Consider the following 144,179-nt stretch of genomic DNA (forward strand, 5'->3'; position numbering starts at 1 on the left):
CATTCCAGACGCTACCTATGTTAGCAAGTAACACAGGGTTTCCTTTTGGCTGGCTTCACTGCTGCAAGCCAAATACGAACATGTATGTTCATTTTCAGGCCTTGACTTCGTTTGTGAGGAATTTAACCCCACCTCCCGTCCAGAATGGAAAAACAACGCCCCCATTCCCGCCCTCCGCTACCTCCCTCTTAAGTCCTCTCCAGTTACAGAAGTTCGAATTTTTTTTTTTTTCCTAGAGAGCTAGACGAAAGTCCGGTACCAAGAGAGAAGTTATAGGATCCGTTTATTTGTTCTGCTGGGACCCGGGTGAGGAAATCACAGTTTGTAACTTAGTCTCCAGGGGAAGAAAGAAGAGGAATGAATTCCTAAAAACTTGAGTTGCAGTGCTTGGCACCAGGTTTGATTGACAGAGACCGACTGAGCAAGAGCAAGGAGGCGGAGCTGCGGGCCGGGGGCCCCGGTTGAGACAAAGGGGCGTCAGCGGTCACCCGGAGAGGAAGGACCCTTACCGGCTGCTGCGCTCTAAGGGTGCGTTTGGTGGAGTCTCTGTCTCCTTTGCGGAGGGGAAGGGCGATCGGGCGAAGCGGGCTTGGCAGGAGGCAGTGGGAGGTGGAGAGGGGGTGCGGAAAGGGGGCACGGGTCCGGGTGGGGGCAGTGCCATGTCACGTGGTCGTCGCTGCAGCCTCAGGGTTAGGGCTGTTCTTCCGGGTTGGAGGCGCAGCGCCGCGGGCTGAGCCCGGGTCTGCCAGCGCGGCTGCGGCGTGGCATTTGCTAGCAGCCCAGGGTCGCCAGCTGTCCCGCCTGCCAGCCCGGGTGAGCCAACCGGCCCTGCGGCTCCTGGGGGCTGCAGGAGAAGGCGGGCAGCCAGCGCTAACCCCAAGGTCCTGCGGCGAGGGGGACCTGTCAGTGAGCACAAGGGGGGCGGGGTCGGCAGTGTCTAGCAAATGGGGTGCAAAGGCTCTTGCAGGAGACAAGCGGAGAATACCGTGCCGGGGGGGGGGGGGCTTTTATGTGTGTGTATTCGATTAGAGTGGCGTGAAAGGCAATGAGAGGGTGGATGTAGGAACAGGGTCCCCGTGGAGGGCAAGGAACGAAGTGACAGCTGTGCAGGTGCAGATCTTGTAGCCTGGGGTGGGGGTGGAGGCAAGATCTGCAAAAGTTGTATATGTTTGTTTTGGCCCTAAGAGAGTTCGGAAGAGAGGTCATAGAGGACTTTCGATGGGTGGCGGACTTAGAAGAATGGCAGCTGGACTCCCCTAAGTTGTATTTGAACATCGAGAGTGTTCACGCAGGGTGTACATAGGAAAAGGTGTGAGTGGAGGTCAGGGCTTAAAGGTGGTAGTGGGTGCCGGTTTCTCCAAGACTGAGGAGAGGGGTTTGGACTGGCGAGGCAGGAGAGTCAGGTGGGGGTGCAGGCCTGGGCAGAGCTGGTTCAAACTTGAGAGGCACAATGACTACTGTGTAGCCAGAGCCAATGGGCTTCCACAGGAGGTTATAAATAGCCGGCCAGTTGCACGTGCCAGCGGGTGGCAGTTTAGTTGCTGAGGGAGGGGCAGCACCTGTGACAGGGGCTATGGCACCAGTGGCTTTGGGCGAGGTCATGCTGCCTGCCAGGGTAGAGTATTGCGTCCTTGTTGGTATGCCTAGCTTTTAAAAGCATGACTTTGTTTATGCTTGCAGGTGTCCTTTATTCGTCCTGCGGTGGTGTGCAGTCATTAGGAAACTGTCTACAGGGATGGGGCTTATGTGCCCACTGCACCCCATTGTTTGGGCCAATTTCAGTTATTTTTTAATTCTTAGCTTAGTATTCTTAATATATTTTTTAAATTTGAGACGAAGACGATCTCAGTCTGTAGGTTTGATTGGCTTAAAACTCTATGTATAGCCCAAGTCTGGCTTTGAACTTGAGTTGATCCTTCTGCCTTAACTTCCCCAGCGATGGCTTTTACAACTATGAGCCACCACTCCCGTTCCATCCATTTTCTTTCTTTTTTATTTATTTATTTAGAGTTATTCTAGTATCAGCAAGTAGTTTGTCTTTGCTTATAGGATCAGTGTTTTACAAGTCTACACAAACATTTTGTTTTCAAAGGAAGAAGTTCTGAAACTTTGTTTCAGAAATTTGTTGCAAAATGGCTCCAGGATACTCAGCCCTAGTTACTTAAGTGCTCAGTCAAAAATATTAGTTGACTTACTCTGTTTAGTGCCAGGCACGGGGCCAAGGATAACAGTGAGAGGAACAGCCAATCAGGATCTTGTGTTTTTTTAAGTCCTCTCCACGACCCTATGACCAGGGCATTTTGCTTTAATCCCCACAACTCTATGAGGTAGGTTTTTTACTATTGTTCTGAACTTAAAATGAGGACATCAGGTAGAGAAAAACTGGGTGATTCGAGAAGGTCACACCTCTAACAAATTGCAGAGGGGGCTTCCAACCCAGAGTTCATATTTGTACTCTTGATGCTGTCTTCTTTTGCTAGGTCAGGTGCTTGCCTTAGACGCTAGAGGATTTTAAGATTTGTTTGGTGAAGGCTGAGGATGTAGCTCAGTGGAGGAGTACCTTCCTAGTGAGTGTGAGCTCCTGGGGTCTGTCCTTGGCACCACACAGGCACACCTGCACACACACACATGCACGCGCGCACACACACGCACGTGCACACACACACGCACGCACGCACACACACATGCACGCACGCACACAAACATGTACACACACGCACACACACACACACACACACACACACACACACCCTCCCCCCACATCTACTCGGGAGGCAGTTTTCCTCTGTTAGGAAGATTCATGAATGCCTTAGGAAAACAGATATTTTATTATCTTAAACTCTGAGTTCCAAAATAATGCCAATATTGAGTCAAGGCGTGAGACATACATGGAAGATCAGGTAATCGAGAATTTTGAAGTGAAGAAAAGGGGAAGATATGACTTATTTGGAGTAAACGTGGCCTAGCCAATGATAAGATGGTACAGATATTTTCTGAACCGCTTTCAGAACTGTCTATATTTAAATTAGGGCAAGTGTAGTGGACTTTTCTTGCCACTAGACAACCTCCTGATCATTGCTTTAAATGTTTAAGGCCTGAATAAAGTGTTTTTTTTTTTTTTTTTCCCTCAGAGATTGGGTTCCTGGTGCCAGGTAGTGGTGGCACACACCTTTAATCCCAGCACTCAGGAGGCAGAGACAGGTGGATCTCTGTGAGTTTGAGGCTATCCTGGCCTCTAGAGCTAGTTCTAGAACAGCTAGGGCTGTTACACAGAGAAGCCCTGTCTTGAAAAACCAAGGGGAAAAAAAAGTACCCCATTAGGAATCTGTTCAACACCAAATTATTATTTTCCAAGTAGGCAAGATAATCATGGCTTTCTTAGCGTTTAAAAGGACCTTAGGAAACTGCTATTTTCTATCACTTTTTGGTTAGTGGACTGAGTCTCAAAGTAGTTCAGGTTAAAGAATCAGGAAGTGGCAGACTTGGGCAATGCAGGGCTAGTTTCATTGATTTGCTGATGAAGTCTGGGGAAGTTTTGCCAACACACCGAGAACATAGGTTGCAGGGAGATGGGATGACCCAAGAAGAGAAAGGGAGAAAGGGCCTCTGAGAGTCTGTCCTTGGGCCACGTTTGTTGAATTAAAGGGCATCGGATTAATAAGCAACCTTGGGACTGATAAATTCTGTCACCAGTGTTCCCTCTCAGTGTTTTAAAGACGTTTATTTAGGAAGTCGTGGTAACAGCTCTGAAAAGTAAAACAAGATAAATACTTCTCTGATGCGTGGGAGAGTGCGCATAGAGCCGCTTAGAGCCGGCTTGGGTTGGATGCTCCGCTCCATGATAGTCCATTGCACGGATCAGCATAGTGTGTAATGTTAGCCGGGTTTGACTGATAGACTTTAGACCCTCTGCTTCTTCTCATTCTTGAAGCAAAGGGAAATGGAGAGGCACATGGTGAATGCCTTCTGTGTGAGCGCTGGGATCTGCCAAACAGGGCAAAGGTGGCTGAGGGTACAACAACCAAGAGAAACTTCAGCTAGTGCTGTTAGGATTGGTAATAATAAGTGGCCACATTTTGGTTTAATAAACTTTATTATAAGAAACCTGTGAAACAAAAAAGTGGCCACTGTTGAGAACCCCTTTATAAAGAATTCTCAGCTATAGATGTACATCTATAGGTACAGCCTGAGGTAGTGAAGATATTATGGAATTTTTCTTTTTTTTTCTTTTGAGTCTTATCCGTGCATATTTATTTTCTTGGGTGGGAAACATGAATCTCATGTTCATTTAGGCATGGATCAGGAGATTCCACTGGCAGAGTTAAGTATTTTACTGCAGTAGATAGGATGGATGGTAATGTGTTTTGTATGATTAGTGCCTGACAGTTTTTTAAGATAATTTAAGGGCAATTCAAATATAAATTTGATTATATGTATCTTTTGGAAAAATATGTTGACTTACAAGATAACTTTAGTCTAAGATGTGGTTTAGCTCTATAGGTGTGCATATATACAAACTCAATCACACCCACCCCCCCCCCCCACACACACACACTTGTGTGACTCAGGCCTGGAATTTGATGCTGAGATTATAATCCCAATTTTAAGTAGAACATAGATTTCAAATTTTAAATGCTGGATTCGAAACAACTTTTGAAATGTAGTCTATAAGTAAAAGACTCGACAACCAAATTCTTTGTCGATGGCGGCATACAAATGTATTCCGGATGCAGACCCTTTCGAAGAACAACTTATACGGTTTTTCCTGCTCAAATGACAAGGCAGCTTTCTTCTTGGCATATAAACATTTTCTTTTCTTCCTTTTTAGTAATCCACCTTCAAGGACTCGGGAACTCGGGAAGCTGGAGCACCAAGCAGCATGGCACACCTGCTGAAAACAGTGGTGGCTGGCACCTCATGTCCCTTCCTTAGCAACTTGGGGCCCCGAAAGGGTCTAACTGGGAAGAAAGACCTTTTGCGAGCACTTCATACTCATCGGGCACTGTGGTGTCAGTCACCTGGGAAGCCAGGTAAAAATTTACTTCTCAGTGTGCTTCAAGTCCTTGGTGATACATGCAAGAAAACTCATGGGATTTTATGACCTGGAATTTGTGAGTGATCGTTACAAACAAAACAAAATGAACATTTTTTTTCTTCATATTTCCCACTTATAGAAATTCCAGACTGCCCTTGTTAACAGAGGAGATACAAATAATGGGGAAAGAGAAAAGATTAGCTGGTTGTATTTGGGAGCCTTTTTCTCGTAGTAATCGTTTCTCCTGGCAGCCTTCCTTTGTTCCTACAAGGTACTGGGATGAAGTGTATTAACTGATTCTACAATAACGTTCCTTGATTTAGTAAAAAGCAAAGTTCTTTCTTCAAAATCGCTACTGTCTTCTCAGTGCTTACAGAACAATAGTTAAGGCATCCCGTGGCCTGTCAGGTCTTCTCTGATAGGAGACGTCTCACTTGCTTCTGTTCTAGGTACAGGCCAGGAGGAGAAGAGACTCAAGGGGTCACCTTCTCAGCTGAGTCACCTCTCTTTTAGAGCCTTCCCAAGGACCATCCAGGCATACTATCACTCACTGGCCAGCCCTAAGCATGTGGACATTTGTCAGGAAGACTTAGACATTTAGTTTTTATTCCAGATGGCGTTATGCCCAGCTAAAAATGGCATTTCGTTCCGAAGGTGAAAGAACAGCAGGAACATTTCTTCTCCCTCTTAAGACTTGCGGGACTGATTTCTAGTCACTGAGAAGCTCTGTTTCCTTGAATGGATTTCGTGGCCACTCTCCATGTTCTTGGGTGACAAATCACTGTTGGCATCGTACCTTTCCCCAAGTTTATCTTTGGCCTGCTCTGGAAAGCCAGATCACCGAGTGGTAAAGTTGAAAAGATAGAAGCAAATGACCGGTTCAGGACATGAGGGTTGTCCTTGTAAGTAAATCTATAGACATTAAGATCTCTGTATTACAATGTTTAACTTTTGAATTTTAATTTTTTCCCAGCTATTTTAAAAAGTATTCTTTTTCTATAATAAAATATTAATTTCCAGGCTCCAAAGCTACAGAGAAACCCTGTCTCAAAAAATATATATTAATTTAATTATTACACTGAAACGCATGAAAAGTAATCCCAGTCAGTATTCCTTTTCTTTCTTACCCCTCCCTTTTTGAGGTAGGGTATCTCTCAGGGTAATCCTGGGACTACAGTAGAACAGGCTGTTCTGGCTCTGCCTCTCAAGTACTTGGATTAAAGGTGTGTGCCACCGTACCTAGCTTCTATTTTTTTCTTATTTAGAATATTTTTAACTTTAATACCAGCCCCAGTTCCTCCCCTCCCCTTTTCATGGCTCTCCCACCTCCACCCATCCCACCTCCCACCCACTCCTCAGAGGAGTTAAGGCCTCCCTTGGGAGTCAACAAAGTCCCTGCTTCTATTTTTAGTAGTAGGCTTGTTCAAAGAATGGTCCAGAGTTCATGCGCTACATTTGCTTGGTGTATCTCTTAGGGCTTTTATGACATATAAGAGACTTTTTCATTACTGGAGATCAGACCTAGGCCTTCAAACAGACTGGCCAGGTACGTGACCGCTTGGCTACATCTTCAGCCCCTCTTCCCAACTTTTCTTCTCTTTACTTGCTGAAGAATGCAGTTCTTACTTGGTAGAATCCCCAGTGTTCTAAATTTGACAGACTGCCTTCCCTTGATTGGTTCGACTGAGTTGGTTTCTTTTCCTCATATTTTTTTGGTAACACTTAACTAGACCCAGAGGCTCTGTCAACTTAAGGATACATTTCTGACAGGAATACCTCACTGGGAGTGCTGTATATTATTGTTTTACATCGGGAAGACCCCTTGGTCAGTGTAGGTGCTGTCCTCGTGATCTGTCTGATAGGAAGTTCCCATCAGCTTTTTTTCATTCAGATACTTTCAGATGCTTTGGTTGGTGGTCCTTAGCTAAATTCGTGGTTTTATTAGGACTTTAGAAATGGTGAGACTCCATTACTCTTCATTTACCATCTAGAATTTTTCTATAAAGGAAACACAGTTTCCTGCCATCCCCATGAATAAACGCTCCTTCCCATGCCTTATTAATTCTGCTAACAATCAGTTGGTTCCTTTGTGTATCGATTTTCTATTCCCGCTGTAACAAATAATCATGAGCCTACTGGCTTTTTAACCTCTGGGAGACAAAGTCCAAAGGAGTTGTCACTGGGCCTCTGTCCAAATATTGATGATTCTGCTGCGTCCTGGGAACCTTGGGGAGAACCGTCTCCAATACTTCTCCAGCTTCTGAGGAGCTCCTGTGTTGATCAGGCTGTGGCCCTGTCTCATAGTGATAGCCTCCGTGTGGCATCTTCTCATCGTTTCTTGACTAGGACTCTTTGGCTTCCCTCCTCCACATGTAAGGACTCTGTGATTACATCATAGCGCTCCAGAATATTCTTCCTGCTGTAGGCCAAATGATTAGCAATCTTAAGTTCATCTGCCATCATAATTCTCCTGTGTTAGGTATAATGTATTCAGAGGTGGTAGGGATCAGGATGTGGATATCCTTGGGAAGCTGTTATTCTGCCCATCCATTGTATATTCTAAGTTGAGCAATACCACTTAAAATTCTAAGTACTTTTTTGATAATCAACATGAACTCATGGATTATAATACCTTTAGAAGTGTACTACACCATTATTCTTTAAAACTTTTCATTTTATTTTATGGTTGTTTTTGCTGACATGTATGGCTGTGCACACGTGTATTTCTGGTGCCCAGGGAGGCTAGAGGAGAACCTCCTGGAACTGGAGTTATAGACAGTTGTGACCCACCATGTAGACGTTGGGAACTGAACTCTGGTCATCTAGGAGAGCAGCCTGTGTATCTTTCCAGTCCCCATTCCTTTTGATACTCAAATCACCACATTTGCTAATGGAAGCCATTTCAGGTTGGCTCTTGTATGATTTTTTTTTTTTTTTTTTGAGACAGATTCTCACTATGTAGCTCTGGCTGGTTTTGAACTTGCTATGTAGATCAAGCTGGTCTTGAACTCATAAAGGTCTACCTACCTCTGCCTCCAGAGTGCTGAATTAGTGGTGCACAAAATCACATCGCTCTCCTAAATACTTCTGGCTCAACTCTGCTATCTTTAGTAGCTGCCTTGGCTTTCCAAATGTGGGGCTTAGATTTGAGGCTATCAAATACAGATGAGAAGTAAACTCCAGAGAAGTACATATTTGACTTAATTTTACACATGGATCTAAATATTTGCCATCCTTCTATGTTTATCCCTTTTCAGGTAGGAAATACATATTTATCTGCCTCTACTATACTGTAAATTATTAGAGTATAAATAGTATGGGGATATAAGACTATGCTCAAATGCGGGTATTTTCAGGGTGCCTTAATCTGTCAAAAGTCTCAATAAGTTATTCTTATTTATAAGATTATTATTTATAATTTGATTCAGTTTTTAATTATATATTCAGTGGCAAGAATGGAATTTTTGAACTATAGTAAAGTCTATATAGAAACATACTATTAAAAAACGTGTTACTGACCAGGCATGGTGGCACATGCCTTTAATCTTAGCACTCAGGAGGCAAGGACAGAAGGATTTCTGTGAGTTTGAAGCCAGCCTAGCTTACAGGGTGAGTTCCAGGACAGTCAGGCTTACACAAAGAAATCCTGTCTTACCTCTTTCCTGCCAAAGTGTTAATGGCTTCATATTGATTAGAGCATGAGAAGATACTAATGTCTAAGGTAAAGCTACCCTGAACTCTTCACAAAGATGTTTGTATTAGATGCTTTCTTTTAGGCTGTACGGAACAGAATCACAATCAGCTTCTATTTTGTGTTGAGGGTTTACTCGATGGATTCTCAGTTAAAAGGGGCCCAAGATACCTCTCACCATCTTGGAGAAGTAGAATGCATTCTGGGTTTCCTAGTTATGGCTTGTCATTCTTTAAATAGTCACAATTATTATGTCAGCCAGTGTTACCCTGGCTTCTCTTTGATGTTTGTTTCATGGCTGCATTGACAAATAACCAGCAAACATCCACTCTCCTAGTCTCTCTCTGTAACTTCTCTGTTTAAACCTCCTAGGAGAGAGCGTGGTTGGGTAGAAACTTTAGTTCCTTCTCTGTTTCTGTGATAAAACACCACATCCAAGAGCAGCTTGGGGAGGAAAGGGTTTATTTCAGCTTACAACATTCAGGCCACATTCCATTACTGAGAGAAGTCAGGGTAGGAGTTCAAGGTAAGGACCTGGAGGCAGGAGCTGATGCATGAAGAGGTCATGGTTGAACGCTGCTTATTGGCTGCTCCTTGTGGCTGCTCTGCTGGCTTTTTCATACTATGCAGGATGATCTGCTCAGGGGTGGTACTGCCCCCAGTGAGCTGGGCCCATCCACATCAATCATTAATCAAGAAAATGCTCTGCAGCCTTGTGCACAGGCAAATCTTATGGAGGCATTTTTTCAATTTTTCTTCCCAAATGTTCTATCTTGTGTCAAGTTGACATAAAACTAGCCAACATAGTAGGTTAATCACTGGCCAACATGGACTGTCCTGAACCCACAATTCCTCTGTAAGTCTTGTCATAGGCAGGGGCTGCTGGCTTCTCTCATGTCTTGCTTGTAGATGTTTATCTTTGACCTGGTTGCTGGTCTCTTGCCTAATCAGTTGCTGCTAGAGTCTCAAGATCCAGCGCTTGGAAATCTATGGGAAGTTTCCTCTGGCCAAATAGCCAGGAAAGGGACTTGAGACATGGTAACCTTTAAAGGATCTATTGTAGAGCTATTCTTCAACAATTTCTTTCTGTCTTTACTAAAGGTCAGGATAGGAAGACTGTAACCCCAGAGGGTGGAGGGAGGCTGGCATGCTGTGTGATTTCTCAACTCAGGTATTTTTCTCTTAAGACTAGAGCAAGCTTATCATGTGCCTTAGAGAGAGGCATTCAATTAAATGGAATATCTCATGCATTCAGGATGGCTTGTACAAAAATTTATCACTCTCAAAAAAGGTAAATGGATCATGATTGTGAATCATTATTTTCAGTAACAACTTGTGCAAGGTGTGTTTCGAAGAACAGACTTTCCATTTCCTTTCCCTGATGTCTCCTCTGAAACATGTCTCCTCTTCAGCTTTTTCTAAACTTTGGTTTTGTTTGTTTCCAGGAATTCCATATAAGCAGCTGACAGTTGGGGTCCCCAAGGAGATTTTCCAGAATGAGAAGCGAGTAGCCTTGTCTCCTGCTGGTGTTCAGGCCTTGGTCAAGCAGGGCTTTAATGTTGTGGTGGAGTCAGGAGCAGGCGAAGCTTCCAGGTTCCCAGATGATCTCTACAGAGCAGCCGGGGCCCAAATCCAAGGGACGAAGGAAGTTCTGGCTTCTGATCTGGTGGTCAAAGTAATTACTCCTTTCTCTCTTCCATTTCTAGTTTTCTTTTCCTTTTTGAGACAGGGTCTCATTGTGTAGCCCTGGCTGGCCTGGGACCCACAGAGAGCTGCCTCCCCAGTGCTTGGATTAAAGCTACCACATCTGGCTTTTCCAGTTTTCCTAGTGCTCTTCTTTTTGTTTTTAATTGGCATATAATAATTGTCCATATTGATGCACTGTGATATTGACATGTATATCCAATGACCAAATCAGAACAGTTTGCATATCTACTATATTAAGCATCACCCATTTCAGCTTTTCCTATTTTAAAGCCATACTCTTTTTCTTGATGAAATGATTGTATATTGTGAATATTCTTTATGTCCCAGGAAATGTGACCTGTTTTTAACCCTGAAAGGGAAATGGAGATCTTCATTTTTATAATCTCTGGGTGGAAGTTTCTTTCAATTGACTAGGGAAAATTTTTGCTATATGATCCATGTGTATGTAGACTTCCTGCTAGTTGTTATGTCCTGCTAGGATGAAAAGAAGATATTAAATCCATCCCGGGATACCATGTGCAGTATCTGATGGCTGAAGGCAGTTAGTTATTTACACGGGCATAGTGCTGTTCTAGAAACAGCATGGCCATCCTGGACAAGGTAGCATTAGGCTGAGTGACCAGTGGGCTAATTGACTTTTAAAGTCTTGAGCTGGCCTGGAGAGATGGCTCAGAGGTTAAGAGCACTATTGCTCTTCCGGAAGGCCCAACTTCAATTCCCAGCACCCACATGGCAACTGTCTTTAATGTACAGTTTCTGACCTCTTATATGGGCACACACACCGGCAAAACACCAACGCACATAAGAACAAATTAAGAAAGAAATGCCTTGAGATACCAGACAGCAGAAATTTCTTTCTTTTGTTCTTTTCTTTTTTTCTTTCTTTTTTTTTTTTTTTTTCAGACAGTGTTTCACGATGTAGCCCCTGCTGGCTTCTGGATTTGTAGACGAGGCCGCTCTCCCATTCACAGAGATCTGCTCGTCTCTGCCTCTGCAGTGCTGGGATTAAGTATGCCCACTACCACTCAGTTCTAGGATTGAGTCTTTGAACACAAAACAAATGTTTTTTTTGTCCCTTTCCCCTAATATCTCTTAATTTTTAACAGAGTAGTAAGTTTGAGGAGACCAGGTTCATTGTAAAATCTTTTGAGATAGAGTTTCTTTGAGAAACAGCTCTAACTGTCCTGGAACTAGCTCTGTAGACCACATCGGCTCACAGAGATTTGCCTGGGATTAACAGTGTGCGCCACCACCGCCAGCAGGCTAATATTTCAGTGCTCTGCAGTTGTCACGCCTGATCTGGTGCTCTGCCCAGAGTCTGTGCTTTTTCCTCAGAACAGTTCACACAGGTCACTAGTCACAGGGTAGGACGGACACATCTTCATGTGGCTAAGCACAGCAGACATTTATTGATGGAAGATATACCTCAGAAGTATTATTTAGACAATAGTGCCTTACAAAAATTGTCCTGTTTATTTAAAAGCCATCAATGAAGGTGCTGACAGTTTTAATCTGGGGTTTGTTTGACTTTCGTTTCAGGTGAGAGCACCCATGGTTAATCCAGCGTTAGGCGCTCATGAAGCTGACTTCTTAAAGCCATCGGGAACTCTCATTAGCTTCATTTACCCCGCCCAGAATCCAGACTTGCTAAATAAACTTTCCGAAAGAAAGACCACAGTTCTGGCAATGGACCAGGTTCCAAGAGTCACAATTGCTCAGGGGTACGACGCTCTTAGCTCCATGGCCAACATTTCTGGGTAGGTATATTCTTTCTCCTTTCAGCTGAACAGAAGCACAGGGACGTGGCACGGGCCTTCATGTTGCCGGTCTCCTAGAGTTTTACCTTGTCAGAGCTGCTGAGGGCTGAGCTTTTTTATACGTATGTTAGCTTTTGTGATTCATTTAATTTTTCACAAAATCATAGTGATACATATCACACGTCTTATCTTTGTAGTTAGAAGCAAAAATTTGTACCAAAAGAAATAGCTGCCAGTGTTTGCATGAGGAAGCTGTATTCATAGGTTGTATATATACTCATTAGATTGAAATGGTTGCTTTTATAGGTCACACATAGTTGGATACTAGCACTTTTACATGTTTTAAGGTAATACAGGTTGAAAAGCCCTGAGAATTTAGGACCAGAAGCTTATCAGATTTCAGGCTTTTTGCAGATTTGGAATATTTATATAATGAATTGTCTTGTGTATATGATCCAAGTGTGCACATGGAATTTATTTATATTTCACATGCATTTTATACACACAGGTAGTTTGTAAATATGTTTTGGAATTTTTGTACATGAAATGGTGCATTTCAGAAGGGTTTTTCAGATTTTTTTTTTTTTGATTCTTGAGACAGGGTTTCTCTGTAGCTTTGGAGCCTGTCCTGGAACTAGCTCTTGTAGACCAGACTGGCCTTGAATTCACAGAGATCTGCCTGCCTCTGCCTCCAGAGTGTTGGGATTAAAGGCATGTACCACCCGGTCAGTTTTTGGGATAGCCTCAGTCTTGAGTTATGTTTAAGATTGGTTTTGGGTAGTGGTGGCGCAAGCCTTTAATCCCAGCACTTGGGAGGCAGAGGCAGGTGGATCTCTGTGAGTTTGAGGCCAGCCTGGTCTTCAGAGCAAGTTCCAGGACTGTTTCACATAGAAACACTGTCTCGAACTACACCCCTCCCAAAAAATAGTAGATTTCCATATGGTTTTCCCAAACATCCATAGCAATTAAAACATTGTTGGAGGCATCACCATTCTTGATTTCAAATTATACTACAGATCCATGGTAAAACTGCATAGTGCCGGGACAAAAATAGGCATACCGATCAATAGAATAGAGTCAGGAGCCCAGATTCCATATACCTACTGTCAACTGGTTTTTCACAAAGATGAGAAAATGAGAACATCTTTTACAAAACAAAACAAAACAACAACAGCAACAAAACTAGATATCTACTGGTAGAAGAAACTTGATCCTTATTTCTTACCCTGAACTCAAATCAGTTCCAAGTGGACCAAAGACCTCACTGTTAGATCTGAATCTCTAAGAGTTAAGAGTAAGTACAATCAGGTTCTAAGCTTAGGAAGGACTTTACAAATAGGATCTCAGTCACTCAGGAAATAGGACCCACAATCAACAAGTGGAACTCCATGAAATGAGAAAGCTTCTGTACTGGAAAGGAAGCTGTTAATCAAAGGAAGAGGCAATGGGAACAGAACGGGAACGATTCCAAGTGTCTTCTGCGGCATGTTACAGAGAAAAGCTTTCTAAGATCCACTTTGCTTGCAGGAGTACGCCCATAATTAAGCCTGCCGTGTCACGAGGGACAGGAATGAGCACCCACTTCCTGTAAGGGTAGCAACAATCTGGAGCCAGGGTAATACTTAGGAAAACAGCTTCTCAAAGAAACTAATTAAATTAAATTTTAAGCTAATGTGAATGAGGCACCAATAAAAGTATTAGAAGGGAAAACGGTGCGTATAAAAAACCCAATATAAATAAAGCCTTTTACAGAATCTTGCATGAACTGGAAGGTTCTTAAGTTATTATTTTTTTTAAGTCTCTCATTCTTTCTGTGTGTGGATGGTAAGTATGGGCTTGCATACATGGTGGTCAGAGGACAGCTTTCAGGAATATGCTTTTCCACCTTATTAGGAAGGTTCTCGTTTGTACTGAGCCTTGTGCTCCAGGCTCACAGTCCCGCAGCCCCTCAGGCCCGCAGGCCCGCAGGCTAGCGTCATCTTCCAGGTGATTCTCCCGTCTTCACCTCCCATCATGCTAGAGTCGTGCTAGGATTACAGATCTGTGCCCCCCCCCCCCCCATTCAGATTTGAAAACGTGGGCTCCTGGGATCCAGCTCAGTCTGTCAGCCTCACATGGCAAGCGTTTTTATCTTCTGCGTCATCTCACTGGTCCAAGTTTTATGTTTTAGATGTGACATTTAAACTGTGCCATGGATCAAAGACGCCGCAGAATCTACTTTGTGTTTCAGCCGTTCACCCCATTTCGTATGGTTTGCCATATAGTAAAGTTGAAACAAGTTAGCAAAATTTGGGGGCTGCGGCGGTAGCTCAATCAATACAGTGCTTGGTGCACAAGCTTGAAGAACCGGAGTTCGATCCCTAGTACCCATGTAAAAGTCTAGGTGAGGTGGTACAAGTTCGTACTGCCAGTGTTGGCCAGACGGATCTCACTAGCCAGCCTAGTCTAATTACCAAACTCAAGGTCCCAATGAGAGATTGTCTTTTTGCCCCCCCCCCCCCCCCCCCCCCCCGTTTTGGTTTGTCAAGATAGGGTTCCTCCGTGTAACCAGGCTGACTTAGAAAGCGGTGCACCACCACTGCTCAGTGAGACCCTGTCTTAGGAAAAGGAAAAGGTTCAGGGCTCCAGAGAAGCAACACCTGAGATTCACTTCTGATTGCCACAAGTTTTGTCCCCCAACATGTGTACCACCAACAAGAATACATATGCCAGCACCCACACAAATAATAAATAAATAGAAATGCATTTTTGCTGTCCTTAATATAAGGGAGCAAATGATTTTTTTTTTTTGAAAAAATTGTTTGTGGAATAAAGACTGCCAGGGGCCAAAAGGAATTGCTGCCATATTTAGTGGCTGGAAGAGTGGATGTTACACAATGTGGGGCTTAAAATGTCCCATGCAGAGTTTTAAAGATTCTGTCACCTAAGACGCACGTTGGGGGAGAGTATCAAAATCAGCTCTGGAACAGTGTGTTTAGCTGCAGAATCTTCCAGTATTATGAGACAATGTAAATAGGTCTAATTAGTGCTGAGGACTATAGGTTACATTTAGATAGGGCAGAGTGTTCAGAAACACCTAGTCTCTATCTTGAAAATATTCTTCCTGTCCCAGTATGCTTAAGTTACAATAATAGCAGTGATGGCAACATGCTTTTGTATTAATTGTTTTATTAAGTAATATTAGACTATGAGGGAGAGGCCTTGCTGCAAGTCAGCACGTGGGTCTTAGTATTAAATAGTTGCATTTAATTAAGGAAAGATAGCATGGGAATGAGATTAGCGTAGTGTGTCCCAAACATCCTGTTAAGAAAAGATGAGGCTCGCTGTTAGGTTTTATTGGATAACTTGCTTCTATAGCTGAATTATAGTTACTGAGTGTTGTCATGTGACAGGAATCACACTTCATATTTCACATGCATTAACATATTTAGTCCTCACAATGACACTCAAGAAGTTGATGATCTTCTTGACTCTATTATACAGATATATTGTTTATATGGGAAACATATTGCATACATGGTTTGTCTAAATATATATTGTTTCTTTATATTTGTTTTGAATACATAGGGTATGCATATTGTATATTGAATAAACATATACAGCATATTGTATATATAGGAAAGTAAGGACTGACTTTGCTCAGGGTCTTAAATCTGATCAATTGGGCTGTCCCAGGGGCCCAAGCTTTCTTCCACTGTAGAGCAAAGGTAGTGTTCTTTTCCCCTCGTGCATCACAGATAATCTAAACCTCCCCTTAGTGTGATAGAGGTACTTGTAGCCATTAAAGAAAATTTGAACAGCATACTAAAATTAAAAGCGTGGTTTGAAGATGTGGAGCCTCTACCCGGGAAGAAAAGCACTCTCGAACTTCTTGCGTCTTTACTTGTTCCTGTCTTGTCAAGACTGCAGTATTTGTTAAGAAGGGCCTGGCTGGCTCCTTGGATGAGGGTCTTCCTCCACAGCCATGTTGCTCAGCTCAGACTTCTCGTTCTGAGGACTAGCTGGGGGGCCCATGGGCAACTGCTTCCACCTTCGTGTCTGTGTTTATGAAGTAGATGTAGTAATCGTACGTGTTCAGAGGCTGACTGTGAAGGCTGGAGGGGTAAGTCTATACACATTGCTGAGAAATAATCTTGGCGTAGGGTAACATACAGACACGATGTTTCTGCAGCTATGTAAGTGTCAGGCTGTCATAATGTGCGGTCCCTTGCTTGTTAGCTCACGGAGCTCTCTGTCTACTTTTTCAGCTATAAGGCTGTTCTTTTAGCAGCGGATCACTTTGGAAGGTTTTTCACCGGTCAGATCACAGCTGCTGGAAAAGTCCCGCCAGCTAAGGTGCGTACAGCTTCCAGTGTCTCTTCACGAGGTGAATCGAAGGTGTCATAAAAGAGTTATTTTCAAAGGCATCTCTGTGTGTTAGCATCGCTGATGCCTTTGTGCTTAGAAATCTAAAGTAAAGCCGTGGGGCTGAACATTTAACACTGCTTGAAAGAGGAACTTTGGGCCTTTTGCTTGTTTTGGAAGCGCTAGTCTTTTTTCTTTTGCTTTTTTCCCCCAGTTTTTGCTTATTTCAATTCTTTTTTTTTTAAAGATTTATTTATTTATTATGTATACAACATTCTGCCTTGATGTATGCCCGCACGCCAGAGGAGGGCGCCAGATCTCAGTACAGGTGGTTGTGAGCCACCATGTGGTTGCTGGGAATTGAACTCAGGACCTCTGGGAGAGCAGTCAGTGCTCTTAACCTCTGAGCCATCTCTTCAGCCCGCTTATTTCAATTCTTAAATGGATTTTGGCTAGGTTGCTCTGTGGGCCAATTTCCTACAACCTTTTAAAACGCTTCAAGGTTTTAGTCACTAAATCTGTGATTCTTGATTACTGTAACATGGTTTGGAGAAAACACTTTGATGTCTTCACTCCCATTCGTGGGGAGGGCATCAAGAGGAAATAATGGGAGATGATGTAACAATCAAAGCACCATGGAAGTGTGCTTCTCCCTGAATCCAGACTGGCAACAGAGAGAGATAGAGAGTGGCTAATGGCAAGCAGGATGGAGGGCACAAGCATAGGAGATTATCTTGTGATCCTTTTATAGAGTCCATTAAATTAAAACCCTGAGTTGAGGCATAAGAAACAAGACTTGGAAATTTTGTAATCCATCTGGCTGCTTTCTGTTCTTAAAACTTGTTTTACAAACTCAGAATTGTTCTACTAATAAATCTATGAAGAAAAAACAAAACAAAAACCAAAACACCAAGCATCCTTGAGAAATAGACCATGGAAAGAAAAGCAAGTCCTTAAGGTAAAGGCCAGGGTGTTTAGGAAGAATGTATACGTGAACGCCATAGATGTGTGGTACAGGAGACACAAGGCTTTCTATATCTGTACTATGAAACTTTATCTTATTGCATAAGATCACGAGGAAATGTCTGGCATTCAAGCTGGCCAGAAACTCGATGCTGTTCTTAAGCTGGCTGAATGCACCGATGTGCATGCCAGCAACTTAGTTTTGATTAGAATCTTTGTAGAAAGGTATGGAAGTTTAGAGGAAACTTGTAATAAGGGATTAAAACCGTGAGACAAAAACCAAGAGGCTTAACAGAAGAGCCAGTGAGTTAAAACAAGATAGAAAGGTGACCGTGTCTACAAGTGTTTGAATTCAGTGACCCAGGGGTAAAGGCTTCTGCCTGCAAGCCTGTTGACCTCAGTTCAATTCCTGGGACCCACTGGTAAAAGAAAAAAAAAAAATCAACAACTGTGAGTTGTCCTCTGACCTTCACACGTGTACTGTGGCACGCTTTCCCCTTCCCTACCCCTTGCACACAAATAAATAAACTGTCACTAAGAAAGAAATTCAGCTTAAGTAACTTTGGTTTGATGTAAGAAGTAATTTTCTAAAACTGAAGGATTAGATTCTGTGAGGCTTATCATGTTGAATATTTTAAATTTATTTTTAAACATAGAGTTTTGTTTTTTTTTTAACTTGTCTAGAAGGAACTAAAATCACTGTGATGCGTTTGATGTGTTGAGTACTCAGTTTAGGTGTGAGGGACAAGCCTGAACAAGATAAACGCCGTCCCTACTGCATAAAAATCGCATTCCAGTTCAGGGCACGATGAGGATGGGAAAACCCAGATAAACATTTGATAGAAATATAGTTATGAGAAGGAACCGGATGATGGGATGATGTGTAATGAGAACATGCTAACTTCCTAAGCTAGGTGATAGGAAGGCCTCCCCTGTCTTCTGAAACTAGGGATTTAAGATGCTGGCCAAAGGAAACGTCATATAAAAGATACTGAAATGGAAAAGAATTTTGCATGTTCTAGGGAAAGAAGGCTTTGGAGGGCGATGATGAGCAAGGCGGAGCGTGATCCAAGAAAATGTGGAAAACACAGGTCTAACTGGGTGATGCCCAGCTACCCCTACAGGCTCTCTTATTGCAAGTCAGACAGATGTGCCTCCCTGTGCCTGGCTCTTTACATGGGAGCTGCAGGTCCTTGTGTTTGTACAGCAAACACCGAGCCATCTTCTAGCCTAACTATTAGTTATCGTGTGTACAATAAGTCTCTTGATTTTTCTTCCCTAACTATAATCATGTGTCTTTTTAATTCTTTTCTGTTTTGAGAGACTGTTTTGCTCTGTAGCTCATTCTGGCCTTCGACCCCTCCTATTTTTTTAGAATATGGTTAGAGTGATTTCATGCATCTGAACTATGTCTTTTTTTCTTTAAATTTATTTATTTATTTTTATTTATTTATTATGTATACAATATTCTCTCTGCGTGTACGCCTGCAGGCCAGAAGAGGGCGCCAGACCTCATTACAGATGGTTGTGAGCCACCATGTGGTTGCTGGGAATGGAACTCAGGACCTTTGGAAGAGCAGGCAGCGCTCTTAACCTCTGAGCCCTCTCTCCGGCCCCCTGAACTATGTCTTGACGGGAGAATTGACATAGTCCTGTACTTTTTAAATTCTCGTTTGCTACTAATATTTTCTTTCAGGTGTTATTGGAACTTTTGTGTAGAACAGGGATGGGGCTTTGGAGCTTAGACCCTGATGTTTGTTTGCTGAGGTGGACTTTCTCTTCTTCTGAACAAACCACCATCATCAGCATCCGTTGGCACGGCTTCTGAGGAACTGCCTAGGAGGTCACTGGAGCACACAGTTTTGCCTGTGTTGACTTCTTAAAAAGCAGAAGGAGCCGTGGGCCTGATGGGTGGGTGAGAATTTACAGACTTCCCTATTTCACTGGGTGACATTTTTTGTTACCACAGGAACAGGGAGTTGCCTTCATATAGCCATTTATGGGATACACAAGCCTTCCTTTCTCAGGAAAGCCCAGTCAAGGCTAGACATAACACAGTTTTCACTGTGTTTCTGTGCAGGTGGGGCAGGCTGAAGTTTCTGTGGGATTCTTGGGTTCTCTCAGCTCTAATCCTTCTGTGGTTAGGGAGATTAACTTATATCACATCAGATTTCAGATATGGGTCATTAAAGATGTTTGTCAGTTCTGTATTTGGTTACCAAGCCTTCAGAAGCATTTAAACTCAAAATAGCAGTTGGTATGGACATTTTTGTCAAAATTGTGCCCATCATTGACATGTTATTCACTGTTTTATGAACCCAGGAAAGTCTTGACTTTGGAGAGGGAGAGGGAGTTGGAATACCATCCTGGCATTCTGGTGATAGCTTCTGTACAGTGAGAATGGACTTGTTAGTTTTCAACATGTATGGCATTGATTGTGCTTGCTCTGAGATTCTGACTGCCTAGAAATTTTTAGGGAAGGTTATTGGCTACTGGAAAAGGCTGTTTCTTTGATCCATTTAAAAAACCCCAGTGAGCCGGGCGGTGGTGCCGCATGCCTTTAATTCCAGCACTCGGGAGGCAGAGGTAGGCCGATCTCTGCGAGACCAGCCTGGTCTACAAGAGCTAGTTCCAGGACAGGCTCCAAAGCTACAGAGAAACCCTGTCTCGAAAAACAAACAAACAAAAAAACCCCAGTGATTTAGCTGAAGGATATACGCTTTACTCCATCCATGTGGTGACTGGCACCACCGTTCACACTTTGATTGAGTACTAACTGTACCAGTCACCAGTAGTTGCCAGCTGGTGATCTTCTGCCATCATCTGGCAACAAGTTTTAAAACATTCCATAACAAGCCTTGGTGATGTACACCTTTAGTCCCAGCACTCAGGATGCAGAGGCAGGGTGGATCTCTGTGAGTTTGTGGCCAGCCTGGTCTACACAACAAGGTTCAGGAGAGCTAGGACTACACAGAGAAGCCCTGGCTTGAAAAACAAAACAAAACAAAACAAAACAAAACAAAACAACCAAACAGCAGCAGCAGCAGCAGTACCAGCAGCAGCAGCAGCAGCAGCAACAACAACAACAACAACAACAACAACAACAACAACAGCAACAAAACCCAAAACCAAATCAAAATAAAAAGCATTCCTTGTTCTTTTTTCTCAGATCCTGATAGTTGGTGGTGGTGTTGCTGGGCTCGCTTCTGCAGGTGCAGCAAAGGCGATGGGCGCAGTTGTTCGAGGATTTGATACAAGGTGAACACTTAACTAGTAATTAATGTTTAACTAAAAACACTTGTTTCAAATGGGGCCTATTACATTAGAGATAATAATAGCTCACTGAAGCTTTTCTATTTCCTCTTTCCAATTGAATTTTTTTTTTGATTTTTAAAAGTTGGCTCGATGAAAAATTTATTATTTACTGGAAAAAATTGGACATGCTTTGCCTCAGTATAGCAGAAATAACAAAATAATAAAGTTCTTTGTGTACATTGGCAATGGGGCCAGAGTTGTCTCTGGTGAGCTTGCAGCTTGTGGCGTGCACAAAGCTAATCAGCACATTGGGAGGAGACTATGCCTAGTGTTGACCGCATGGAAGTAGCTAGAACTGACTGGTGACAACCTCCAAATGCCTTTTTATTTGGTGAGACTGGGTATTATACCCAGTCCTCATACATGCTGGGTAAATGCTCTGTCACTGAGCTATAGACTGGGCCTTCAAATCACTTCTTACGTAGGAATAGCAACACATGAACTGTAATTGTAGTATTTAGGCTAAGGCATCTGCTTTGGATGTATATAGAGAGCTGACTATTTTTCTCTGAAGATTATAGAACATGTAGGAGAAACTACTTTCCTGTGTACATTGTATTTCTTGAAAACAGTTCATAAAACCACCACACTTGGTTAATAGATTTCTTTATATAAAATATTTTAATGTACAAGCTATAGACTGGGCCTTCAAATCACTTCTACTTACTATTACTACTGTACTTGTAGTCATAGTAAGCACCTCTGGTGATTGCTGCTATGAGGGAGGTGTGAGATTTATTGTGGTTGATTTCCACCTCTGAAATCTTCACTTTCATTTTCCAACCAGAATGTAGTGATAGCATGGCATTTATTTATTTTAATTTGAATATATTTTGCAAAATTTAAATATGTTGGCTTTAAAGATGTTGACTCTTTACATTTTACCATTAGTAATTTCCTTTCGAGACACCATCTCATTCCTATGGTTTAGATTTTCTTTGAGGCCCTAATCCTCCTGCTTCCCCCTTCTAATTCTGGAATTACAGGCATGCACCTCTACACCTGTTTGCTTTTAAAAACTAAGTTTATGACTTTATGAGGACTGAGACCCACAAAATCACATTATACAGTATTTCTAATAAAATCATTTATGTGGGACAATCTCACAATGAGAACAAACTCAGGACATTTGTAAATGAAAAACGTCAACTTGTATGGTGTGAGTGATGTCAAATCTCAGTGTAGATCAACTATCATATCATTGTCAATACTAGGACCAAAAGTACCATAACATATAACATAACTGATATTGACAATAGTGACATTCTTCTTTTAGTTTAAATAGAAGTTGGGATTCTTCTTTTTCCCCCTAAGAAAAAGTATGTAAGAATTGCCTATGTCTAAAAAGTCATTGAAACAGTCAAGCCAGACATAGCAAAATAAACTTTTGACTATGTAGGGTTTACTTAAAGCACTGGCTTTCAATTTGTGGGTCATGACCCCTTGGCAAAACTCTATTTCCGAAAATATTTACATTATGATTTATAACAGTGGCGAAATTAAAGTTATGCTGTAGCAATGAAATAATTTTATGGTTGTGGGTCACCACATGAGGAACTGTATTAGAGGACTGCAACATTAGGAAGGTCGAGAACCACTGACTTAAAGTGTCTGTGTAAATGAGGACTTTGATGTATGGATCAGGGTCTAATTAATTGCTGTTTCCCCTTCAACACTCCAGAGCTGCAGCTCTGGAACAGTTCAAGTCTCTTGGTGCTGAACCCTTGGAGGTGGACTTGAAGGAATCTGGTGAGGGCCAAGGAGGCTATGCGAAAGAGATGTCCAAAGAGTTCATTGAAGCCGAAATGAAGCTCTTTGCTCAGCAGTGCAAGGAAGTGGACATCCTTATCAGCACAGCGCTGATCCCAGGTACGCTGCTGGGTAAATGGTTGTCTGTAAGGTGCTTTTGCAAACACTATTTTGAAAATTAAAGTGAGGGCTTTTAGGTTTCTATTGCCGTGATGAAACGCCGTGACCAAAAGCAACTTGGGGAAGACAGGGTTTAAGGCGCCACTCACAGATTGAATTCAGGACAGGAACCCACAGGCAGGCACTGAAGCAGAGGCCACTGAGGAGTTCTGCTTACTGTCTTGTTCCTCAAGATTGCTAGCCTACTTTTGTGTGAAACATAGGACCACATTCTCAGGAGTGGCGCCACACATAATTAGCTGGGCCTTCCCATAAAAAAATCACTATTTTTTTTTTTTTTTCTGAGACAGGGCTTCTCTGTGTAACAGCTGTTAGCTGTCCTGGAACTCACTATGTAGACCAGGTTGACCTCGAACTCACAGATATTTGCTTGCCTCTGCCTCCCAAGTCTCATGGAGGCATTTTCTCAATTGTGGTTCCCTCTTCTCAGATAACTCCAGCTTGTATCAAGTTGATAAAACACATCACACCCACATACACATGCACACACACAAACAAACCAGTGCAAGGATAAATAAATGTTTAGCGTTTGAATTTTTTCTTTTCATTTTTAAAAATAATTTTTTTCAGATGGAAGATAACTTTGTAATTATGTTCATGGACAGAAAACTCAGCAGTGAACACTTAACTTAGTTTAGTGGTGAGGTCTTTGGCCTTTGCCTCTTCCAGCTTGGCAATGCGAGTCACAGATTCAGTACCTGCAGCAGTACACTCTTGTTGAGACTGCCGGCCTGCAAATATTGACTCAGAGACTTATTATTAATTATGAAAGCTTAACCTTAGCTTAGGCTTTTCCCCAGCTAGCTCTTATAACTTATATTAGCCAGTCTCTATTAATCTACATTCTGCCATGTGGCACGGTTACCTCTGCTCTGTACCATTTGCCAAACTTCTTCAAGGAAATCTTGCTGGTGTCTCGTCTTTCTTCTTCCCAGAGTCCTCTCTGCCTGGAAGTCTCGCTTAGTCTCTCCTGCCTAGGTTTTGGCCATTTGGCTTTTTACTAACCCAATCACAATGACACATCTTCACAGTGTACAAAAAGATTTTCCCACAACAAGGACCCAGGATGTTGCCTCCCCAGCGGCAGTGGATCTCATCCCGTCTGTTGTTGTAATTGGACCTAATAGCTTCCACCAGCTTAGTCAGAGAACCCTTGTCTTCCAAGTCAACCTGAGTGAGGGAAACAGTGGTGCACTTCCATGTCTTCTTGTGGACCAGCCTCCACAGCTCCGCCTTTCTTTTGATGATGCAGTAGGAGACCAACATCTTGCAACACAGGGTACCAGTTCAATAGGGTCTATGTTGTGGTCAGTCGCCACCAACTGAGCCTTCTTGTTCCCCACCAGGGTGGTAACTGTACTGGCCTCTGAAACATACAACAAGCCCCTAAAAAGCAGTTACAGAAGCTGTGACTCAGGGGTAAAGAGCTCAATTTCACTGGTCACAGTGATTTCAGGTGGAGAAAGTCACACCCCATTGCACGTGTTTGGCTTTAAGTGAAGATTTACTTTTCTTTCTTTTTTTTTTGTGTGTGTAATAAAAGTACTAGAAAAATGAAAAAACATATACAAAACTCACAGTAGCCCTTAGGTACAGAAGCCATTAATAACATCACATGATTTCTTCCAGTGTGTTTTCATATAATTGTGTTCATATCATAGGTTATTTTCTATGTACAACATTCTATTTTTAAGTTGTGTCTTTACTAAGTTTTTGATAAAGTGTTGTTTCTGTTCTCTTTAAGACATTATGTTTTTGTTGTTGGAAAGCACTAAAAAAAAATCAAAAGAATTAAAAACAAGTCAGAAATTCCATCAGAGATCATCATGACTAATATTTTGATGATAATGTTTCCATATGAGAAGGTGTTTACGTGTATACATGTTGGGGACTGTGGACCCCAGACCCTGAATTTCCTGTGACCCCCTGCCTGCCAGAGTAAACAACTTGTTTTCCTGTGCTTGCAGCTGCTCTGAGCAAACAACTTGTTTTGCAGTTGCTCTGAGCACGAGACCCTCAGACGTGCCTGCTGGCAGGGGAGTGGTTTCTGGTGGGCTTGCATCTGAGAGTTAGGATGTGGCCATTAGTCAAGGAGACCCCATATAAGCTGCACTGGACTATCTGTGCTGAATTCATAAGTCAAACCAATGAGCACTTATTTGGTCAGTAAATAGTAATTTGGTATGGGTAGATTATAGGGTGAAGCTCCTTTTCATCTTGTGGTTTTTTTTTTTTTTTTTTTTTTTTTTTTTACCTCTTTCCCCATCCTTTGTTTCTGCTCTTGAACAATAAATACCATGTTGCCTTTAATTTTTTTTCTGCTTTCTAAAAGAAAATGTACCAGACAAAGAGATAAAGAGTACAAAGTTGCGAGTGTTTGAGTCTACTCAGGGACTTCTCTTATTTATAGCAACACTTACATTTTTCTCCTAATGAACCTAGGTATATAAGTATACGAATCAAACATGTACTGGTAATGGAGCATAAAGAAATTTATTTTTAAGCAATTTTTGTGTCCATGTAATTTTAGTGTCTATTAAGATGAAAGCAAGTTTACATACTAATGAGCTGGATATGCTCGTTCATTTTACATAACGGATGCCATTTGGGCTGAATATTCCACAGTAAGGAATATTCAGAATATTCGGAATATCCTAGAGCATTTTCAGTAGTTTTTCATAGTTGATTGATATTTTCATTGCGTGATCATCAGTTCTGAGAATATGGCTTTGCATACATAGTACATAGTGGACAATGGCAAAAGTTTCTTTAGGGCCATTCAGAAACTGCTGGAAGTTCTGTTCTTGTCCCAAGCTAAAATTCACTTATATTATTATTTTTTTAATGACTTCTGAGGTGAGGTGGTTTTTGCAGATGCTACCATCCCACCAGAGTGCTGTTATGCGAAGCAGAGAGGCAGGAGGGTGATGCGGACTCAGCCCATGTGCGCATCTCTGAGTGTAGAAAGGAGGCTGATGTTTGAGTGTGCGTCACGGATGCAGATCAGAAGCCATCAGGATAGTGTGTGTGGAGTCTGTCATCTAGGATGGGAGTCACACACAAGCAGTGTCAGGAGAGCACCTCAGGATCCCCTCTTTGTGACTCCTAAGAAGAAATTAGAGGACCCGTGCAGGAGCCCCTGCACCCTGGAGAAAGAAGGAACTGACGAGTATGCAGCAAGTGGCCAGTAGAGGGTGCTGAAACATTTGCTCATTGAGTGAATGATTTAGACAGGAAGCTAGCTAGCATTAATCAACTCAGACTCCTAATAAAGAAACGACTGTAATTTTGACATAGCGCATAGCTTTGTTATTAATCATAAAACTATGAGAGATACAACTCAGGACCTCTTAGGTAAGCATGCTGATCTTCAGGCCTACCTGCCCAGCTTGTTTTGAGACAGGGTCTTGCTGTATAGGTCAGATAGGCCTTGAATTTGAATTTGTGATCCTCCTGCATCAGCCTCCTAAGTGCTGGGATGACAAGATTATCGATGGCCATGTTTATTTACCAGTGGCTTCTACAGTGTATTTGAGTAGGAGGTCAATTGTGTGATAATCTTGAATACTAGCTAAGGAGGTGGCTTTTTTTTTTTTTTTAAAGACAGGGTTTCTCTTCTCTGTAGGGAGCCTGTCCTGGCATTGCTCTTGTAGACCAGGCTGGTCTCGAACTCACAGAGATCCGCCTGCCTCTGCCACCCAAGTGCTGGGATTAAAGGCGTGTGCCGCCAACACCTGGCTCATTGCATTTCCTATTGCATTTCTGAAGCCATGAAACTTGTAGGAAGTTTGTGGTCAGTCCATTGTCCCAGAACCTACCTTCAAAGAGCTGGCTGGTTTAAAACCTGAGAGAGAGAGAGAGAGAGAGAGAGAGAGAGAGAGAGAGAGAGAGAGAGAGCGCGAGCCAGCATTTAATTAGTATGTATTGTCTATAGACTGAAATAGTTGTGGAATGAGGTAATTGTTATGCTGCCTCTACTGGGGTAGGTGGGGATAAAGGTGAGAATTTTACTTAATGCTAATAGCTTTGGGATAGGCTACTTACAGTATAAGTGGTGCTGAGTGCAGAGCAGAAAGTAGCCAAGCTCCTGTCTTGCCCTTGCCAGGTTATTGTGGTAGCAACTACTTCTTTTCCATTGAAAATCATTCCTGGTGATAACCCAATTAAAAGTTTGTGACCGGGACTGTGGAGATTGCTTAGCAGGAGAAATGTCTGCCATATAGGCGTGAGGACCTGAGTCTGGATTCCGGACACTGGCGTACAAGCCAGGCGTGGTCACATATTCACGTATCTTCAGCACTGAAGTGGAAGGTCAGACAGAGGCGTATCCTGGAGGGTTGCTGGCAAATCAGTCCAGCTAAATGGCAGCTCCAGGTTCAGTGAGAGACCCTGTCTCAAAAAATTAAAGTAAGGTAAAGAGCAGTAGAGAAAGACACCTGATGTTGACCCCTGGTCTCCATGTATGGCCTCCTCCCATGCCTGGGTGCATGCACCCACAGGTGCACGTTCACACATGTTTGTATACAACACATATGCACATGAACATGCAAATACCACACATACACACACACACACACACAATAATAAAAATCCATGAAGACTGTGATTATACAGCTTTCATGCTCTGCATTCCCTGTATTCGTCTTGCTTTTGTCAATTTAATGGCCTTAAAGTTTTAAGATTTTATTTAATAATGGTGACTGTATCTTGGTCTACTCAAGTTCCCCGCACCGTTAGGCATCTATACTGGTCAAGGTTAGATCATAGCTCCCTGCTCCTAGTTACCCATGTTCTAAAGTTTATATCCTTGGTGACGTGCATATTGCCTTTCATTTGCTTTTTTTTTTTGGTGGGGGGTCCAAATTTAGCTTTTGGGTTTCATGCTCAACTTACGTCTAACTCGTGTCTGCTCTCAGTCACATTGGCCGGTTATTGCCTCTAATAATCTAAGATGCTTTCGTGACTTCTCACGCATTGCTTTGTCTCTTGGACGCACCATCCCCGTTCTTTCTTGCCTTCGGAAGCCCCACCTTAATCAGTTGCCACCTCCCCCACAGTGCCCGCCACAACTTACCGAGGAGTAGATACTAATTTCTCTGCACTTGTAGCACCTTGCCAGTTCTTCACGTCACGGCAGTGTTTAGTCCCATCTGCCCTTCATTGTCCTGTCTTCCTGAGAGCACAGGACAAATGTTCCCATCGTCTCTGTCACGGCCAGCGCTTGGCCCAGTGCCTCATACACAACAGTGGCTCACCAACTATTGCTCATTGCTCAACTTATAATTCTGGATATCTTTGTTAGGTCTTGATTGGCATGGTCACTTTTCAAGGCTATCTGAAGAAAGCTGGACAGAACACTGCTGGCTCACTTTTTTTTTTTTTTTTTTTTTTTTTTTTTTTTTTTTTTTGTAGGAACGTTGTGGAAGTTAATGTAAGACTGGAAACTCAGCTTTTTAAAATTATTCAAAACTAAGACACATGCCCACTCTGCAGTTTGAAGTGGCTAGCTTCAAATTCAAATTCCCGGAACCAGGAAGTAGTGGAGCCTGCGTTCAGGATTGTGAAGTATCTCGTCAGGAAGGAAGATATTCACTGATTATAGGTTGTAATATCTTAGGCCATGTATGCTTGGATTTGTTCTTAGACTTCATCCCAATTAGGTAGCAGTGTTTTTTGTGTTTACACTGGGTAGGGTCTACAAAATGTCCTTGTTACAGGACACACACATCCTTCCCAACCGGAGAAGAGCTGGGAAGAAGTTGTTCTCCTCTGATGGGACTCAGCCTAAGGTGTTGTAGCCTTTTCGAAAGTCCACATCCATTCTGCATCTGATGCTGCCCACATATATATTTAAAGCATCATTCATAGACTCGAATAGTTCAACGAGATGGCTTTCAGACATGGGATTTTAGGCAGGAGAATATTACAACAATAACTGACACTTGCCCATGGAATTCCACTGAGATAATTCTTATTTTGACAACTGCACCTTTTTCAAACATTAGAATTCAGCGTGTCTTCTTCTTAGTGCACACTATGATTTTTGGAGTCAAAACCACACCATGTAGGTCAGTGACTCCCAATGTTTTGGAGAGCGTATTACCTCTTCCTGACTGTCTGATTCATATTTCATGCTCCCCTCCCTTCCATGTATTTTAGGACTCTATGGAATTTTAAAATATTGCTTCCATGCTAGCACTCATTTTTGGGAATTTTGAAAGACAGAGAGGAATACTTTTATGTTACAACATCAGGGATTAGAAACCACAGGCTGTCTACATACCTCTTGGTAGCTTTCAACACAGATAGGGTCACTTGTCATCAGATGGAGGCTGCCAGAGTTCTGGAGTTTTCTGTTGCTGTTTGTCAGTCTTGATTTCTTAGGGTGTGTCTGACACACTTCATGAATTGCTGAACCACGTTTGACAAATGTTCTGTTAGGAAAATTTATGCCACAAAGTTATCTTCTGGTTTGGTCTGTTATTTCTCTAACAGCGTATTGCAAAGATGGGGAAGTCTTCCTTTCCTCTCCCTGCCTGTCCCTGAGCTGAGGCTTGGGAGGTGAGACAGCTTCTAGGGCAGAGCGACCATTAACATTTTATCCTATGACTGAATCCCCAGTCCCTTCTGTCTGCCCCGTTCTTTCTTGTTAGGGGTCTGGCCCTCAATCCACAATCATTGCTGTAACACATTAGTCCAAGGGTGTAAAACTGGTTATTGTAGAAATCTTCTTTCTGCCTACTTAACATTGACAGGTGCTAGTTCTGATCCCCACCTTGTGGGGATTCAGACTAAGTATCACTTATACCACAATGAGGCTCTGATGGTCACTCTGGGCACTGTCTCTATTTTGAGGAGTGTGCACGGGTGGTGTCACAATCAGCTGTGTCACTGCAAGGGTCACATATCACTCTTATTTTCACTTTTTTTTTTTTTTGCTAAGACCAGTCACATGGTCAGAGCCATCTGTGAAGGAAGCTAGGAGTTCATGTCTAGCCGTGTGCCCAGGAATAAGGCCACATTATATTAGTTTATTAAGGCTTCCATAGCAAAGTACGACTGGCTGTGGAGCATTATCTTCTCACCCTTTGGGGGTCTGTAAATTTATGATCAAGTTGTTGGCAGGATTAGTCTCTCTGAGACTGCTTTCCTTGGTTGAAGACGGCCACCTTTCTCAGGTCTCTGTTCTCTGTGCGTATGCTTCTCTGGTATCACTTTTGACATTTAATTTCTTCCCCTTTAAGGATACCAATAAAGCTAGGCTGAGGCCCACAGCTAATTCAATTACATCTTCAACAGCCCCATCTCCAGATTCAGTCAGTTGCATGCTGGGGCTTAGGGATCAACTTACAAATTCTAAAAGAAGATACTAATGCATCCCTCAGCAACTGTGGCATCTTAGGTCATGATGGACAGGAAGACTGTGGGGAGGACAGAAGTGAGGGAAGTGAGAAGGAGGATGCTCTCTCTGCAGATGGAGGATGATCTCTCTGTAGACAGAGGATGCTCTCTCTGTAGACAGAAGATGCTATCTCTGTAGACGGAGGATACTATCTCTGCAGGCTTGTCCTCAGTGATCTCTTTTCTCCAAGAAGTCCACCCATCTCTTGTTCTTTCCAAAATTCCAAAAATGTCATCATAGCGTGAATCTCCCAAGGGATTGGTCTATTTATTAGATCAGTGCCCTCAGGATCCAGTCATTTTCCCAGATCCCATTAGCAATCAAACCCCATCTATGCAAGGCTATGGGGGGATAGTTCATATTCAAACCATAACGGTGCAAAATTCTTGTTATACTGAGTCTTTCTTCCTCCTCCTCTGCTGATGGGGTCTCATATACTGCAGGCTGCCCTTGGACCTTACTCCCTAGCAGGTGACTAGGTTGAATTCCTGATCCTCCTGCCTTGCTCTCCCAAGTGCTAGGATTCCAGGCATATGCCACCACACCCAATTAATAATGAAATTCTTAATATGTAAAACACTGATTGATGTTTGAACTATTTTCTTTACTGCTTTCCAGTTATGCATTCAGTATCGCATTATATTTGTAATACTTGTTGGTGAGAGATACGTTCTGTTTTACGTAAACAGGTTCTATGATTTAAATTATGCATCTGTGAGTATAGAATTAAATTTATCACTCTGTGTGAAAGCAGAAAGTTTTTCTTGAGTCTCTAATTTGATGCTTTACAGGCCAGGAAGTTAGGAATTTCCCCATGATTACATGTCATTGAGTAATTCCAGTAAATAATTCATCTCTGCTTTTGGAATCATTATAAAAACTTGTGGTTAATCCATTTCAGCTTGGTGTATCTTGGTTTTAATAGGTTCAGTGGCTTCTTTTAATTCCTCCTCCTCTTCCCCCTCCTCTCCCTCCCCTACGTTCACGAGGGAGAAAAGGAAATGCGAGGAGCCTCTTCCATAAAAAGTTTCCAAAACCCTCCGATCCTTCAGCCCCTTCGCCCTCCTCCCTCTCCACTCTTTCTCTTCCTTTCCCTCACCTCCTTCCTCTCCTCACACTCTTCCCCTTTCGCCCTTTCTCCTACCTTCCTCTCTATTATACCCCTAACGTTCCCCACCTTTCTTCCCTCCTGCTTTTTTCCTTGATCAGAGTTGCTTGTGAGGATTGGATTCTTTTCTCAATGACAGACTCTGAGAATTTATTGATTTCAGATGACCATATTAGTCTTGATTTATTGAGAGAGGTACATTACAAGATTTTCCTGGAAATTGTTATTCTTTGTTATTTAGTTTAACTGAAGCCACTCTTTTTGAATTTAGTACTGCAGAGGAGCCAAGGATGTATTCCTTTGCTATATGTCAGTAAGCTGTTGAAGCTGTTTTCAGAAGTGAGCAACTTTTATAGTAGCTTCTAATTCCAATGCTTTTAAACTGCATGTCCAGTATAAATTTATTGAGGAAATCATGATTATGAAAACATTCTGTAAGTTCATTAATATCCCAGAGTAAATCTAAGATGAGCATAGTCTCATGTCTGCAAACCCCAGCTCTCAGAGAACAAAGGCAGGAGGACCACCAGTTCATTGTCATCGTTGACTGCATAACAAGTTTGAGTCCAGCCTGAGTGCCACAAGACGGTGACTCGAACACAGTTGAGATGAGTTACAACCACACGTGCTTACAACAGACTACAGGTTACTTTTATGGTGCAGCACAGGGATTCCAGGAAGCTGTGCACTAACCCGTTTATCTCAACAGTTGATTCAACAGGAAATGGCATAGTTAAAATTTTCTGAGAATTCATTTATTTATTTATATGGGCACTAGGGACTGAGGATTGAACCTAGGGCCTCATGCATTCTAGGCAAGTGCTCTCCCTCTGAGCTACAGTCTGTCCATTTCCCCCATCCCCATCTCCTCCTCACCCCACCCCAGGTGAGAGCCTTTAGAACCCTGCTGCTTTTTAACAGAGAAACAGCTGTGGAGGAATGGTGCCTCGTGGCCGTGAGTGCCGCTGTCTTAGAAATCACTCCCAAATGGGAAAGAACTCAGTAACTTAGAGTAACATAGAGGAACTCAATGTCCATGAACCGGGAAGGGCTAAAAACAAATTGCATGCAGATTATGTCAAATCTTTCACTCAGTTCATATCTTGCCAGGAAATATGTAAATGGTTTTATCTCTTTGTTAATTTTTTATATTTGTTTATTTATTTTTAGATGGGTGGTGTATGGGAATGTAACAGTCCTAGCCTGTCTGAAATACTACTTTTTTTTTTTTAAGATAAAGGACTAATTTTTTTTTTTTTTTTTTTGGTTTTTCGAGACAGGGTTTCTCTGTGGCTTTGGAGCCTGTCCTGGAACTAGCTCTTGTAGACCAGGCTGGTCTCGAACTCACAGAGATCTGCCTGCCTCTGCCTCCCGAGTGCTGGGATTAAAGGCGTGCGCCACCACCGCCCGGCGAGATAAAGGACTAATATTTTTAATTTTATTGTTTTTCTCTACTCCTCTCCCTTCCACTTCCCTCCCCTTCTACCCTCTCCCATGGTCCCCATGTTCCCAATTTACTCAGGAGATCTTGTCCTTTTCTTCTTCCCATGTCTATGTGTGTCTCCCTTAGGGTCCTCATTGTTGTCAAGGCTCTCTGGGGTTGTGAATTGTAGGCTACTTTTTCTTTGCTTTATGTCTAAAAGCCTCTTATGAGTGAGTACATATGATAGTTGTCTTTCTGGGTCTGGATTACCTCACTCAATATGATGTGTTCTAGATCCATCCATTTGCCTGCAAATTTCAAGATGTCATTATTTTTTTCTGCTGTGTAGTACTCCTTTGTGTAAATGTACCGCAGGACTAAATTATTAACACTGGGCTTCAGAATAGAAAAGCCCAACTGTACCTTGAAAAGCAGGAACCCCCACGCCTTCCCCCAGACCTCTTACCCATGTCAGCCCCTCTGCTTTCTCCTGCGTTTGCATCAGAGAAAATATGAAATTCTCCTTTTGCCTTTTATTCTCATTTTGTCTCATCTTTACATTTGAGAGACTTTGCAGTGGATGTTGGACGACACCATGACACAGTGTGAAAAGTCTATGTACTTTTCCCGTTCTCTATCGTTGTCTCTCTTCTTCTGTCAGGTTGTCCTAAGCACAACTCTGTAGGTCAGGTCACAGTTTTTGGGTTGGTAACGTAAGTAAATAGGCCACTCCATAAGTTATTCTAATATTTCTAGTAATAAATACCAAACCGTGTTCTTAACTTAAAGGAAGATTTGTCTGAGATTATACTTTAGTTTTGTTTTTTTAAACAAGAATAGTATGTAGTATTGGAGAGATAACACAAACAAGCACAAAGACTAGAGAGTTCAGATTCTCAACACTCATGTAAAGAGACAGCCTGGTAGCATGTGCAGGTACAACCCCAGTGCTGGTGGGGAGGAGATGGGATGTTGGTTTTCGGGGCTTGTTGACAAGTCAGCATACCCAGTCAATAAGCTCCAGGTTCAGTGAGTGACCCTATCTGAAAAAAATGGAGATCAATAGGGGAAGACATCAAATGTTGACCTCTGCCATCTGCATGCAAGCATGTTCAATACCCCACTCCATGTGTATCCATGAGCACATACACATGTATAGATCACACACAATAAAAAGGCTATATGACTTTTGCTAGATGTGAAATAAGTAATGAAATAAATAAAAAATAGTAGGAAATAAAATAAGAGGTGGCCTCTTGGTTTGGCTAGGGATACTATTTACATTTTTATTCCTTTCTTTCTGCCTTTGTTCAATACATCTTAACAATGCTGGGATCAAGAGGTTGCACACTTTTTCACCATTCAGTATTCTGTAGGTATTTGATGCAATGTGATGGTCATTAAGAACTTTGTCAATATGTCTTCATGGTTTTATGAAATTTTATTTTTCAGATTCAGATGATTTTGCTGTTTACCCAGAGTTGAAAATTTATTTTTGCTCTTTGTTAGTTAAAAACAATATTCTGATAACATTTTCTGCATAATTCCTGTGTCTGCATTTTCACATTTACTTCTCCAAAGTAAAAGGAGAAACTAATAGAGGGGGCGACTTCTGGGCTTCTTTTTGCCAATTTACAAACACCCAACAAATGACTTTCCTGAAAGATTTTGTTGTGCATAATCTCATGAAGAGATTGTCCAGTTAATTGTTTCATTTAAACATAAAGTATAATAATTTTCCTTTATTAGCTTGTAAAAGCTGTGCATTTCAATAAATGCATATAATGTATTTTGATCATATTCTCCTCCTCATTGGATCCTTTGGTACTAAAGTTACAGGCAGTTGTGAGCTACCTGATGTGGGTGCTGGGAATCAAACTCAGGTCCTCTGCAAGAATAGTATGTGCTCTTAAGCACTGAGCCATCTCTTTAGTCCTCTAGTAAGATCTTAATATTTTTGTTTTTTAAATTTTAATTTCTGTGAATTAAAATATTTTTTTCTTGTTTGGTTTTCTTCAAAGATTTATTTATCTGAGACAGGATCTCACTGTATACACCTTGCTCACCTGGAATTCTTTGTGTGGACCAGTATGGCCTTTAAAATTGTGTGTGTGTGTGTGTGTGTGTGTGTGTGTGTGTGCGTGTATACAGGCATCCAGATGCTCACAGAAGCCAGAGAGGGAGTTTGATCTCCTAGAGTTGGAATTATTTAAGTCGGCTTGTGTTTATTTTGTAATTTTCCTTATTGTTTAAATTTAGGAAATCTTTTCTTTTTAAGTCCACAAACTAGAGAAAGATTCTAAAGTGTTTTGCTTCTCTCTTTCTCTGTCTGGGCCAGTTCTCTTACAATTATATATAATCTACGTGGATCTTAGTTAAAAATAGATGTTCAGTTTGAATAGAAAACTTCCCCCCCAAACCTGCCTAGACCTCTTATTGTCCTTTCTTTCCTTTATTTTGGATACCATGTTTTTCATGCAGTTACATTTCATCCTATTAGACTGTTATACCAAGATACTCTGTTGCAATCACCGTTCTTGACCTATTCTTTTGAGGATCTGCTCATTTGGAACGCTGTTCACTATCCTGCTTCTCTTTTGGCTATATTTTTTCCCCTTCTGTTTTCAATTTTCATTTTTTTCAGTTTCCAGAATAAAAAAAAAAGTTAATCCACATGTGAGTACTTGCAGGCAGCTGCGTTGTTCTGTCCTTCATTGTAACCCTCCCTCCCCACAGACCTTATTGAGATTTCTTAATTTTAAAATTAGGACATTTGGGAGATAAGCAAAAGGACAGAGAAGAAAATAAATTAGTCTAACCACTTAAATATACTCTGATACTGGTGAATGCTATATGATGGAACTTATTACAAGTTATATGGACTATGGATGTCTTACATATGCACATATAAGTAGGCATAAGTATTTTAGATTACATATTCTATTATGTGCTTTAAAAATACAATTAGTGACTGGTCTTGAAAGCCACTACTGAGCAAGACATCATGTGGCCTAAACTTTAGGACTCCTTAGAAAACATGAAGGGTACAATCTGTCATCTCCAATTTTATTTAGTCACCCTTTACATATTAAATTTGGCAATAGCTGACACAGCCTTAAAAAACACCTTTGCACATTGGTGTCTTGATATAACTTACATTGTGTGATTGTTATTATTATTCTGAAATTCAATCACTTTTGAGACAATAGTATATTATTTCCCACTGAATACTTAGTGTAAAGACCATAGAGTATCACTAGAACCATTTGAAAGTCTAGATGGGAATGGAGACACAGGCCTGAAATCCAAGTACTGTGCTGTCGAGGTGGAGGTGGCCAGTGGTTTAAGGCCAGCTCTAGTCACATAGTGCCTTTTTAGATCAGCCTGGGCTATAGGAGACCCTCTCCCAAATCACATCCTCCAAAATATAACAGAGGTATATTTTTAAAAGGTGAAATTTGTATTAGAAGTATAGACACAGAGGCCAGTCAGTTGTTTATTGAGGCCATGGATTCAACTCAAGCATCCAAAGCCAACCAACCAACCAACCAACCAACCAACCAACCAACCAACCAACCAACCAAAAAACCAAATAAATTAAAAGACAAGAAATACTTGCAAGTCAAAAGCACATAGCAGAATTGGTGAGATGTCTCAGGGGGTTAAGAGCACTTGCCACCAAATCTGGTGACCTGAGTTTGATCCCTGGGATTCACACAATTGAAAGAGAGACCCGACTTCCACAGTTGTCCTCCGACCCCCACTCGTAAACCTTGGCATTCAAATACTCCCCACCTCCATACACATATACAATTAATTTTTTTCATCAGATATAGATGAACTTTACTATAGCAAAACAAATTAGTTAGATGCCAAATAAGATTGGTGGCATCAGTTGCCACAGCTTGCATTAGTCAGAAGCCAGAGAGGATCATTCTGTGTCTTAAATGTTTGTTTTAGGCCTGTGAGCCCAAGTCTGGAGGGCATAAATAAGGTGGGAGTAAAAGTTACAACAAGAAGGTGGCTGCTTTGAACAGCAGCCCTGCATAAGAGGGTGGGACGGCGATGACAGTAACACATCTGGAAAGTCTAGGCCAGCACTTTAGATTGTGTGGATGCAGCTACAGCGGCTTGGCGGCCAGTCTCCGGGGAGCTGAGAAGTCTGGGCTTTCTTACGGGGAAAGTCCTGGAGATATCTATCTATCTATCTATCTATCTATCTATCTATCTATCTATCTATCATCTACCTATCTATCTATCATCTGCCTATCTATCTATCTATCTATCTATCTATCTATCTATCATCTACCTACCTATCTATCATCTATCTATCTATCTATCTATCTATCATCTATCTATCTATCTATCTATCTATCTATCTATCTATCTATCTATATCTATCATCTGTCTGCCTATCTATCTCTCTATCTCTCTATCTCTCTCTCTCTCTCTCTCTATCTATCTATCATCTACCTACCTATCTATCATCTATCTATCTATCATCTATCTATCTATCTATCTATCTATCTATCTATATCTATCATCTGTCTGCCTATCTATCTCTCTATCTCTCTCTCTCTCTCTATCTATCTATCTATTTATCTATCATCCATCTATCTATCTATCTATCTATCTATCTATCTATCTATCATCTATCTATCTATCTATCTATCTATCTATCTATCTATCTATCTATCATCTACCTACCTATCTATCTATCTATCTATCATCTATTTATCTATCTATCTATCTATCTATCTATCTATCTATCTATCTATCTATCTAATATATATGTTGCTTTCTCCGATTCTCAAGGTTCAGAAAAATACTCAAGGTGTCTTTGCTTACTACTTGGGGAGAGAAGGGGAAAGGAATACTGCCGAGGAGTTTGGAAAACCTCTGTAGCTACCAGACTGGGAGAAAATGCCTTTTGATTCTTGTTCGTTCATGGGAACTCAGAAAAGAGAACTGTGCCATTAAGGGATCTTTTGGTAGCTAGTCCAGCGTTGCTGACGTGGATGGCCCAGAAGGAAAGCAAGTGGGGATGCTAGAAAGAACTCTTCACCCGGGGAAAAAGCCTTCAGGAATAAGGATCTGGACTTTATCTTGTATGAAGTTTGTACCAAAAAGATTGATGTAACCCTGAACACCCAGATATATCTTTATAATTGTTTCCATATGTACTATAGCTAAATTACTTTAGTTTACATCTATATCATTTTTCCTTTTGGAATCGTATATATCTCTGTCAAGTGATTTGATAATGAGATGATTTTAATACAAATGTAATGTTTAATTGATGTCAGTATATAAAAGTGTTTTTACTAAAAGTCTGTAAATTAAAAATTAAAAAAAAAGGGGATAGAAATGAGGCTATTGGTGTTCAGCTTTCTTTCTACCGATCATACAAGTCTTTTTCCTTTCTCTCTCGGCTCAGGTATTTGTTGGGGACTTATCCTGTGTAGGAACTAGTAAGCCTCCTAAAACACCTTGTGAATTTAGACTGTGGATTAGCACATAAGCAGAATGCATCCCGTGAGAACAGGGAACACTGCTGTTTGCCTACTTCTGCACTCCCAGGACCAGGTAGAGATAGGATTGACTTCGTAGGCAGAGGATCAATAGTTGGGAACAAAAGCACATGAGTGCTTCCCGGCCCTTTGGAGCCGTGCAATGCTGCAGTGTTTATTTCATGGCGCTTTCTGGTCTCTCCTAGTTGTTATCCTCTGCCTGATTAAGGTGGGTAATGAATCGGAAAATCTGGTGACATTTGCTAAAAGCAATGGAACTATTCTATTTCGTAATTCATAAATTAGCACTGAATGTACTCTTGACATGTGTGACCTTTGTGAATTGTTCAGTTTGGGTGAACATGGTTTCCATAATGGCTTATTTTGCGTATTCTTTTCAAACAAATAAAATCTCTCAGTAAATGGTCCTGGAGGTAAGCCAGCTGGGAAGAGCATGGCTGAGATCGCTCAGGCCAACCATACCGTGAGGCTTGCTTGCCAGCTGAGTGGTGCCCACTTTGCAACCCAGACACATCTTTGCCCAAAGTGAATGGCTGGTCTCGTTTTATGCCCTTGTCTTTGGAATATCTGATAAAGAATTGACTTTTCACATCACGAAGCCTTGAATGCAGACAGCCCACTGCAGCAATTAGAATAATATTCTAATTTGTTCTGTGTTTTGATTTTATCAGGTAAAAAAGCTCCCGTTTTATTTAGTAAGGAAATGATTGAATCAATGAAGGAAGGTTCGGTTGTTGTGGATTTAGCTGCTGAGGCTGGCGGAAACTTTGAAACCACTAAGCCGGGAGAACTTTACGTTCATAAGGTATATATATATTATACCAAGAAAATGTCTTCTGTCTCTTTATTCTGATATCCAGTGACTTGTGTGGTTTGAAAACATAATTTTACTAATTCTTTGAGAATTTAATATGTAAATACAGTAGACTGAATTGGCCCCTTCCCCCAGGGTTTCCTGGGTCCTATCCCTAGCCCCCAACCGAGGGGCTGCTTTTCCCTCTTTTAAATTTCTTTATAGTGCTGGGGATCAAACCCAGGGCCTAACACATGCAAAACACGCTAGGTAAGTACTCTTCCACAGAGCTGCAGCCCAAGTCCTCTGTAAGAGCTGTTTATTCCTTTGAAGTATTTGTAGAAATTGATGTGGAAAGTTTTATTAAAAAAGAAAATCCATGAAAGTTTGGAAAAAGATTTAGAAATGGACATAAAGCTCATAATGCAGGGGTAGGGGCCTGACTTTTGTGACAATATGCTTTTTCCTTTAGGGAATTACTCATATTGGCTACACGGACCTTCCCAGCCGCATGGCCACTCAGGCCAGTACTCTATACTCCAACAACATCACCAAACTCCTGAAGGCCATCAGCCCTGACAAGGATAACTTTCATTTTGAAGTGAAGGATGATTTTGACTTTGGTACCATGAGTCACGTCATCCGGGGAACTGTGGTGATGAAGGTAGGTGCTCCTCCCCTTTTGTGCTCCTAGGGTAGCTTGGATTCAGGGTCACAGAAGAGCCCCCTTTTGGAATAAAGCATTGACATGCCAATGGAAAATGTTTAAAAAAAGAGAATGATTTAAAGAAAGTATATCATAAATTCAAGTATGAGCACTAGAAATACACAACTCTTTTGAAAACCAGAAGTAGACATTTAATCAGGAAAAATGAATTATTCTCTCTTGTACTTACTTTTCAGGGTTCAATTAGTATTCTTAGAAATATGCCCCAGACATATAAAAATTATTATATTTATAGCACTAACGCTATACACTTACATACTCACTTTGTAAATTATGTGAATTTACATTAAAATTAAATATATACACATACATTAATATGCATTATAATTATATTTACACCAAAGTTTTTCAACGTGAACTGTCTTCTGTAAGTCATTTTGAACTTCCAACTTGACTTTAAAAAATACTATTTTCTAATATTTGTTAGGATGGCAAGGTGATTTTTCCAGCTCCCACACCAAAAAATATCCCCCAAGAAGCCCCAGTAAAACAGAAGACGGTGGCTGAATTGGAAGCAGAGAAAGCAGGCACTGTTTCAATGTACACGAAGACACTGACCACAGCCTCCGTGTATGCGGCCGGTGAGAATAACATTCATTAAGACTGAGCACTGATTGAGTTTTGTATGTACTATGTTCATTGTCATGATTAATAAATGGAAAACTGTTATTATTCTTTGGATTCCATTATACTGGAATCCCTGATACGTCTGACTTTACCATATGTTGCCTGTCCCTGCTCTCTGGGCTTGGAGAGTGTATTGATTACCCAAAATAACACAGTCACTTTGTTAAGTACTGGAGTGAAGGCATGTGCAATCACATATAAGGTATTAATACATTTTACAGAAATCATCTTCAATATGGGCACTGATATTGCCTGTATCAAAGCTGTTGAGTAAGAGTGTCAGAGTGTGCTGCTGTTGAATGTATGCAAATCAAGATCTTTTTGTGTTTTGTAAGACACTAGTTTGTGGTGATCTGTATAACTGGGTAAGACTGAGCAACCAAAAACTTGTTTGAATTATAAATAGTTTGAGTTAAGGGACAGCCTCGAATATTAGACCAGCATTCTAAGTTACCTACTAAGAAGCTTTAATATTTTAATTTTGATTTTTTTTCTTTATAACGGGTCACAAGTTCTTTTGTTTGGTTTTGTTTTAGAGTCATCTTTTTGAAATCACTAAAGAATTACAGTAAAATAGTGAGACATATTCTTTCAGGCTCTGTATCGTGAGAAGCTAAAATGTAGGCATATGATTGGAAATTGCTTTCTTCCTCATTGAGGGAATGAAACAAGTTTAGATCTGCTTAGTGTCAAAGCAAAAACAAAACCAAAGCAAACTATAACGAATTAAGAGAGCAGCAGCAGGCAGGCAGGATTCTTGTAGGCTCAGCATTCTCCGAATTCCCATGTGAGGCCAGATGTTTTAAAGCTAAGTGTGTAACTCTCCTTGAATAAAGAGCAAGGCTCAGCAAGGCAACCGAGAGGCTTCTGCTGGTACGCACTGTGAGGAGATGGGGCAGTGTCCCTACTTGCACTCGCTTGCTAAAGAAAACAAAATGAAATAAGATGATTTAAGATGATTCCATCGCTCTTGTGGTGTTTCCTAAACAGGACCGTGAATTTCCATCTCTCTTTGAGGTGTAGAAGAAAATGGAGCAGGGCATATGGGATAATTTAGTTATTGAGGCAAGGCATTTCTGCTAGATAATTGGAGCGTTGATAAGAAAACCTTCCTATATGTGATATCATTTGCGTCTTTGTCCATTGGGAGGCACTGTGGATTTTGCTGAGTTAGTCCTTTCTGGCTAGAATAGAGGCGAGTATTTAATAAACACCGGGCACTGTGCTCTGTCCTTCATATATATTAGCTCATCTATGCCTTATAACAACTCAGTGATTTGGGAATATTACCATATTCCTTTTAAAGATAAAGGCACGAGGGTTAGGAATGTTAGGAATGAGGACATTGAAGCACACAGAGGTACTTTACATGTCTACAGTCAGTCACTAGCAAGCAGCAGGATGAAGATTTGAATGAGACAGTCTGGCTTAAGACAACATGACTAATCATAACCCTATATAGTGTCTTATCAGTCACTGGAAAGCCAAAACATTTACCTGACTCTCTCCCAGAGATTTAGCAAGCCGCGTGTTAGAACTTTTGAAATACTGAATGAGAGTAGGAAAATCTTCATTAAGAATAGTCAACTTCAAGGTAAATTGACGTCCACAGCTGTTCCTTCAGCTACGCCACAGACAAAGCAATAGCTTCTGCTGAACTCAGGGACCCTTATTCAGGAAAGGGTGCTTCCAGCTCCCCCATAGCCCAGTGTCTCTGTTTTTACTGACCACTAGGTAACCCTTTCTTCTGTTGCAGAGCAGCTATTCACATGGTTGTTATTAGGGAAGGCGATAATTAAAGATGTATGTTCAGAGCTGCCTGTTTGTTTCTGCACATTCTTAATTTAATTTGTAGTTATTTTTTTCTCTTTTCTTTATAAAACTTTGTTTGCTGACTTGGTGTTGAGGCTGAAGCTGACTGCCCTGGCCAGCAGTCCAGTCCAGACTCAGGAGCAATTGCAAAATTTCTGTCCTGGGTGGGTGGAAGCCATATGTTTCGGGGAGGTGCTGGAGTGAATGAAATCCTTCCTGGTCTTGGAAACCTCTGTTGCTCAGCCACAACTGAGAATGACAGAAAATTGGCCTCATAAAAGTGCTGTCTTGTAAAGGTTCCATCCTGCCTGAGTAGAGAGTGTGTTGCCGCTCTTCTGTAGGCTTGTATAAACACATGGGACATTGTCAGTAAACGTTAAAACAGAAGGGGACAAAGTTCGGAACCGGAAAATGTGTAAATTGTTCTGAAGGTGGCTCAGAACAATTTTATTACTAGATCTTTGCATTTCATTTTGGGGGAGTGGTCAGTTAAGGTAGAACTCGTCCATAATCTCCCTTACATCTTAATGGTCAAATGTCTTAATAATCTGCTGGTTATTGGCAGGAGAACAGAATGAAAGACATTGACTATTATATAGTGTGTGTGTGTGTGTGTGTGTGTGTGTGTGCTCGTGCGTACGTGTGTGCATGAGCATGTACTTTTAAGTTTACTGAGGTCGTTGCAGGCTATCTCACTTTCTCTCTCTTCCTCTAGGTCTCACTGGGATGCTGGGTTTGGGCATGGTGGCCCCCAACCTTGCCTTTTCTCAGATGGTGACCACTTTTGGCCTGGCTGGCATTATTGGTTACCACACTGTCTGGGGAGTAACCCCTGCTCTCCACTCACCACTGATGTCTGTGACTAATGCCATCTCAGGTTTGTTCTTTTGTTCTTTGCTCTTAGTCTGTCATAGGAGGCTTTGGTGAAGTCTATAAAGTCCATTTTCAGATCATGACTCCTGGTGTCTTATTGTACGAGGAGGGGTTACCCTTTGTTCCCTCCTGGCTGCCCGGCTAACTTATACCCGAAATAATCACACAAACTGTATTCATTTAAACATTGCCTGGCCCATTAGCTCTAGCCTTTTATTGGCTAATTTTCACATCTTGATTAACCCATATCTAATAATCTGTGTTCACCACGAGGTCATGGCTTACCGGAAAAGATTTAGCATGTCTGACCTGGCATCTCCATGGCAGCTCTCTCTCTCTGCTTTCTTCCTCCAGAATTCAGTTCTGTCTTCTCCGCCTACCTAAGTTCTGCCCTATGAGGCCAAGCAGTTTCTTTATTGATTAACCAATGAAAGAAACACATAAACAGAAGGACTTCCTCTACCAGTGTCTGGGGCAGCTTTATAGTGACTTGGGTGTTCCCAAGGGTGAGTGGGCTTGTCAAACTGGATGCCATAGAATGTGCCAGCCCTTCTTGTGTTCCCATTTCCAGCAGTGTGGGTCCATTAATATTTTTTTCAATTATCATATACTTTAAGGAAAGGATTTCACTGATGAAATCTAAAAACTAGAGGCTGTTTCACAGAATTAGTTGCCACACCCTTGAGGATCTTTTCTTAGAATCAACTAAGCAATCTACCAAGTTTGTGTAGGCTGTGTATGACTTTGGTTGGCCATGTTGGTTACGCATAAGTAACCTGTAGACAGAAGTTTCTGTCCCACCTATTCCCACAGCCATAAAGTCCAAAATAAGCACCCAGAGGCTTATGTTAATTATAAACTATTTGGCTAGTTGCTCAGGCTTATTAATAACTACCCCTTACAACTTAAATTAACCCATAATTCTTATCTATGTTTAGCCATATGGCTTGGTACCTTTTCTCAGTAAGGCATTCTCATTTTGCTTCCTCTGTGTCTGGCTGGTGATTACATCTCTGCCTTTCCTCTTCCTAGAATTCTCTTAGTCTGGTCACCCTGCCTATACTTCCTGCCTGGTTACTGGCCAATCAGTGTCTTTTAAAACTAATACAAGTGGCAAATCTTTACACTACACAAGAGCATTATTCCATAGCAGGAGCCAGCTTGCTAGGGAATGCTACCATCAAACATCTTTGGTGAGAGCTTTCATAGCAGTGCACTTGGCTGCAAGGAGCTGTTCTCTTTGGCCTCCAGCAGTGGCTTAGATGTGAGGGAATGAGACCCATCTGAGTAGCCAGCATGGTGGAGCACATGATTATCTCTTGGAATGTCCTAGGCATAGCTCCTAGGATTTCTGTAGGGAGCACATCCAGTTTTAAAAAGTGCTGCATACAGGAAAGCTCAAACTGGTGGCAACCTGATCAATGCCTATAGATCATGATTAATTCCTTGTAGTTTGGTTGTCACATTTCCCTATAAGCCAGGCTCTAATGACATTGCTGGCTTGCCTTGATGAGAACACTGGTGGAAAATTGAAGGTCATATCCTCAAGCCAATCGATGCGAAGCTTGTTAACTTTGTACCCACAATAGTACTTCAAGTAAGAAAGGTTCACAGGCATGTTGTCAACAGTTTTGATCAGGAAGATTGCACTGTCTTGTCTTTTGATAGGATTCTGATATGACAAGCATTTCGGTTATTCCATTGAATGTGGAGAGGTTCCTGTACTTATTCACCATGTTGATGTTTTCTTTCTAGGTTTGACTGCGGTTGGTGGATTGGCATTGATGGGAGGGCATTTTTATCCTTCCACGACTTCCCAGAGTCTGGCTGCTCTTGCTACATTCATATCGTCAGTCAACATCGCAGGTAGGAGGAAGAAGAAAGAGCCCAGGTTGACAGTTTTGGGTGACATAGGAAGCAAATACCAAGCCATGTAAAGTAGACTTTCTGAATTTTAGCATTTGACTTTACCTGTAAAGATGGCTTCTCTCAGGCCACAGATGTTCCTTTGGAAGGAAGGTAAAATATTTTGCCTATCTGTAATGGTTAGAAACTGCACTGATAAAGAACCAGTCCGTCCATACCTTCAACCACGTAAGGATGTCGTGCTGGAAGCTAACGGGAAAACTGTGGAATGCATAGCTTTGCATTATGTTGACTTCTGCTATCGCCGTGACATCGCTGAATAAGTACAACTGCAGATAGGATTTTAGTCTTTTGCCTTATCAGGACTCCGTTCCGGAAAACCAAAAGGCTAGCACGCCACTCATGTATGACACTCATTTGATGCTGTTTTATAGCTAAGAATTCCTTATTCTGTCCAAGAAACCTGGTGTCTTTTGATGCAGTGTTTTTTCCCTTTATCATTTGCTACAGAGTTTGACAAGCAGAGTAGCCTATCAGAGAAAAACACTGACTTTTGCTCCTTTGTATTTTCAAGCTTTTAAATGGCCGTTTGCTTCTAGGCATGCGGAAACAGTTGGCCCTGCGTTCTGATAGCGAGTTTTCTTCTTAACTGGATTGAGGGTTCCCCATTCTTCATCCACCTTAAGGGAACTGGTTTTAATAATAGAATGACTTTGGTTTTTGAGGGTCAAAAAATATTACTTGGAATAATAGTTGTCACTTTGTGATAGCTGGCCATACAGATATGTTTAATAAAGATATTCTAGCATATGGAAAAGGGTCATGCTGTCCTATGTGATACCTCTTGCTGTTTTGTGTTTCTCTTAATTCGGTAAGGTGGTTTTCTGGTGACTCAGAGAATGCTGGACATGTTCAAGCGACCCACGGATCCTCCAGAATACAATTACCTGTATCTCCTCCCTGGTGGCACTTTTGTGGGTGGATATTTTGCTGCCCTCTACAGTGGTTATAACATTGAAGAGGTAAGAGACCTTTGAGTGCTTTTGTTTTTACCACTACATTGTTCTCCCTTTTACGACATTTTGCTTACAGAATTTAAACTATCAAGAACATTCAGCTCTTTCAGCAAATACAGTTGTAACCTGGAAATGCCCTGTTCCAACAGACCCTTCTGATCTCCCGAGGACCAGGAGTTGGAGTGGGCTGACTTACTCGATTTAAGGTTTCACGTATAGAAACTGCTGAGAAGGCAGTCGTACTTTCCTCGTGAGCCCGTGGACTGTTGTGAGGGTACAGGGAAGTGACCAGTGGTCAGTCTGGAAACGTTTGCACTTCTCTGCTCCTCAAATACATCACAGTTTTTATAACGAAAGATGTTTATAACGAAAGACATGCAATGTGTTTAAGGAAATACAGTAATTAAACATTTTTTAAAGGTGTATTTTGTCCTTTAATTATTATTTTGCATGTATGGCTATTTTACTTGCATACATGTTTCTGCACATGCATTCCTGGTGCCCCAAGAGGTCAGAAGAAGAGGCTGGAGCCACTTTTATTAGAATTACAGACTGCTTTAAAGCCACGGTGTGGGTGCTAGGAATCCATCCCAGGTCCTCTGTAAGAGCATCCAGTGCTCTTAATCACTGACTCATCACTCCAGACCCCTATAATTTTAATTTTTTTTTTATTTGTAGGGTCGTGGTGCTCAACATTCCTAATGCTGGGACCCTTTCGTACAGTTCCTCATGTTGTGGTGACCCCCAACCATAAGACGATTTTCATTGCTACTTCATAACTGTCTTTTTGCTAGCTATGAATTATAATTATCTGTGTGTTTCGATGGTATTAGGGGACCCTGTGAAAGTGCCATTCAACCCAGGGCACTGTGACCAGCTTACTGAGAACCACTGTTGTTGGGGCTGGGGTGGTGGCTTGGCTGGGAAGTGCTTGTTGTACAAGTACGAAGACATGAGCTTGATCCCCAAAACCTGTGTGGAAAAAAAACTGGGTGTGGTTCTGTACATACTTGTAATCTTAGCACCGCAGAGCGGGGGGGACAGGCAGATCCTGGGAACAATAGATTACCCAGTGAACTCCAGGAAAGTGAGAAGCCCTGTTTCAAAGAACTAAGTGGAAAGACACCTGAGAAAGGACACATGAGGTTATCCTCTGACCTACGTACACAAGCGAACATGCACACATCCGTGCGGGCACACACACACACACACACACACACACACACACACACACACACACACACACACAAGTTTTATGTTATATAGTAAGAAAAGAAAAATGAGATGTGTTTCCAGAAAGGTCCTAGGTGTAATATAAAACACCGAGGCTTTTCTGTGAGTTTACATATTTTATGTTTCTTTCCAGTGAACACCACTTGATTGTAACTTTTCTGACAGCAAAAAAATCACGTCTCCCTTTTTGGTTTCTTCAGTGCTTTCAATACACAGTGTTGCTGGAATGAAAAGATTATTTATTTATTTAGTTTTTTATGAGCAGAGTTGAAGCAGGGAGTTGAGAGACTCAAGTCTGAAGTCTAAGCTTGCTGCTTACTGCTCTTCCCATGGATAAACCATGTAACCCCTAGAAGCTTTTCTTCCCCCTTTATAAAGTGAGGATAATGGTTCTTTTCTCCCGTGGCTGCCATGAGAATGTTACTGTATATATAATTAAGGCACAGTTCATGGTACCAATGACATGGATTGGCTATTTTGTAGCGTTTGGACACTTTTAGTGTTTTAAAATCTAACAACACCATTTAAATTCAGGTACTTTTGTATATTTGTGTATACTATCAAATCTAATTTGTATATATGGCATAATTATAAGTACAATGTAAACTATCTAGTATATTTACATTCCTAGTGGATAGGAAAATATTTTGAAATGTTATCAGAAGAGTTCATATCTATCTGTCGACTGAATTTAAATTTTAGAGAATCGCGGTCCACAAGAGAGGTCTTTGCTATGCCGACAGACTGAAGTTTTTAATAGCCTTTTTTCTTTCCTTTGATCAGATCATGTACCTGGGCTCAGGCCTGTGCTGTGTTGGTGCCCTGGGCGGCCTCTCCACTCAGGGTACAGCTCGACTTGGCAATGCCTTGGGCATGATTGGGGTTGCAGGAGGCCTGGCAGCCACACTTGGAGGTTTGAAACCAGATCCACAACTGTTAGCTCAGATGTCTGGCGCGATGGCCATGGGTGGTACCATAGGTAAGTGCTGGTAGACTTTGGTGTAATGGCTTTGGGTGGTACCATGGGTAAGCGCTGGTGGACTTCTGCTTTCAGATGCATTCATGTCCTTCTTATATCTGAAGAAAGTTATGCTCAGATATTTAAAATTAAAAACTCTTTAATATTGGGAATATGTTTTGAAGACTGCATGGTTAGGAAGATTGCTTCTTGGATAAGTACCACATAGCTTATTTTTATTCAAATTCTTATTTGAATACTGATGTTTTAAAACATGGGAAAGTGTCCCAACTGAGCTAAAGAGTGGGATTAAAGACCATCCCATGTGGTATGAAGTTCTTATTTTCTCTTACTGACTATGTTCACTTACTGCTTACAGGACGGGGGACTGGGACACTTATATATGCAGGCTCATCTTTTGTTCTGCCGATTATAGACAGCAGTAGACTCTGTTCATAAATATTGAACACTCAAATAACACGTGACTGGATAGAACAACCACTGTTTTAATTTTCTCTAGTAGTGTGCTGGAACTCTTGTCCAATTTTCAGAATTTTATGAGCTGGTTTTTAAAATAAAGCCATTGTTAAAAATTAAATAGGGGCTGAAGAGACAGCTCAGTGGTTAAGAGCACCAGCTGTTCTCCCAGAGAACTGGGTTCAGTTCCCAGCATCCACATGGTGGCTCACAGCCATCTGTAACAACAGTTTCAGGGGACCAACTACCTCGTCTGGCCTTCAAAGGTACTAGGCACTCACACGGTCTATAGACATACATGCAGGCAAAACACTCATATACATAAAGAAAAAAATAAGTAAAAATAAAATAAAATAAACTTAAAATACTTCAGAAACAAAGGTACCACTAATATAGTACAGCTCTTTTAATTAATGTACTAGACTTTTTAATGATGCTCTTGAGGTTATTTGTGTTGGCTTGCAGTAGAGATACTATGTAACAGCAGGCTGTTATAATTTCTTCCCCATTTCCTGTTTGATACATAGCATTGGCAGGTTAAAATTGTTCTTGGTGAAAGTATTAACAAAATACAAATCCATTGTTTCTTGTCTAGACCTAACAAGGTGATGGAAAAAATTTAATATAACTTAAGTTTAAAATGCTACTATAGCGTTTACATTGTGATTAGCACAGAATAAGCAAATATTCTTCCTGTGTTTGATAACTGTTACCATCCTTAGTGAAGAAGTCTCCCACATGTTTGCTACAGGAGCAAAGTCTTCTCTTGCATCTTACCTTTCATACCACAAACAGAAGTTTTTCTTGAATCAGTCTTTTAAATGTAAAGAAAATGTTTATTGATACGTGTGTGGGAAGTGTGAAATTGAAAATTCTAGGTTTGCTACAGGTACAAGAGCTTGGCAGAATCGATGAAGTCATTTTATCAAAGTCAATAGCCTTTTAGAACTTGGGATAAAGAAGGCTGCATATGCTGGGGCATCAGAGCCGCCGCAGTGGTCAAGAGCACTAGCTGCTCTTCCAGAGGACCCGAGTTCATTCCCAGCACCCATGTTAAGCACTTCGCAACTCTCTGTAACTCCAGGTCCAGGGTATCCGGTACTCTCCTACACAGAACACACACACACACACACACACACACACACACACACAATTGCATATCTTATTACTTGAAGGTTGTGCATTAACCTTTATATAAACTCGTATATGCATCCTCCCCTTCTTGTGAGCTGGCTGGTAAATCTTTCCCAGCAGAGCGTTAGCTTTAGGCTGCCTTCCATACTTCCTCAGGAAAGCTGGTCCTTTTGTGCCAATAAAGACACTGGAAGGAAAATGGTTGCACTGTAGGCTCATGGTAGGAAACTGCTTACAGATGACCTTAAGCAAGTATCCTGATCCCACTACTACTTCTACTTACCTCCTGCAACTGTGAAAATCCTTCATAACTAGAGGGTTTATTACCCAGAGATTTTCTTCAGTTTTGGCCTTAGTTCCACTTACCTGAACACCCAAGCTTAATTTTCTTTCTTCAGAATTCCATCTGTTAATTACATGCACAGGTGTAGGCATTGCCCGTAGAGGAGAGAGCCTGGAATATTCACTCGGCGGGAGACCCTAAGGGGACTCCAGTGGAGCTTTATGTAATCTCACAAGCTTTCGTCCAGGGCAGTCTTTTGAGTTTGTGAGGAGCAGAGTTGACACGGTTTTTTGATATTGGTTCGATGAGGTGAAATAAGGAAGGTATTTTGACACGATGTGCATACAGCTGGCGGTTTTCCTCTACACTTAGCCCACGCTGGGAACCAGGCAAGGCTCATCTGCGGCAGGGATGCAAACCCCGTGTCCTTCGGGTTTCCGTTCTCCAGAGGTCTGTCAGATTCAAATTCCTCCCTGGCCTTGGTGTTCCGACAGGTTTGGCGATTGCGAAGCGCATCCAGATTTCCGACTTGCCTCAGCTGGTCGCTGCTTTCCACAGTTTAGTGGGCTTGGCGGCCGTGCTTACTTGCATGGCTGAGTACATTGTAGAATATCCACATTTTGCAATGGACGCGACATCAAATTTCACCAAGATTGTGGCCTACCTTGGCACTTACATCGGTGGAGTCACCTTCAGTGGGTCTCTTGTTGCCTATGGAAAATTACAGGGTAAGTGATTTGACATAACATTTAGGTAAATATTCATCATTCAGGGTGTCTGTGGGTTTGTATAGCGCTCGGACACATTTAAAAGATTTTCCCTCAAAAAGATAATACATTTTAATTCTTAGGGGGCTCTAAGCTTTCATAGAGCCATTTCTTCTGCAGACAGCTAATAGTAGAAATTAGTACACAGAAATTTGTAGACACTAAGGGATATTTCTTCATACATATGATCAAAATAGCACCTCTCTGGCCTTTGCTTAGGGATGTCTATATATTTTCTGCAGAAATGAACTTGTGTTTCCTAGAGTAGAGAGATTCTTATTATCCAGTAAGTTTGGTTAATGGAACTCATTCTGAAAAACAACATGTCTTAGCACGCTGCCAAGGCAAATTTTACTATTGCGATGTTGAATCACAAAAATGAAAGCAGAAGGAAAAATCCAGAGAGCCTCTGTGCAGCGCGGTCACAAACAAGTCCCTGGAGAAAGTCGTTTGTGATGTAAAAATATGGTTTTTGCCTCTGAATAATAAAGTTATTAAATGGGGAAACTTTCATGAAACTTAAAAAAAAATCACAAATGAACTTCAAGTCTCACCCATTCTTGTCTCAGGCTTTTTCTTTAGAAATAGCTAACAGGGGTTCTTCTCCCTTGGGCCCAGTTGATAGCATTGGAAATGCTAATGTTCCAGAACTCCGTATTGAAGTTGTAAATAAACAAAACCACACTTAATAACTTCTGTGTTGGTCATACAGGGGAAAAAAATCAATTTTTAAGATTCCATGACAGAGTAAAGAAATTATGTGGTCAAAAAGTAGGGAAAAGAACAGTTAAGTTGAACCATATTTTCTTGTCCCTGCTAATGTGTGTTACATGTAGAACTTTTCACATGTCTTATATTTCATATCTCGTGCTATAAAGTGATGTCTGAAGTACCACATTATTATTCTGATATTAAGTTTTGGTAACTTAGGATTAAGTGACATATGGGGTTTCCCATGGCACACTCTGGGTTCTGAGTAACCTCTGCTTCGGCCCAGGTATTTTGAAGTCAGCTCCTCTGCTGCTCCCTGGAAGGCACGTGCTCAATGCAGGTTTGCTGGCTGCTAGTGCGGGTGGACTCATCCCATTTATGGCCGACCCCAGCTTCACCACTGGCATTACCTGTCTGGGCTCGGTGTCTGCCCTTTCTACTATCATGGTAAGTTGCTGGAGATGGAGAAGCAACTACTTGGAGAAGAGTCAGGGATATATTGTTAGACTACAGTCTGATCACGTTTCCGTCTCTTCTAGATCCCCTAACGGTTACATGCCCGTCATTTTAGAATACAGAAAGTTTTAAAAGTGCGAGAAGAAAATCATGTTCCCTTAACTGGCGATTTAAAGTTGTCACATCCGACACCTTTAGTGCTCTGAAATTTTCGTTGTGCCAGTGTGCTGGTGAACGGGAATTTTAAAAGCCAAGGACTTAAAGTCTGGTTTAATACCTACCATATCACAAGTTCTACAAATAGTGCGTCCGAGTTTGTATAATGTGTTATGTGTAAGGCGGCCACAGCTTGTTAAGTTGCTCTCATGTGCCCTGGAAGATGTGATGTGGAATCCAATAATTATGTATGATGAGTTACAGTTAATAAATCCACTGGCAGAGTTCGTCCGTCCATGGGTTTTCTCTCCCTCTCCTGTGTGGTTTTTGCATCTAATATATTGAGATAAACAGAGATCCTGTCTTTGTTACAGTTCGGCATTTTATAAGAGGATGCTATTAAGTGGAATTCTGTCACATTCCTCTAGTCTGGCTATACTTTGTAGATGGCCTTTATGTTTTAAGTTAAGAAAATATTCATAGCACCTAGTAAGGCTATCTTGTGATTTCTTATTAAATACCGACTCTGTGATTCAGAAACACGAGAGCCGTGGTGTACAAACAGGACTTATTCATGAGTGATCATGGAGTCAGGGCATGGGTCAGCACAAACACTTTAGAACACCGAAAAGGACTTGAAATTCTGTCTTTGCGTCTTTTAAAATCCAGTTTTCTTCTGTCTTATCTGGTGGTGATTTTTTTGTTTTATGTTAAATAAAATCAAATAATTCTATTTTTAATTTAATCAAGCACAAGTTTTCAAAAGTTCCTGTCATCAAACCTATAATATAGAAATTAAAATTTTAAAGAATTGCTAATTTTTGAGAAATGATGAATATATTTGAGAGGAACTTATTGCCAGTATGAAAATGTCCCCATAACACAAAGGATATTTTTAATTGCCTTTGTCTTATATATCCTCATAGAAACAAAACACAAAATGGAGGGGTTTATGGAATGAATAGTAAAAAGTCTGCTCCCCCTAGCTTTTTACTTTCTTCTATTTAATAACTTTGAATTGCATCATGGACATTGTTAATAAATTTTTTAGACACATTGGATTCTGTTGTATTCATGTAGAGTTATCAATAACCATTCACAATTTAATTTACATTTTTTGTATTACTTTTGTTTTGGGGCAGCTAATTTGGTTAGACTGAAGTTTCAAATTCTGACTCTTTTGGGACAGTGTCTGAAACCTGTTGTTACTTGTCCTTAGCAGAATTGCCTGGAGTCTGACCCAGAGTTTTGCGTATCAGCTAGAGATTTGGGTAGTGTTTCTACACAGCATTTGGGGCTCCTTCAAATCCTTCGAGCCTGCTCCTTTGTAGGATTTTCTTTTTCACTTCCCAGCTGTCTTTGTCACCAAAACCATGTCCTCTGGATCGCCAACCAGTAAGACTGTGGACTGCTGAGTTTTATCTCCTCCACTTGATACCAGCAGGGGCCTGACTTCAGTCTAAAGCCATCAAGAGCTGGGACATGAACCTGGTATCATTTAATTTTCCCTAGTGGAGACTCCTTTCCAGTTTCTGCCAATTTTAATCACTTCTTCTGTGTGGGGGATTTTGGGGGTGGTGGGGACAGATGTTCATGGTAGTTATGTCTATGAGAGAGTTGGTCATATGGCAGACTTGGTCATCACCAGAAGTAGAACTTCTTTGGAAATGTGTTAGTTAGACAATTGGAGTGATTACCCAGATGTTGAATTTTAGAGAATTGATTGTGTATGTTCACTTGGGACTTTGCTTTGGTTTTCTCGCTAGGGTGTGACTTTGACAGCTGCTATTGGGGGCGCTGACATGCCTGTTGTCATCACCGTGCTGAACAGCTACTCGGGCTGGGCCTTGTGTGCCGAGGGCTTCCTGCTCAACAACAACCTGCTGACCATCGTGGGCGCACTTATCGGCTCCTCTGGTGCCATCTTGTCATACATCATGTGTGTGGTAAGAGACGCATGTGAAAGAGAATGCGAATGATCTCCTGGAGGGATGGATGTGCTTGATCCTTCTTCTGTTTACAGTAAAAATAAATCGATTGGTTTTAATTATTTTCAGCAGAAATATGAGGATTTTCAGAGCAAATTTCTGAGACTGATTTAAAGATATTCAACTACAAAGACTTAGGAAAACTTAAAGTAAAACCCTTTGAATACTTTTCTCTGCCTGGAGGGAAATACATAATATTTACGTAATATTTACTTTTGGTTTATTTTTACCATTCTTTTTGTTTGTATAGTATTGTGTATTCACTTGTCTGACCTTATTGTATTCTTCAATTCAATTCTTTTTTTTTTCCCTCTGTAGACAGGTTTCTGGTACATAGCCCTGGCTGGCCTTGAACTTGAGATCCTCCTGCCTCAGTTTCCCAAGTGCTAGGATTACAGGAATTTGTGATAACACGCTGTGCCTAGCTTTCACTTAAGTTTCAAAATGTTACAAGCTACATAGTCTTACCTTTTTAATCACGAAAGATGCTTTTAAAATATATTTAAGGGGCTTTATAGTAATCTATCATATAGTTATACAAAGTTAATTTAATTTTCCCCAGTACTTCACAAATTAGGTTATTTGATTTTTATTTATGTAGTACATCTTTGACATCTTTCATGTGTTTTATTGTTTGAAAATTTCATCTATCTATCTATCTATCTATCTATCATCTATCTATCTCTCCTTTATCTCCCTATCTCTCTGTGTTTTGGTCAAATCCAACCCCCCTGTTGGGTATGGTAGCACATGCCTTTTTAATACAACTTCTTGGGAGGAGGCAGAAGTAGGCAGATCTCACTTTGAGACTGTCTGGCCAGGGTTACACAGTGAGACTTTGTCTCAAAACGAGACAATAATCCACCTCCCCTTTCCTTCCCCCCTTTATGTCCTCCTGACCCCCAACCACTGTTACTTCCCAACTTCATGTGCTCTTTTCTTCCCCCTCTTGTGATTAAGTCCTCTTAATGTGCATGGTGTAGGATAATTGCCAGAGCATGGGTAGACTCTCTGGGACCACATCTCCCTCCCTGAGGCCCTGAGTTCTCAGCTAGGGGTGGGGCTTCATGACTCCCTTATATATCCAATCATTTTCACTCCTAAGACACAGGTCTTAGAAATATACTCACTGTTAGAGACTTCTTTTTTCTTTCTTTCTTTTTTTATTTTTTTTATTTTACTTTTAACTTTTCACGTGTTTCTAGACAGCTTGTTCTGACCATGCTCTTCCTGGTTATCTATTAGAATGCCTATTGTGAAGGTTTCTGGTCAATGTGATTTTTTTTTTTTTAAAGAAGAAACCAGAACAGAAAAGTAAAAGCATAAATACTTCCCACCTTCCCTTTTGTTCCCAATTAATTCTCTCCTTGATGGCAAAAGGTATCTTTTTATAGGTTACTATAAATTTGACAAGAAAAAACTTGCTTAAATTATAGTTATTATTCTCTACAGAATAGTTTTGGATTACTGTTGAAGCCCATTTGCATTGCTTTATGACAAACAAGATTTGAAAAACGCCAAACTTGTCTTTTTTTCAATGTTTATATCTTTATCAAGACTATGTAAGGTATAACTCTGAACATTTAAATTAAAAAAAAGGTCCCTTCCTGGGTTCAATTCCCGGCACCCACATGGCAGCTTACAGTAGACTGTAACTCCCTATCCAGGGGATCTGACACTCTCACACAGACATACTTGCAGGCAAAATATCAATGCACATAAAAAAAATACATCATTAAAAGAAAGACCATTTAAAAAACCTACCCCAAGGCTTACAAAGACATCTTGGGTTTACAGATAACCTTAATGTGTATCACCTTTATAATATATTTAGGACAATTTTATACCTCTGGATTATTTAAATTTTAATAAAAAAGATTATTTACGTGCTATGGGTGTTTTGTCTGCATGTATGTCGGTGTGCCACTTTCATGTCTGGTACCTGCAGAGGCCAGAAGAGGGCTGGAGTTGAAGTGACATTGTTGTAAGCCATGTGCTTGGACTCAAATCTGGGTCCCTCCGGAAGAGCAACCAGTGCTCTTAACTGCTAAGCCATTGCTCCAGTCATCTGGTTCTTAAAAAATTTACTATTTTTGAGAATTTTATACATGAACACTATATCTATGTTACTCTCACAGTTCTGTCCCCTCTCCAACTTCTCCCATGCCCTCTCCCAACTTAAGATCTTTTCTTCTGTAGTGTAGGTATACATATGTATAGATAGCATACTGAGTCTCCTCAGTGTTGCTTATATGTACATATGTCCAGGACTGACCACTTAGGATTCCTTGGAGGAACTGGATTTGCCCTTTCTCAGTGGCCGTTGATCCCCTGTAGCTCTCCACTGAGGGCAGGAGTTTGTGGAACGTCCCCCAGCCACATTGGCGCTCAACTCACGATGTCATTATGCCAGTCTTGTTCAGGCAACCGTCTTGCTGAGCTTTCACGGGTGTTTTCTCCTTGTCACGTCTAGGGGACTGTCCAGCAGCAGGCCCATCCTCTTCCAATGTCATTCTCAAGCGTCATCCTCTGGCTGTTACAATGTTTCCGTCTCCTCCTCCGTTTTCCCTGAGTCTTAGGTGTGCTGTCTGCATTGTAAATGCATCATTAGGGGTTGGGCATCCCTCGGTCACTTAGTCTCTGTATCTCCGCCACTTGTGAATCTCTGTAATCCACTCCATGTGTTGCACAACAGAGCTTTCGGGGTACGAGGTGAGAGCTACACTTGCTTCTATGGTTACATCGGGTTACAGAATACCTTCATTTTAACATTTCGGTATCTTACTTGCCTTGGGAGATAACATGTTGATTAAAATACTGAAGTTACCTTTTTGTAATAAAAGTATTTTTTGTGTTTATGCTCATCTTGTAAAACACAGGGCTTGGCAGCCCAGGTTTAAGACAGCCTGACTATTATGCTAGTAGCAGTTCCCAAGTAGTTCCGAAGATTTGGGATGTGGGAATTTTATATCCTGTTGAGAACTTAACTTCCAGGCTCTGTGGTGTTTCGGTTACAAGTACCTTTAAGGGAAAGTTGCTTTTAGTTCTTTAGAAATAGAGTTTCCTTCAAAAGTGGGTTTCTAAACCATCTTACTTTGTTTCTGTTGGAAAATTTGAGTGAACAGCAGGGGGCAGCAGATCTTCACAACTACTTAAAGGCCATTTGTCAGAAAAATGAGTTTTGAAATCAAATTTCAAGATTGAGTTATTTTATCTTTTTTTCCCGATTGTTTTAGGCAGAATATCACCACATAGCTAACCCTGGCCTCAAATTAAGGATCCACCTGCATCAGTCTCCTGAGTGCTGGGATTATAGGCATGTGCCACCACGCCTGGCAAAAGACTTGAATTCGGTCAGAGCTAATGGCCTTTCAGTACAGGAGGATGGGGGAAGGACTTAAATGTAGCTCTTGAGAGGGCATCCTGAGTACCCTTCCCACTTCACCCGTGTTTCTCTCATGGTTTTCTTTAGATCATTATTGTTATTATTATTTTAGCAGTTTATGCCCCAAGTTTCTAAACTGCGTCTCTTACTTCTTGCCTTCTCCCTGTTTGGTCTCTCTGCTTTTGGTCACAGCTGCACAGTAACTTCCACAGTAACTCGGATGCAGTAACTATAGTAACCCAGGAAACGGTGCCGGCCACACACACGCTCTTCTGTGTGCTTGTGTAAAACGACCTCCTCTTCCTCCTTTTGTTCTGTCCTTTCCCATTTCAGATGTTTTTCTAGTCCTTGCACCTCTTCTATTTTCACTGCCTCAATTGGACCCTAAGACAATAAGTGTTCTGGTTTTGTGAAGAACAGCTGGAGGGCGGGCGGTAAAAGGAGAAAAACTAAATATTTTAGGGAAGAAAACACATTTTAAGAATTCAAATGACCTCCTGTTTTAGTTAGGGTTCTGTTGCTGTCATAAAACACCCATGACTAAAAGCAGCTTGGGGAGGAAAGGGTTTATTCTGCTTACACGTCCACATCACAGGTCATCACTTAGGGAGTTCAGGACAGGAACTCAAGGCAGGAGCTGATGCAGAGGCCATGGAGGGAAACTACTTACTGGCTTCCTCCTGATGGCTTGCTCAGTCTGCTTTGTTATGGCACCCAGGAACACCAGCCCTGGGGTAGCACCACCCAGGGTAAGCTGGGCCCTCCCACACCAATTGTCATCATCATCATCATCAAAAAAAAATGCACCACTTACCAGTCTGGTGGGGGCAGTCTCCATTCTCTCAATTGAGATTCCCTCTTTCAAAACGACTCTTGCTTAAATCAAGCTAACACAAAACTAGTCAGCACACACCCTATGAATCAAAGCATTTTGCATGATGAATACTTCACGGGGAGAAAAAACTCAAAAACCATTTAAAATATATTCTAATGGTTGTAGTCGATCCATTACAGCACTTAAAAGCTTACAGTTATTAATCTATTACTTTTCTTGAAAGACAGTGCCCTATTTAAAAAGTTAATAAAAGTATTTAAAATCTTCAATGAAACCACATCAGAAAAAAAAAGGTCCAGCGTCGTCCATACAGCAATACAACAATAACCAGGCCAGGGACAACCTTACAGAGACAGTTCTACAGCCGGGGAGGGCTGGCAATATGGAAGAGTGGAGAAGGAATGTGGAAAAGAGCCACACTTTAATAAATAACGTAAATTTCAAAGATAATGGATAAATGAATAAGAAAACATTTGATGTTTTGAGATCTTATAATAATATGTCCTTATAGCTTTCTGGTATCATAAATATATGAGATCAGATTAATACTCTGTAATAGTGTGTGTGTGTGTGTGTATGTGTGTGTTTATTTGGATTTAAGAACAGCTAAAGCCTTAATTAAAAAGACTACTCCAAAGCCAGATGTGGTAGTGCACGCCTTTGATCTCAGCACACGGGAGGCAGAGGCAGGTAGATTTCTGTGAGTTTTGGCTAGTGTGGTCTACATAGTGAGTACTAAGCCAACCAAGGCTACACAGTTTAAAAATAAACCAACAAAATCCAAAAGGCCTCCTACGAGAGAAGCATAGCAGAGCACACATTTGGGAAGCGGAAGTAGGAAGATCATGGAGTTTTGCAGGCAGCTGGAACTCCATAGAGACTTCAAGGTCAGCTTGTACCTGTGAAGATCCTGTTTCAGAGAGTAAGTTATAGAAGTACAAAATATAGGGAATTTGGTTGGGTAGAAAAGGTTAAGGGAAAATAAAATGACGTAATTCCTATTCATCATTTAACTGTTAACATTTGATATTCTAGTTCCAGATCGTCGTGTTCATGCCCATCCTCTTTTTAATGTATTACGTTATCCTAATATTTAATTTTATAACTCATACATTTTATGCATCTACACATTAGTACATAAGTATGGCTCTATCATTATATATCCAAATTCGTAGTGCGAAATGTCTTGAACTTTGTTATGGTTGCAGCGGTCCACTCTGCATCAGTACAGGGAAATGGCCTGAGGGCGTGGGGCCTTTTTGTTGGATTCTGCTGCTGCTGAGAGGATCCAGGGAACCTTCACAGCCCAAGCTCTTATTGGTGATGGGCACTGTGCACTTCCACTGCTCCCCGCACTCCCACACTCAATGACAGCCCAGTGAGAAACAAATCAAAAACAAATTGAAAACAAGCCTGCCATATTTTAAGGCATTAAAAGTGCATTTTTTTTATTCTCCCTAAATTTCTCTTGTAGCTGTCATTTTCTTTCTAATGTCACGGATTTGTTAAAGGGCATTAAAGGGCTATTTTGTTTATCTATTATTTTGGAACCATCTATGGGTATACTAGCAGATGCTATTAGAGTCCATATGGTACCAGTGCATTGACCTTCTGTAGTGTTTACTGAAGCAAACATGTCAGTCCAAACCAAAGGCAGGGTGGTTTTATTATGTGGGAAGAAAAGGAATGCTCCCCAAGTGACTAACCGACAATCTTGAAAATCACATTTTTCTTCTGACATGGAATTCCTTTGGGTAGCCTCTGAACCCAGTGCTGTGGTTACACAACAAACCATATAATAAAACCTGAACAGACATTGACATTGTCCAAACAGCAAACACATATCCATGATTTGCTTTATGCCCTGCTGTAATAATCAACCTCTTTATGATTCCATAGTCCCTCTGCTTATAATATCACCTGGGAGATGCTCTTAGCAAACTGGAAAAGCATTTTTTTTTCAGACAAAAACCAACCAACCCAACAAAAAACTCTCTTTCTTTTCAAATGGAAATAGAACAGAATGAAGGAAGTCAAAAGTCAAGCCAAACAGAATTTTATTTTATTTTTTTCCTTGTGATTGACTAATCAGTATCTACAGAACACTGAGACACGAGACAGTACTGAATGGTATATATGCTATTGCTTCGGTTTTGGCTATTTTATGACCTTTCTTTTGTCTTCAGATTAATTTCTTTCAGTGTAGCTGGAATTATGTGAGTTAATGGTCTCTTTAATGTAGAACACAGCTTTCATTATAGGACTAATTAGCTCAAAAGGAACAGACTCGGACAGTGTGGTAATTTTTTTTTTCTTTCTTGGTCTTGGAATCTGAGAACCCCTCAATCTGTGAATAAATGGCCACAGGATGGTCTCATGAATCACTTAAGGAAGCAAATAAAATAAGGGGGAAAAAAAGAGTGACACAAAGCTGTAAACCCTAAACATTTGTTGTGAACACGATGTTGCAATGGTAAATTAAGAGATGAAAAGTAATGTAATTTTTAAGAGACCACATGGAATTCACATAATGGTGATATAATTTTGCTTATGCGTTTAACGAGTAGACCTTGATTGTTCAGCCACTATTTTTTTCTCCATTCCAAGTGAGTGAGTGCACTTTCATTAAATGTCCTCAGAGATTCTTTCCTCCTCTCTCGGTCCGTTTCATAGGAGAAGCAATGCTGCTTCTTAGGCCAAGGCAGAACGGTGGGCTCCTGTCCTCACACATCTCTCTCCACGCCATGTGCTTCTGTGATCTGTTGGCGCAGTCGTAAATGAATGAAGACTTGTTGTCCATTGGAGAAAAGTTCTCTCTAACAGGAACCTTGACATCTAAATAGTTCTGTTTTGTGTGTGCATGAATGAGGTGTATACATGTATGTCTATGTACATGTGTGTGTTGGGTCACATAGGCCTGTATGTATGGAGAACAGAGGGATCACTGAGGGTCTTCCTTTCTCATAATCTGTCTTGATCCTTTGAGGTAGGGTTTCACACTGAGGCTGGAGCTCACAGTTTTGCCTAGGCTAGCAACTCACCTCAGGGTTGCTTCTCAGTGCTGAGGTTGCTGTTGTATGTGGGACCATGCCCAGCTTTTTGGGTAGGAGGTGAGCGTGGTAACTAGGATCTAAACTCCTGTCTTCATGCTTGCTCAGCTACCACTCTTAACCACAGAGCCTTCTCTCCGGCCCCCAAAATAGATTTTAAAAATTAATTTTTAATGGCAAGAGTTTAGTAACTTAGTTTTCGATAATTGAATCTCTGAATGTTATAATCAAAACTGGAAAAGATTTATAGACAGCAAAAATTGAATGTTTGGGGAGTCCCAGTTATGACTATTTCAGCTTTAATTCAGGAGTTTATAAACTTCCTGCCAGGCTGGGATTAGGATGTTAATTCAAAACATCAAACTTTCTCTTATCCCCTTATCCATCATCTTTGAAATTTACGTTATTTATTAAAGTGTGGCTCTTTTCCACATTCCTTCTCCACTCTTTCGTATTGCTAGACCTCCCTGGCTGTACAACTGTCTCTGTAAGGTTGTTATTGTTGTATGGATGGCCTAAATTTTTTCTGATGTGGCATTATTGAAGATTTCTAAATACTTTTTTAAAAACTTTTTAAATAGAGTATTGCCATTGAAACAAAGTAATAGATTAATAACTGTAAGCTTTTAAGTAATATAGTGGGTGGACTATAACCATTGAAATAGGTTTTAAATGGTTTTTGAGTTTTTTTTCTCTCCATATAAAACACTTTGATTCATGAATAGTGTGTGTGCTGGCTAGTTTTGTGTTAACTTGATATAAGCAAGAGTCATTTTGAAAGAGGAAATCTCAATTGAGAGAATGCCCCCGCCAGATTAGTCAGTGGGCAAACCTGTGGTGCATTGTTCTTGATTGATGATTGGTGTGGGAAGGCCCAGCTCACTATGGGTGGTGCCACCCCAGGGCTGGTGGTCCTGGGTGCCATAAGAAAGCAGTCCTGGCCTGAGTTCCTGTCCTGAACTAACTCAGAGATGGACTTTGATGTGGACGTGTAAGCAAAATAAACCGTTTCCTTCCCAAGTTGCTTTTAGTCATGGTGTTTTATGACAGCAACAGAACCCCAACTAAAACAGGAGGCCATTTGAATTCTTAAAATGTGTTTTCTTCCCTAAAACATTTAGTTTCTCTCCTTTTACCACCTCCCCCCCCCCCCCAGCTGTTCTTCATAAAACTAGACCTGTTTTTATCTTATGGTTCAGTTGGGGGCATTTGTAAGGGTCGTTCTTGGATGGTTATAAATGAGCACACCTGGAATAAGAGGTGCTGTTGTCTGTATTTCCTCCTGAGGTTATCTTACTAGTGAAAAGGGTGGGCCCAAACTGAAATCAAACCACCTGCTCATCCACCACTTTGTAGGCGGAGCCTTTAGGATCATGTAGAATGGCGAGTCCATCTGCTTCCATGATAACCAGGTACAGGATCTCATGAGCTGTAATAGGTTTGGAAATGAGAGTGTCCACGCCCACGTTTCCCCCCTTGAGTGCAAAGGACTGTGGAGTTTTAACGAAATGTGTAATTACCAATTGGAATTCCTTCTGGTTGTCTTCTGACAGCTTGTATGCAGTAGCAGAATCTACTGAAGAGATAGATGAGGTCATTTCGTGGACATTTTTCTTCTTACAAATAAATATCTCTGGTTCTCTTTCACTCCGATGAAGTACATTTAAATATGGAGAGAGAAGTTGCTTATTCATTGTCTAGATGATAATAGCACATCTAAAATTTTCATTCATTTTTACATTTTACACTTAATTTGCATTAAAATATTTGTTTAACATTTTTTGAAACCATATTAGCATGTAATTGACATGGTTAGAAAATTGATATGGTTCTCAGATGTCTCTGTTATTTACGGTCTGAACTAATTTTAGAAGCCAGTCTGGCTAAAATTTTTTAAATAGTTAAATAAATTCCTTTAAAATGATGTTGAATTTCATCCACATAAACTTCATGGTATTCTGAAAGAATAGCCAAACTCTCATAGGTGATTGATTTTGCCTTTTAGGCAATGAATCGCTCCCTGGCTAATGTGATTCTTGGAGGCTATGGTACATCTTCAACAGCTGGTGGAAAACCGATGGAAATTTCTGGCACACATACAGAAATCAACCTAGACAATGCAGTTGAGATGATCCGGGAAGCTAATAGCATTGTTATTACTCCAGGTAAAGAAGTAAAATTTACGCTGCATGGGTGTTGCAATTGATTACATTGAGTAATATGGGAAAGAGAAATTGAAACCTCATTAAAAATTGTATTAGTTCTTTGAGACTTTCCCACAGGTTTGAGCACATTCATCCCCATCTCTTCCCAGATCCATGTTCCTTCTCTACTCACCCAACTTTGTGTTTTGCTTTGTTTTGTTTTGCTCTTACCTCATTAAGAGCCATCTGTGTTACCCAAGTATTAGTGGATGTGTGGTCTTCCTCTGGAGCATGGCTAACTCCCCAGGAGCCCTGTCTTTCGCAACTAACAGCTGCCAATAACCCCATTGCTACCAGTGGGGTTTCACGCTCAGCTCCCATCTTCATGTCGGGATGTGGTCTGGATTGGATTCGCATAGGCTTCTCTCATGCTGTGACAACCACTGTGAATTTGTGTGTGCAGCTTGCCCTGCTGTGCCCAGAAGAGAATGTTTCTTTGTAACCACCCACCACTGCCGACTCTGACTGAGGCTTCCTCTCCCTTCTGCCATGATCCCCAGGAGTCTTGGGAAGAGTGGCTATAGGAAATAAGTCCCACTTAACTGAGCATTCTGCAGCCTTATGCTCTGCACCTTGACCATCTGTGAGTCACTGTGTTCTTCACGGTGCAAGGAGGGCTGAGGGATGCATTTATGTACGGGAACAAAAATAAATCCTCAGGAGTCAATCTAATTCTATTCCAGTTAGCAGCATGATAGTAGTAGATTTTCTTCTAGGGCCCATGGCCCTTTTGAAACATAATGGAAACCATAGCAACTTAATGGTCATATAGAGAACTCTCAGTTTGGGCTACTATTCAGAAATAACATAAACATTCTATCAACTGATGTAACATGTAGCCATCTTTTTGAACTCTGTGCACATATGAAGTTATTGTTGAGTCTTGTTTATGGTTAATTTTAGGGTCTATAAGTTTACATTAGGTATAGCATGTGGAAGTGTCGGGCCCATTCATCAGACTCAGTTAAGCATTAGTCTCTTTGTGGTTTTCTGCAATGGTCTCCTTCTGTTGCGAAGTGAAGTTCTGTGATGAGTGATGAGAAGCGCAGTCGTATGTGGGCATGAGGACAAATGTTTAGATCATTGCTAGGATTACGCTGGGCAAAAAATAACGCCAAGTGTGTTACGACAATGGCTAAACTGACCTGTATAATAAGTGGTTTCTGATCAGATGGGACAGTGTGACTTAGGAGAAAGAGCTCATCTTGGAGCTGTCATCCTGGAAGTGATAGACTGGAAAGAACTTGTCATGGGAGTCCCACTATGTCACCCTTGTACTTAGTTACTTTTGCCTCTAACGGTCTGCACGACACAGACCAAGCCATTTACTCTCTCTTGGTTTCAGTTTTTAACCTGTAAGCCTTAGCTTAGTTTTTCATGCTTGCCAGAGAATGTCAGATTAAGATTTTAACTCTAGCATGCCATTATAGGAGGTTTTCATGAGGAAAGACTACGTACTGAGTTGATGTATGGCAATTTACTGGTTGAGAACATACTATGATTAAAAATAGCAAATGTCAGACAAATTTGATAAATGCAATGTATTACTTTTCAAGACTTCTGAGTAGTGGATTTTGGTTGTGACAGAGCTGAGTTAGTGTGTGGAAATGCACTGTAATGTATGGGGCACACCCCGCAGAGTGGATTGTCCTAACTAAAAGGCAACGGCGTGCCCTCTGAAGAAGCTGTGCTTGTATGCAGAGGTATGAAGACATGGAGGGCAGTCTCGTCCCTCTCGGCACTGGCTATCCCAGTGCAGAAGTCGGAGGGAGAGATAAATAAAGCCAAGCATGTTAGGGCAGTGGTGAAACTGAACCGTGTAGAATTCTTTTTTCTCATGAGGAATCTAAGAAGGGTTGAAGGGAAGTTAGGATTTGTGTTGAGCCTTAGAGGGTAGGCAGTGTTGTGGGTAGGAGAAGGCAGACGTGATAGCTAGACCGAAGGGTGGCAATCGGAAGCAAGGGCTAGAAAAGAAGGAAGAGAAATGGGTCACTGTAGGTGGCATGGGCATAATCTTAGGGTTAAAGGTAAAGAGAGATGACTGACATTCTTGGTTATACTTACATAAACTGCAGGAAGGAAGGACTATTTTTTTTATTATGGGAGTAGAGTTGGAGGAGAAGGGTTTTCATTTCTCCTCCTCCTCCTTGTCCTCCTTCGACACTAAGTTTGTACAGTGATGCTGCTAGCGCTCCACTGGCAGGGTGAGCACAATGGCTGAAGTCCCTGGGTGAGTTAGGATTTAAGCTGAGGTAAGGGACAAATTGAAAGCTTCATGGAAAGACTTGGATATTTAAGGAGGATAATGGGAAAAACTAGTCAAGGCTTTGGAAGAATAGTAATAAAGCCAGGAAGAATCCACAGGACTACAATGTCATTAAAGACACATTCAGAGTTTAAAATCACATGAGAGTGGGCATAGACTGGTGTGTGCATGGATTGCAGCGGGGGCATAGACTAGTGTGTGCATGGATTGCAGCGGGGGCATAGACTAGTGTGTGCATGGATTGCAGCGGGGGGACACAGACTAGTGTGTGCATGGATTGCAGCGGGGGCGTAGACTAGTGTGTGCATGGATTGCAGCAGGGACACAGACTAGTGTGTGCATGGATTGCAACAGGGACATAGACTAGTGTGTGCATGGATTGCAGCAGGGACATAGACTAGTGTGTGCATGGATTGCAGCAGGGACATAGACTAGTGTGTGCATGGATTGCAGCAGGGGCATAGACTAGTGTGTGCATGGATTGCAGCGGGGGCATAGACTAGTGTGTGCATGGATTGTAGCGGGGGCATAGACTAGTGTGTGCATGGATTGCAGCAGGGTCATTCTGTAGCATGAGACTTATTGGGAGATTGAGGAGGTGGTCATTAGTTTCAAATTCAGTATTATGTTTTTCTTCTGAATAAATAAGCTTTATTTAAACTTTAAGAAATAACTTAAAATATTTGTTGAAAAATCTATGGAAAGGTGTAATGAATGACTGTATTTTCTTGAACAGATTCCCTAGATGTTATAAGACCATGATTTTTGTTTTCTGTCCTACATTTAATTTCTTTTATTGAAAAGGTTTTTTTTTTTTTCATACCCCGTATCTTGATTAGTTTCTCCTTTCCCTATTTGTCCCAGTTGTTCTACGCCTCCCCTCCCATCTGGATCCACTGGGTTTCTGTCTCTCATTAGACAAAAAAGGCATATAAGGGATAATAATAAAATATAAAATATAAGCATAAAGTATACACTAATGAAATTTTTAATTTTTAAATTTTTTTAAAGACTTATTTATAATAAAGATGCTTTCACTTAGACTAGTTTACTGCCTATGTTGGCATAGAAATACATTTTGATCAAGACAGAGGTTTTAATCCATAACATTTCAAAGATAAGCCACATTCTTTTTTGTTCTTAATGTTGCCTCGCAGGTTATGGCCTCTGCGCAGCCAAAGCCCAGTACCCCATTGCTGATTTGGTGAAGATGCTTACCGAGCAAGGCAAGAAAGTCAGGTGAGAGCATTGTGTGTAAGTATTTGGGTGTGAAGAAAAGGGAGTTGACGGTTCTTTAAAAAGATGACTGCTGCTCAAGGTGAGACAAGTAGCCTAAGGTGATGAAGTCGTCAGAGCGCCACCAAACCTCTCTGCTTAGGTTTTGCTGCTTCCATCTGGCCGACTCATTTTAGAAGGAGAAACTTTATTGTTCCAAATTCCAGGACATTTATGGATGGGAATAGCCAGAAATTGTTTCTTTGTGCTTTGATTGGGGGTAAGGTTGTGCTAAGAGTGTGAGTTGCGCTAGTTTGTGTTTTCTTTCATGTCAGGCCTCCAAAGGAGGGTTTTGGTTTGTTTGTTTGTTTGAAGAAGCCTATAGGCTGCTTATTGCTGACCTAGCTTTGAAGCTCTTGCTTGGGTGGGAAGGACTGTTGGAATGCTCTTCCGAAGCTGTGGACTTTTTGAAAACTGTAACTCAATTGCCCCGTGAGCGTCGGATGCTCTTGGGAGCTTGCTAAGCGGAGGAGACTGGCATGCCTAGATCCTTCCCCGTTGGTCTCAAGGAGCACAAAACCAGGGCTTTTGTATGAAGGACTTGATGGCTGTTGAATGCTGTGCTTATGTTCTTTTCGCCTTGGAGTGCCCATTAAGGGACATTGTTCGCATCTAGCAAAGACAGTATGAGCTCTTGGGCGTCTTCCCTCATGGGAACACTGCTGTTCATTTTGTGGGTTCACTAGCAGTTGCATTGACTTCGTACCATAAATCAGAGACACACAATAATTCATTGCATGGAGTTAGTTCACTAGGATGCTAATGTCTGTTGACCGGATTGATAATGTCTGTTAACGATAATTCCTTTTAGATGTCAACCTTTTGCTTTTGTCTTTGGGCAGACGATAAGAAAATAAACCCAACAGGGGACCTAGAACCACCTAAAACTTGTCAGAGAATGTGTGCCAAACTGGATGGAGACTCCATCTTGCTCTTTGAATGTCCTATCCACTTATGATTATAAAAGAGGCACAGACCATAAGATCAGAGGTTACTCTGTTGGTCTTAATGTCAGCTGAACTTTATTTACCTCTTCCTTTCCTTTTTCCTCCACCCTTTTCTCTATCACTTCTGCCCCATCCCTTCCTAAAACCTATAGCTGTGTTTTTTAAATACAGAAAGAATCAAAGTGCTGTTTTATGATGGGAGGGACCAGCATTGTTGTAACGTGGAGAATTTTCATATTTGGTGCTGATCTAAAGTAACTGAAGATGAGAAAAGTCTTTGACATTAGTTTTTCATCAAAGTATAAAGAAAGAGCTCAGTTTTGGTTACTCATTCTTATTTTCACATCAGTTATTAAGCTGTGCCTTCTTTTTAGCCATAGTCTTGCCATTTAAATGCACTTGCAAGCCTGCAAGAGAAAAGGATGTGTTAAAGAGCCTTGTATGAGTCTCCTAAAGAAGAAACTACTTTCTTTATTCAGCCCACATGTGAAAAAGTCTGATGTATTAGTAACGCCTCCCATCACCATGTGAACGTTTAGGGGGTGAGTGGCAATCATAATAAAAGAGCACATGGAAGACGGCTTTCATGTTTTGGCTCTCCTCAGCCAGGGGAGTCCTTAATTTGGCATTCCTCTCTGGCTGCTCAGGTGAACAAGACAGCTTAGCAAAGCAACTCTGTGTTAGAGGAGTGAGAGCAGACTCGAAAGTAATAATCTGAAGGGCCGAAGAGGTAGCTTAGTGGGCACAGTGCCTGTTGCACTAGCGTGAGGACCTGGGTTTGAATTTCAGCACCTGTGTAAAAAGGCGGGCACGGTGGTGTGTGCTTGTGAGCCTAGCATTGAGGAGGTAGAGACTGCTGGACTCTAGTGCTCACCGGCCAGCCAGCTTAGCCGAGTCGGGAATCCTGTTCCTGTGAGGTAAGATTGTGATGCTTGAGTTTGACTTTTGACCTATGTGCACACACACTACCACATGCACGTGCGCGCGCACACACACACACACACACACACACACACACACACACACACACACCTCTCCCCCCTGAGAAAAACCCTCGTGATTGTTGAGTGACTTGAAAGAAGTTAGGGAAACGGATGAGAGAGATGAACAAGTCTGAAAAGATATCAGGCACATGAACTTTTAGTTTTTAATCAGGTTAAAATGAGAGTTTTATCCATGATGGTATATATGAACTACTGCTGTACAGAATGGTTTCTGCATAGGAAGAGTAATTATTTAAGGTTCATGAGAGATCTAATTATACATCCATAAGGGGATTTTCAGCTATAAATTTTCTTTTACTGAAACGATCTTGTGGATATAACAGAAACCTTTTCATAAAAACACCCTATAGTCTTGTATAATTGAAAACCCTTGTTAAAAGTAATCAAATTTGTTGATAACTCATAATGTAGGATCAGAATAAAATTATTGCTTAGTCTGATTTCTCTTGTTGTGAGTTCTAAAACAACACTGGTCTATGTTCATCCGCCTTTCATATTGAAAATGAAGTTACATATTGTACTTTTTACTATTATTTGCTGAATTTTCAGCACAGGCTTTGAATAGAACATTTTGAATTTTGTATTTTGAATGAAATGGAAGGGAATTGTTCTTACAAACATGGTGACAGTGGTCTGTCAGACTTTTCCAGTTTAATATCTGTGTGGATTTTCTTTAATTAAAGGAAATCAGGTAAACTTCAATTTTGCTTCATTGCATGTTAGAATCTTTTTGTAGGAGAAATGGAAGTTTTATTGACAAGGTGTATACACACACACACACGCTGTAGCTTTTTTTTTTTTTTTTTTTTTTTTTAGACAGGCACATGTCTGTCCGAGTGGGAGGTGGCTGCAGCAGTTACCTTGTATTTTAATGAAATAAATCTGTATTTACAGTTTGTGGTAATTTAACCCTTCCATCACTCTGCAGCTCCCACATTGTTCATCAAGTGCAGCTGCGGGCCTCTGGCTTTAGTCTCTGTGCCTCAGGACCCCAACATGCCGAGCATCCAGACGCGGTGATATAGTCATACCCATCCCCTGTGGAGACGTGCCAGTATGGACATACGATTGTCATCAATTAGTTACGCCCAAGTGGTGCCAAGAGAAACTGCATCTGTCAAACAGTCTGTCTGGCTTCAAGGCCTATGATTGGTTCAGAGACACTGCTGGTTTCCTTTACTTTGGCCACAGTCATAACATGTCCACAAAGGCTTGAGATTATAATGAAGCACACGATGTTTCAGGACAAGAACTCATGTTTGGTCACCAGTCTCATGGAAATTTAGTGCTTAAAGTATCATTTGATTCTCTGTTGTTCAGTCAGCTTACAAAACTCATGCTGATTTTTTTTTTCAAGACAAAAACCTTAAAGTGCAAGAGCACAGGTATTCCTTTTCTCTTTACTTCCCAAACTTTGGATTGATTATATGACAGGAATCACATTTCTAATGAGTAAATCTTAGAAAGTTGTATTCTTTTTATTTGTAGTTAATAAATACTTGATTTTCTTTCCCTAAAGTGTTATCACTTGCATTGTTGTAGAAGCCCTTTTGAATTTGTGGAAATACTTTTTGATTTCTTTGATTGACTGATTGATGTTATATGTTACTTTTAAGTTTAATTTAATTCTATTTCATTTGAATGAGTGTTTTGCCTGCATGTATATTTAAGCACCATATGCATGCCTGATGCCTGTGGAGGTCAGAAGAGGGCATCAGATACTCTGGAAATGGAGTGCAGATGGTTGTCGGTCCTGGGAATCAAACCCCAGTCCTCTGGAAGAGCAGCAACTGCTCTTAACTGCTAAGCCATCTCTCCAGCCTTTTTTTTTTTAAAATTTATATTACTATTAAGCAGTATCTATCAACAGCTTATCAATAACATTTTATTTGCTAGGTATTGATAATATAAAACTATAAAGCTCAGCTCCCAGTCTCACAGCTAGGAAGAAAAAGAAAGTATAAATATCTGAATAAATTTCCTTTAGTATGTGGTGGGAAAACGAATAGATCCAGGCGTATAAAGCAGGATGCTGCTCAGGCAACATTTTCAGTTATCTGTACTAATAACATGGACTGTTTTCGTTTTTAGGTTTAAAATAAATGTGTGTGTGTGCATGTGTGTGTGCGCGCATGCGTGTGTGTGTGTGTGTGTGTGTGTGTGTGTGGTGTGCGCGCGCATGCGTGTGTGTATACTACTTCATCTAACACACCAAGTCACCTACGGTACTTGCAGTTTATTAGTGTTTTATAATTTTATATAGTGTGGCTATAGGTTTAAATATGTGTTCTTTTTCTGAGAAATTGATTCCTCAACACACTTAAAGGTGGACTAGCTTGGATCTCTGACCTAGATTCAAACAGGCAGAGTCCAGCTTCCTATGCTGTGTCATGTTTAGGGTCCAGGAAGAGCTGCCACATGTAGGTCTGCGGTGTTACAAAGGCGCATGCTTCTGAAGGGAAAGGACATGGGCCAGGCGGATGACCTAGTAGAGCAACGTTATCTGGCGGTCTCATGATGGTTCTACTGTGTTCTTTTTTTAAAGGCATGGCTGTTCATATTTATGACCAATCACTGAACAAACAACCTTGTAGTATTGTGCTCCAGGCTCTATTCTGGGTCTGGGGTGAGATCAGTGAACAAATCATCTAATTTTGTAGTGCTTGACTTAGTTACTGTTCTTTTGCTGTGAAGAATCACAGCCAAGGCAACTCTTACAAAAGTAAGCATTTGGTTGGGGGATTCTTACAGTTTTAGAAGGTTAGTTCATGAGTTCATTACCATAATAGCAGGGAGTAGATAGGCATGATGCTGGAACAGTAACTAAGAGCCCTAAATAACCAGAGAGAGAGAGAGAGAGAGAGAGAGAGAGAGAGAGAGAGAGAGAGAGAGAGAGAGAGAGAGAGAGAGAGATTGGGCCTGGCATGGGTTTTTAAAAACATTCCCAGCTGTACACCTCCTCAAGAAGGCTACACCTCCTAATGCTTCCCAAACAGTTCCACTAATGGGGGACTAAGCATTCAAACATACAACAAGCCCTATGGGGGCCATTGTCATTCAAACTACCACAGTGCTGCAGGGCTTTGCATTCACTGAGAGGTTGGGACATAGATTACAGAATTCAATACTGAAGTGGGGGACATTTATAACTTGCAAATCCAAATGCTAACCGAAAAGAGGAAGAAGCGTGTTATCATAGCCCACTGGGTCAGTTCTAGCTACAGCTGGTAGTCATAAATTAGCTAGTACTTCTGCTACTTTGCACTTGGCTTGCCTGCTTGAAAAACACAGTAGGAAGAGGTTGGGAGGGAGGTTATTTGTGCAGTTGTGCCAATGGGTAAACTTTTGGCGTCAGAGAGGAAGGAGAAGCAAAGCAAGTACATGCATTCATGTAGATCTGAGCTGTTTGCATGGGATTGTCAGCCATCCCCCAGATTAGGGGTGCCAGGGAAGAGTTTTGGAAGTCGCAGCCCTTTCTCTAGATCATTTGGTGGTTTACGGTCCTCTGCTCTCTCCAGATCGGTGTAGCGAAGACTGTCTGTGGTAACAGTTAGGATTTCAGGCACTTTGTAATGTCTTCTCCAGGACTCATTCCTTTGGCCCACCACCCCACCCCACTCCTCCCGCAGGCATGCCAGCAGTTCGAGAAAGAGCACTTTCATTGGATGAAGTCAGTGTTTCTGACCATGGGGTAATTTCTGACTTCTGGTTCAAGATTAGTTATAATAAACTCAGTTCATTCTACTTCTTCAATGAGATTCGTGTGGACAGAGCCATGTGAATAGAAGTCCTCTTCTTATTTCATCTCCAGGTTCTTCTGAACCTCGCTGCTAATTGTCATTTCACGGTGCTCGTTAGCTATTGCATTCCAGGAGCATCCAACAGGATTATTATCCAGGCAAATGGGTGAAATTACGTATAATTTTTTTTTTTTAACTAAACGACCACGGTATGCCAGAAGGTAATGTTCTAGAACACTGGTCAGAAAGGGAAGTTTAATTTTCACTCTCATATGATCATTCACGGTCTTGTTAATTATTTTTGGGAACAGAAGTAGGGTCAGTCGTCGCAAGTTGTCACTCTGAGCTAGATAACTGGACTCAGCTGAGTTATAGAAAGTCCAGGCTGTATCTTGGTGTGAGAAAGACGGAGGACAGTGTTATCATTCAAATGGGATTGTCGTACCTGGTCCACTCAGAGGACTCGTCATCTCTTTGAGTAGCCCAATGCTGTATGCGACATGGAGAGACGGAAAGCTTGTCTGCAGACTGTCAAGCATCTCTTCACGCACATTCGCAGAACAGGGTCCATTATTCTGTGTTAGAAAAATTGTGCCCCTGAGACACTTTCGCAAGCTCTTTGACTTGCATAACATATTTTCCTCCCCGAGGAAGGAAAGAATATGGATGAATACCAGATTTCAGAACCAGAGTAGCAGTTTAGCTCTTAATTGCCCTCACATGAAGAAAGGAAGGTACAAAGCATTATCCCCATGCTGGCAAGCCATAGGAAATTAAATGAAGTATTTCTTTTCATTTGGAGTTGTATGAGTGACTTTGTCTGAACTTCTAATAATGCTCGACATTTTAGAAGTGCGGTATCCGTGCTTAGCCTGAGAGGCCTCACCAGAGAGAGTGGCTGCGTGGTCTGTTACAGTGATTGATTTTTGTGGACAGCAGCTGCCTTGTCATGAAGATTTTTTAAAATCTCATTACCATGATTCTCTTGAGATGAAAGGACTAGCCCCACACAGTTGGTGGTGACCGAAGATGATTTGAGTAACATTTACTATGCTGACCTCATATTTTAGAAGGATTTTGTTTCAAACCAATTTACTAAAATTATTCCTAAACATCTCCTTCTCCTTGTGTTTTTAAGGGACTTATGACTGCCAGTCAAAAATTCTGACAAGTATTTGATAGACCACAAGACGTTTTCTTTCCGTCCACCTGCCATGCTGTCCACAGGAGAAATGTACAAGTAAACTTTAAAACCATTGACTCTAGTAACGAATCCTTTTATTACTTCCATGGGTCCTCCTCAGAACAGGTTATTGTCGCATGCAAATATAGAATTTGGAGGTCCTTGAAGGGCTATCTCTCACATTTACGGTGGGGTTTCTAACACGTTCCGTGACAGATCACTCTGTCTATAAAATGGTGTAACTTCAAATAACGGTTTCCTCTCCTAGAATGGCTTGAACGTCCTAGGAGGATCTTTAAGGTCTAATTTCACTCTTAAGGTGTGATGTTCCTCTAATTTGTCTTTAGTGTCTCTGCTAGAAAGGTGCTTTTAAACTTAGCCCTGTCCTGGCAGGGCTCCTGGGTAGACAGCACAACGGTTGTTTGTAGTGTGCCTTTCATATGACATTGTTCCCTGATGGATGATCTGATGCCCGAGGGGCCAGTCTGTGACCTTGATTCCTAACAGGTTGCTTGCCCTTGTGTCTCTTGATTGATATATGCCCAGTAAATGCCTATCACAGTGAGCAGTCCCTAGGAGAGGCCTACTGTGAAGAGGGCGTGTTGGCTGGGTCACACAGAGGAGGAAGTCTAATGATTTCTGTGACATCAAAGAAATGGTTCATTACGTATAAATTCCAGAGAGAAGAAGGCCATAGATTAAGGCCACCTGGGAAGATAGGGAAACTATCATGTTTAGTCAGCAGCCGAGGAGAGAGAGAGAGAGAGAGAGAGAGAGAGAGAGAGAGAGAGAGAGAGAGAGAGAGAGAGAGAGAGGGGAGAGAAGAGAAGGGACATTAAGCCCAGGTCTTTTCTTTGCTGAAAGAGAGAGAGAGAGAGAGAGAGAGAGAGAGAGAGAGAGAGAGAGAGAGAGAGAGAGAGAGAGAGAGAATATCAAGCCCAGGTCTTTGCTGGGTCCAAGGCAGTATCCAAACTCCTCTGTGAGGAGTTCTGCCTGTTCATGAGTTTAGAGGAAGTGGACAGGAGTCTATGGGCCGCAGCGAGACTGCAGTATATCTTCAGATCTACAGAGCCGAACCTGGATCAGCCTCAGGGAGGAGTAAACAGGAAGCTGGAGAATGTAACGGATGACTAAGCTGTGTGTCTTAGGGTTTCCAGTACTGTGAAGAGACACCGTGACCACAGCAACTCTTCTAAAGGGAAACAGTGGAAACTGGCTTACAGTTTCCGTCTCCATTTAATCATGGCCAATATGGCAGCAGGCAGGCAGGCGTGGCGGTGGAGAGGGAATTGAGAGTTCTACATCTTGATCTGCTGGCAACAGGAAGTGAACTGTAACACTGAGCTTTGCTTGAGCATAGGAGATTTCAAAGGCCACCTCCGCAGTGACACACTTCCTCTAACAAGGTCATACCTATTGCAACAAAGCCATACCTCCTAATAGTGCCACTCTGTATGAGATTATGGGGGCCAATTACATTCAAACAACTACATTGTGTTTCTTGAACATAACAGCCCTGTCTTCCAAATGGATACAGGGGCAACATAAAATTACAAGTATTTATGACAACAGTTCATTCATTCATTCGTTCATTCATTCTTCTCTCGTATATTACTTCCTGACTGCAGTTTCCTCTCCCTCCACTTCTTCTGTTCCCCTCCTCCCCTCTACCCCATCTGCTCCTTTTCCCTCTCCCTTCAGAAAAGAACAGGCCTCCCAGGGATGTCAGCCAAGTTACAAAAAGACTATGCACATACCCTCATAGCAAGGCCGAAAAAAAAAAAAAACAACCAAGTAGGAGAAAAGGGTCCCAAAAGCAAGCAAAAGAGTCAGAGATGGTCCCCACTCCCACTGTTAGGAACCATGACAACAGTTTTAATGATTTAGAGGTATCTATGGCTGTAAAATAGAAGTAGGTTTTCAGCAAATGAATCCCCTTTTTACTTTTCTTTCTGTCTTGTTACTAATCTACCAGTCCCCAAAATACTTAGAAAATTGTGAGGCAATGGCTTTGGGAAGGCAGAATTCCAAATTATTGTCATCTGCATTGCCCCCATTTTACAATTTGTTTTTAAGATGAAAATTCCATAACGTAAAGGAAGTTAACCCTTCAAAGATGCTAAATATAGAAATTATTTTGCACAGTGAATATAAGGAGTTAAAACTGAGTGGTTGAAGGTTATAAAGTACATCTTAAAAAAAAGCAAAGAACAAAGCAAACAAAATCGCCTACAGAGCCTTTCAGTATTTGAAATTTTGAGTCTACAAGCTGGAGAAAATTCTAGAAGCACTAGGAAGGGGCCCCAGTGGACTTAGTTTCTTTGTCTGGTTGTTGAATTAGAATGCTCAATTCAATAAGCCATTCTTCGTGTTTCATAGCTGACCTAGACAGACATTTCCATAATGTCAAAAGGAAAATAGGATTTATTTGAACAGTTGTGGTAGGACCCATGTGGAGGGAATGTTTTATAATCTTTAATAGCTCCACATGTCCAAGACCAACTGCTACAGTGAACCCTGGTTAGGACATATCGTCTTCAAAGCCTGTGATCATGGGAATTCATGTTGTTGTGTGAAGATGGAGTTTTGTCTCCTTTAAAACGTGCAGTATTTGAAATCTAATGTAGAGTTGCAAAAAGCTGTAAGAACGGGGTTTATATCATTGTTGACTACAAAAGAAGCTTTAAAAAAATGATACTTTTGAATTGCTCCCTTCCCAGATTTTATCCAGTTACTAGATGTCCATGAATAGTTCTGTGTACACTCTTACTTGTTTTTGTTCTTTTTCGAATAATTAAAACCCAACAGATTGGGTTGTTTCATTAGAGTAGATTGCCCCATTTCCCCCCCAAAGGACTTGAGCCTATTTTTAATTGTTGAGTAGTTTCTTTGTTATATGTTTCCACCAAAGACTATAATTCTCATAGTTGAAAGACAAAAGTGACAGAAAGTGTGGAAGATACTTTCAGAGATTATTCTGACTTTGGTGATGTTGTTTGCTGTGTCTGTCAAACAAAGCAATACTTTTCTGCCTACTGGTATCTATTGAATGGTTAACTGCGGACTTCTGAAAATTGACGTGCCTCTGAATATTAGTTATTACAAAGTTCTCAGTGAGTCTAATGTTTGTTATTATTGATTTTAATTTATATTGATTGTATCATTTCTCTCTTTTTTTTTTTGTTGTTGCAAGTACAAAGACCTTCTGGCTTTTGGGAGACCATATCAGTATTTACTATATACTACATTAGCATTTCAAGGTAAAAATTGGAAAAGCAACCTAGAATGTTACTAAAAAAAACCCCTAACATTTGTTGAAGGTAAAAATGCATGTTGGTTTGGAATATGTGAGCATAGAAAATATACACTTAATTGTTGAGTACAATGAGCATTTCTATTACTAAGTGTATTTGAGCAGACTAGTGCAATTGCTGTGCTGGGTTATTGTCATAGCCAGTATTCTATTGCTGTGAGGAGACATCATGAGCACAGAAACTCAAGGAGAGCAGTTAATTGGGGTTTGCTTACAATTTCAGATGTTTAGTCTATGGTGGGGAGCATGGTGGCCTACAAGCAGACATGGTGCTGAAGAAGCAGTTGAGAGTTCTACATCTGAATCCACAAATCCACTGGCATCAGGAAAAGAGAGAGAGAGAGAGAGAGAGAGAGAGAGAGAGAGAGAGAGAGAGAGAGAGAGAGAGAGAGAGAGAGAGAGAGAGAGAGAGAGAGAGAGAGACTGGGTCTGGTTTGGGCTTTTGAAACCTCAGAGTCCACCCTCAGTGACACTTCCTCCAATAAGGCCACACCTTCTAATCCCTCTCAAGTAATGCCACTCCCTGATAACCAAGCACACTCAAATATATGAGTCTATAGGGGTTAGGAGCCATTCTTTTTTTTTTTTTTTTTAAAGACATGGTTTCTCAGTGTGTAGTTCTGGCTGTCCTGGAATTCACTCTGTAGACAAGACTGGTCTCAAACTTAACAGAGCTCTACCTGCCTACCTGCCTATGCCTCCTGAGTGCTGGGATTAAAGGCATGTATCACCTCTGCCTGGCTTGGGGGCCATTCTTATTCAAATAACCACAGTTATGAAGTCCTTCAGTTGTTTGGTGCTGGTGAAAAGCACTTTGTAGGTAAAGTTCTTTGTTAGCTGTCTTATTTAAATCCCACAATCCCCTGTAGAAGCTTTCCTTTTGATTCCATCATCCTCATGAGGAAACTGAGGGGTATAGAAGTCAATTGTCCAAATGCTTGTGCAAATGAAAACTTCTGACTGCTACCCGGACCCCAAATTATTTTTTTAAAGATTTATTTATTAATTATGTATACAGCATCTGCCTGCATGTATCCCTGCAGGCCAGAAGAGGGCACCAGATCTTATTACAGATGATTGTGAGCCACCATGTGGTTGCTGGGAACTGAACTCAGGACCTCTGGAAGAACAGTCAGTGCTCTTAACCTCTGAGCCATCTCTCAGCCCCTCAAATTCTTTCATTAGAAAGAGATTTAAAGTTTTATCAGTCAGTGTATATTCTTGGGATATGCTGTCTGAAACCCTCTTCTTTTCATGGAGGGCCTGAAATAGAGTGCCCGGGACGTTGGGGACTGCTTAGTAAGACATGGCTCTTGTGCTCAAGGAGCCCCTGGTGGGAAGAACACAGTGATACCCCCTTGTATTGATGGTGCAGGAGGGGATGGGGGAGATGAAGAAAGTTAAGGGTGCGTGGGTGACCACTCTGTGATTCCATGTTAGCAGTGGTTTTCCTTTTTAGAATCCTGCTGTGGTCAGGGAGAGCTGACTTAGTGTTTAAAGTATGTGCGTAATAAAGGATCATTTTAATGGCCCAAAGAGAAGAACTAAAAGGCTGGTAGTCTTTCTATGTTAGAATTCTGGATCTGGATATTCGTTATGTGATGATGGCGCATTGATGAGCTTTGGCCAGTCCGTTCATGGAAATTGCTGGTTATGGCCAACCGGTGTCTAATACAATTAATTTTAATACGTGCTTTGGAGATTAGCCAGCTCCACAGGCCAGAATTGTTATAAATTCATGTTGACTCATCAGCATGCATATATATTTCTACAAATTTGAATGTGTTCTGTTATTTCTCTCAAAACATTGGCATTCTCTTTTAATAATCTTACGTGAAGTTTGCTCCAAACATAGAGCCCTAAAGCTCAGTGTAATAAATTATTATGCAAACAGATATATAAAGTGATCCCCCTTTGGGATAGCCATTGTAACAAGATGGCTAGCTTTGTGCTTATTTACCCTCCACAACCAGCCAAACAGAAATAGTGTCTTTATGCAGTCTGTAGCTAATCAAGATGTTAGAACAAGAGCTAATATATTTCAAGAGTCTTGATTTTTTTTAACTTGGTCCAAGCATAAAAATGGTAGACAGATAAATTTAAAGACAACAAAGGCAGTATTAAAAATAAAACAAAACAAAATTAAAATTAAATAAAAATTGGAACCAAAGAGTTTCTAAGCATTGAGTTCTTCTAAAAGAAAAACACAGAGTGTATATTGGGTTGTCAGCTAAAATAGAACCCTAGTTCATGGGCTTTTAATATTACTTGTGGTTGACTAAATAATACATTCCCTCCATACATTCATGTCCTAATCCTAAAAGTCTTAGATGTTATCTTATACTTATCCTAGGTTATTTGTGTTGGTTCAAGGTAAGCATTAAGGTCCTGTGGGAATATGAGCACATGAGTGCAATATGTACGGAGGCCAGAGGAGGGCAGCAGATCCCCTGGAGCTGGAGCTATATATAGGTGGTTGTTAGCAACCTTGCATCCTGGGAGCTGTGCCTCCAGTCCTTGGGAAGAGCAGCAAGTGCTCTTGACTGCAGAGCCATCTCTCTCGGACTCTTTCTGCTTCACTGAGTGGGATTATAGGGTGGCTCCGATAATCATTTGGATTGGATTTTAATCTGGTAAGATATACATGTAGGTGACAAGGGTTGCATAAGGGGGTGCTATTAAACATCCTTTATTATGAATAGGGGTTTGTGTCTAGGAAAAGAGTAAGGGCCGTATATGTGTTCGTCTCTCCCCTCCCCCCCCGTGTTGTAGTCTATTCACTGAGGATTTCGTACAATGTATAGATTGTATTCCTCCCCTTCTCCAGTGTCCTTCCCCACCTTCCCACTGATCCAACTTCATGGTCTTTCTTTCTCCTAAACAAAGGAAGACCAAAGAAAACAACAAAGACTTCTAAATAACTGTGTGGAGTTTAGTTTGATTTGGCTAGCTGTTCTGAGCATGAGGCCTGCTAAGGAATGTGACTGATAGACTCAACGTCAGTCCATTAGAGAAACTGACATTCCCTCTCCAAGAGCTCTCAATTGCAAATAGCTTCTTGTGCCTGGAAAGTGCTATTTCCTTGACGTCATTCACTACCTCCGACTCTTACAATCTTTCTTCCCCCTCTTCCACGTACATTCCTGAGCCTTGAGGAGAGGGGTGTGATGTAGATAGTCCACTTAGGGCTGATTACTTCAAAGTCTCTTATTCCCTACGTGTTGTTGAATTGTGGGTCTCTGTATTAACCACTGCTGCAAGAAGAAGCTTCTCTGATGAGGGTTGGTCTATATGCTTAGGTCTTAATATATAAATAATAGCAATGAATCTTTGTTACTTTAACATTCTTTTTAAAAAATATTTATTTATTTATTTATTATGTATACAATGTTCTGTCTGCGTGTATACCTGCAGGCCAGAAGAGGGCACCGGACCCCATTACAGATGGTTGTGAGCCACCATGTAGTTGCTGAGAATTGAACTCAGGACCTTTGGAAGAGCAGGCAATGCTCTTAACCACTGAGCCATCTCTCCAGCCCCCTTACTTTAACAGTCTTATTAGAAACGTTTGTATGCAAAAGGAATATTGTCTCTAGGCAACCTTCACAGCAAATGGTAGGTGTGCTGGAATTCCTGCCTCTGGGCTGATGAGGAGCTCTAACCAAACTTTGGAATGGGGGTTGTTTTCCCTTCTCATGCCCTCTTTCCCATCTCTCTATCCTCTCTTAACTGTGTTAAAGCTGAGGTTTGATGGATACCTACCAAGAGATTCTACAAATGACATTTCTTCTCTGAATTAATTTATTCACTTTTTGTGGCCTCTTCCTATGTGCCAGGTGTTAAAAGATAAATATGGTGACCAAGACAGGATTAATCTACAAAGAACAGTGTGTCTGGTTGGAAGAAACCACTTGATGCTTCAGCCTCTTTGCTTTAACTACAGAACTCCATGTGTTATGTACTCCATCCTTTAAATACGTCAGTGTGTCACTATCTCATTTATTTTGTGATGTCTAGTATCATTCTCTGAAAAAACAGAACCTTCAACACTATGAGTATAGTATTTTTTTTCTCCGCCTTTTATCATAGGGGCTAAAAATGAACATGGCGGCAATGTTTGATAGACTAATGTTGACTTTTAAATTGGAAACCATTCCAGACTGATTTGCTGTTTTAAGAGATTAGGATTATCAGAAAGTACCATGGGAGAATGTGATGCCCTTAAATGCGAAGGGATATTATCTGTTAATACCGTTGAAAGGTCGTGGTAACTAAGACATACGTGGAAGAATAAGGTTTCAAAGTTACTGTGTTGTTTTATGAAGCTATAGTTTATAAGTCCTAAGACACTGAATTTCGAACTTCAGCATTTGTAGAATGACCATATTTCTCACCAAATTCCCCTTCTGCTTGCGGAAATCAGATAGGGCTAGGAGAAAGCAGAGGTGCCAAGAACAAGGCGTGCAGATTCGGAGGGGATGCTGGAACCTCTGCACACTTGGCCTATCAAGTTAGGCCAGCTGTTCATTTGTCTCATGTCCAGGTTTGGAATTCACCCAGTTGCGGGCCGAATGCCTGGTCAGCTTAACGTGCTTCTTGCTGAGGCGGGAGTGCCCTATGATATTGTGCTGGAAATGGATGAGATCAACAACGATTTCCCAGGTAAGCAGTGGAGATGATGGTGCTTTAAGCACCCTTAGATATTATGCATGAAGTGGTACTACATTTAGAATAGGATTGTGGGGTTAGTGGAGACCGAGAAATTAGAGAGTGATGTGAATATAACAGACATGAGGCCACAGTTAGATGAGCAAAGGCTTTTATTCAATGAGTTGCAACGAATTTATCAAACGCACAGTTGAATGTATTCTTTCACGAGACTGAAGGATGCTGAAAGTCCTGGGGCACCGTGCGCAGGTGAATCTAGAACCTGGATAGATCTGGCTTTTGAATCCAGGTCCCTACTCTGGTAACCTTGAACTACACACTCACCACAGACTCCTCATTTACAGAAGTGCTTCTGCGGATGAGCGCTTGGTGTCTGAGATGCTAGTTTTTCTATTGTACCAAGTCTTGACCAGTGAAGTAGCTCATGTGTTCTTTCTCTCCTCTCCCCTCTTCTCCTCCCCTCTTCCTTTATAAGTACTGGGACTTCATAAGATAAGACACTGTACTTTATAGCTGTCATTGTGTTGATGTGGAATGGTAATGATGTTTGGCCCAAGATCATGTTTGTTAAAATTAAATCAGTTCCCTCTGGCAACAATCCACTGTAAACTTCTCTCTCTCTCTCTCTCTCTCTCTCTCTCTCTCTCTCTCTCTCTCGCTCTCGCTCTCGCTCTCGCTCTCTTTCTCTCTCACACACAAATACTGTTTATTAGAGGAAAAAAAACCAACGGAATTGTGTGTATGTCTAGATGCACATGGTATTTCTGGCAGCATCCTTAGGTAATTTAAATTATAGTCCTTAAAGAGAGAATTTAGGCCATTTTAATTTTACGCTCCTTTTTAAATTTAACTGTTGTTAAATTATGTGTAAAACCAACCAGTTCCAGGAATTATGGATACAGCTTTAATACAGTACAGACTTTTAGACATTGGTTTTTTTTGACATTAGATTGCATCTTAATTGGTCATTTTAAGAGTTGAAAATGGATTCAGATCTTATAAAATCATGTGAATAGCAAGATAATTTGGGGACAATAAACGAATTATAAAGTCAGATTAGGTAGCTCCGCTGGGAGGGTAAGCATCATAGAGCAGGTTTTGGTCAGGATGCGAAAGCTCTGTGCAGGTCCTACTGCTGGCTTCTAGCTCAGCGCCGTTTTCTGGTAAAGCTGTGTGTAGCACAAATGAGCCTCTTATAAGTATTTAGTTTTGTTTTTGTTAATAAATCACTCTAATTTGCCTATAAAGAAATGCAATGCTCTACTGTGTTTTATATTTTCTGTCTCTCCTTTCTGTCTTCAAATATAGACACTGATTTGGTTCTTGTCATTGGAGCTAATGACACTGTGAATTCAGCAGCTCAAGAGGATCCCAACTCTATTATTGCGGGCATGCCAGTTCTCGAGGTCTGGAAGTCTAAACAGGTACATCTTTAGACTCACGTTCATTCTCATGATCAAACGTCACTTGAAATATGTACACGCAAAACTCAATGAGAATTGGTGAGGCCTTTTAGGAGTCTCAGGGTTGCAAGCATAGGGGAGGGCAGGTCTTCATGTCCAGCTTCCTTCTGGTCTCCAGCCACCATAGAACCCGAGTGAATGCTGCATCGTGAGTAGAACCAGATGAGATTATGTGGCTGGATTAGCAAAAATCTGTTACCCCAGCTGAAGAAAGGGCTGTAAGTAATTGGAATGTGTCTGGCCGAATTCCAGATTGAGTCCAGTGAAGCAGATGGCTTCCCTCTGGGACAGTGATTCAGTATCATCGCCTTCCTATACCAGGACGAGCACATTTTTTTCCAATTTATTTTTTATGGGGTATTTGTATGTTGTTATGGACTGTCTAACGGGGAGGTGATTTAAAAATCCCAACAATAACATGGCACGAGAAAGGACACTTCGCTCATGCACACGGCTCCTGCGCAAAGCTCACTGCTAGATTTTAGAGAATTCAAACACTCTTAAATGCTCTTCTGACCCAGAAAAGGACATTGCTTTACTGCTCTGAAACCATGCTTATATTGCAAGAAGTACAGCAAGACTGGGACCAGAGGGGTGCTTGGCAGTTAAGAGTGTTTACTGCTCTTGCGGAGGACCAGAGTTCAGCTCCCAGTTACCCACACTGGGAGGCTCACCACCACCTGTGACTAGGGGTCCAGCACCTTCCAGACCCTAAAGTTTGCATTTGCACACTCCCCCCACATACATATAATTAAAATAAAATAAAATATAACTTAAAAAACTATAGCAACAATGTATATTACCCATTAATTTTGTTTCTTTTGTTGCAAATACATGAGTTTAAAATGTACTGTTTGAGATGAGTGAGTAGAATCAAAATGTCCTTGCTCATGTAAGTATGGCATATATATGTATATATATATGTATATATATATATATATATAAAATCATATAGTAGTCAATACTTGAAAGACTTCAAAATCACATTATTATACTAATGTCATATAATGTGTGAGCACATCTTCACTGCTTCCAGTTTTGAGTAGATTGTATGTTCCAGAAGACCATTCAGAGGCTTTTAATTTCTTAAGAACCAATTTGACATTTGCAGGATATCAAAATCTGTAATAAGTGTCAGTATGTATATCTGTGTTATGTCAGTGTTTCTCGGGCAACCAAGCCCAATCATGCTCTATTGTATTAGCTCCGTCCTTGAGAAAAATGACTTTGACATGTTTTTGTCCAAGAACTTTCTATTTACGCTAAAGTGATAGACACGAATCATACCTTTTCCCCCACTCAATTATATTTATGTTAGACTTTGCATGTGGAAGCTTGTGCACTGTTTGTTTTCTTTAGCCTATTCATAGAAAAATGGATGACCTCACTGTGTTATTTTTCTGATTAGAAATGTTATTCGTAGACTTCGTAGAGAATAGTGCAGGATGAAAAAAAATCACTGTGATCTTATCACTTACAGATAAACATTTAATAAGAACTGTCTTCTAATGGGCATAAGAATATGATTAAATATGAGCATTAATGTAACATAAACATCCATTTAAAAATAATCGGTACTGAACAATTAATAGTGGGACAGGTCTTTTTTACACCTGGGAAAGCAATCCTGTATGCTATTGCACAACTGGGTTCTATGAGTAATGTCTTGTATATTTCACAGAGCTGGAATGGAGTAGTTTGACTATTCCCACCATAAATAAATACATGACAAATGTCAGAAGAGGTAGACATGTTTTACCTGACTTAAGTATTGAATAATACCCACATGTATTGAGATACCACCTGCACCGTACCCTATAACAAATACCTGCATTTGTATTTTCCTATGCCATATAAACAAATAAAAGTAAAAAAAAAAAAAGTAATGGACATTTAAAACAACAACCAAACCAGTGAAAGGCAATACTTTGCTCCTATCATGTCCTGGTGAATAGAATCTCTTCTCTCTTTGGTTCGTAGGTCATTGTCATGAAGAGGTCCCTGGGTGTTGGCTATGCTGCAGTAGACAATCCGATCTTCTACAAACCCAACACAGCTATGCTCCTGGGTGATGCCAAGAAGACATGCGATGCTCTGCAGGCCAAAGTCCGAGAATCCTATCAGAAGTGAACGTTAACGACCAAGCTGCTGTCTCCAGTTGCAGGGACAGATAAATAAAGCCTGGGTGGATGGCAAAGGGCTCAAGGCCCCGAAGAAGCCCCGCAAACCAACAGAAGATCAGCAACCCCGATCCTCCGAAAGCATTGATAATCCTCAACATCTGCCTATTTCTAGTTTCCATTGCCAAAAGGCAAAAGTATTTTATAAGGAGCGAAAGAACAGCCGCGTTTAATACAACCTCTTTGGATTTTAAAATCCCCTTTCAGTCGCTAGAAATGAGTTCAGAAGTTGAATGTTTAGGATTTCAGGATGTATTTTGCTCTGAAAAATATTAGACAGTGTGAACATCACAGCCACCTGTGTTTAGTTTTTTCTTTCACCAAATGTGACTAATTTGAAACTTTTTTTTTTTTTTTATCAACTCCTGGCCTGTCCTTTTGCGTTTTATCCACAGTCTAAAGAGTCATACCAAATCTGCTTCAGGTTATCAGGCTGTGCTTTAGATTCTAGATTCCAAAGATCTATTTTCTCACTTCTATTTTAATATGTAAAAGGACTATATAACTTTCAGAGACGCTGGAAACGATCTGCTTGATGTGTTCAGTAAAACATAAACTTAAAATTAGTTGTATTTTTAAGAAAACCGCATTGTCAACTGGAGATTGCTCCAATTTCAATCAGTTTATAATGTGTGATACTGTATTGAGTGCTCTTGAATGGAATGCAGCCATTTGACTAATAAATAAGTTCATCATGTTTTCCAAGCTGTAGACTTCTCTCTGGTGAGAAAGAGCAGAAAGTGAATGGTTCTACTCGTGATTAACACAGAAGGAAGGCCTAATAGGTAGAATTAATTTCCTTTATTGTTTAGAAGACTGAATGGTTCTCAAAACCATAGTGACTTTTGAGGTCATACATATATCATGTGATTGTACCCAAAAGTGGCCAAGAAGCACAATGACTGACCTTAGGCAGGAGCCCAAATGGGAGGTAGGAAGCTAGGGAATGGGGAAAAGTCAGGCTTATAGTTTTATAAGACCCTAACCTTAGGAGACTTGATACACTCCCTAGGACACCAACAATCCATTTCTGAGAGTGGACTTAATCACCTTCGCTAGGTATCCATCCTAAAAGGACTTAGTGTACCTTGAGACTGAGCCTTTGGAAGATAAATCACATCTAAGCCACACTAACCAATTGTGTGTGTGTGTGTGTGTGTGTGTGTGTGTGTGTGTGTGTAATAATGCATTGCCCATTGTATCCAACCATCTCTTCTGGAAAAGGAGTCTGCAGTCTTCTGATTCCACCCAAGTCATGACCCTGCGTTTCATAGCTCAGCGTATTCTCCCATCCAACACAAATGTGGAATATATTATGTATCAGTCGGCTTTAGGGTTTGTTCAGTTTCTCTGATCTCAGAGCTTTATTTTGTAATTAGTAGGTCATAACTCATATATTCATCTAAATAAGAGGCAAATTTTGTAGTCCCCCAAATAAGCTGCATAAGCTGCATGTATTAAAACATTTTAGTGTTGGAAAGTTGGGTAGTTTTTTTAGTATAGCTAGGGAGAGTAGTTCAAGTGTCTAGTTTATAGGTCTTGCCAATTTTTGAGTGCTTTGCCAGCAAATATTGTGTCAGAATGTAAGAAATGGTAAGAAACACATGTACCCCCTCCACACACAATAATCCCAAACCAAAGTCCTTCACTCCGGTGGTAGCGGCATCCACAAGCCAGCTGCTCACTGGATTCTTAAAGGAGGAATCAGCTAATTGGCAAGGAGAAAACAAAAGCTTTCCTAGGCAAAGCTTTCCAAAATACTAGATCAACAAGGCAGCAAGAATGGTCTCAAGTGAATTTCAAGGCCCTCACAATTTTTGTTCTTTAACTCCCTCTTTAAGAAATCGTGTCTTGAGCTAAAGACCTGTTTCGCCTCACTATTTAAGCCAGCTTAGCTATTTATACGGGCAACATAGTGATGTACAAGACAGTAATTGAAGTAACTAATATTTGAAGCTTTCAACTATAAGGTGGTTGAAGAAAATAGATAGGATAGGTATTGAATAAAATGATTATGATAGAGGTAGGAAAATAAGCATGGGGTAGTAGGGTTGCTTAGAAGAATAGAACTGGCAGAGTGAATATCTATTTGGAAGGGGTTTAGCTTATGTCAGTTGGACTGGGAAGTGCAAAATGGCTGTCTGCACGTTGGAGAGGCTGAGAACTCAGTAGTTGCTCAGTCTGGGTGACTCAGTGGCTCCAGTCCAGTGCTGAAAGCCTCGAGAATTTCCTGAAAAGCCACAGGCCTTCGGCCCAAATGAAAGGCAGAAGAAGCTGGGTTCTGAAGCAAAGGGTGGCAGTGGCACAGAGTTGCGTATTTTCTACATAATGAACCACTTCAGGCCATGGTTTCATTTCTAGAGCGTTAGCCTCTTGATAAAGTCAGCATGGGAGCATTTATATCTAAGTTTCTATAAATATCAGCACATGTGGATCTGAAACCACGTGAGGAGGAAAGAGGTTATCTTAGTTTTAGTTGTAACTTTTTGACACAGCCTAATGTCATCTGAGAGGAAAACCTCACTTGAGGAGTTGTCTAGATCCAATTGGCCTGTGAGCATGGCTTCGAGGTTTTGTCTTGGTTATTAATTAAGAATCAGGGCTAGCCCACTCTAGGTAGTACCAACCATAGGCAGGTGGAACAGGGCTGTATAAGAACACTAGCCGAGCAAGAGCCCGTGAGTAAGCTAGAGTCAGCCAGCAAGCTCCTTCATGGTTACTGCCTCCAGATTCCTGCCTTACTTTCTTTTTATTATTATTATTATTATTTTATTTTATTTATTAAAAATTTCCACCTCCTCCTATCCTCCCATTTCCATACCATCCCCTCACTCTCCCTCCCCCTCACTCTCCAGTCCTAAGAGAAGTCAGGGTGCCCTGCCCTGTGGGAGGTCTAAGCCCCTGCCCCCTATCCAGGTCTAGGAAGGTGAGCATCCAAACAGACTGGCTCCCAAAAAGCCAGTACATGCAGTGGAATCAAAATCCGGTGTCATTATCATTGGCTTCTCAGTCATCCCTCATTGTCAGTCACATTCAGAGAGTCTGGTTTGATCACATGCTCGTTCAGACCCAGTCCAGCTGGCCTTGGTGAGCTCCCATTAGATCACCCCCACTGTCTCCGTGGATGGACGCACCCCTCGCAATCCTGCCTTCCTTTCTTATATTCTCCCTCTTTCTGCTCTTCATCTGGGCCTTGGGAGTTCAGTCCAGTGCTCCAATGTGGGGCTCCGTCTCTATCTCCATCCATCGCCAGATGAAGGTTCTATGGAGATATGCAAGATATTCATCAGTGTCTGCCTTACTTTCTTGCCCAGCTTTCCTCAGTAACGGATGACGGTCTAGATGTATATGCCAAAGAGATCCTTTCTTCCCCCAAGTTGCATTAGGTCAGTGTCTTATTCTCAGCATCAGGAAGGAAGCTAAAGCAGAAGGATGATACAGTGACTCCTGTTTCCCATTCACTTCTGTTCAGGCCCCACGAGCTGAAGGCTCGACTTATTGTTCTTTTTGATGCTGGATAGAAAGACTCTGCTCATCTTCTCGTCAAGGAAGAATAGCTGCTGCTGGTTAATGAATACTTACTAAGTGCTGGCCAGCATTCTTTGGGTGCCTTCCTCCTTTGGGTTCCAGAGCATCTATCACTAAACACGGCCACAGGACTCCAGATCTGGCTCGCAGTGAAGTCCATTTAACCACTCCATTGACTTCTGTGAAACAAAAATCAAGGATGATGTTAATGAAAGGGAAGAATCAATGCCACGCAAAACTATTTAAAAAATATATTTTAAACCCAAGTCGTATTTTCGGCAAAAGACGTCATTTGCCTTCAAAGTGATGAGAAAATGTTGCTTTCCAGAGTTCCCACTCTTTTCTCTCACATGAAGAAGGTTATTAGTAATAAAGTCGTTATTTGTGCTCTCGTCTATTCTTTCAAGAATATATTACTATTACTTTAAAACTTAAGAAAACCCCTTTAAAGGCATAGTGGTGCACAGTTTTAATCCCAGCGCTTGTGAGGCAGAGGCAGGCTGATCTCTGGTGGGTTCCAGGCCAGCCTGGTCTACAGGCTGAATTCCAGGAAAGCTGGAGCTCTATAGAGTGATCCTGTCTTGAAAAACCAAACCAAAACAAAACCAAAAAAAACCAAAGACAAATTATAGATTTTTTTCTTATTTTTAAATGCAATTAATTGAGTGTGTTTGTGTGTGTGTGTGTGTGTGTGTGTGTGTGTGTGTGTGTATGTGTGTGTGTATGCATGCATGCATGCACACACATGCACATGTATATACAGGTCATAGGACAACTTTCAGGAGGTGCTTCTTTCCAGGGAAACTCAAGATGTCAGGCTTGGTGACGTGTGCCTTCACTCACTGATCTGTCACACCTCCCCAGTTGCTACCATTTTGCCTCATACTCCAAAGCCTGAATCCTGAGGACACTTCATCTTTAAAAGCAGAACCACATCCTCTCCGGGTTTCTTATCACATGACCCCCTCTATGACACCTCCTGGCTTGACTTGACCTGTATAGTTTTCTGGATCAACTATTCCAGCCCAGCTTTTTGCTGAAGGTGTTTGACCCTCACAGTCCATAAACTCAGATGCACCAAAGTATGCTTTTATTCTCCTACAACTGAACTTAACTCCTCTTTTGAGTCGCGAATTTTCCATAGAGATAGAAATTTGACTTTAAGCTGGGGTCTTTCCTTGTCCATGTCTCATGTCTTCTGGGTGCTCATTGTAGGCAAAGTGGGATGGAGAAGCCAGTGGCATGTTGTCACTGTTCAGGTGGAGTGAGGAGGTCCTGGGCCTTCATCTGTCCGGCTTGAGATGTATTCTGTCATTTCTCATGTTATGACCTCTTCCCTCTATTTGTCTTTGGTTTAAATAAAGAAATTATATCACACTGAAATAAGTTTGGGTTGGGGTAGAGAGACTACACAAGGCAGATGGCGTGGTAAATCCAAAATATTCTGAATTTTTTTCATATTCAATTTATTTAGGGCAAAAAATTTAATGGCCTTCATATGAGACTGTTACTAGCGCTATTCCCATGAGGAAAATACTAGGCACTCTAAATAATTTGGCCTGAAATTCATCCAATTGTTTCAAACAAGGGATTTTAGTGAAGACCCATTTAATTCATCGGCTGAGATGAACAGAATTGCTGCAGAAGTTCATATTTTAGGAACTGTAGTGAGATGTTGAACTGGTTTGGGAAGGGTTTTTCCTTTGTCCTCTGAGGATTAAAAAGTGCCTCATCATCTAATTTCAAGTCATTTATCAGCGATGCTTTGGTATTACATCTACAGCCAAAATTCGAGAAGAATCATTAATTTGTAGTTGGAGCACACATGAAACAAAGACAGAAAGGTCAAAACACAGCTCTACTGATAATTATTCTTGTTTTAAGAACACAAGTTAGCATTTCTAGGCCATCCAACTTTTCTGTACTGATGTATTACTCATGAGATAGTTTTAAAAAAGCTATTTCTCTGTATGTTACCAGTTACAATTTTCACAAGCAAAATTGGAGCAAAACATGCCACAAACATCCTGTAATTACTCTGTGGCAGATAGAAAAGCAAAAGTCACAGCTTTCCCTTAAATTGTAAGTGATTGGTCATTTCTGTAAATGTCAAGGCTCCAATATTATGCACAAGCCTTTTGATCTTCTGGAATAATACCAGCCCCCTCACCAGAAATGAGGGAGTTGAGTAAAATAAAACAAAGATACAGATATTTACAGTTGACATGATTTAATCTTGTACCATGTGAGTATGGCCTTAGAAGACAGGCTGAAAGGTGGATACAGGGAAGTAGCGTGGTAGGTATTCTGCATGTGAGGAGGCCTTATTCTTGAACCTACGTTGGGAGAGTGAAGTGGCCATCGATAACCATAAAGGACCTTTCATGCATCATGAAAGTTAGGGAGGAAAATAATAGGAGAAACTAAGGGAACATCTGCGAAATGGAGTAGAACATAAACCATCATAGTTCTTCTGAATTAAAGATGGGGATGGAGAATGTCAAAGGGGGTGTCATTTTTAGAAGAGATGTAGCAGGCTGCAATTCAAACTAGAAGCTGGGGCTGGGGGATATGGGATGGTTAGTAGAATGCTTACCTAGAGTGGATGCATAAAGTGCTAAATAAGACCACCGATGTCTTTTCTCCCCAAGAAGGCTGCATAGCACCTCCCAGAAGAGCAAGAGATTCTTCATCAGTTTGTGATTGATTTTTGGTGTTCTGCAAACAAAGTGTGTGGTTTGTTCGGCAATAGGGTCTTACCATTTAGTTACGGTGACCAACCAAGAGAAATGGCAATAGCTGTGTTGTTTTGGGACCTCCTTGAGCAATAACTTAAAGGAAGGTGTTCTGTGTCTGGCAATTAGGTTTTCTTTAAATAATGTCTTCTGGGAGTAATATTGCCCACCCATACAAGGTACCATGATCAAACTCTATGTGTATGTGTGTTTATGTGGGAGTGTAGGACTCTTGAAGTCCAAAATAGAACATTGGAACCCCAAAGGCTGTAGTTACAGGTGGCTGTGAGCCACTTGAGATAGGTGCTGGGTACCAAATTTGGGTCTTTTTCAAGAACAAGATCTGTATTCATTTATAACTGGTGAGCTTTCTTTCCAGCACCAGTATTTTATATTTTAAAAATTAGTTCATAAACTAGTAGATGCCCTTAAGGCTTATTAAAATCTTTTCATTTATTTACTTACTTGTTTGGCTATTTTTAGTGTGTGTGCATGTATGTGTGTGTGTGCATGCATGTGTGAGTGTGTGCATGCATGTGTGGGCGTGTGTGCATGCATGTGAGTGTGTGTGCATGCATGTGTGAGTGTGTGTGCATGCATGTGAGTGTGTGTGAATGCATGTGTGAGTGTGTGCATGCATGTGTCAGTGTGTGTACATGCATGTGTGAGTGTGTGTGCATCCTCGTGTATGCTGGAGTGCATGTGTGGAGGACAGAGGGGCAACCCATGGGAGCTGGTTCTTTCTTTTCACCCAGAGGTTCCAGGGATAAATCTCAGGTTGTCAGGCTCGTTGGCCAAGTGCCTTTACCTGCTCAGGTGTCTTACACACTTTCGTTTGTTGTTTTGACACTGACTGACCTCCTGTTTTAAAACTCTGTTTTCAGGCAAAATTAAAAAAAAAAATTCTCGAAATTTCTTCTTTATTCAACCTTTGTCAGAGCATGAGTGAAGGAAGAACATCATGTTCTTTGCCTTCCAGACTGCTCAATTTACCAAGAAAACACTGAGTCAATTGAAACCAGGCATCAGCAATTCAGTGGTACCAGCTTGTGTGTCTTCTGGGGTCTTGTTTGCCTGCTTGCTTTGAGCTCAGAAGATCAGCCTATTAGGCAACAAGCAGCCTCATTTCTGATTGCCAGTGGGCCTCGTTATGCAGTTTGGGGTTGGTTTGGTCAGAATTTTCCTTCCTCGTTCAATTTTAGCTGAATTCCAACAGAAATTGTATGAGATCCGAGCATGAGGTGAAGCAGTGACCAATTTGTCGCAAAGGTTTTGTCAAGTTCTGTCTGGGCATGCCTAGAGCTCTGGACAGGGTGACTCATCTCAAGGCTTATGTGTTTGCTTGCTGTAGCCCCTGGGGCCATAGTTTCAAAGTCCCTGCTGTATATCTTTGTTTAGCTCTCTTTTCAATGACAAAGGCTACTGACAGCTGCCCATGGAAGGCAAGCAGCCTCTGAGGGTTCCCTGTGTCTGTCCCAAGAAGGTAGAGAGACAGACAAGAGTTCCAGTTTGTCCTTGCTTCTCTGAATTAATATCAATCTGACGATCTTGCCTCATCTGACGATCTTGCCTCATGGCACTCACTTCAGAGTCACCACCAAGAACAGCTGAGAACTTTTCATAGATACTTATACCGATACTCACGATTGTGTTCATTCTCATTCTCAGTAAATATCTTCATTCCCGTTACTTACAATTCTTGGCTCAAACCTTATTTTGATTAGAACAGATTAAGGGTGGGAATCCAGCTAATTTATAGTTATTCATATGATAAGCCATTGAGATGGCACAGGTCATTGACATTATAGATAATCAAAACACCACATTTAATAATCTCAACCACTTCTAATGAAGTAATTGGACCTTTGCAAAGAACAATTCAACACCAAAGGGCACTTCAACACTTACGGCACCTACTCTCTCTCTGGCAGAGCACAGGAGTGCGTTTTTATAGATATGAGAAAAGGAGAATGCATGGGTTTTTTTTTTTTTTTTTCTTTTTTCTTTTTTGGTTTTTCGAGACAGGGTTTCTCTGCAGCTTTTTTTTTTTTTTTTTTTTTTTTTTTTTTTTATTAGAGCCTGTCCCGGAACTAGCTCTTGTAGACCAGGCTGGCCTCGAATTCACAGAGATCCACTTGCCTCTGCCTCCCGAGTGCTGGGATTAAAGGCGTGCGCCACCACCGCCCGGCGAGAATGCATGTTTTTAATGGCACTTTGGTGACAGTGTATATATTTTAAGAGCACTTGTTTTTTTTTTTTTGGTTTTTCGAGACAGGGTTTCTCTGTGGCTTTGGAGCCTGTCCTGGAACTAGCTCTTGTAGACCAGGATGGTCTCGAAGAGAGCACTTGTTTTTACAAATGACAATCTCTCATTTTTGATTCTGGGCTTGTCTATATGGCTTGTGTTGGCCTATGAGTACTGACAAAAAAAAAAAGAAATTTAATTAGTGTTTGTGTATTGAGACTAGGTCTTTAGGAAAGTCCCTTCTTGGGAGCCGTGATTGTTTTCTAGTTTTCTGAGAAATCTCCATACTAATATCCAAAGGGACTGTACCAGTGTGCACTCCCACCAGCAATGCAGGAGTGTTCCCTTTACCCCACAACCTTGCCAGCATAAGTTGTCATCAGTGTTTTTGATCTTGGCCATTCTTACAGGTGTAGAATTGTTTTAATTTGCATTTCTCTGATGGCTAGACCACTTCCTAAATATAACCCTAGTAGCACAGACACTGAGAGCAACAATTAATAAATGGGTCTCCATAAGTTATAAACTGGCCCATTAGCTCAGGCTTCTTGCTAACTCTTATAATGTATATTAGCCTATTATACTAGTATATGTTAGCCACATGGCTCGGTACCTTTTTCAGCGGCACATGTCACATCTTCCTTCTTGTGTGTCTGGACAGGACTGGGGAGGAATGGGTTTCCTTCTTCACAGAATACTTCTGTTCTCATTGCCCCACCTCTACTTCCCGTCTGGTTGTCCCACCTATACTTCTTACCTGACTACTGGCCAATCAGCGTTTATTTAAAACATAATTGACAGAATACATAATTGTCCCACACCACCCATTCCTCTACCTGTGATATCTATTCTATTTCCCCTTCTCAGGGAGATTAATAAATCCCCCCTTGAACCCTTTTTGCTTAGTCTCTCTGGGTTTGTGGATTGTAGCCTGGTTATCCTTTGCTTTACATCTAATATCCACTTACAAGTGAGTACATACTGTGTTTGTCTTTCTGGGTCTGGATCACCTCACCTAAGATGATTTTTTTCTAGTTTCATCCATTTGCCTTCAAATTTCATGAAGTTATTTTTTTAACAGCTGAGCAATACTCCATATGTAATCTTAATAACAGTGTGTAAGGGAGACAGACAGACAGACAGACACAAACACACACACACACACACACACATACATACACAGAGAGACAGAGACCGAGGGAGGGCAGGATTGGTATATTGCTTGCCTAGACTGATGTTGAACTTCTGTACTCAGACACTCCTTCAGCTTCCCAAGTAGCTAGAATTACACACGTGCATTACCGTGCTTGGCTTTTTTGAACCATCGACCCATTAACATTTCCTTAGAGAAATGGTCCCTGACATGATGTCTGAGTCAATTTTTCCATTATGGATGCTCATAATACAAAATATCTCACCTTCAGAACCCTTACTGCTCTTGATCAGCCATCTTTGTATGTGTTTATCTATGCTCCAAGGGGACTGAGCTCTTGCATGCTTAGTTTACTGCGCTTTGTAAATCACCTCTATCTGTAGAGAATACATTCCAAGACCCCAGCAAATGTCTGAAACCAAACCACACACACACACACACACACACAGACACAAACACACACACATTTTTCCTGTCCTATACCATATATACATACATATATATACACATATATGTATGATAAAATTAAATTTATATATTATGTATGGTAAGATATTAACAAAAGCTAATAATAAAATGCAATAATTAAAATGATATGTTGTATTAAAAGTTATGTGTTCATGCTCCCTCTATTGAAAGAGTCAAGACAAGCCTGATTTGGTAGTATATATCTGTTTCTGCAGCCCCTGGGTAGCAGGGGAGAGAAGATGAGACATTCAAGGCTACCATGGGCTTCTTAGCAAGTTTGAGACAAATTTAGGTTACAGGACACTGTCCCACATGAAACAAAACAATCCCTAATTAATAACAACAGGAGAAGTAGAAACATTAGGACATATTTTTATAACTTGGGACTGTGCCTAGGTCTGTGTAACTGGAAACCATGGGGAATGAAGTGCTAAGGGGGGCTACTCCTTGAGGTTGGGGGACACTGACCCTGGACTTATCCAGAATTAGTTAAAGGACTAAGTGAAGGCTTGAACAAAAATAATGAACAACTAAATCCTCCCTTTGCCTTCCTATTTTAGAAATCATTTTATATTTGTAAATTTTGTTCCCCCCCAATTTCATACATAAAACACAAAAGTTTCAGAAATTCTCACACTGAACCTGCTGTTTCACTGGGGGTAAGAAAGCTTACTGTTCTAAAGTCCTATGATGTTTTAAGAAGTGAAATTGCAGCTAAAAGTACCAACATGAAGACTTGTTGGAATCACGAGGGCTTTCCTACAATGTCTCTTCTGTTGAGATTCTAGCCCATGAGCAGTTCTTCCCAGAAGCAGAAGTAACAAGAGTTAGCCTGCATTGTACTGGCATGCATTGTAAAAACATCACTGGGATACCATAAATATTACCCCCATTTTCCATGCAATAGTAGTTAAAAGCTTCCCTTTCTTTTACAATTAAATAATTTCAGCTTTGTTAAGGAAGAGCTAAAGTGCTTTAATACATTCTGCAGTTCTCAAATTAATCTTCATTAAAGTCAGTACTAATTTGCTTAAATGCAAAATTATTTATAGTGGGTTTACTAATATAAGCTGGAAAAAGGAAGCAATGGAGCTTTAGATTTTATTTTAACTTCGCTATTCTGACTTTGAATGGATTGAGTAAGAACGAATGACAACCGTGGCTTAACCAATATTCAAACTGTGAATAGCATTTCTATAATTTCCTGAGCAGTGTGAATCAAAACCCTCTGCTTTTACTTGCCTAGGGATGGTTTCTGCTTGTTCTTCAGTTCAGAGCATCTGGGAAGTGACTTATCTAAAGAAGACCTCCCCACCCCCCACACATACACAATGTGATATTAATGGCAGGTAAGAGAAAAGAATGGCTTCTATGAGTAACTTAAGTTTTGAAAATGTTGGATTTAAGTGGTGTGCTTTTCTTTTTACAGTCCCTTGGTTGATGATCAGACTGTGAGTCACCAAGAAGAAAATACATGTTGACCTGAGTTTCCTGTTCTCATCTCATCATGGGACTTTGAAGTTAATCAAACCGTTTCTTTCTTCTTTTTCCTTTTTTACTATTTTGATTTGGTTTAGTGAGTCCTTTGGCATTCAAATGGTTTTGAAGTAACTTAGAGAAGTTTCCTCTTATTCACATAGAGAGGTGTGTGTGTGTGTGTGTGTGTGTGTGTGTGTGTGTGTGAGATCTGATCCCCAGGGACGTGCTATTTCTGTTCAGACCTATGAGCTCACTCACCTTCTGTTTTCCAGCCCGGATGCCGATGACCACAGCAGCGAACAATCATGGCGCATTCACTTAAGTATTGGCCATGGTTTGGGAGAGTTTCCATGTTACAGCTCGTTAACCACAGCATCACAATCCTTCTGTAGGTGTCCCGTGTTCAGATATGAGTCCAATTAATTAAGCGGATGATGGAATCAGGATTTGAACCCGGGCCATCTGGCTGCATTTGAAACCACAGCACTACGGTGTCAGAATGGATTCTCTATGGAAACAGTTTCTTGCTAAGATGGGAGCTACTTGTAATATGTGAAGTATCTAGGATACTAAACAAAGAAACAAAGGACAGACCATTTGACATTTGCTTAATTTTCATGCATGCCCATGGCTGAACCAACATCCCCAAGATTCTTCATAGCTCAGAGAAATACAGTCTATCCCTGTCAGAAGGCCCGCATGCTTCATTTCTGGGATCTATCTGAGCTACTCATTTTGAAATGCAGGTAGCTCTTGGGTTCTTGAGTCTCTCTCTCTCTCTCTCTCTCTCTCTCTCCTCTTTTATCCTTCTCCCTTTTCCTTTTATGCTAATTCTTCACCTTATTACATAATTAGTATGTACAGCGCTGCAACGAGTTACAAACGCTTCAACTACAAAAGCATTTTGTTCTTTTTGAGTTAATCTTCGATCTTACTAGGAAGTTGAAAAGCCTATAATGTTACCTGGCTTGGCTAAGATCTCTTTCTTCTCTGCCCAATTTTTTCTCTTCAGGTCTGTAGGTGTTTCATCGTTCTTTGATTGTCTCTGCTTCACGCTGTTCTATGCTCCCTACATAGGATCTTTCTTTAACACAGAAATGATAAAAATTTTCTGCGAAACATTGTCTGATAGGTTTTTACATAAAACCAGAATAAGTTCCAAATATTATTGACAAGTAGAAGCAGAGCATAGTGGAACCTGGATGATAATATAGGGGTAGCAAGCATGTAGTGCTTGAGATTAATTATAGATTTTCCTATAAACGATGACAGTCTCAGTTCTTAAATCAGGAGAATATAACATTAATCGAATTCTAGTTTACATTCTGAACTCAAAATTATTTTATTTTTAAAAATATTGATTTTTAATTTATGTGAAAACACATAATTTGTGTGTGTGTGTGTGTGTGTGTGTGCACGCATGTGCCTTTGGAAGCCAGAAGAGGACCTTGGATCCCTTGGCACTGGAGTTACAGGTGGCTGTGGGTCACCTCGCCTGAATGGTGGGATCAGAATGAGGGTCATCAAGTGCTCATAACTGCTGAACCATCTTTCCAGCTCCCTATTTTATTTTGTTTATGAATCAAAACTACGAAGGGTTGATTTGCTTTTTGCTTATGTGATCTTAAGCCTTTGAACACTTTCACTGTTGGCTTTCACCTTAATCATTTAAAGGAAATCACTCTTAAAGGCTGTCATGACCCTCTTTTTTCTAAACGTGAATGTAAGAATGGTTTCTTCTTGGACATTCCTGTAAGAATCACCAGCGACCAAACACTCTGGAAAACAGCTCCGAATTAGGAATTACTTCTTTATAGATACAGTCCGTGAGTACATTAACCCTTTTGATAATTTTTTTTTCTCATTTTGAACCTAAACCATAAGCTATTTTCCACAGGTGTTGCTGACAATCTATTTTGCTTTTATTTATAGTTTTGTAATTTTCAAATCTTGAGTGTTTGGGCCAGTTTTATATGTTTTTGAGATCAGGTCCCTGGGTTTGACATCCACTGAGTTGATTGTTCCTTTTAGTTTTATGTCCACTGCAGGGGCAAAGTCATCTTGTAGCATTCACTGAGGCCAAAAGGACAACCTCATTGTGTAGCAACTGGAGCAGAAGTGAACAATGCACACAGAAGCTGTTTCCTAACATGACTTCGATGTGTTGAGACAATGAGGTAGAAACGGTAACAAATGGAGTAATACTGAACTCTCATTTCCTTACTTTCTTCGAGTGGATACATTTTACAAAAGACGTCACTTTCAAAAATTAGTACGTATTGGCTGTAAATAACAATGGATTTCATTGTGACCTTTTACACACACACACACACACACACACACACACACACACGTGCATTTTGATCCTCTTCAAGACCCTTACCCCTCTTGTCTCTCCTCCTCCCTGTGGTTCTCCTCTTCCCAACTAGTCTCCCAGGTAGATACCTTTAGAATCCCGCTGAACGTCTTCTAAAAGTATACAGATATAGAAAAGCAACTTACACAATAGCCATACCAAACCTAAGTGACTTAGTTCTGGAAGTCTCTTTTTTCTTATGAACTAAATGTGATCCACACTAAGCAGGCTTCTCCCTTTCATATTTCATAGTCTGAGCTTTTAGTAATCTGCTCAGAAACAGAGCTGAGCACGACCAGCATTGTGCCATCTCTTCTGCGGTATTTTTGGTGAGGAAGGTTTTCCCATCTCCATCACTGTGACAATCCTTTTGGTCTTCCCCGTGCCCCCGCAACCGCTGATTACAGACTCAGAATGTTCTGAGCACATTTTGGAGGTGAGCAGGTCTTTTGCAAATTCCCATGTTTCATTTTTTTCCATCCAAAGTCTTCTATTTTAGAGTAGCTTTAAAAATGATATTTTAAATAAACAAAGGACTGTGGGACTTGGGAACACTTTTCTACTTTATTCTTATTTTGGTGGCCTTGTCTCCAAAGACGTATATCTCCCACACTCTCATTTTTTCTAAATACAAATTAAAGAACCAAGTTTATTATTTTTATTTTTTCATAATGTTGAGCTCATTTTATATTTTTGCTTTAAAAAATACAGTTTATATGGCCCCATATCACTTTAAAAATATCATGTTGCTTTAAAGTTTGAGGTCTTAGAAATGTTGTAGTCTCTTTTGCATAAAATGTATTTGTAAGTATTAGCAAAGTTTTCAGGCAAATTTGTAAATTATAGCAAAACCTAAAAGATTCCTTAACTTAGTTTGAATGCAGAATTATCTTTGATTTTTTCCTTTCATTTTTTACAGTTGTTTAATTTCTGCTTGACTTAACATCAACTCTTACACATTTTTGGTTGATGTCTTAGTTACTTCTATTGTGCAATTAGTATTATACAAATATACATATGGCATGATTATATTTAGAAAGAAAAGCCAAATGACTCCTCTCTCTTATTTTGATCTTTGCAATACTGATGGCTGGACACAGAGCCGTACACATGCTATGAATGTGCTTTACCACCAAAGCAGATACCGCTAGCCCCACTCCTCGGCTGTCTCTTGTTAGGTGTTTATGTCAGGTGGTAGGGACGGTGATTCTTGGGTATTCAGATTAGCCCACTAGCTGTGAGCACTCAGTATGCAGTTGGCACAAAACAAAGTATTTTACAGATACAGTGGACATCATCAGTGAATGTGGCAAGGTGGATAGCAGAGAGTTAGCTAGGAAGATGTTAATTCTAGGATGAGACGTCTTCATCATCTTTTGTCAAAGCATCCCATTCCATTTGTGCCTCCCGACCACAAATGATTAATTCTACCTAAAGCCTACCATAACACATAACGTAATCTATTTCCCCAAAGTCTCCATCAAGGAGACTTGAGGGAGATCTTATCTTCAGTAAATGATGAGTTGAGTGTATAGAGCCTAAGAAGAGACAGAGGAGAGGGAGTGAACATCATTGAATCATACTGTATGGAATCCTAAAAGAGCTGGTAAGAATATCACAGTGTGATAAACGAGGAAAAGGTGGGGGGAGTAGAATGTGGGCCGACATAGAACCAAATGGACAGTCAGAAACCGTCCTGAGACGTTGGCTCTGCACAGTCACTGAGCATCTGTAGTCATGGAGACTAGAAAGACCAGTCATGATTATTTTCAAAATAAGCTGGCATTTTCAGACTGATACCAGTTCCACAGCCTTAAAACAATGAAAATCCAAAACATATAGTACTTTTGCCTTCAGACTGGCCTGGTAAAATGGCCCTGCTTTAAGCTTTGTTAACACAAGACCTGTGCCCGGAACTGTCCTGCAGTTATCCCGTTTCGCCACTAGATGGTGGTTGTGGGCTAAGAGAAGAAAAATTAAGTTTAGTTCACTGAAGAGGAAATGATAAATTTGTGAATTAAATAAAACAAGGCAATGAAAATTAGGACAATTTAAGAGAGCCCTTTATAGTTAAGTTCAACTACTTGGACAGAACCTTATTGTCTTTCCTGGTACGAATGTCAAGCTCTTGGAAGAAAGAAATTGCTCATTAAGACAATTGCTATCGTCAGATTCTGGATGTGGCTGCCTAACACAGTGAATGAAAAGATTTCTTTGCTCTTTTCTCTCCTTACAATACAGCATTAATATTCACTGGAAGCAAACACGTTTAAATAGCTACTACCAGAGAGCGACCCATTACCTAAGATGGTTCGTGAAATGGGCTGTTGTCCAGATTTTTCACGCTGTCTGATAGGCAACGTGTTTTCCCTCGTATCCGGGGCCCCCGAATTGTAGAGGAAGTTTCTGAACCCACACCGCTTGAGTTTAAACCCCAGACCTGTTTCCAAATCTCTGCGTCAACTCACTGTGCAGAGTTGGTAGTTGGCCTATGTATGTTTTCTTTTTCTTATCTGAAAAATAAAAGTGTCAGTGGTTTCTGCCTCACACAATCGCTACAATGTAATGTATGTGGAGGCCTTAGGACAATGCCTCACACATAAGCACTCAAAATATTAATGGTAATGATGTATCTTATTGTTTCACTCTCTCGGGGACACTGGCACAGGCCAAGTCATAAATCAATGGTAGCAAACTGCTACTTGACTTCACATTTATTTCCCCTCTCTTTAGGATTTGAAACTACGGTTACTCACCCTACTTATATCAAGCTTACTTGCCTTTTACTAAAGTCTGTTTTTATTAAAGCAGTTATGGTCTAATGGTAGATTTAGGAGTGACTTAATTTTTAAGCTGAGAGGAATGGGTTTACTTTTACTTTGTAGTTATTGAAATCAAGCTACTGCTGAGTGACAAGAAGCCTCTGCTGGGGGCTGCTATTGTGGATGGATCACTGTCAATGGCTGGCCGGTATCTATCAGAGAAGAAAAGAGAAGTGAACAAGGGGCAAATTATTCAAGAGAGAACATCTAGGAGGCTGAGGCAGGAGGATTGCTGCTAGTTTACTGCTAGCCTGGGTTGCAGAGTGAGATTCTTCCTGCTAGAAAAGTCTTCCTACAATGGTGGTAAGAAGTATGTGAGGGAAAAAAGCAGCATTTCAACAGATTTATCAAACTAAAGGATTCTTAGGACCATTTCTAAGGATCACAAGTTGTAGAAGGCTGCTTGTTTGTTCCCGGCAGCTCAGCCCTGAAATAATCACACAAAAACTGTATTAATTAAATCACTGCTTGGCCTATTAGCTCTAGCTTCTTATAGGCCAGCTCTTACATCTTAATTTAACCCATTTCTATTAATCTTTGTATTGCTACGTGACTGTGGTCTACCAGCAAGGTTCTGTCTTGTGTCTGTCTCTGGCGGGGCTACATGACTTCTCCCTGACTCTGTCTTCTTTCTCCCAGTATGCAATTTAGTTTTCCTTACCTAGCTCTGTTCTGCTCTGCTATAGGCTCAAAGCAGTTTCTTTATTCACTAACCAATAAAAGCAACACAGATACAGAAGGACCTCCCATATGAGCAAGTAATTCATGAGCCACAGATTTTGCTCAGAGTGAGCCCTTGCACCCTACCTTCTGTGATCATGTGATGTGATTGGCAGGACCTATGGTCTATTGCTTTCAAATAAGAGAGGATGATATATGAAAGTAAAACAAATTATTTCTTTTCTGAGCACCAATGACAATCACTCTGCCTGTATTAACCCAACACTACTTTGGTGCAAGATGTGGTGGTGAGAATTCCACCTGAATCTTCTCCTTTAATCCTTACACAACTTAACAAAGTGACATTTAACATGCCATTGTCAAAATATAGAAATTGGGGTTTAGAGACGTTTAAAAGCTTTTCATAGATCGAAGAACCCATGCATGGTGAACCACAATCCTGTCTCACTCCAGCATTTATCCATTTACCTGAGATGTCATCAGTTCGAGCAAGAAGATTGAGTTGACTCTGGAAATATAGGTAACACCCTAAATGATACATTTCCTAATTGGCTTGCCTTTACTTAGACATTAACCGTCAACATAGGTTATTATCCTTCTTTGCTGTTCTGCATGCCTGGGTAGTTATAGAATCAAACTCTCCTTCATATTTGGAGATGATACCACCACATATGAGCCTGTGGCTGGGAAACACCAGTGTCTGACAAATGGCTCTTTCCACATCGTGTATACACGCCGATTGCTCGCTGGTCTGTGGTGCACACTTCTGTTGGCAGAGTCTTGCTTCTGTGTTTTGTTCTGCCGAAGTGTGGTCGACTGAAGCTTCCTTTGAAGAAGGCTAAGCTACCGGTGATTCTATAGACACACCGAGGTGCCCTGGGTTCTTGTCCCCAGCAATTCTTGACTTTGTCAGACTGTCTTCTGGATTACAGGCTCTTCAGGGGCCTCACCCCACTTCTCTCTAAATTTTAGTGTGCTGTGGTCTTCCCTTCTTCCCTCCTTCCTCCACTACCTTTCTTCCTCCTCCTTCCCTGCTTCCTTACTTCTTCTCTCCCTTAACTTATTTCATCCTTCCCCACCTTCTTTCTTTTATCCCGTACTTTTCTCTTCATTTCCCCTTTCCTCCCTTCTTCCTTTTCTCCCTCTGGTCTTCCATCCTTCCTTCCCTTTTCTTATTTTCCCCTCCCCACTCTCTCCCTTTTCTTTCTTTCCCTCCAACCTCCTCCTTTTCTCCCTCTTGAAACAAGGTCTTTCTATATTGCTCATACTGCCTTTTGACTTGTGAAATCGCAGCTTCTTGATTGGTATATGATGCCATTATAGGTATATGATGCGCCCCTCTTTTTAAAAGATTTATTTATTTATTTATTTGGTATACAGTTTTCTGCCTGCATGTATGCCTGCACTGCATGCCAGAAGAGGGCCCTGGAACACATTATAGATGGTTGTGAGCCACCATGTGGTTGCTGGAAATTGAAATCAGGACCTCTGGGAGAGCAGTTAGTGCTCTTCATTTCTGAACCATCTCTCCAACTCTCCCTCCCCCTTTTACAGATGATGGCCCATTTTTAACACATACCTGGTTCATTAGACCCAAGATATATGAACTACGAGTCCTCATGCATAGATATTATATTTCTCCATGTATTAGTACCACCACATCTAAGATAGTTGTGGAATAGGGCAGAGTGGACATGCACTGCAGTTACAAGAGAGTTTGGTGACTCACCCCTCCTTTCTTTAAGACTTCACTTTGGTCCGGTGTTCAACTTCCCATCTGGAGCCTCCTAGTTTGTAATTATTTTCTAGTCACTTAGCAACTAATTTGTATGCCGAAGGAGAGGAAGTGTCTGCAAGTGAGGTACAGTCTGGTGTGGCATCTCAGCGTTCAGAGGAGCAAAAAGCAGCTAAGGGAAGCTCATGACTTCTGTATGTGTAGCATCCTTCTTCTCTCTCTACTTCTCTCACTGTTTTCTTCCTCTTTCCTCCCCCTCACCTTCTTCTCGGACAGAAATTTTCAACTTCATGCTCTAGAACAGAGATTAAGTTAGGGCTTCGCAGCCACAAGACTCTTCCTATTTTGGCTCAAATAACCTTTTGGTTTAGAAAGTTGTCCTGAGCATAATTGTGAATATGAAGACCACCCCTAATTTTTACCTACTAAATCAACAGTGACCTTCCTGTCTCTATAGTCAAGACAATAAGAAATATTTCCCAACATTATTAAATCTCCCTGAAGGATGCAATTACCTTTGATTATGAACCACTGATCAAATAATGTGATCTAATTTAATTCTCATAATGACTTTTGAAATATATCAGATCACCTACTTCTTATATTAGGGATGGTGAAATGGAGGCTTACAATAGTGTTTGCTCAGAGCAGTGTGAAGAGAGATTTCTGAACCAGATAGAATAGTGAAAATCTAACCACAGAGTTATATGTCATACTGTAAGCCAAGTTCACCACTACTACAAGCTTTTGTCCTGAATTTCTGTCTTATAATGTTCTTCTCTTGAAAGTATCCTGTTAGACTCATTTAAGTACTTTCAGTCCCTAAATCGTGTTTGTGTGACTGATTCCCTTCCTTCACAATGCTGTTGCTTCACCCTAGATTACCTTCACTCCCAGTTTCTGTATATGGGACATGAGTTAATGATCTTTATTGTCTGAAAAGCAGTATCCCACCATTTATGACCTAGACATGGTCACGTTTACCTGCCTACCTGCTCCCATTCCAACACATTATCACGACATTTAGATTGCAAAAATTGCACAGTGCAGCTTCACTGGATGAAAGGTGTCTTGGGATCCTTCATATACTAGTTTGTGTTGACTTTTGCACTTGGTTCTCATCTCTGCACTTGGCCTCTTGCTGAATGGATAGACTGTAGTGTCTAGACAGTAATGGAAATACAGACATATTTTTTACTTCAGTTGTGTTAGGCTGTGATCTGTGTGTTTGGCTATACTCTTTTGAGGAATCTTCTACCTTTTTGACTTCTTGTGTTTCATGATCCATTTACCACATACACGCACACACATACACACACTCACACAATGCTTTACTTACCTTGTACAGACCATTCATTGAATAGATATACTTCGTTGGCATGTCTTGGTTTTCACCCCTCATGCTGAATTCTCTCTTACATTGGATCTCTCTTTTTCTGTGCTTGGGCTGTGATTTTTTTCTTGGGTCGTCTTTCTCTATGGATGCTCTTTTTAACTCGTCTTCTTCCATAAATCTTTAACTTCCAATGTTTGGTGTAAGAGACATAATTCAGAAGAAAAATTGAAACTGGAGATTGTGAAACTATATAAATGGAACTCAAGAGCATTGAGCTCACTCAGGGAGAGTATAGATGGAGGCCAGCAGAGTCCCTTTGCGCTTACATTTAAAGTGGTGGAGAATAAAGAAAAAAAAACAGTAAGGGAGGTGGAATAAAACAATCTCCCAGTATAGAAAGGACCATGGTTATGTCATCATTTGTAGTAGGCAGAAAGGCAGAATACAGAGTGGTAGAAGTGGTTTGGGGAACATATAGACATTACTGTTGTGATAGATTCTGTTCTTGGTGAGAGGAAGGGGAAGAGGAGGTTTTTATTATTGTTTTTACTGAGCTATGCATTTTTCTTTTCTCCCCTTGCTCTCTCCTCGTCCCCTCTACCCTCTCCCATGACTCTCACACCTCCAATTTACTCGGAGCTCTTGTCCTTTTTTTCCTATATAGATCCATGTATGCCTCTCTTAGGGATCTCTTTGTTGTCTAGGTTCTCTGGGATTGTGAATTGTAGGCTGCTGATTTTTCTTTGCTTTATACTAAAAGTAACTTATTGAGTGAGTACATATGATATTTGTCTTTCTGAGTCTGGGTTACCTTACTCAATATGTTTTTTCTAGATCTACTTATTTGCATGCAAATCTCAAGATGTCTTTCTATCTTTCTTTCTTCTCTCTCTCTCTCTCTCTCTCTCTCTCTCTCTCTCTCTCTCTCTCTCTCTTTCTGCTGTGTAGTATTCCATTGTGTAAATGCACCACATTTTCTTTTATCCATTCTTCAGTTGAGGGGCATCTAAGTTGTTTCCAGGTTCTGGCTATTATAAATAATGCTGCTATGAACATAGTTAAACACATGTCCTTGTGGTATGATTGAGCATCTTTTGGGTATATACCCAACAGTGGTATTGCTGGGTCTTGAGGTAGATTTTTTTTCTAATTTTCTGAGAAATCATCATACTGATTTCCAAATGGCTGTACAAGTTTGTATTTCCACTAGCAATGGAGGAGCATTCCCCTTACCCCACCCAATGAGGTGTTTTCGAAGTGAGAATTGTTCTAAAAGCATTGTTTAGTGAATGGAGTAACTAAAATAAGACTTACTATATGGTATCAAGAGCTTTTTTTTTTTTTAAAAAGATTACTAAAAATAAGTGTGAAATGAGATTTGTTGCACGATGCCTTATTTTTCTCTATCCAAAATGAACTACCCAGGCTCTGTACAGGATATGTGGGAAGTTGCAATTATATAGAATTAGAGTTTCACTAGGAATGCACAGGAAGAGGAGTAAACAGCACCTTCAAGCATATGTGTCAGTATATGCTCATCTTTTCCCATCATCCATTGCTCTTCTTGTGCCCTCTCCACTTGCACTGCATGCTCTTTCTTTCTCTAGTTAGTCCTTCCTCCTACTATTATCGTATTACATGTTTTCTGTTTCCCTCTTTCTTTCCCATTTCCCTTAGGATCTTCCCCTCTCCTCATAATTACTTTTCTAGTTTTGTAAATTCCTCACACACATACACACACACACACACACACACACACACACACACACACACATATAAACAAACACACACATTCAAGCACACCGATACACAAATACAGATGCACCTATATGCAATTAAGTTCCCACGACGGGAGACAACGTGAGGTATTTATTTTTCTGAGGCTGGCTTATTTCACTTAACATAATGATTTCCAGTTGCCTCCATCTTCCTACAGATGCTATGATTTAATTTTTATTGCAGCCACATAAAATTCCATTGTGTATATATGCCATATATTTTATTTTTTGAGACACAGATTTTATTCTTTGAAAATTGTGTGTGTGTGTGTGTGTGTATAAAGTATTTTGATTGCTGTCTTCACCATCCTCCCTTGTCCCCCACCCTCAACTCCTGTTAACTCTCCTGCCCTACAAAGCTCTTTTCCACACACGTCTTTTGCCATGACCAACTGAGTTTAACCACGACTGTCTGTATGTCCATGGGTTTGGGACTGTCTGTTGGAACTTGGTGGACTCACTTGTAGGTGCACATTTGAAGGTAATGACTCCCTCCCTCCTAGAGTTTGTCACTTCAGCAGTAAGGATTAGGGTTCTTTAGGCTTGCTGACAGGCCAAGCTAGTGGGGACAGTTACCCCTTCCAAAATGCTGGTGTCAACTTGACATAAGACTGGGCAGCATATCCCTCATCAAAGAAACTTCTCTTTGCAACAGAGACCATTATGAAAAATTACAACTGATCAGACTCAGCTGTGGAGCCCACTACTCGCTGATACGTCTACAGCGTAACTCCTGTACCTTGAGATTATTGGGGAATAGGGGGCAGAAAGAGTGTAAGGACCAGAGGGACAGGGAGATTGCTATGAGGTTGTGTCTCCTAGTAATGTCAGAAACTACACCCATGAGGTTTCACCAACATGACTGCCTAAACAAGACACAAATAAAGACCATGACAATAGACATGCTAACCTGGAAGGAGGAAAGCTCTAGAGGCCTCGATACTAGAAAAAAAGCTACTGGCAACCAAGGAAAATGGAGTATGGGAGAAACAAAATAGTTTTGGTTTTTGTTTTTGGTGAAGAACACAACAATTGGTTATTCAATACCAAATACCAATTGATTATTCAATAGCAATTATGGACCATGATATGGAAGCATAAGTTCAGCCCTGAAGGCATAGATACAAGTGACATTATATGGACTGAGCAGGTTCTATTTATGTATTTAGAAACCGAATATGTTACATATGTATATATAACATATAATATTAAATTAAATAAAGAGAAGCCATGAATTTGAAAGAGAGTGGGGCGGGGCATATTTGGGGAGGTTTGGAGGAAGGAAAGGGAAGGGGGAAATGATGCTGTAATCTCAACAGCAAACAACAACAACAACAACAACAAAGAAATGGGTGGCCAAATATTTACACCAGATAGAGAATAGTCGATGCACTTTAGAGATGAGGTACACATGCACACATAGGCTGGCGTAACGATGGGAGTTGTACACAGGGTTGAGAAGGAAGAGATCTGACGATGGACCAACGCCATGAAATGGAAGTAGGGTATAACAAACGGCAGTTCCCACTGATTGCAGTCCTCATCAAGGCACCTAAGTGCTGCCATTATGCCTTTTGTTTGCAGAGTTGGATAACCTCCCCACAACTTCAAGGAGACATGTAGTTAGTATTGATAAGTGATCCATAACATGTTTAGTTTTCAGAGTGGTTTGCTGATTTCTTTCCTTCTGGTTTTGTAGTAAAGTCGTTGAAGAGCATCCCCTCCTAATTGGATAGAATATTTCATATCTCTAATTTATTTAAGTGTGCTAATGTGTTTATCGAATAATTATGTGTTTCATTGATGGTATTGTGTGAAGTTTTCAATTTATCTTTAAACAGTGTTGCTAAATAAGCATGTCTGTATCACATTATTGATAGGGAAGTGTGAGACACAAGAAGAAAGACAGCTTGTTTGTGTAATGCAAACCTGCGCAAGGTGTGGAAATAGAATCAGATACAAGATCTGTGTGCTTTGAAAAATGGCTCTACACAGTGTTTGGGAAATTTGTATTTCATCATTTAAAATGTCCTAATAGCATTCTTTTTTTTCCTGTAGAATATTCTTAGTTAGTTTACAGGTGGAAACATTTTTTTAAGAAACAGAACATATTCTTCATATTTTATTACATTAAAATATGTATTATTTAATTTACATGTGTATATGTCTGTCTGTCTGTATATACCACTGTACATATGTGGAGGTCTGGAGGCAATTTTGAGAAGTTGGTTTTCTGGGGAATTGAACTCAGATCATCAGGCTTTTACTGCTGTTTCAATCTCCTTGCTTGTTAGAGGTTTGTTTAGGTTGACTGTGCATGCTTGGCTTTCTATCTTGGCTCTCTGTCCTGTTATATTAATCTCTGTATCTGTGTTTTAAACTGGTACAAAATCAATGATGACTCTAACTTTGCAATGTAATTTACATTAGGAAGTGCGATGTCTCCAACTTGGTTTTCCTTCTTCAGAACTGCATTGGCTGTTCCGGGGGGGTCTTTTGTGGTTGAGTGTTACTGGAACACAGTCAAAAGAAAGATGCATGGTGAACAATGCCTTGGGGATCTGTGAGGGAGGCTCCAGGAAGGATGAAGAGGACCTTTCGCCTCAGGTGCATGTGTTCCCTGGATTGTTCTTGGACGTGATTTAATGCCTCCTGTGATGAGCATTTACATTTACTTTACAAGATACTTTTGTTCTGGTTGGACATCAGAACAGAATATAGCTATAGAACCCAATCTGGTCAGTGTACCTTGAATCTAGATACGGTCTTATGCCATGCTTTTGTGTTTTTCCAGATATAATCTATAGCACGTGCCAGGCAATTGTGTTTAAATTGGTCTGTCCTGAGAAAGTTCTGGGCAAGGGCTGCTCTGTTAATCTTTAGTATGTGCTTACTGAAATTTATTTACATGTTTTTTTTTTTTCTGATCGTGTTTTTCTGAACTCAAACAGCCTTTCTTAGGTCACTGCTTTCTTTGCTACATTCATATATAAAAGCACACTGAAACTGGAGTAAGGATGTTGTCTACAGCAGTAGGTCACAGTCTGTTCTATTCTTTTAGGTCCTCAGATCCCAAGTCCAGTGGACAAGATCTGCTTAGGTCGGCTGAAAAGTCTGCACAGTGTATTTCTAGATTGTAGCTTCTATTCCGTGGAGGCTAGTGACACGTGGATAGAAATGTCTTCAAATCCATGTATCATGTAGTACTGATTGCTCTTGAGGTTTGGGTACAATTTCATTGGAACTTAGGATAAAATCCCCTATGGCAGGCAAGCTGTAGCCAGAAACTGGAAACAACCTAGTTGTCTCTCAACTGAAGAATGCTACGTGTTAGTCTCCGGCTGCCCAGACCCTAATAACCACACAGAAACTATTAATTATAACACTGTTTGGCCTAGTAGCTCAGACTTCTTATTAACTAACTCTTACATCTTAAATTAACCTATTTCTATTAATCTGTGTGTGCTATGAGGCTGTGCCTACCAGTAAGGTTCTGGCATCTCTCTCCTTTGGTAGCTACATGGCGTCTCCCTGACTCTGCCTATTCTCTCTCTATTTATCTCTGTTCAGATTTCCCACCTGACTTTACTCTGCTAAGTCATTGGATGGAACAGCTTTATTAATTAACCAATAAAAGCAACACATATACAGAAAGACATTCCACATTATTACTCAGTTGTTAAAAAAATGGATATAGCTAGAAAAAAAATCATTCTGAGTGTAGTAGCCCAGACCCAGAAAGACAAAATAATATGTATTCACTTATACATGGATACTAGCCGTTAAGCAAATGATAACCAAGCTACAATCCATAGACAGCGAGGACAGGTAAAGAGGAGGGGTTTGGGGGCATGCATGGATCTCCCTGGGAAGGGAAAATAGAATAGATTTTGCAGGCAGACTGGGGGCAGGTGGGGATGGGAGTCAGAGGCATCAGGTGTGGAGGAGAGATGGCTGGAATTGGGAGGCATTTAAGGGGTCGTGAGGAAACACAGAACAATGGAAACTCCCTGGAATCTGTGAGGGTGATCATAATGAGGACTCCTAGTAATGGGGATGCCGAGTATCAATTGGCCAATCAAGGCTTCCAGCGGAGGAACTGGCTTACCATCAATTGCCTTGTTGGTCAAGGCAGTCCCACGGAAATCCCCCAAACAACCCAGGTAGATGCAAAGACAAAGTGTTGCTCTTCAGAGGCTAAGAGTACGACCCCGTCCCATTGCCGAGGATGACATCCAAAGCACTCATTGAACAAGGAGAAGTCGAGGTGGTATCTACATCCCTACATTCTTGTCTCTTTGGTGCAGAAAAGGTATTCTACAGGCTACTAAAGAGAGCATGGATACCGACTCAGCCATAAAACCTTTGACTTACAGTCTCTCCTGCCTGAAAAATATGCTAGGACGATGGTGGCACAGAACTTGTGGTAGTAGTCAACCAGTGTCTGATTTGACTTAAGGTCCACTCCATGAGAAGAAACCCACAACACTGTTTGGGTAATCAAGAACCAGAGAGTAGATATAGCTCAGAGACCTAGGGTAAAACCAAACGTGAATGGTCTTTAAAAATTAGTAAAAATGATTCCTAATGATAGTCTGCTATAGTCATAGATTGGTGCCTTATCCAGCCATCATTGGGGAGGTTTCCTCTGGCAGTGGGTGGGAATGGATGCAGAGACCCACAGCCAGGCATTAAGTGGAGAGTCTAAACTGGATGTCTCCATTAACTTTCTCCTTTCAGACCATAGGGAATCCCGAGAAAGAGGAGGTGAGAAGACTGTAGGAGTCAGAGAGGGTGGAGAATACCAAGAGAACAAGGCCCTCTGAATCAACTAAGCAAGGTGCATATGAACTCACAGAGACTGAAGCAGCAAGCACAGGGCCCACATGGGTCTGTACCAGATCCTCTGTGTATACATTAAAGCTATTAGCTTACTATTTTATAAGACTCCTGACTATTAGAACAAGTGGGTCTCTGACTGTAATGCCTGCCACTGGGGACTCTTTTCCTCCTGTTGGGTGGCTCTGTCCATTTGACGTGACATTTTTTGCTTCATCTTATATTTTCTTCTGTAATGTTTGGCTGTTATCCCTAAGAAGCCTGTTCTTTTCTAATGAGAGACAGGAAGGGAGTGGATCTGGAGGAGAGGGGAGATGGAGAGGAACTGGGAGTGCTAGAGGGAGGGAAAACGATGATCAGGATACATTGTGTGAGGAAAGAATCTATTTTCAATAAAAATTAAAACAGATTTTTATTTCTAAATATATGTTCATGCATTTGGCTATGTGCACATGAGTTCAGGAGCCAGAGGAAGTCAGAAGAAGACCTCAGATGTCGGATAACCTAGAGCTGAATTATTGGAGTTGTTTCTCACCCGACATAGGTGATGGAAATGAGCGTGGGTCCTCTGCAGGAACAATACCTGGTCTCAACCAGTGAGCCATCTCTCCAGGCCCTGAGGAGCTCCTTCTCCCCAATTTTACTATTGCTATTGGCCTGCTCGGGCTTTACATTTTCCTTCTTAAATATTGGTAGTTTTATTTTTCTGAGAATTTATCCTTTTCCTTTTGACTATCAGTTTGTTGGCATATAAATTCTCATACTTTTCACCCAATGACCCTCATTTTTGAGGTATCTGCTTTAAGGTCTTTGCCTTCATTTAAATTTTTGTTTATCTGAGTCTTGTTTCTTTTTTGCTTATTCTATTTAGATGGTTATCAGTTTACTCTATGTTAGGATATTTATTTAGATTCTTCCTTCTTATAAATGTAGGCATGAATTTCCATCAACTTCCCTTTTGAAGTTGCTTTTCCAGTAGCCAGAGGTTTCAGTAAATTATGTTTATACTATAATTTGTTTAATTGCTTATAAAAATACAATATTTACATGTTGTTCTCTTGATTTCTTATTTGAGCCATTTTCTGTTCAGAAGCCCATGGTTTAATTTCTATGTCCCTCTGAAAATTTCAAGATTCTGTGATTGATCTTTTGTTTCATACTATTGAAAATAGTACGAGGTATGATTTCAATCATCTGAAATGAGATAGGATTGGTTGTATGGTTTAACATACACTGGAGAACATTCTATCTACAAGAAATAATGTGTGTTCTGCCACCATAGGATGGAAAATCTGCTGATCAATGTGAAATTCAAGTTTAGTGTGTTTTCTTATTTATTTTAAGCCAGGTTGATATATCTGTTTTTCATATTTAGGAATTGAAGTCCCCTACCATTATCATATTGATTTCTTCCTTTATACACATTAATATTTTTTCGTATTTTCTTAGCTTCTTCAATTTTGGATGTGTATATAACAGTTATGCTCTCTTGATTGATTAATTCCTCTATGGTCGATAACTGATAGACAGCTTTTGACCTGGCATCTATTTTGTTTACTATGTGTTATCACTAGTTAGTATGCTTTTCAATCATTCTTTATGGTTCTATTTTGTAAATACTATAATTGCAAAATTCCTCCCTTCTCTTTATTCCACCCACCCCCACAGATCCCTTCTTACTCTCTTTTAAAAATTTTGACCTCTTTTTTATTAATTGTTATCACATGCATACATATATATATATACATTTATATTAAATATAACCTGTTCAGTTCATATAATGATACTTGTATGCATGTTTTCAGGACTGATCATTTGGAAAATATCTTCTTCTACATTCTTACTTTCAGTTTATATATTTCCTTAAACATGATAGACATCTTATATTTCGATATTATTTTTTAAATTAAGTCCATCTTGATTGGAGAATTTTTTTGCATCCACAGTCAGGGTTTTATTGATAGATAAGAAATTGCTATCACTTTTTTTGCATTTTATTTTTTTTTTATTTTGTATTTTGAGGCAGGCTTTTTTGATTGCTTTGTAGAACAAAGGTTTTTCTCACTGGTTGTATTTTTTTATTTTATCATTTTTTAAATGATAACTTTTGGGTATACTCTTTTTTATTATTTGTGTATTTATTTTTTTCTTTGCGATTTTCATGGTACTGATAGAAGAATCTCACAATTCTAACAAGCAATTCTAAGCTGATAACAACTTCTAATACATAGAAAAGCATGGCATTTAGCCCCCCTAAATGATTTATAATTTTGATGTGACAATTTTTATTTTTTACACAGGATATTCTTTAACAACTTGGTGTAGCTTTGGTTATTTTTGTCATTTTGTTTTTATGTTTTTGCTTATTGCTATTGCTTGTCTCTCTTCCTCAAGCTTTATAAGTAGGTCTTCTTGGTTCTGGAGCAAGGCCCAGTGTTATGCTCAGCTCTTTATTGTGTATATTGTTGTTCTGATCAGGCAGGAAACATTTTTTTATTTATATCATAAGTGGACAATTTGAATCTTTTTTCTCTTCCCAACTGGCTCTAGGCATTTCGTAGACTACTCAGTAATTGGTGACCAAAATTTCTCTTTTGGAATAAAGAATGCAGAGCTTTGTCTGAGATCTCAGAGCTAAGGATGAGTGGAATTATAGAATGAAAGCTGGTTGGGTGAAATTCTTCAAGTCATCATTGTTAGTTTATGTAATCTATAAACAGTTTTTCCTTAACATTTTCCTTCCCCAAAGCATGCAGTCCTTTCCAATCCCAACCTCATAATGCACTGCACAAAACAAATTCCTCAGGATACAAAACATTCCAAAAATTGCTAAAATGTATTAGGCATAATAGCAAGATTGAACTTATGCATTCTTAATTGAACTGAATCAAATGTATACACTGTATGAAGCTAGCTTAATTTTGTTTGGACAAGTTGGGTTAACTGACATGCTGTAGGATATAACCACAGATTACAAGGCTTATGAGTGCGCATTTCTCTGGAGTAGAACACTTTCTGGAACACTCTTTTTAAAATTAGCAATGCAAGTCAAATTATCACGGGCAAATAGTTGTGGTGTAACATAAATCCATAGTATTAAGCATTAATATTTTACCCATTTTTTTCCCTCTTTGAACTCAGTCTTTTTTCCTAGAGCTGAATTTTGCTGATGTGGTAGTTTTGCATTAGGATAGAAAGGAGTTGTTACTGCCTGCTAGTTCATTTTAAATGGTTATTTTACAAAACACACACACAGTGTGTGTGTGTATGTGTGTGTGTGTGTGTTTGTGATTATGTTTGTAAGCATTTGTGTGTGGATGCCAGAGGTTAACTTTGGGTATTGTTCTTGCTATTTGGGACAGTGTCACTTACTGGGACCTAGTCCTGCCTAATTTGGCTGTCTGGCTCCTGATCTCTAGGGATCCATTTGTGTCTACTTCCGTAGTGTGAGGCTCACACTTGACTTGTTACGTAGATCCTGGTAATAAAACTCAGGTCTACACACTTGTGCAGCAACTCTTTGCCAACTAATCTCTCTCTTGAATCCCCAAGAAGTATTTTTTCTCCCAATCAATACAATTCTCCCAATCAATACAATTACTTGTATTTATTGAAAGCATTGCTAACAACACATTACTCAGGGAAGGTTTTGAACGTATCAGTGTGTCAAACCAGATAGATTGTCCAAAAGTTAAGGGAATCTAAATTGTATCGCTCCATCTTCCAGAGAAAATTTACATTCATAAAGTATATGAGTTACTTTATGAAGAAATGATCATGATTTAAGTGTGAGCTAGAGGGGTTACATTGCTAAGGGCTAAATCTTGTCTTTATTTCTGGTAATAAGACTTACACAAATAAATTAACCAACTAATCATAGCTGAGATAAAAGTTGTTGCATTAAATGTGATAATATTTATAAACGCTTAGTTCAATATTTGACAAATAGTAGGCTATGCCATTTAATGGATTAAAAGGAAAGGTGTATGCTCCATTCTACTGTCCTTCTTATGTCTTGATGAAGGTAGAGGTAGTTTAAGATCTACATCAAAGAGGCCTTGGCTTAGGGTTTCTATTGCTGTGAAGAGACAGCATGACCACGGCAACTCATAAAGGAAAACATTTAATTGGGTGGTGTACAGTTCAGAGATTTAGTCCACCATCCTCATGGTGGAACATGGTAGGCAGGCAGACACGGTGCTGGAAAAGGAGCTGAGAGTTCTATCTCTTGACCTGAAGGCCACAGGAAGTGGTCTGAGACATTGGGTGTACTTGAACATGTATGAGACCTCAAAGCCCACCCACAGTGCCACATTTCTTCCAACAAAGCCATACCTACTCCAGCAAAGCTACACCCCCCCACAATGTCATATTTTTATGAGATTATGCGGGCAAATTAGACTCAAAAGTCTCCAGGCCTTAAGTTGAGTTAAGGATGGAGGAAGGAAGCCATACTGGGAGGATTATGGTTTCACTACACTTGTCACTGTCTTGGTGAAGGGCTTCACAATCCTGCTGTCCACATGCAAGTTACAGGTAACCTCACCCCCCGGTGAGACCAGCTATTATCATCCTCTATAGAACTTCTTTGATTTTGAACAAGGTAAGGAGTGGGGCTCCACAAAGCTTGAGGTGGAGACAAGCATTTCAATTTAATGACACTGAGAAACTTTCCAGAGCAGAAAATACAGTAAAACCACTACAAGTTAGTGTATAGGCTGTAATAGTTAATGCTGATGTCTTTGTTAATTTTCTGCTTTATGGAGACTTCAGCCCTTTCCCATTCCATGGAACAATTATTGACAACTAATTAGCTATCTTTACTGACTGAAACTCAAATCTTTATGCAGGCTATAAATATTTATGAATAGGAGTTAATGAGCATAAATGCTTTTTCAATTTTTTTGGACTTAGGAAAACAAGAAGCAATTTGTGTAAGCTGACATTCACTTTTCCAAGATTCCTTTTGACACTACAGCACACAGTGAAATGAGTACCACATAGACATTTTCCCCAGTGTTATCATTGGTCTCTAAGAGTTGTGCATTCATGTCCAGGGACCACAAATAGTGAAATTAAACTCCAATGATTCTTTGAAATAGTACAAGTAACATAAAGAATCCTTAGGACTGTTATGTAATTATCTCCTTTCAAAAAATTTAACTGTCTGCTTGTGGAAAGCATTTAGTAGCATAAAGGACTAATGCAAAATGAAGTGTGTGTTAGAGGGAGAGGGAGAGGGAGAGGGAGAGGGAGAGAGAGAAGGAGAGGGAGAAGGAGAAAGAGAGGGAGAGAGAGAGAGAAAGATAAGTAATACTATTGACAGCACTATGTAAACTGCTAAGAACACTTATCAACAGTTCTCTCCAGCTGTGAAGCCTGAGAACCATAAGAACTGGACTAGCAACATAGCCCCAGTGGTACAATATTGACACTGGTATTATGAGTACACTTACACTTGTCTAGTTGGACCTAAAGCCTATTCAATTCAAGGGAACTCATGTCTGGTACTGTAAACCTTGCCTAGAGCCCATGGTTAGAGAGGTCATAGGACCTAAAAGAGAACATACTATGATTATGTACCTAATATAATCTAGCTTCCAATTGATTGCCTTCTAAGTACTTATCCTTAAACACAGAAAGAGGTGCAGCTCTTCCTCCTCAGTTAATGAAGCTTCTTTTTGTAACAGATGGAGGCTGTTCCAGCGAATTACACTGCTCAAAGTGCCAAGAATAAGTGGCAATGGAGAGGCCAACCCTAATGCACTATCTATATGATACACCTAAGGTTCAGAGGACAGTGTGGAGTGCTGCGGGAGCTCCTTCCGCTCCTTCAGCCAATAGACAAGATACCAGCCCACGTGGGCGTGGCCGATTTGGCTTGAAAAAGCAGTGGTAGCCATGGTGCGCTCCGTCTCTTGCTTCGGAATCCTCTTCCTGCTACCAGATTCTTTTCCTGGTTGTGCAGAGGGCTGTTGTCTAGGATGGTGATCTGTAAGTTTTCCCCTTTAAATAAATAACCCTTTTATTAATCATAATTCCAGACGGGTGAAGAATTGTTTTGTGACTTACTCCTTTAGTGGAGGACTCAGTGGGAGATCTAAGAGCCTGAGAGTCAGGGGTACGGCTGTGAGATAGTGTTTTATGGACGGACAGTAATATTACACTTACAAACTTTCAACAGTATGATTATTTGCACAAATAACTGAAACGGCCTTTATTGTTTTTAAAGCTAGCCCACCAATGAATGGATTTCTCTATGGCATTCGTACACCTACAGTTCACTGTACTTTGGTATAATCTGCAAGTCCTTCATTTCCTTCTCTTGTGTCATCTCTGGCTGGTTCCCCTCCGCTTTTCGATTTGGTCCTCCTGTTCACTTTCTTGTCATATGCATTGTGCTACCTTCTCTTTCTCCCATTACAATATTAAGATGCCTTTTTTCCTTCTCATGATCCTCTTTTTAGCTTTCTCACCTATACTTAAATATATTACAAACACACATATACATAGTATTTAGGATTCTTAGTTATATGATTTTTCTATTTAAAGACCTGGATAGAAATGGGACTTGAATATTGAAATCATCCACTGTTATTGCATCAGGACCTATCTGACATTTTATGTCCATGTGTTTGTTCTTATGAAAATAGGTATGTCAACATTAGGTGTGTGTGTGTGTTTGCAATTGTTAAATAGACATATCTATATATCTATATCTATATATAGTGATCTATATCTGCTTTATCTCTTTTGACTAATACAAAAAATTGTGAAAAAAGCTTTAAATACTGGAGTGAATGTTATTTCTCTGTCCTTGAAGACTGGTGAATGCCTGTCATTCGGTCATGGATCATACGGTTGTGGAGGGGTGTTGTTGAACTTCTGAGCTGGTGTCTTTCTTACTGTTTATGCCAGTGTCGGGTCTGTGCTGGCCAGGTTGTGGGGTGTCCAACAAGAGTTATCACTTTCGTTTTTTCGTCTTTGCAAACGTGAGCCCTCTGCTGGCCACGTTTATCTCTGCAGCTATTGAGCTGGATAGGTTCACCTTTCAAGATTCCTCAGGTCACACTCCCCAGTGGGTTTACATTCCAGCGATGGGGGTTTCTCTCAGGTGTTTTGGAGTGGGAGGAAGCACCCACGACTCTACAGTCTGTTCCGGTAGAGGATCTGTTGTCATACTTTTAAGGTCTCCTGAGTATACATGTAGATGTACGGTGACATCTGTAGCTGTCAAGTACGACGGTGACGGTGGTGTTTCCCAGCTCTGAATGCTAGATACTCTGGCGTTGGTACTCAGAGCATGGAACTGCAGGGGCTCGTCCACCCACTGACTTCAGGCTCAAAGGTATTGGACTACCAGTCTCTGAAATACGGCCCCTGGCTACCACAGATAAGGCTACCTTTCCTATGCTATTCCTGCCTGGGTCGAAACTCCTAAAACCTTCACATTTTGACTTATCAGCCTGTTCTCCTACTCCCCACAACTGCTTGCCTGGACCTTCCTTAACTTCAGAGCTCCAGCAGGCCACGGCGAAGCTCCCTGACCTGTTTTGAGGTCTACAGGGTAGTTCAGTTTTTACTAATTTACTAATTGATTATCTTTCAAGATAGTGTCTGGCTGCTGCCCTCTGAGTCATATAGAGCAATACAATGGAATTGCTATATATAAACTAGAAAGCTGAACCATTTAGAATAAGTTTCACCAGTCTTTGTAACTGGTTTTGAGGCTTATGAGAGCTGTTGGCTTGTCCTGAGGGGAAGACTGCCCACTTCTCACTTGTTTTACCTTTTGGAAGTGGCTTTTCTTTCTCTTCACCCATCCAGGTGAAATTCATCCAGTGGCTGAAATTCTGTGTTATATGTATGCATGTACATATGTATGCATGTATTTATTTATTTCCTTTTATGTATGTTTTGATTTTCAGGCAACTTTTGTTGTGAAGTAACATTTTTATTCACTATGAAGATGTGTCTTTGCTAAGGTGCCTTCTTACTGGTTTAATAAAAAGCTAAATGGACATTAGCTAAGCAGGAGGTATAGCAGGTACAGCCAGACACAGAGGACCTGGGAAGAAAAAGTCAGAGTTGCTAGAAATGCAGAGGGAGAAAGACATGCTGGAGGACAAGTTCCGATCCATGTGGCAATACGTAGATTAACAGAAATGTGTTAAGTTGTAAGAGCTAGTTAGTAACAAGTCTAAGCTATGGCTGATCTTTTATAATTAATAAGTCTTTGTGTCATTACTGTGGAGATGGTGGTCCCTACAAAAAGGTACAACTATGAACTTTCAACTTCTTTGGGATTTTTCTAGCTCTTCTCCTCTTTCTCTCTTGAAAATATTTTCTTGTTCTGACTCTCTCCTTCACTGAGTTGTTCAGAGGCAGCTTCTTGGCTACCATATTACGTGGACATTCACTGTTGTCTCCCTCCTGAAAAGAAAACATCACCAGCTCTTGTATTAATACACATAACCAGAACATACTACAAATGCATGCCTGAAGATGTGACGTTAGTGTGGGTATAAGATATGGCTAACCAATAGTTAATATTTGGTACTTGATAGAGAACAAACTCTAGGTATGTAAGTGGCATCTACCCATGTCTATGAGTGAGAGCAGACACATCTCCATACACAATGGAATAAGTCCAGTGTGAGACAGATAAAAGAATCTAGAACTGCCGGAGAAACAGCCCCTTAGGCACAATAGCTAAGTAATGTTCCAGCTCAGCATGGAGAAGGAATTGGAGCTGGACATCAAAACTCAGCATGCATTGTCTCTATGTAGTTTTATAATAGTTTTGCAAGGTAAAAGTGTACACAAGTCTTAGTTCAAATCATTTTCAATGCTGGAGGCTAAGAAGATTGTTCAGTCAGTAAAGTATGAAGAATTTAGCTCGATTTCCAGCATCTGTGCAAAAAGCAGCGTTTCTTAAACTCAGCTCTGGGAAGGAGGCTCCAGGAGGAACCCTTGGGCTTGCTGGATGTTCAGCCTAGCCTAAGCAGCGAGCTCTAGGCTCTGGTGAGAGAGCCTGTCTCAAGATACAAGGTATGTGTCTCCTGGGAAATGACTCTTAAGGTTGACCTCTGGCCTCCGCACTTCCCACACGCATGTACATATGCACACGTACTTGTGCACACATTAGCATCTGCAAAAGCACACACACATACACACACAAATAAAAAGGTTTTCAATATAAGCCAATCTAAGAAAATATTGAACATATAATCTTTTACACAAGCATGAGCGTCTTGATTTCTTCTGAGGATGCTAATATGAAATGAGCAGGTACTGACTTCTGAACAATGTCGGAGTGTGTTTTCAGCTCTACTGGATGACCAAGCAGAAAAAGAGATGTATAAAGACAGATTCAATCCATTTGGTCTAGACTTGTTAAATTTCTTTTAAATTAAAAACTGTACTTATATATGTGTATGTGTGTCTCTGTGTAGGTATGTGAACATGAGTGCTATATTCTCAGAGACCAGAAACGGGTGTTGGATGTCCTGGAACTGGAATTACAGGCAGCTATGTAGATGCGGGGGATGAAATTTGGGTCCCCTGCAAGAACAATACCCACTCTTAGCCACTTAGGCATCCCTGTAGCCCCAGGTTCAGATTTCTTAAGTCAACATCATATACCTTACCTTTGAGAAACATTTCTTTATGGTTTTGGCCTTTAGGTAATAGTTGCCCTGGAAACCTAAATGCTTAAGCAAGAAAGCGAGCCTGTAAAGTAACAGTTGGCAGTAAAGGCAATGCTTGTACGTGAACCTCCGTCAGAAAAATTCTGGGAAGGGGGATGGTTTCTTCATCTTCTGAACTCTCACGTGGGTCTACCACTGCGAGACTGCCCATTCTGGCTAGCTAGGCTTGGCCTACATAGCTCCTCACATTGAGCATTTGGCAGATTAGGTTACTGCTGACCAAAGGCACTTTTAACAAGCCTTGTTGATCACTGGGCCATATTTCTTCATCTGCTTTGACTTTTGAAGTGATTATAAGTGAATAATATCTCATGGGAGATGGTGGATGGGGGGCAGATTTTTTTCTTTTTTTCCTTTTTTTTTTTTTTTTACCTTTTTGGAAAAACTGTTCATTCATTTTTTTAACAAACTGCCAGAGATCTCTATTGTTTACAATTTTTTCCCATTGTGTTCTGTTTATTTGCCAAGAAAAATCTTGCACCATACCAACTTGTGTTAGTAAAACAAACGGCTCCTTTCCCAGCACAACTCCGTGTGTTTGGATATTTACACGAGTTTCCCAGGCATGCTCCTGGTGGAGAGATTGGCTCCATTTTCACGTTTTGTTTTCCTTTGTATGTAAGTTTTGACCTCCCAAACTAGCTCCCAATGAACCCACAGGCTGTGGATTAGCTGGAGGCATTTTGCTAAGCCTCAGTTGGACAGAGTTTTGTTGGAATCTTCGGAACAAATAGGGTGTTTTCAGGGAGTCTGGGCCTGGTTGAATATTTGGGTGAATTATGAATAGGAAAGACTGTGACACGTGAAGTGAATCCCGTGTGGCTAGGATGATCCGAGAGTTACTGACACTTAACAGACCATCATGTCTCTGGGGAGAGTAACAAGCAGCGGGTTTTGACAGAGTCACAAATGTGCTGTTAGTCTGTTTGGGCAATCTGGACTGGAGTCGGAACTTGTGCCACTAATGCCACCCTGTATGTTCAATTGACAGTGCTTCCAGATACTTTGTGACTGGTCAATAAACAGTGTCAGAAATAAAACTTTTCCTAAGTTTCAAGTAATTTACAATTTTTATGATTTAGTTCTCTGAGGGCCTGCTAGACAGTTTCAACAGCTTTACACCGAACTTCACAAACCGAACTGCAGGCTCATTGTGTGTTTGTGGATAAGAACTCCACCTCTCTGCCCCTTGCTTTCCTGTTCTCTGAATGTGGGTGATGATTTCAAACTCATAAGCCTTTTGTTATGAGGACCCAATAGAATAACATACTCACACAGCTAGGACCATGCCAGGTCCATAGCAGGCCTTCTGTGAACAGGAGCTACTGCTGTTACAGTTGTTTTGGTTGGGATGATGCTGGTTATCATTGTGGATGCAAGGGACAGGTGTGTGGATTTGGATGAAAACGAGAGCATATGCAGCTGGTTTCCATCTGGGCCCGTGATACACCAAAAAGGTCTTTTAGAGATGACCCCAACAGGGTCTAAATGTATCTTAACCTCTTGATATCCATGGAGTTTGACTTGTAGAAAGAACACTTTCATTCAGTATCTTCTAACTTTGCACTGGGTTCTACCTTGAAAAGGTTGTAGGAATCTCAGTCAGTCACTGAAACGAATCCTTACACTTTGAAGCGCTCCAGTGAGCGGGTTGTCATTCCCTGCAGCACATGACCACATCTGACCACAGGAGTGAGCCAACACAAACCATCTACGTCTCACGATGAAAAATTTAACATTAACCTAAAATGTTGCCAACTCCTTGGCCAGTGTAGAAAGGCCCATAATTCTTTTCCTGTGTTGTTGTCATTGAAGGATAGAGTAACATTAAAAAAACCTCAAGAGACATTTCAATTTAGTTGAACATCTTATGCCCATTTTTTTTTTCTACATAATGAGTTTGGCAGTAGAGGAAGCAGCAATGAGCTAGGGAAATTCTCAACTCTGCCATTCATGGAAAAAGTGAAAGTGGGTGCTGTTAATTATGTCCCCCAATGGTTCTGCTGCTGGAATCTTGATCCCACTGGGGTAACACTGTGAGATGGTAGAATCTTTCTAGGGGTGGGATGGGATTTAGTATAGGGTAACTGGAGGTTCAATCCTCAGAAAGAATTAGGGGAGTTTTTATGTGGTCTTAATTAGTTCCTGTGAGATTACGTTATGAGAATGAGCTTGGTCCCTGAGTCACTCCCTGCCTTATCGCTCATGTTCCCACCATGCTACCATCCACAGTGACGTGACACAGCCAAAGAAGTCCTTACCAGAGGCTGAACTGATGGCTCGTCTGACCTTTCAGGATCCCAAACTGAGATTTTTTTCTATATAAATTATTCAGTTTCATGAATTTTAAAAATAGCAACAGAAAATACAGATGCTCTTGAGAAAGCCCCTTCCGTGTCAGTGCACACCACACACAGGATTGTGGACTAGAACATTGTGTGTGTGTGTGTGTGTGTGTGTGTGTGTGTGTGTGTGTGAGAGAGAGAGAGAGAGAGAGAGAGAGAGAGAGAGAGAGAGAGAGAGAGAGAGAGAGTAGTGATTCAGTTTTTAATTTCACAGGGGTTGAATAAACAGCTTATCCAAAACCATGGGGGAATAGAATGACGGATCCTGAATCAAATGGGATAATATTTTCTTATCACTTAAGCTGCTGATGGATTTTGGTCCTAAAGTGTGTGAGAAACTGCTCCCTAGGCAACCATCAGAGAGAAGAGAGAGGCAGAACCAGACTACAAGTGTTACTTGACAGCATCGATGTATGTTATGCTGGGAATCAACATCATGGTGCGAATCAGGAACACCTCTATGTGGGGGAAGTTTTCAGGGCTGATCTTTAACAGCTGAGTACAAACTCCCAATGAAGATTTTTTTCAGGTTATTTGCAGTGTTTAGGATCTTAGAACCTGGAGCTGGGACAGAGCATCTCACTGACAGCAAATGTATGTTTGTTTTTGTCTCCAACATAAAGCAAGTCTATTAGTGATAGCAATGGCTGCTGGACAAAGAGTTCTACATCTTCATCATGAAATCCGCTCTCAGTCTCTCTGCTTCTATGTTCCCATTCGACAATCAATGGCTATGTGACTTGTGAATTTATTAGCTATATTTAGTTAATAATGAAAATAATAACCAGCGGCACACTTTCAACAGGGAAGAGGACTTCCCATTAGTGAGTTTTATTTACTGAATCCTATCTACCTCTCATTTTTCTTCCCTTTAATGTGTAGGATTCTCTCCGTTATGTGTTTTAAGGTTATTGTATCTTACCGAATTGAAAGCTTCTTTTGAAGCTGCCTTAAATCATTGCAGCAACACACAAACAAGAAAATAGTCATTAGTAATAATTGGACCACCCAGCTGAAACATGCTGGTATTTTTTCCCTCATTGCAAGGCTAATAGCGTTGCTGTTTCATCATTCTCTTTGAAACTATTATCCTCTGGCTTTGAAAATTCTCATGGAAGAACAAACAGTCCATTTGCTTCTGGAATTGCTAGCAAGTGCAAAGAAATTATATCAGCGATAGTTTGTATAAGGAACAAAACATAACCCTCTTTTTTTTTTTCTTCCTGGTTTTTCAGAAGCTTACAGGCTGATGCCTAGGTAGGTCTCCCATGGTATTTAGGAGCTGTCTGTTGGGCAGTTCTTCACCCTCCCACAATGCTACAGTTCGTCTTCTAAATCTGAGAGCAGGCTCTTGACATAACGGGGAAGGGATTGCAGAACGATGGAAATAATGCACCAACTATTGCTAGATTTCAGCAAATGACAGAAATGTCAGTGTGGTCCACTTTATTGTTTTTTTTTTTTTTTAAATTTAGATTCAATAAGAGAAGTGGCAAAAGTGATTTACGCACCAGACAGTGAGGGTATAGATGAAACCAGAAACGGAAATCCAGTAGCGACTCTCTTAGTTCATTTGCCAAATACCACCAAGAACTGTGTCTCAATCACACATCTGATCAGGTAAGAGTCTGTGGTGCTGCTGACGAGCAGCATTCGACTGCACTTTGTGGCTTGGGGTGGACAAGAGGCTCTTGCTTGTTTCCTAGGAAAAGGATTGAAGATGTCATAGCAAATTGGAAAGGATTGAAGCTAGACAGGCAGCGGGAGCTTTGGCTTGCTCAGGGGAAAATGTTGCCTAGAGACTGCTGGTGACTGCTGGTAATTAAGAAACAGAGAAGGGAGCCCAAGTGACGACTACTTAGTTTCTATAAGTTTTAGTGTTGAATCATTATCAGGGTGAGATGCCTTCTTCTTCTTCTTCTTCTTCTTCTTCTTCTTCTTCTTCTTCTTCTTCTTCTTCTTCTTCTTCTTCTTCTTCTCTCAATAAAAGTCTTCACTGAATTTCATTATTCTACAGGCTACTGCATTTCAAAAATACTTAACATTCCTTTCGTATCAATGGATTTAAATGTTATTTACTGGTAATTCTTGTAGCCTTTGAAGCTCTCAGCTGAGGTTCTGGGGTATGACTCAGTGTTACCCTGTGCTATTGACTGTCTGTTAGCCTCTTTCATGTCAGGAAGCTCTTCATGGAACTACAAGTTATGCTATCTGTGCATTCCTTTCAGAAGGAAAAGTATTTAAATGTGCCTTGTTCAGCCAAACTCATTTATTGTGTACATTTTAGCATTTTCATTTGAATTGTCCCAAGAGAGGAGTAATTTATTTAGTACTAATCCTGAAAGAAGGTGAGATACAAACATGCAATTATCTTGAATTTTCTTGTGTTTCTGAGTTAAACCTACTTTTTGCAAAATAATAAATGATTTACCCAAATCTTTGCAATAGCACCACCAATATTGGGTTTAGGAAGTTTCACGTTGTAGCCAAATGCTTTGTTCTTTCTGGATTTAAGAAGTTTTTTTTTTTTTTTGATAATAATAGAATGATCACCTAATGGAAAAGTCTTGGGAATCCCAGAAAGCTGCTCTCTCATTTCTGAGTGAACTCACACATTCATTTAGCAATTACTTAGGAATATGGATGAAGATTTTTTTCTCTTTCCGTCTTTCCTAGACCCACTGTGAACTGTATATTGTATAAGAATATCTGTGAATTCAGATTGCGGAGTAGTCAAAGCCACTGAGTCCTCAGTGCTGAAGATGGTGGCTACTAATATATGTTATTTCTGGCCATATGCTATATTGTTCACTTGTGTGAAGTTAGCATAACAATTTAATAATCTCAAAGGTTTTATTTTACCCAGGGAGGTTTAATTCTTAGTCTTCTTTCCTTAATGACGAATGTCACCGTTAGTGTGCTTATGTCATCAACCCCTCTTGTAGTCTCTTGACTTCCTCAGTGGGGAGAAAGGATTTTACAAATAGAAGAACTTCATAGAGCAGCTCTTTATCTCTTAGGATGATCCATATGCTCACTAGTGCTCACCCACAACGTTGCAAAGTGATGTGCTAGTCAAGTAGCTTCAAAAACAGAGCCAAAACTGTTTTTATTTCATATTTTGCTTTTTAGAATTCATCTCAGCATTTCTTTTGTTCTGTTTAGATCTTAAACTGGAGAGACATTGAAATCTCCAAGAGTTTTGTAGAAGATGGACGTATTTAAATAAAAAACGGTTCTGATTTGAGGCTTGATATTTATACTACTCCATGAATATTGCTTTTACTGTATATTTAAACAATGTATTGAGGATGAGTGAACTGACCCATACACTGTCAGCTTGACACAAACCAGAGGCAGACAGGATGAGGGGCTTAGCACTATGTCTTCCATTAGAATATTGGACCGTCTGCAAACACACCGTGCATCTTGCCGTTCATGCAGAGAATGACCAATGGTGAACCTTAAGTCAGAAATGATTTAGAGATGTTGTGTAGGGGTATTGCTAAACTTGATGGAAAAACCTGAGACTTACACATTGAGGAATTTCACCTTTGATGTTAAGATTGGAATGAAGAAAGCCACAGAAGAATGCAGCAAGATTTTAAAGCCTTCTAAACGTATCTGGAAGGGTGATATATGTGATAGTTATGCATTTCTGTTCCTATGAGGATCAACATTTTTTTTTCTTGTGAAAGCTTCACTTTATAATGCAAGAACAATAGGAACTTGACTATGACAGGTGGGTTTCTACATGGGAGACTAGAGCACTATCTTTCAAACACGAAACCCTCAACTTTGCAAAGTGGTTGACTTATTTGTCAAAAGGAATGTAGATTTCTAGTCAACATTGTCTTCAAATCTCTTTAACTGTGTATATGTGAAATGTTCAGTTGGATTCTACTTTTCTACTTGATATGGAAACTATTTCTAAGCTTAACATTTCATCAATAAATGGGAAGATTAGTGGGTAAATTCCTTGATGTCTAACTGACATCTGGATTTAGGAGAAAAAGAGAGAGAGAGAGAGAGAGAGAGAGAGAGAGAGAGAGAGAGAGAGAGAGAGAGAGAGAGAGAGACTTACTTAAGAAAATAAGCTACTGACATTTGACAGCTTCCATTCTGTGAGAGGGAAAGCTAGTCTGTACCCCTAACACTTTCAGAGATTCAAGTCTTGTGTTAAGATCTTTGTTTTTTTTAAAAAATCAGTTTCACAGGGTAGAATATAGAGGTCTAGTTTAATTTTTTTGATATGTGGATAGCCAACTTTGCCAGCACCGTTCATTTAGGAGGCCTTCTTTTCTTCAATACATGTTTTTGAAACCTTTGTCAAAAATAAAGTAACTATAGCTGTGTGTTTAAGACTCGGGCTTCTTTTCTATTGTGCACATCAACTTGCTTGCTTTTGTGCCAACACCAAGCTACTTCTGTTTCTGTGGTTCTGTAGAATAATATGATATTCATTTTGCTCAGGATTGCTTTGGCTGTGTGATGTTAGTGCTAGTTAGGTTTTGTCAAATTGACACAAAATTGAGTCACGAGGGAAAATAATAACTCAACTGAGGAATTGCCTCCATTAGCTTGACTATGAGCAAGCCCCTGAGGCATTTCTTTGATTAATTATTGATGTGGGAGGGTCTATGCCACCTCTGGGCAGGTTGTATATATAAGAAAGCCGGCTGAGTAAGCCATGAAGAGCAAGCCAGTAAGCAGTATTTATTCATAGTGCCTACTTCAGTTCCTGCCTCCAGGTTCCTCTGGAGTGCTGCCCTGACTCTCCTTGAAGATGAACTGAGTTGTGGAGGTGGAAGCCAAATAAACCCTCTCTTCCCTAAGTTACTTTGGATCATGATATTTATCAGGATTCTGGAAAACAAACTATAAGAAGGTCTTTTGAGCTTGCATATGAATTTTGGGATTTTTTTCCTATCTCTGTGAAGAATGTGATTAGGATTTTGGTAGAGATTGAACTGAATCTATGAATTGCTTTGGTAATGTAGCCATTTACACTATATCAATGCCATCAATCTAAGAGTGGAGGGTTTTTTTTTTCTGGTGTCTTCTTCAATTTCTTTCTCTAGTTTTCTCTAGTTTTTGGACTTCTCGTAAAATTATTTCATTTCTTTGGTTAGGTTTATTCAAAAGTATTGTTTTTATTATTGTGAGTGGAATTGCTTTTCTGATTTCTTTCTCAGCATGCATATTATTTTTTATATAAAAAAAAACCACTGATGTTTTTTATTTTTTTAAATCCTGGTACTTTGTTAAAAGATTTTGTTAAGTATTAGGTTTCTCTGGCAGAGTCTTTACATACAAGATCATATCATTTACAAATAAGACATAATTTGATTTCTTTTTCAATTTGTTGGAGTATAAATTTTTAAACTATTCCTTGGTAATTTTCAGCATTTCATTGGTTTCTGCAGCAATGTCTTCATTTTTGTCTCTAATTTTGTTAATTTGGGTTTTCTTTCTCCTTCTTTTGTTTGGTTTGGTAAATTGGTTTGGCTGAGGATTTGTTCATCTTGCTCGCTGCTCAAAGAGTTAACATTTCTTCATATCTTTCTTTTTATTTCCATTTCATTAGCTTCTGCCCTGCTCTTTATGATTTCTTTCTGTACTGATTTCTAAAAGATGTTCATCTTTGATTTTTTTTTTAAGTTGGAAATTTCTCTGGTATTTTAATGCCAGTATTTATGGCCCTCTTATCCCACAGTCTCTAGTATGCTATGTGCTCAACTCAAAGAGTTAGAAACATGTCCATTCTAGCTTCTGTGTTGACTCTTTCATTTCCACAAGTTCGTATATTTCTGTGGTTTTCTTGCTGTGGACTTCTGCTTTTTAAACCATTCTGATTAAATAGAATACAATAAATTACTTTAAATTTCCCATATTTAGTAAGTGCTTGCCACTTGAGACATAGTATATTTTAGAGACAGTTCCATGTGCTGCCAAGAAGAATGTGTATTCTGCAGTATCTGTGTAATATTTACTGTAGATGTCTGCTAAGTTTTTATCTGTAATGTCACTTAAGTCAGATGTTTCTTCATCTGGATGGCATATCTGTTGGTGAGAGTAAGTTAATAAAAACACCAGCTATTGTGCTGTTAAGTTCAATCTGTGCTTTTACCTATGTTACTGTCTCTTTCATGAAATGGGGTGTGCTGGTGTTTCAAAATCTTCTATCTTCCTCATGGACAGTTCACTTAATCATTATGAAGTTACCTTCTTCATCTCCTCTCATTTTGATTTGAAGTCTCCTTTATTCTCTTTCTATATTTATTTGTATTTTCTTCAAATTAATTCAAGAATTTTCCTCTTCTTTCATGCCATTGAACATTCGTTTTGAACTGTTTATCTGGACTTTTATTTAATTCACTCTAATTTAAACACAATATTGTTGGGTTGTTAATCTTTGGAGAAGTCATGTTGCTTTGATTTTTAATGTATTTTATGTTTCTTCCATAGGACTTATACATTGGGGATTAGATTGGTGGTCTTTTTTTGATTATCTTATTGTTTCTACTGAAATAATTACAGTATTTAAGAGGAACTAGACTGTAGGAGGATTATGGTCTTTTTCACTAGATTGACAGTGTGGCTCAGTAGTTAAACTACTATGTGTTCAGGGTAAAAGGCATGATCTTCAACACCACTTTGGCAGTAGATTACTGATTTGGTAAGTAACCACAACTGATAGACATGTTCACTATGGAAATACATAAAAAGTCATCTGAAAACAATTGCCTCTTCAAACAGAATTTTTGAGGATAAAGGAACAAGACTATTATAGTATATGCTAAGATATTAGTCACTAAGGGAAGGAATGCAAGGAAAATAAGCAGAGACTAGAAATTAGTGTACAAATTAGAATAGGAATAAAATAGATGAGGGGAGGGGAACAAAGAAGAAGCGAGGAGATACGGCAGCCCTTGCTGAAGGTTCAGACCAAAAGAGAAATGGATAATAATAATAATAATAATAATAATAAATAACAACAACAACAACAATAAATACCACACCCACACAAGCCGAAAAAAATCTCAGTATTCAGAAAACGGAGACAGGGGACAACCAGCTTTAGCCCAAACTGTTTTGGGAGAGTCAGTGAGTAGAAACAGTATAGGAGAAAGTGGCCTTCAAAAGTCAACTTGGATATTGAACAGTTTGTGTCCATGTATGTGGCTGCCCATCTGGTAGGCGTGGACTATCTTAGTGCAGTCTCATGCCTGAGCAAAGGTTAAGCCTGCTGCTCCGTGTCATAATTGGCTTAGTCCAGAATTGGTTTCTCCATGTTGGGTCCCCCGTTTTGGTTCTTTGGGTTTCTGTGTTCTGATGAAACTTGATAATCGACTTAGGGATACTCGACTTCCTGTGTTAATCATTGTGTTGCTTGCCCTGTAACCAGAGGGTTGGGTAGTGAGTATTGCAACTAGCTGTGTTTGTCAGTCTTTCGGGACCCAAGAAGGCTGTTGGCAAGCTTTCCCTGGGATACCTCAGGCGACTTGGCCGTCTTCTAGGGAGCAGGTGATCCTTTCTCTCGACTTTATGGCTCTGACAAGATTCCCACTGCATAGAGCCCTGTGTGATTCTGAACCCTAGTTTTCCCCTTTTGCTAGAGCCTTTTGCAAGCCTGCTCTCAGAAAAGTAACGCTTTCTCCATTTCCAGAGCAGGTGAGAAACATCTGTTTCTAATAAGCGCCGGTTTAAAATGGCGTTTTTGCAATTGCTCTCGTCAAATGCCAAGATGGGAGGCTGTTCAGTGCCCGCAGGTGTGTGAGCTCGAACTGCTCAGTGACGATCCCAGGACTTGCTGTGCTATTCAGTCTCTAGTTCACTTTTTCTTATTTTTCGTCTTTGATTTTTACCCCTCCATCTGCCAAGAAGCCTTTGTTCTTAGCATGCACGCCCTCTCTCTACTTCTGTGAATTATTGGGTGCTAAGAGTAGAGTGATGATCTTCTGAGGCTCTTTCTTCATCTTCAGCCCTGGCAAACCTTGTGGGCTTGAGTTACACCACTATGGGCAAACCTTGTGGGCTTGCGTTCCTCCACTCTGAGCAAACCTTGTGGGCTTGCGTTCCTCCACTCTGAGAAAACATTGTGGGCTTGCGTTCCTCCACTATGGCCAAACCTTGTGGGCTTGAGTTACACCACTATGGGCAAACCTTGTGGGCTTGTGTTCCTCCACTATGGACAAACCTTGTGGGCTTGTGTTCCTCCACTATGGGCAAACCTTGTGGGCTTATGTTCCTCCACTATGGGCAAACATTGTGGGCTTGTGTCCTTCCACTGTGGACAAGCATTTTGGTCTTGCATTTGCTCCATTATGGGGGCTGAACACCTCCTAAATGGCACTGAGCTCTTTTGGACAGACTGGATTTTCCCTCTTGTTTCTCTTTCTGAAGCTTTCTTTCCTTGCTAGTGAAACTAGTGTCTTCCCAACTCCAACTCACAGGAGACCTGCTTTCTGACTTTTCCTGGTTTACTCCCTGGAGGTTCTAGCGGTCGGCCTACTGGTGTCCTCTTCCGTCTTCTCTGTGTTTTCCATTTCTTTGCTTGTTTTTAATGCATAAACTGTGTGGCTGGTGGTTTTTTGCCATACTCACTCAAGACATTTCCTTTAAAAAATGCATAATGGAATTTCATTCAGCCATAAGCATGAGTGAAATCATTCATTTGCTGGAAAGTAGACGGACTTGGAGATCTTCATATTTCAAGAACTAGCAGGCTCACAAGGCAAGAATTGTGTGTTTCCTCTCATACATGTGATCAGGGAGCATGAAAGAAAAGGGAGGACTCCTAAGGGAGTGGGACAGTCACAGCAGAGGAGAAAGGGTGAATGGAGAGGAATGAATGTGGCCAAAGTAGATTATGTGCTCTTACTAAGATGTCATAATAAGGCCCCTTACTATATACAACTAATATACAGAACACCATGCAAAGAAAATGGACTTTTAGAATCTATTTAGAAAATTTAAAGTGAACAAACTAGATCTAAATATATTGATATAATTTAGAAAAATGAAATATAAAAGGAAAGCTAAAGGAGGTAGTGAAATCATACTATCAAATCATACTAAGAAGATGTGACAGATTTTTCATTTTTGCTAATATTTCTATTCGACACCTCATAATATTAACTATAAAACTATTTTAAAATGCAATCTCTAGGATACAAAATGAATTTGTAGAAAAATCCATTCTTTTGTTGTACATCTTTTTATTTTATTTTTTTATTTTTTTGTTGTACATCTTTTAAACTTTATAGTTTCCCACTAACTTTAAATTTTATTGAAAGTAATGACTTGATATCATATAATCAGATTTCAATGTGAAAAAATGAATTATTGCAATATCTCTTGCAACTAGTGTGAATGCTTGCAGAAGACAAGCATTTGAAATGCTGCCTAACAAGCTGCAGAGATGTGCAACTGAGAAGAAACAATTTGTGTATTTACCTTTACATTATTATAATCTGTAATACCCCCAGATTTATATCCTCTTTATTGTTGCTTTTGAGTCTTCCATTCTTTGCATTGACAATATGCATTTTTTTTTCTAAAAAAAATTCTCTTCTTCAATGTGTCCTCTTTGTCCAGCCAGGGATTGCAGGATGACAGGTGACTCTATGACTACAAGAGAGTCATCTTCTGTTGTCAACCTTGCTTAGCAGGTAGATGGCTCCATATTCCTGAAGTAAATGGACAAATTCAGCTTTGAGATGATGCCAAGTTTTCTTTCTTGTACATGAGCAGTCTATCTTTGGAGCTGATTCAAATGTCTCTAGAACACATTCACCATCAAAGGCAGCAGAATTTCTAGGACTCCCTGCATTTACAGAGTCAAGAACAATTTGTACACTCCCACCAGGAAATCTGTTTTGATGGTGTTAGTCCATGATGGGGAGGATACAGCGGAGAAGAGTAGCTCTTACACTGGAGGCTAGAAGCTGAGAGAGGGGGCTAGTGAGGCATCAATGTTCCCTGCGCTCCATCCAGAGCTTCTGCTTTCCATAAAGCATTCTCTCCATCCCTCTCTTTATTCTTTCCTCCAATTTGTTTGACATAATTGTTAAGTGAAAATTATAAGAAAAGGGCAGCTCCACCGGCGCAAGAAATCCAATTAGGTCAAATCAAACCAAATCAAAACGCCCTTCGTTTTACTATGAGTGACGCTCTTGGGTGGCCGAGCGCATGGCGGGGAGGCAGAAAAGCAGCGAGCCCATGCAGACCTGAAAACCACGTGTTCCTCCTCTGGGAGCACACTTAAATACCCTGTGGGAGTGGTCCTGACTCCCGCCCCCCGGAAGGGGTCAGGACCTGGCATGCTGGGATTTGAAGTTCAGACCAAAGCAACTCCAAGGTTTGGGGGCTGGGATGGTTGCCAGAGGCTGGGGCTACACTCCCAACTTAACAACAATGTCTTACACTATGTACCAAGTCCACCTGGAACTCTGTAGCCTAGGCTGACCTTAAACTCGGCAATATTCCTGCCTCACCTTTCTCAGTGTAAGCATGAGCTACAAAAGTTTCAAAGTCACCTTTATCCTCAAACCAAAAGACAGTAACAGAGCAGAAGATGGGGAGTTGTGTCTCATTGACTAAGTGCCTACACAGCACACATGGGAAGCAGCTCTACCTGAGAGACAAGTTGGCGCTCTGGTTTAGAAACTATCAGAAAGACACCTGCTGTAACTTAAATGGTGCCTTTGGAGTGCAAATGGAAGCCGAGGTCCAAGATAACCTAGGGGTTGCTGAGCTCATTAAAAGGGATTAGAAATCCACATGTACCCCAAATACCAAAGCCTTTGGGGATGTCAGTTCAGCTTTTCAGGAGGAAATTCCCCTGAGATGTTTGGGTGGCACTTCATTTTCTGTACCTTTCATCCCCGTGTGGCTGTTGTCTCTCATTTCCATTGTCATGGGTTTCCTCTCAAGTCAGAATTTTAAAATAATAATAATAATAATAATAATAATAATAATAATAATAATAATTATTATTATTTTCTGGAAGGAACAGAAAGATTCCTGTTTCCTCTCTTGTGTTCCTAGTTCTCTCAATAGTTACCTCCTCTTCCTTACTCTGGAACTGGAGTTATTAGAACTTCTCCAGCAATCAATAAGGCAAAACTATTTTCGTCTGGTTACTGCTTCATTGAACAGCAATATCACCCTTGTCAGAAACTCTGGAAAAGAAGTGCGTATGTAGGTTTGAGTGACCCAATCCTAATAGTTCCTGTAATTCTTTCCTTCTCAGAAAGGTAGTTATTTAAGCTTAAAACAAAACCCCCTAAACAAAAATCTTTAATACTTATCAGGGCTTGTAAAATCAAATAGAAAAATTCATTAATTGTTTTGATCCATATATGGCATGGGATCTTTGTACCAGTAATTGGGTCTTTCTCAAGAATTCTTTCCACGTCTTTTAATAGCCATGCAAGATAATAATAAGTATGACTTACAGGTAAGAAAATAGATGTTTGGCAAGCTAGCAGCTAGGGGCTGGTGGGAAGGGTGATGAAAACAGGATGGTATGTGGTTTTGTGAAACTATTCCGTGCAGAAAGTGATAGAGAACTCTGGTTGACACAACATGTATCATTTGAGTGGGAAATGACGTTTAGAAAACAAGGACAGAGCACAGGCTGTGCTCTTTACTACGATGATTAATCCCTCTTTCTTCCCACTTCCCACCCACTAAGCCCCATTCATCTCTCGCTACCTCATTTCTATTCATTTTTATATTTCGACACAATCTTACCACACAGCACAGGCTGGCCGCAAACTGGTCATTCTCCTGCCTCAGACACCTTAAAGCCAAGATTATAGGAAATCACTTGGTGCTGCATCTCTCCCTCCCTCCCTCCCTGGCTTGCTCCTTCCTTCCTTCCTTCCTTCCTTCCTTCCTTCCTTCCTTCCTTCCTTCCTTCCTTCCTTCCTCCCTTCCTTCCTTCCTTCTTCCTTCCTGATACAGGGTCTCACTACAGAGCTCACTACAGAACTTTCTATGTAGACCAGGCAGAATGGGAACTTCTGCTCCCCAAGTACTCGGGTTAAAGGTGTGCACTACCATGTCTGTCTGTCTTACACTTAAAGAACAAAACCCAAACCAAATTGCTGGCTTCTTTTAATCTCTTTTCTTTTATATCCAGTCCAACAAAAACTGCTGTGAACAAATTCTTCTCTTGCACATTCTTTGACTAGAAATTTTTTTTAAGTTTTAAAAGTTTAAAAATATGCAGGTGAGGTGACTCAGTGGTTAGAGTGTTTGTCTAGCATGTGCGAAGCCCTAGGTTATAAAGACTGCATGTGGTGGCACACACTTGCACCTGGGGGAGAAAGGCATGAGGGGTCAAGGCTTGGGGCAACCTTCACTACATAGATTATGTGTAACCCTGTCTCCAAACAAAACAGAACACAAAACAAAACAGAACTCCAAAAGTAAAACATTTGTAGCAATTGTCCCTTTGTGTTCTAGCTTGAAACTTGACTTGTTTTGTCCTTTTGTAGGCTGAACAGACATTAAAATGTCACGAAAATTTCCTTTGTCACACGTGGGCTTTGGATCTTCCTTTGGTGGTCCTCCTTCCCCTTTACCGAGGTTTTAAGAGTACAAGTCGTCCGTGTTCCTTAGGTACTTGAGTAGCTAATACTTTTTACTCATGGTCCACATGTGGAGTTCATTCTTACACGTGTTGTTAGAAGTGGATCTGAAGGTTTTTTTTCCCCCAAATCTCCGAGCTGTTGTCCCAGTTGTCATTTATGAAGCAGACCGCTTTATTCTGGTCACCTGAGATACCAACTTTACCGCACCTGATTTCACTCTGCAATCGGGTCTGGTTTTGGACTTTCTCTCATAGTCTCGTGGTACGCCCATCTTTTCACGCACTGGTTACCATGTGGTTTTACTTACAAGGAGATCATATTCCAAACTCATCTTTTACAGGCGAGGAAACAGGAACGGAGAAGGTCAAGTGTCTTTTGCAAACCAGGGAGTGGCAAAGTCGGGGCTGGAAGCGGGTTCTCTGAATTTACGACACAGTACTTTTCCTCCCTGGCTGTGGCTACGCGGCTGCTCTCTTCTCTTTAGCTGTCTTTGGCAAGACTGGAAAATCTAGTTATGGGGAAGGTTTACTTTGTCCAGAGAAAAACAGCCACTGGATTACGCTTTTCCTGGAACACGAGGCACATGGCTTATAGAGGGTATGTAAAGGAACACTCTGCCACATGGATTGATTCCCAGAGACTTGACCTGGGAAGCTAATGCTGAGCAGCCGAGGTCGCATACAGGGAACCGGGGAAGCGGAGGGGTTAAGTGGTATACTCATAGTCACACAGTATGTTGGCGACAGAGATGTAGTTTTAACACATGCTACCCAGCCTTCCCAGCCCTATGATGATTTATTGGACACTTTTTTTTGAACAACTGCTTTTTAAAAGCTGCTGTACGCTTGTGTGTACATTAAAATTTGGCCTTGCTGTATCACATCCTGCAGAAGAAGTTATTGGTAGGATGCCTATACTCCGTTTAAATTCCTGCTGAAGTTTTTAACCTTAAGAATGAAAAGCTTGTTGGATGGGTTTGGAGAGACAATTCTTCTTATAAATAGTGCTAAAAACTTCTTTTTTTATATGGACCTGTTCAGCTAAAATCTAAACAACAAAGACATTTGATTTACTGCAGGCATTAGATTGGAGTGTTAAGTGGTTGTTTTAATTTCAGAGTTTTTATAAAAGAGCTGCTCTCACACTATAGTTGATTACAATTTAAAAACAGAGACATATGATTTATTATAAACAGTGTTTTTGAGAGCTAAACTTTTTTGGGAGGAACTAAAAATATGTATTTCAAAAATTTTTCAAGCCCAGAGGATATGGGGACCTGTGTCTTTTATTTCTTCCTCCTTGGGCAATGGAATGTGATTGTTGAGTTCTAAATGGTGGCATCAAAGAGTCAGAAGGAGAAAATAGGAAGCTTCTGGTTTCTGTGTCTGAGCTGAAGACAGGGCTCAGGCATCTGGCAGAATAACCTGCAGCTGGGAATTGATTTTCCGGCTCACCTGGTTTTGTGGCGGCTTTCTCTTCTCTAAATAATATTCAACAATGGGAACATCACTGATTCATGCAGCAGAGACATGGTTATACTAAGAAAGCTCTTCCTTCGCTCTCTGACCAGAAAATCATATGGCACCTGGAAATGCCTATGTCTGGCTTAAAAAATATGAGAAAATTCATGCAAAGAATGCAATATTTCAGTTGGGTAGGAGGAATAATGTATTATACAGCATGATGACTATAGCCAAAATAATATATTTGTGAATATTACTATCAAAATTTCCCACATAAAAATGAAAAGAATGTGAAGAAAAACATGCAAAAATTAGTTTGGTCAAGTCATTTCAAGATGATTTTAACAAACGTTTATTTTTGAAAGCATCACGCATGTGCACAATGAAATAGGATCATATCTACTTCCAGATTCCTCCTTCCAACTTGACACGCTTCTCACCCAACTTCACGTCTGTTTTTCACTTTTTGATAACCTGTTAAGTCCAGTTAGTGCTTCTCTTATGTGCATGGGTGTGGGGCCATCCTCCGGAGCATGGGAAACCTCCTAGTGGCCACATCTTTGATAAAGAATTGTTTTCCAGCCCTTAGCAACTTACCCACTGCCAATAGCTCCTCAGTGTGGGGTGGACCCTGGTGAACATTTACTTATCTCTGCCAGGATGTTGGTTGGCTTGATCTTGTGTAGGCCTTGTGCAATATCAACACGGCTATAACGAAATGCTTTCTTATTGAATTTGAGGCCTACTTCACTGGAGGACATTTTATGTCTGGTACAACTATCCTGGTCAAACACCTATGACGGAAAGGTTGTAGGCTGTAAGGTAGACTGTACTGTTATTTTGCTAAATGGCCACACTGTCAAACTGGCTTGTAAATATTTTTATTTATATCCATAGACTTGAATGACTCTTAACTTTGATTAGAGAAGTTTCTTTTTGCAGTGTGTAGCAGTCAATAAAACGAGGCATAACAGGTATTAGTGCTGAGAATAAGATCCTAAGTGATCAGCACTAGGTGGGACATTTTTTTTTTTTTTCGAGACAGAGTTTCTCTGTGGCTTTGGAGCCTGTCCTGGAACTAGCTCTTGTAGACCAGGCTGGCCTCCAGATCCGCCTGCCTCTGCCTCCCGAGTGCTGGGATTAAAGGCGTGCGCCACCACCGCCTGGCTAGGTGGGACATTTATATTAACATCTCTGACACATGCCACCAAGACTCAGGGAATATTATAGAAGAGTGACCAGAAATGCAAGAGCTAGAGGATGGGGAGGAATGTTGTAAATGCATATTTTAAAAGTTTTTTACTTTTCAATTAAAGTAATATCAATGATAATAATAATAATAAGTATTAATAATATAAAAGTAGCAGATCTAGTATAAACCATGGCGTGAAATGAACTTGGACGTTCCAAGAATTGCACTGAAATTCAGCTTATTATCATTTAGCGTCTTGCAAACGTAAGAACACAGCAAACTGAAAGAAGAGAAAGCGACTAATAAAGTGCAGAGGGCAACCGAGAGACACGAAGGTAACTTGCGACTCTAGCATGCTTTTATGTAGCCTGTCATAAATATCCACTTACGTGAAGGGTCCAGTTATGGCCCTCGTGCAGGTAGAACCATATCCCGGGAAGGCTGACCTCAACTCCATTGGTCTGTTGCATGGTATTTGTCCAGTCATGCTTATTTGGCAATGTTTGCCAATTTATTCATTCAGAAATATGTGAAGGATGGTCTGAGTCACACGGGGCAAAGGGTGCTTTATTACTAAACGTGAAGTCTTCACCGTGGTTTTGGCTTGGTATGATGCATGATATTAGGTAAATTATTTAATTTCATTAGGCCAGAGTTTCCTCACTTATAAACCATGTGCAACTGTTAGTTACTACTGTTTTTTCCTAGAAAGGAAAAAAAAAAGAGTGGACTCTAGGAATATATATTTTAATTATTTTTCCCAGGGTTTAGTAGCTTTTGAATAATGTATTTTTGAACAAGAAACTTCACTATATATATACACACTAGAATATATATACATATATATTACATATTTATGTACATATATGTATGGTTTAAGTGTTCTTTCAATAGTCACAGGATGTCTGCAGAGATCTTTGCTGGAATGGGTATATTCAAATATTATTTATCTCTCTCTACTAAAGCAATCCATAAACTAGTAAAGTATGACACGTTTAGAAGGGGCTTAGAGTGGGAAGGTAGATTTAAGACAGATGCTAACAATTAGGGCAGAAGATACAGTGTCAAGAGCTACCGACCACCCACTCCTCCGGTAGAAACTTGCTGGGAATGTTTTCATCTCTTTTCTTGTCTTCCCATGCCAGGCTACCAAGGCAGTTTGGGTATAAAGTAGTGAAATTATGCAGTCTTGTCATTGGGGGATAGAAATGTAGTTCAGTATCAAAAAATGCAAATGAAAGCTTTGATTTCTTTATTTGAAAATCACACTGTTCTTGCTTGCAGGAGGAGCAAGGAAGATTTTATTTTTCATATGGCCCGGTAAGATAGTAAATGGTTTTAGAATCAGAAACAGCAAATTTTGAACCTGGATACTGTTTTTTACTTTTTATATTACCATTAGTCAGTTACATTATTTCCTACGCTGTTATAGTACAGTGCCACATGGGTTTAAAACAAATAGTACGCAGTTTATGCTATTTTCCCCACACTGTAGTGAAGGAAGAAAACTAACAATTCACTTGTCTGCTTTGGATGCAGAGATAGCTATTCTCCACACCACAGTCACTGAAACACCAACATTTCCTATTTATTTTTAAGACGGTGTGTGTATGGATAAATCCTCAAAGTTTTATGGAGCTGGGATCCACTAGCATGGAGGATAAGACCTCTGACTGATTTTGCTTCAGGTGGTTTACCAATAGACAGGAGGGATTTTGACTGTGACATCTCTCAGAAGGGATGTTTAGGCTATGTTTGTCCTTCTATCACACAGAGGCCTTCCAGTAGTGTCAGCAGAGCAAAGAGAGTCCATAGTCTTTAAATATTGGCATTGGAAGAATGAATGGTGACTATGGGGAGCTATCTTTACATGCCTGCTTTTCTTTTTCTTTTCTCCCTAAGCAACTCTTGCATAAGTCAGATTGTATGTCTTCTCATACGTGACTCTGAAAAGACACTCCCAGTCCAGTTTTGTTGACATCTAAAGAGAATTCCTTCCTTCACATAAGAGCCATCTGGATCATGAGAACATGGGCCATACCACACTCACTCCATCAGTTTATTATAGTGTGATAGATACCAATGAGGTTATTTCAACTATTTTTGTCTTTTAAGATGTTTAACTGTTTGTTATCTTTAGGGCCTGCTTGACTTGGGTACAAAAGATGGGGCTGTATGACATCTGGTGGTTTTCCAATGCTGTTAACTCTATTTCCCAGATGTTGTTTTCGTGAGTTGCAGATACTGAACCAGAAGAGATGCAAAGACCACAGGATCCAAATTCTTTTCTGCTTGCATTTTGCTATCTCTTTAGCTCTGACGTACTTCTGGAAACACATAGAAAAGGGACAAGTCGAGGCGCGGATGAAAAGCCGTGAGGCGCATGCGCAGACTCGCACAGGGAGCTGGCGTTAGTTTGACTGAAATCTCAAGTGTTCTGGATTGCTTGGTACTATAAATATTTTCTTTTAGAGCAGACAATTATCTGCATAGGAACCCTATACAATCGCAGTGAGACACATGTTTTTTGTTTGATGGATCTGAAAGTAACTGATGTTTATTGGTTCCTTATTGCAGCTCATGCTAATATGTTTCGATGTCTCCATTGGTTTTTGTAGTACCAGGAATGTGCGAATGACTGGACACAATAAAAATAGACTCAATAAACAAAGTGAGATAAACAGGGAAGCTTCAGTGTGTTGAAAGCAAGGAAATTCCCCAAAGAGTGGAACTTTAGAAATGATGACTGCTGTCATGACTTTAGCAATAGAGTTTCATATTTATAACTTATGCAAACGAAATATGATAAATATTTGTCTTGAATAAATGAATATTCAGCATTGAGAAGTGAATTATCAGGGAAAGTTTGAATTATTCAGCTCTATTTAAGAAAATATTATTTTAGGAGTGAGGGTATTTGTTGCAGTTAATAGACCTGATTCAATTTCTTATATTCTTATGAACTGGCTTTTATTGTCATTTGCCATATTTTATATTTTAGAATCTACTGGACATCATTTCTGAAGGCATATTCTCTGTTTAACAAAGATTTCACTTAAATAATGGCCACGTGTCTGAAGAATAAATGGCTCTAGTTTTCGGTACTTGACTGAAGAATTTTCTCATGATTTGAAAAGTATTTCAGCAATTTGGTGAGCATGCAGAATTATTAGTTGTTTAATGAACTTTACATTTTATCAACCAATAAATTAATAACTCATAATTTTAATGATAATCTTTATGTTAGTATAATTATTCTCCTTTATATTTATTGAATAAATGCATAAATGCTGGGTATAAATAAACTAAAATGTGTTCTCGTACTCCACTGGGCTATTGGAGAATTGGGATAGACACATATATATTCCAATACAATATTATGTATAAAACCCAATATAATATAAATAACTCAAATATTACAGAGAGAAAGAGAGAGGAACACAGACACACACACACATACACACACACACAGAGTCTCTTGACATAGCTCTGGAATGTTCTATATCACTCCTTGTAGACCAAGTTAGTCTCAAACTCACAGAGATCTGCTAACCTCTGCTTTTTCAGTGTTGGGATTAAAGGCATGTGGCACCATGCCTATCGTTATATTCCTTTTAACATTTTATGCCTCTTAAATTTTTATTCAAGAGAAAGGTAGGAATTGGCTCAAAGAATTAAACATTTTTAGACAGAAATTATTGTTTAACTCTTAAATATTACTGAATATTTTCCAGACCTGAATAGAGAAGGTCAAGTTGGACATAAAGAACCAATTCCTTGTACATATATGCAAATGTTTTCTCAAAAAGAGTATTTATGGAAAAACAAAGTTCAATTAAAAATTGTGTAAAATATTGGGCAAGAACTAGATAAACAAGATTCTCTAAAGCAACCCCACAGATTTGTATGATTCATAGGGAAAAGTGGACATTGAGCCACGAACCGAGTTTTCTTATTGGAAAAAGAGACTCAGGGTAAAATTCTTTGAGTTGCTTTGGAATCTCCTAGTCTCTAAGACTCATGGTTGGAATTTTACAGACAATTACATCATTTTATATTTATTTAAGATTATCTAGAAATCTCAATTATCCAGATTGCTAGCTACCTTTCTATT

General features: G+C 40.5%; 1 protein-coding gene and 1 non-coding gene across 5 annotated transcripts; one reads left to right on the forward strand and one right to left on the reverse strand.

Moving 5' to 3' along the window:
• Positions 1 to 221: 221 nt before the first annotated feature.
• Positions 222 to 86,300, forward strand: Nnt (nicotinamide nucleotide transhydrogenase). 4 transcript variants are annotated; one of them, XM_038321330.2, is made up of 22 exons: positions 222 to 528; positions 4,829 to 5,030; positions 10,172 to 10,401; positions 11,973 to 12,190; positions 16,438 to 16,525; positions 20,667 to 20,755; positions 22,494 to 22,681; positions 38,877 to 39,010; positions 39,471 to 39,662; positions 40,153 to 40,306; positions 42,880 to 43,041; positions 44,793 to 44,903; positions 45,780 to 45,925; positions 47,936 to 48,131; positions 50,499 to 50,732; positions 51,769 to 51,929; positions 53,861 to 54,040; positions 63,358 to 63,517; positions 66,980 to 67,061; positions 81,828 to 81,946; positions 83,261 to 83,376; positions 85,396 to 86,300. In XM_038321330.2, the coding sequence occupies exons 2-22, from the start codon at positions 4,880 to 4,882 to the stop codon at positions 85,543 to 85,545; spliced, it is 3,261 nt and encodes a 1,086-aa protein (XP_038177258.1). In that variant the 5' UTR covers positions 222 to 528; positions 4,829 to 4,879; the 3' UTR covers positions 85,546 to 86,300. The 4 variants fall into 4 exon arrangements, with proteins under 4 accessions (XP_038177258.1, XP_038177261.1, XP_038177259.1 ...); XM_038321333.2 differs by having other exon boundaries at positions 285 to 306; XM_038321331.2 differs by lacking the exon at positions 222 to 528 and adding an exon at positions 675 to 813.
• On the reverse strand, positions 24,149 to 24,223 carry LOC119810905. Its single transcript, XR_005284843.1, has one exon. It is a non-coding gene; the product is annotated as a small nucleolar RNA SNORD36 (small nucleolar RNA).
• Positions 86,301 to 144,179: the final 57,879 nt, after the last annotated feature.

This window comes from Arvicola amphibius, chromosome 3 (assembly GCF_903992535.2).
Source record: "Arvicola amphibius chromosome 3, mArvAmp1.2, whole genome shotgun sequence".
Lineage (NCBI taxonomy): Eukaryota > Metazoa > Chordata > Mammalia > Rodentia > Cricetidae > Arvicola > Arvicola amphibius.

Bases quoted from the DNA above. Each gene is read 5' to 3' on its own strand.
- Nnt (XM_038321330.2), top strand. From the start codon at position 4,880: ATGGCACACCTGCTGAAAACAGTGGTGGCTGGCACCTCATGTCCCTTC. The intron at 45,926-47,935 runs GTAAGAGACCTT...TCCTTTGATCAG, and splicing joins GTGGTTATAACATTGAAGAG to ATCATGTACCTGGGCTCAGG. The intron at 63,518-66,979 runs GTAAAGAAGTAA...GTTGCCTCGCAG, and splicing joins TAGCATTGTTATTACTCCAG to GTTATGGCCTCTGCGCAGCC.